We start from the raw sequence: 142,251 nt of genomic DNA, 5'->3' as shown, positions 1-142,251 counted from the left end.
GGTCTTAATTTGAGCCCCAAATATCCAACACAGAATATGAAAATGTTTATCAGTCGGTATTTTTTCCCTTTATAGTCGACAACTTTTCAGTCGAACCCCCTTCCCCTCTCAAAAACCCTCTGTACAGTTTCGTCCCTAGAAATGGGACGAGAATACATTTTCCCCGGATTTGCATTGGCTCTCAACGGTGCTGAAAATCTATTCATGGGAGGACACAACGGGCTCATAAGGATTACCAAATGAGCAAAAAACGAAAATTGCTCAAAATGAAAAATTTGACTCTAAGAACTTGTAGATTGCGTTGAGCTGCGTTCATTTTTGGAGGATATTTATGCAACTTTGAAGTTTTTAAACTACCTAGATGCTCGATTTCTGTAAAATTTGATTAAACTTTTTATTTTGAAATGTTATACAGAAATTGATTATAGTTTCAAAACTTTAAAGTTGCACAGATCGTTCAAAAATTGTCATTTTCAGCTTTAAAAATTGCTCTACAAGTTCCCCAGGTCGAATTTTCCATTTAACCAATTTGACCTTGAGGGGCCAGACAGGCAGACAGACAACTTAAGGACGCTAAACAGGTAGGTTAGTGACCTTAAGAAGTCCAGACAGACGGGCCAGTGGCTTTAAGAAGCTAGAAAGGCCCGAGTAGAGCTAAAGGGTAAATAAAAGGGGAAAAGTTGGTTTCTTCTCCAAAATCGTTGAAATTGTTTCATAAGTTATAAGTTTGAAAACATTGAACTTTCGCTCTGCAATATGAAAAATGGATATAATATAAAAAACTTTCATTCTATAAAATTTTTAAAAAATAAAAAAATTAAATGTGAGCTGAAAAAAAATTTTTGATGGGAAAAGCGTGTCTATATGCTGGGTAATTTTTATTCGTGCACTCCTCCCTGTCCTCTCCTCTAATTCCTTATTCAATTAAATTCATTTTTTTCAAGTATAAGTAGGTAATTAGTGATGATAGGTAAACTTGCTTGTACTGAAAAAAAAACAATGAAAACTTCGAAAAAAGTCGTCAGCTATCAATGTCATAGAAATTCAAAATTCATTCGATGATTTTCGATTCACAAATCGCAACACTTGGTGAATTTTCTATTCGAGTTTTTAAAAACTCACACAAACTGCGAAAACGTGTAAGTTCCACAACAACACGTATCCCATTAATCTACTCCGCAATGACAGAAGTTTACAAGTTTTTATTTTTAAAAACAAATTACGAAGAAAGAGAAAAAACTACTCCCAGCATGAAAATTTTTTCAAACTCGAATCGTTAGTAATTAAATAGGGTACCTGTAGTAATGGCGTGCTTATTTCGTAATAAAACTACCCATACAATTTTTTTTATTTTTTTCGTTTTTTTTCTTGAAAATTTTATATCGAACACAAACGTCAAACGTGTATAACTTTTTTGTTCGTAAAAAGAAGAAACAAGGGAAACTTTGCCATTATCGTTTTTATCTTTGCGGAATCGCAACCCTTACAATAAGCAGGTTCCATGGCAATCGTTCTCACGCCATTTCAAATAATTTCCATTTTTCGTGGATAGGGAAATGACTTGTTTCGTAAATATTGAAGGTTAGCTTATGCGTGATATCATTACCTGCGATATTTTGTAACGTAATACCGGGCCAAAGTAAATTTTATACATTAAAATTAAAAAACAGACGGATTTAAATAATTTTTTTATAATGCGATACCTTTAAATCAAGATAAAAGAAAAGTTTGAGGAAAAAAGTTTTATGTTATACGATATTTCAAACATCCTTTTTGTTTAAAAAAAATAATCCTGCGCCCGAATGTAAATAATACCTACCAACATAAGATTTTACACAAGCTTTTATGCACATTTCCTTCGCACTTTTTAATTACTATATTTACATTTAGTAGGTTAGGTGATTTTCAGGCATTTGTGTGGGTAACCACACTTCATTAAAAAATACATCACTACAAAACTACACCTTCGAGTACCTATGTATTTCACCATTCTTCGGTCTGTGACATGTTTTTAATTTAATTCCGGTTATTTGATCTATCCTTTTTTGCATTATTAATAACAGATGCGTAGCTTTTATTTCAAAATAAGATGACAAAATTCCAGAATCCGTACGGTTCTGAAACAAAAACGACCGTTTAAAAAAAGAAAAAAAAACAATGAAATATCATGTCCGATGTATTTTTATCCGATGTGATTCTTTCATGAGATTTGCACATTAATCTAGCTTTTAACGCTACGTTTCGATGGTTATATAAAAAACCAAATCCTACTAAAATGACAATACCGCGGAGCCTAATAATAGCAGATAAAAGATTTACATAAAAACAGAAAGGAAATTTATTATTTCAACAACGCGTTAATCTGCAGTCACCGCATTCTTTCGGAATTTACAAAACGTATAAAAACGTGAGAACCAAAAGCAGATTTTTTGAATCATGCTAAACCGAACTTTGTGTACGTCGACGATATATTTTCTAACGAAACATTGATGCTTTTTTGTTCGCATAATAGGTAGGTATCACAGTAGAGGATTTCATCTCCGTTGATATCTCAGTAAAATATTCGAACGAATTTTTGTTTTCGTCGTAGTTACTTTCATTTACATCTGGTTTCAAATACAATCGAATTAATACAATTTTTAAAATAAGTTCAATCAAAATAAAAATTTTTAATTCAAGCTTCGTTAAGAATATTCCATTTTGAAAAGTGATTATTATAGTGAACATTTCAAAAGAGAGAACAGAAAAATTGAAACTGAAACAAACGAATAAAAATGTATTTTTGGATGACAGAACATAATGATTCAAACACACAATACACAATTTCAGAAAAAAATAACAAGAAATACAAAATATTCGTTTTAAATAGAGAAAAATTGAATTTGTCAGCTTTTAATACTTAGGTCATATAATCTAATATCCACATCAGCGCTTAAGCTTGAGATAGAATAACATAATACTAATTAATAACCGGGTAAAAAAGAGAGCTTTTTGAAAAAAAAAAATCAAAATGTTTAGTACTTATCCGATGAATTAAAACCAGAAATATCGAATATTTGCAAGACATAATTTACATTGAGATAATAATTATTTTTTAATACGTATTTGTAAATCAAGATTCATGAACAGACTGAAAAAAAAGATCAGGTATAAAATGGTTACATTTCAATCAAAAACTATCGTCAAAAATATTAATATATCTATAAAAATAAGCGATGATTTCTAAATAATTACAGCTATTTCAAAAAATTGAATAGGTAATGTTAATGTGATCATTATCTAAATGCAAGTACATTTTGATCAGCACAGGTACATGATTCAATCATAATATAAAAAGTTGAATTTCAGTAAATAGTAAGAAACATTTTACATCTACAATCGCGGCAATTTGTGATCAATTTAAATACAGTCAATAATTGAAATTATAAATCTGACAGATCGTATTTCACCGACTACTAGGTACATGGAATGCAAAATTTCAAAAACGTCAGTTCCAAAATAAAATTATTTTTAATTCACGGTTTTCAACATATTTCCTTATTCATAACACATTATATAATACTTTTATAACGAACAAGTCCAGTTTCAACGATGAACAAAAAAATTAGTACGTACGGTTTATCCGGATAAATAAGTACGGTAAAATACCATCGTCATGTTCGACAACCGGCAACAATATAAATATTAAACTTTTCAAAATGATTCAAACAACAAAATAAGATCAAGTAATAAAAATTACGTACATTTTCAGTAGGCACTTCTTCGTCAATGGGACTAGCTAGTATTAAAATAGTCGAACCAATGACACGAAAATATGCTCTTGGTTTGCTATAAGAAATACAACACGAGTGGTATGACGACGACGATGGAAACACAAATTTTTAGCAAAAAATAAAATGTAAGGTAATCGAAAATGAAGGCCAATTTTCTTCTTTTATTGGTGTTGTTTTTGGGCACCCTGGGTAAGGCAATTTGACACTCTTGAAGACAGAATTTTCCCTTATAGAACTCCTCCTCTGGATCGCTACAACTCTGTAAGTATATATTCAAACGCTATTAACTTATACGAAGCTGAATTACATTTCTATGAATAATATAAAACTTACGCCATCGAGATCTTTTCGGTTTTCACTTTTATTTGGTGTACTGATATTATTACGTCGTGACAATCTTGCGTAAGTTTCTTTAGAATTCGGCGTAGGAGAACGAGAATGAGATATACCGTTGGAAATATTGCGTCGTGGTGATGATTTATATTTCTTCTTACATTCTTCTATATCTTTATCTGACATTTTATCCACTTTGATCGAAAATGCCTTTGTGTCAAATTTGCGTTTCAGGTACTCATCGTCTTCAAAAGTGACATGCATCATGTTGTAATTCGATCAGGCTGATTGCGATCTGTTGAACAATAAATGAAAATTCAGTATATTCAAACTCAATGTAATGAAAACATACGCTAGTTTTGGCAGCTTTACACGAATTCGAGAGAATTTTGATCAACAACGCTGTAGGGTGTTCCTCATGTGTTCATCCTTCCTTTAGCAAGGACACTTATTTCGTATATAATCAACTGTTGCTTCTCAAAGTTCGTAAGCTTGGGAGTAATTCAAATATTCTAGCAATATTTTACAAATAAAACAACAAATACCTTGAGAAATGAATGGTCAAATGAAAGAATTCTGTTGACTCCAGCAGCTTCTGAAATTATTGAAAGAAGTAGAAGGTTGCATGAGATGAGGTCAGATAAAATAAAACCACTGTAGAAAGTTGAATAAGAAACTTACAGTACTGATCAATTGCAAGAAATTATAATGTGTTTTAAAACTCTAAAATCATTGAAAATTGCACCGCAAAATTTCAAAACGAATTCAAAAACTGAAAATCGTTTGTTTGTTTGTTTCGCTCGTTTGTTTATCTAAATTTTTATTTACTTACTCCAGTTTAGGTTCGTATTGGTTCCCAAAACGTGCGCTTGCGCTTATGCGCATCTGTTCGTGCGCAACTGCGTCATTTTTTCAATAATTAAAATTCTTCATTTTGAATTTGAAAATAGCCCGAAAATAGGAAATTGAATTTTGAATTTTTACATCGAATAACATTACGTTATACTACTGAAAGAATGGTTTCGTTTCATTTCATGAGCAAATAAAAACGAATATACCTATAGCAAGGACAGGGCAAGCAAGAGAGATCAATCATCCTTTATTTCTACAGATTTGACCGTTTCATTCAAAATCAAAACTACGAGATGAGTGCACAACGTGCATAAACAACTAAATAAAATCAGATGTTCTAGTCATGGTATCTCCATTTTTTTTTTTTTTTTTTGCGTAATGGAAAATGGAAATCGTTAAATTGTTGACAATTACATGAATCATTAAACCTCCCTTTATTAGCCTAGATTTATTTCAGAGGTCGGAATTCGCCATTTTTCCATGCTACCGACGATGTGAAGAAATTGTCACCAACTTTTTAAAGTTCAAACCTCCCAAGTTTTCTTCAACTTTTACTGCCCTAGTAAATACATAAATCCAGTGCATTTGATTCCATTCCACCAATCAATACGAGTACAACTGTTCCAACTTCAATAAGTTAGTTTTTACTTTTTAACCTCCTTCATTAGAAAATTCATCAAGTTTATCACGATTCTCAGCTAAAAGACTTTTCAATTTGTGATGCCTCACTCAGGGCTACATTCATCCGATCATTAACAAACACCAGCAAACAAAATTTTCAAAATATATTGACGACGACGTGAGAACGGGCTGATAATTTTCCACATGTGTTTTTTTTCTTCGTGAAACATTGAAAACATCCATTTTGCAATTAGCGTCGACTTCATTTATTTTCCATAACAGACGGAGAAGTCGAGCTTAACCACTGTAATTTATCGCACATTTCACTCCATTACTATGAACACGACGATTGTATTTTCAATTTTTCACCTTAAATGTTCTCGTCGACCTAAAATTTTGTCGGCGAATTCTCTATATAATGAAAAATTATTGGAAAAAATTCATAGTAATTTTCGGGTTTTGTTCAAACACTCTTGTATACCTACGTGAAAGTTCATGATGGCAGGAATTATAAAAGTGACGATCTTGTTCGTCGTCATTTATCAAGTGACGAAGGTAGGTATTTTGTTTTGTTATTTTATAATAATTCCCTCCCCCTCACCAAATACTAGGCTTCGCCATCTACAAAATACTAAATCAAAGTTCGGTTGCTCCTTTAAAAAAATTAGTAATTTTTTAAAAACATTTTCATTGATTAAAAAGTAGACAAATATCTTCGTGAGATTTTTTGAGACTTTATCAAGCACTTTTATTTATTTTTCATGTTCCTAGCTCAACGAAGCGACTACACTAAATCGACCATCAGCTGAGGATGCGCAATCCTCAACTTTCGCTGAAAATGCGAATCAAACATCAACTGAAGATGTCGCAGAACCTTCCACTTCAGATGAATCTGTTGATCAAGCACCAGCAGTTGAAGACACCTTAGAAACTCCATCTACTGTCGAAACGCCAGGTCCATCAGTACTTGAAGAACCTGCAGATGAAAACGCAACTCCACAACCACTTGAAGTATCCTCAGATATTTCAACTTCTGGTGATGAACCTCCACAGACACCTCAGGAAACTCCAGGTCGTAATGCTGATGAAAATAACGATGTGAAGTTCACAGCAACCGATCCTTTGGAAATCAATAAAATAGCATTCGAACCATTAATAAAATTATTTGGAGGACTTGGTCCATTGATTTACGATCTCTTGACCGATAAAAATGCTTTGGGAGAACAGATGGCTGTAGTATCTAAACTAATCGCTGACAGAGTTACATTAGAAAAATATTCCGAAGATATTGACTTAATCCTTTCAAACCTAATCAATCCTACGGTCAAAAGTAAGGTCCAAGAAATATATTCAAAAATCGAAGATGTTGAAGTTCAAGGTACAACCAACAGAAAATTGAAAGATGCAGTTCAAATTATTAAAGACATTCTTGAAGACGAAAATGCACTCAATGAAATTGATGACATCATCAAAACTGGTCCAGTTTAATCTTTAACAATAAACATTTTTTGAATTTTAGTGATAATGTAGGTAGAGGTAGGTACCCAATTGTAGTTTTACAGAAATAATATTATATCTTGAGTCTATGTTCTAATTTAATGACCAATAAACCAATAGCATTGATTTTGATTTCATTCTCACACAAATTTAAAATGCAATTTCGAGAACAGAAAAATTTAAATCAATCTAAACAGGCGGTAAAAAAAACAACATGATTTCTTATTATAAATATATTTTGCGTAATGATAAATTAAATTATAAATTACTACCCGTCAGGCGTGAATTGGGCGTAAAACCGCTAATGTGCTTATACAAATTTTTCATACATGTAACGTGTTCTACGAATAATTTAAATAACTTGACTTCTCTTTATGAATACGAATTAATTTGTTTAAACACATTTAACAATTAATCTCTAACCTAGTCTGTTTTTAGTTAATACAACATGATAATATCGCGTAACGCAACGTACTACACTGGGATATCCGATCCTTTCATTTGTCATTTAAAAATTTTATTTGTCATTTATTTTACACATAAAAACATTCTATTACAACTACGAAAGTAATACTTACTTACGTTACTTATTTTTAAAACGTTTACAAGATTTTTCAAAAGTTAAAAAAAATGAATAAAATAGAACAATTATTAACGCTAAATCAAAATGATAAAACTTAACACAGATCTACACGTAAAATTGTTCGCTAGAACGTAATATTATAATTAATTTAATGAATACGTGGTATTACAAAATAGAGAAAAACGCTGGAAAATTTACCTGAACTTAAGCTTTAACGAGATATTTTCAAAACAAAACATAAAAGAAAACAAATTGGAAAGGAAACGCTAAACATTTAGCAAGTTAGAACATGTAAAAAGGTAAACAAAGCCGATGACTAACAAATCTCGTAACATTTTGAACATTTACACAATACAAACAAAAAGTAAAACAAAAAAAAACATAAGCTACAAAAAAATGAAAAAAAGTAAAATCCCTAACTACTAACAATGGATGTAATACTCATTATTAATATTACAGCTAATACTGGGTATATTGCAACAATGACATATCAAATTTCGCGATATCGAGCCCTTAAGGCAGTTGAAAAATGAGTGTTGATACGATTTTTTTTCTTTCACAGAGATCTTTACACAAAAAAGTAGAGAGAAATAATAACGTTGATTTTTTGATTAATTTGTTTTTTTTTCTTGTTTAGTAAATAAATGGAACGAAAGTATAAACAGCGACAAATGCATATTTGAGGCAAGCAACAATATGCGATAAAAATGACGACTTCTTTAATAAATTCATGACTAATTTTTGTATTGTTCTTGTTTAATAATATGTCTCTTGTTCTAACCAACCGCCAGGGTTTCGTCTCAGGTAGAACCTTCTCACTTCATCGTAAATGAAGATGGCAATCATGAATGGGATAGGTGGGATCCACCATTCGAATCTAAAATACAAAATACATCGGGATTAGGAAAATCTTTTTCAAAACAATACTCTCGTGAATCGGTTCTGATTCGAAGATATTGAAAAGAAAAACTTACTTCAAAGGATACATTCGTAGACCTTTATCCATACCAGGAGTGTACGATAAAATGCAAGCTAATGCAGTTTCAAATACTAAACCGAAATTCAACGCCCAGTTCCTAAAATGGAAAATAATCTCGAATGAATACATAAACTTTGGAAACAATATCAAAAACATAAAAATGTTTTCAAAATTAAAAACGCTCGCTACCAATTTTTTCCAGAAAAATAACAAACTTAGTTTTAAAAAAGTAACCAAAAATTAAAAAGTTACAAGATGTGAGCAAGTCAGCACTCTCCTTTTGAAAAATGTAAAAAAAAGGACTTTTTGACAATCACTGGCAAAAAAAATAATAATTTTTTTCAAAATTATTGTCAGCAAAGTGAAACTATTTCTCAACTTTTTGGTAATAAAGCAAGACTTTTTGGTCATTTTTTGGCAATTTTGGGCTACAAAGCAGGACTTATGGGCAATTTTAGGAAAAAAGTGAGACAATTAGAAAAAAGTGTAACTGAGTAGGAACCCTGGATTCAAAAAATAATAACATACCTCATTCCTTGATGGAAAATCGAATTTCTGCGGGTCTTACAAATAATCAAATCAGACCATTGTACAACGACGATTGATACGAAGAAGGCAGTATGGCACGTGTACTCCAAAGCTTTTCTGTCTCGGTACGTCTGTAAAAAAAGGAACTCGTAAGTACAAATTCTCGCCAAATTACTCATATCAAAGGCATTTAATCGGGCATACCCATTCTTGACCATATGAGTCAGACAAATCGTTGATAGCTTTTGAATCCCACTGTTTACGAATACCGAACAATTTTCCAGGAAGGAAACCATTTTCCGCCATTATAACGAAATACACGAAGAAACCAGCTGCAGCTTGAATAAAACCAATCTGACCATATGCCATCGAAATCAATCTGTAAAGAAAATAGTAAATACAAAATAAATATCGCCATAATTCAAATATTAATATTTTCATCAACTCTAAAAGCAAAAAAAATTATATATTTTAAAGATTTCTATATTCATGTTGTAGAATTATTTGACACTGAAAAACCGATACATTTTTTGTCCGGGTCAAAAATCAACTTATTCGAGAAAATTCATCGTCAAAACTAAAAAAAAAAAAAATCAAAAATATTTTTCATCGATTTTTTCAAAAATAAAAATCATCTGCCCAGCACCCTTCATTTTTTTATAAAACTGAAAACAAAAAATATAACTTTCAAAATGAAAATTCATGATTTTTTTCAAAATTTTAAAACCACTTTTCGACAAAATTGAATAATTTCAAAAATTACATCGATTGGTAACATTCATCTAAATCTATTCCTGTAATTACACATCGAAGATTTATTTACAGTTCCAATAAACTTGCAATAACCAACACCTATGACTATGTAGAAAAAAAATACATTCCTAAGCTGTTATTTACATGCAAACACGCTATTTAAAAAATTAAAAAACATCACATTAAAACAGCCCCAAACCCTTCATCCCAAAAATCTCATCCACCTCTGTTAAAAATAAATGTTTACAGCTGCACAATTAGTAATAAAAAAACCAACCTGTGGTTGACAAGATTATCCTTACGTGGATCACGAGGTTGTCTTTTCATAATGTCTGATTCTGGTGCCTCGTAAGCCAAAGATATGGCGGGCATCTATTCCGATCAGAAGAGTACATCAAACATTTCCCATTAAGAGTTAAGGTAGAGTTAATAACAAAAGGATATAAGAAAGCAAAATTATTAGGAACATGTCACATAAAATTAGGTATAGAGGTAAGGTAGGTAGGTATTTAGATATCAGACAAACATAATAGGTAGGTAAAGGTTTTCATATCTCAAGGAAACAAGCATCTATTTAATAAAGAATGCCGCAGTAGTACAAATCAATCTCATGACCGATTATATAGCGACAAAAAATGCATTCGGATTAATATTTTCGTTCTTCGTGCCGCAGCTGTATGAATTAGTTTTTTAAAATGCTAATACTGCGGCATTGTAATGGGCATGGTGAAAGAAAAAAAAATAGTACTGCTTCATAAACAAGCTTTGTTGTAGAAGTTCTTTCAAAAATCGAATAGTGTTAGAAAAAATTTCAAAGCTGCAAGATATCCTTTTGGATGAAATTTCAATAGATTTTACACGTCTAATCAGCATTTGAAATTGAAAGGCACAGGTAAGTAAGTAATTTTCTCGAAGTGGAGGCGAATAAAAAATGAAAGTGTTTGAAAAAAGAAATAGTGAACTTAAGAAAAAAAAATGTTAGATCAGTGCTACGGCTAAATTCTTTCACTATGCGTTAAAAAATACATATAAATAAATAATCATGCATAATAATTATTATATTAACCTACAGACGTGCTGTGAAATAAGAATGAAAAATATTCATTGAAAAAAATATTACAGAACGTCTGTAAGAATTATACGCTAGTAAGTTGAAGAATAAAGTACTACTAATTTTTTACTCTATTCGTCGTTTAATCCATCAACATCATTTTAAAAAAAAAATTAAACAAAAATATAAAAAAAATTAAAAAATTGACGGATTAAACAACAATATTAGGAGGGAAAAAAATGCGAAATAAGGCGTATTTTACATCTAAACTATGTAAAATTCTTTCAACAACATCCTGCGATCAATTCGTCAACCGAATCAAAAATTATCGTTCGAATACAACAAGTGAGAGATAGATTAAAAGTAGATAGAAGAGATAGAAACAGAGAAACAACACGTGAAAATATAAAACCATTAAACCACATCAGCCCTATTCTGACATTTTTCAACCCTTTTCATTTCTACCGATCATTATACAACCAGCGTTCTATTTTTACTACAACATAGCAAATTTCCATCAATTATGGGGATATCAGTATAGCAAAATTCTACGTTTATTCAGACAACATTAGAATTTTCCATCAAAAAGCGTAACACGTCGTATTTAACTTCAAATTAACGTATGTCATCGATTCCATAATGAATCAAATGCGTTTAATGTTGCTAGGATGTTTCACATATAGCAGATGGTATTTCGGTGGTCCATGTCATACGTAATTAGTTTTATCCTTCTTTATCCACCGTGCACACTCAAACAAATTAAATAATACATCAATTCTGCACACGTATAGGCACATACACGCCGAAAACTCGAAAATCCAAAGAAAACTTGACAACAGTACATCGATCGCATTCACATGCAGAAAAGCTACACATCAAGCTAACTTTTATGAATCAGTAGGCAGTAGGTAATGAAATAGCACATGCAAAAACGTTCGCCGAACATGCAATGTGTACATAATTTGTTACCAATAAATATTACTTTATTATACAGGCGAATCAAGCGAATGAAAAAGAACACAATCGAGGTTATTTTTAATACTTACCTGCAGTTGGAAGAATGACCCGGGCAAATGATCTCATAGTATTAAAGCTAACGTTACGAATTGCATTATTTGCCTTCATTTCGAGTTAGTTTTAGTAAAAAGAGCTTCAAAACATGTTCAAAACCGATATTTTACATTTTTTGAATTTTTCAGTCAAATTTTATTGATTAAATTTTGTTAATAGGTGAAAATTCAATTCTTCAAACGGATTGGTCAGTGATAAGAGAATATCCAATGAAAATCTAGAGTTTCGGTTTCATTGTTTATCACTAACCAATCACAACCTGTTCTCCAGCTAGAGAAGTGCTTGACCTCATGATCTGCATTTATGTTGTTCGATCATAACGTTTTTGAATTTTGAATCCGAAATCCGAATACTTTTTTATAAAATAAATATACCACTGCTCAAACATTTTCATTTCCTCGTTAGTAAGCGATATTATTTTCTAATCAATGCTAAATGGTTATTTTTTCCCAAGCATTACCAAGCATGTTCGCAATTCTACTAAATTTAGTTTCAAAGTAATCCCATTTCGATCCTCCTCTTCGGAATGGATCGTCGTTCAAATCAAAACAACACCAAATCGAACACCAGCTTTGATTTAAAATAAAGGTAAAAATGCAATTCATAATAATTATAAATCGATTTCATTTACGTCACCTTTCATTGACCAGTTTATCTGTAAACGGATTCCTAGGTCGTCTTTTCATAATGTCAGATTCAGCTTCTTCGTACGCGAGTGAAATCGCGGGTACCTTTGGTTGAAGACGCGCGACGGCAAAAAAAGAACAAAAAAACACACTCGATGAAACAAAATGTGAAATGAGAAAGGCAACTTAAAAATTTAACCAATGTAAAACGATAAATAGTACAATGAGATAATTTTTAAAATAATACAAATGAGAGGGTAATGAATGATGACACATTCTGAATGCGGTAAGATGATCACTACTTCTACTTGTACCACAACTACTGATAAAGTGGCAATAATACGTAACATTGTAATTGTTATAGTGGTAATTAACGTCCACTGTATAAGCACAGACGCTATAGGATCAATCTCTAAATTATTTCTCTTTCATTTACTTTACTATAGCAATCAGGAAATAACGCTTTTTTACTTCATATAAGTTGTTTTAAACTCGATATTACAGTATTAAAATGTGAATTATACGAGTATTTACAATGAATTTATTCGAAATTTAAACAAATACCGAACTCAACTACGTTGATGAATGAATGATTTTTGTTTTAATTTACGAAATAGGCGCCAAAGATAAATCCAAAATTTATTATTTTTCTAACGACGAGGTTATTCAAATTGACCAAACTCAAGTTATCAGACGATTTGCGTAACAAATCGAGTACATATTTGCACGAATAGCTAAATATTCCAATTTAAAACAAACGAATCTATGGAAATATCGACGCGTTCATTTTAACCGAGCACTTGGTTTGTCAACAGAACAGAGCACACGTATTCGAAAGAACATCGAATCGCTACCACCACAAAACGATGATAATTTGTATAAAATGTAATACTATAAACAATATCTATTTACAAAAATAAACATGATACAAACAAAAAGCGATCGAAAATGAAAGTGCAATACAACGGCAAGGTGAAATATTCTTGCAACAGCCTATGCAAAATAATGCTTACAAAAAAATCTCCGTATTTAGAAACCACGCCGCACTTCTATGTTAACTTATCCGTATTACGTAATCGGGCTGTGCAAAAATCCATCCACAAGAAATTACACAAGAGCTGACTCGGCACATCTCTCAACATCGACTCTATCCTCTCATACAAAACCCCACCGTAAACAACATCCACTCTTGAACTCAAACACCAATGATTTCTACTATCACGATATCACTTATCACATCCTACAAGACACCCTAATCAAAAATCATCTTCTTACGACAGAACTTTAAGTAGCTTACTCGTTGAAATTCAACATCGACATAGAACGAATTCGAAACTGAAATTTGCTAAGACGTACACACAAAAATGTGCATTATGGGCGCGTGCTTTTATACGTTATTTTCAAAACCAGTGCTCTAAAATAAAATTATATTTGGTTTACTTCTCGTAAGACTTGAGGGTTGAATAAAGAGATAAAATTAAACTACCAAGTTTCGTTTACTCTTTGGTTGTTTTAGAAAAACGTATACTCGTAATATTCGTTTACCGAAGACGTTAGCTTAGTATTTAATTTATCGTCGCGTTTTATCGTATAAAGTAAAATCAACAACGACGCGATTCGAAGCTAAAAAATAGTAAAATAATTATTCGAAAGATTCGATAACTATTTCAACTTACCATGTCAGTTCCCAAGTCAATGCAAAGGATCGTAACGGTTCCAAGCGGTAAAGGAATATCGAGTAAGATGAAAGCGAGGAAAGGAGAAATTTCGGGAATATTGGACGTTAGGGTATAAGCGATGGATTTTTTCAAGTTGTCGAAAATCAATCGACCTTCTTCGACACCGGTTACAATCGAAGCGAAATTATCGTCCAACAGGATCATGTCGGCGGCTTGTTTCGATACATCAGAACCAGCGATACCCATAGCAACACCTACGACGAATAGACATCGAGTTAATTTTATACATTTTTTTTAATGAAGAAAGAGAAAAACTTCGTACCGATATCAGCCTTTTTCAAAGCAGGAGAATCGTTGACACCATCTCCGGTTACAGCTACGATAGCTCCCATACGTTGGCAACCTTCGACGATGATTAGTTTCTGTTGAGGCGAGGTACGAGCGAATACAATTTCAGTGTGGTATCTAAAAAAAACAATAAACATATAATTACATCATACTCGTAAAAATAGGTATTCGAAACCAACAACGATCAAATATTCTTCAAGATCTTCTACAATACCTTAAAATTTCGTCCAATAATTCGGGAGACAAGTCACGCAATTCAGTTCCATGAACAACGGCAGCTTTAGCATCGCGAGGATTTACTTCAGAAACTGGAATGTTTAAGCGTTGGGCAATATCTTCGACGGTTTCGTTTCCTATACAAAATAATTACAAAATAAGACATCGGAAAGCAAGAAAATAAGGTACAGAATACAGAAATCCTTCACAATGAGATTCATAAATCATAACGAACCTTCGGAAATGATTCCGACCGATTTAGCGATGGCTTTCGCAGTGATAGGATGATCACCAGTGACCATGATAACTTTGATACCAGCAGATCGGCATTTAGCCACAGCATCGGGTACGGCAGCTCGAGGAGGATCAATCATCGACATAAGACCAACGAATCGCATACCAGACAAGGGGAAGTTTGGATCATCAGCGTCGAATTTGAAACCCAATGGGAATTTATCGGATGGCAATAAGAGATCGCAGAAACCTAAACAAAATAAACTTATTTCACAATTGGCTCATAAACGGTTGAAGAGTTCATCGGTGTGATTTCACTAACCGAGCACACGTTCACCGAGACCTCCCAATTCAAGATAGGCGTTATTGAAAGCTTCCTTTAATTCTTCGTCTAGTACTTTTTCTTTACCGCCGATGAAGATGGTGGAGCAACGTTCCAATATTCTTTCGGGAGCACCTTTCATCACCATCAAATAACGAGGATCGTTTTGGTCTTCGGTTTCGTGTATCGATACCTGGAAATGAACAATTTTAATTAATTATCGCTGCTTGGGATTTATTCGTGTGAGAATAGACTTCGCAACAGACTTGATATTTATTCGTGGAGTTGAATGGAATTTCGCAAACTTTACGATTACGTCTTCGAATCGACATAACATCTCCCAAAGCCAGTTCCATACATTTCAATAAAGCAGCTTCAGAAGCGTCACCGTTTACTTCCCTAAAAAAATACAAAATTACACATTTAACGCGAGTTCATAATCCATACATACGTAATCATTGATTAATCATGTTTTATGCTCACTTTTTCAAAATAGGAACTCCTTCTTGAGCGCCTTTGAATTCAGCTCGATTACATAACGTAGCGATCCTAGATAAAGCTTTGAAGCCAGGACTGGTGCGATCGTATTGTACGCCAGATTGATCTTCGGTAGTATCAGCTTCAATAATTTGATTGTCGAACCACATATGAGCAACAGTCATTCTGTTCTGCGTTAGCGTTCCTGTCTTATCCGAGCAAATGGTCGATGTCGATCCTAACGTTTCCACGGCTTCTAGATTTTTCACCAAGCAATTCTTGGAGGCCATACGTTTAGCAGTCAACGTCAAACATACAGTTACAGTAGCCAATAAACCTTCGGGTACGTTAGCGACAATGATACCTGAAAAAATAACATTGATTTTAGTATAAATCATCATTATCCCAGTATGCTTTCACACTTTGATAATAATCTTACCAATCAAAAAGATTACAGCATCCAACCAGTTATATCCGAGGATAAAGGCAATGATGAAGAATGAAACTCCGAGGAATACAGCTACGCCGGTAATGATGTGAATGAAATGGTGGATTTCTTTGGCAATTGGTGTTTCTCCGGTATCCAAACCAGAGGCTAATCCGGCAATACGACCCATCACCGTGTTATCTCCGCAACTGATTACAACTCCTTTCGCAGTACCTGAATAAATCGGATAAAAAATACATTAATATATCGGGTACATGTCGAATGGGAATGACGCGCCGCAAAATACCCACCTTCAACAGCGTTCGTCGAGAAAAACGCGAGATTCTTCGTTTCCAATGGATTTTCGTGCGTGAAATCTACAGATCTACTTTGCGGTTCAGATTCTCCGGTCAGTGATGAGTTATCTACTTTGAAGCCTCGACATTCGATGATACGAACATCGGCCGGAATTCGATCACCGAACTTCACCTCAACGACATCGCCTACAACGATATCTTCAGCTCTCAAAGTTAATTTTTCACCTTGTCTTATAACAAGGGCGAACTGAAATCAAAAGAAATCAGTCAATAAGAATCAAATAGACACAAGCTACCGAATAAATTCTCGATTGAATTTGTCATATATTTACTTGAGGAACTAAATTTTTAAATGAGTCCATGATAGCCGACGACTTGGCTTCTTGATAATATGAAAATATACCAGTAACGATTACGACGCCAGTCAATACAATACCCAAGTATAACTGTAACAGCAAAATACATTTTTTAATTTAAAAAAAATGTACACAGGTACACAATATTTTTGATCGAAATTAAATTCAAAATTACATTATCATCTGCCGGATCTTCCACAGTAGTCACCAGAATGGAATATGCGATGAAACACAGCGCAGCTCCGATCCATAACAGTAAAGCGAAACCTCCGAATAATTGTTTGCAAAATTTCACCCATTCTGGGGTTGTTTTCGGAGGCGTTAGGGCGTTCGGTCCATCTCGTTCTAGGATTTCTTTAGCTTTGGCATGCGTTAAACCCTAGAAGAAGAAATGATACAATAGTTAATACGCAGAAATGAAACAAATAAAATTTAATTGTTAGGATTAGTGTAGCAGATATTGATTTAAAACATAAATTCTGCGAGTAATTCAATTATAATACGTTTACCTAGGTCAAGTTAACTTTCATTTGTAAAACAGTCTGGTGAGTAGGTAATTGAACAAGTAATAAACGAGATAATTTTTTCTGTACACCGTTCATTTTCAAAAATTATGCAAAAGTAAGGAGAGGTGTTGAGTTTTTCCACCATTATAGTCGATCTCGACACAAATTTCCCTCAATTAATTATTAATCCAACATACCTACTATCTAGTTAGTTATTCTAGTTTTAGACATCATTCATATCTCCCCCTCCCCTCTTAATAAACAAAAATAAGTTTTCGAAATTGGATGTATGTTCGATACGTTGCCTATTAGCCAAATCAAAGGTGCAAAATACCAAAAATGAGTAAAATGACAGAATAATTTTATGCAATAATTTTTTTTTTAAATACCAATACAAGTAGGTACCTAAGTATTTCTTAAGAAAAAAAATAAATGATAGCTTGGTTTTGATTTCATTTTATTAAGGTTTAACAAATGAAAAATCACAATTGAATTTAGATAACTATATTTTAAAATCTTTTTAATAAAATTTACTCTCAATTTTTTTTTAGTTTTTTATTTCATTTTAAAATTGAAAATTATATTTTTTATAAGCTGATATTTTTTGCAGAAATTTCAGTATAAGGAACACTCGATGGTGACTGGTAAATCTTGACACGATGTTTAAGTAAATTTTTTTTACGAGGGGGGACGAAGGGAGCTACAGGTGTTAAACAGACCATCTTCGAAATTGGGAAATTTGAACCTCAATTGAATTTCCTAGCAAAGCCCAGAATTCTTTTCAATAATTAATTAAAAATTTGTGATGGAAAAATTGAAAAATTGTTTCCCTCAAAAATTATTTTTTTACGAAAATTTAAGGATTCTACGAAAATAAAAGAGAAACAAAATCACATATCATAAAATTTTCCATCGTAAAAAGTGATTTTTTTTTTTTTTTAAAGTTCTGTTTTGAGATAATTTGAACAGGAAGCAGAATTTCAACTTTGTTCTACTTGAATCAGTAATTTTATGATAAAAAAACTGAAAACAGTTTAGGCAGTTTTTTATACCACACAAAATAATTTTTTGAGAAAACCAAAGATCATATAAAAAAACAAACATGCAGAGAATGAAACTCCCTTTTTTTTACCGTGTATGACAAGTTTTTTTCCAGGTCTACTTTTTAAAATATTTAGAATAGAAATTGGAAAATTTAGCTGCACTTTTTTCATGTTTTTTTTTTTGAACTTTCCAAACGCATCTTCAATCTTATACCATCACATAATTTTTCAAAATCGATTTTTTCATCCCCTATCTCTACAATAAAACATTTTCCCCATTTGATATACTTGAATTTCCCAAAAACCCTCTGGTTCTGACATAAAAATATCGAATAAAGAAAACGATGATTTAAATTTGATACTTACTGTGTCTGGATGTGTGCCAAATCTTTGATATAATTCTTCTACGGATATTTTATGATAATCGATATCTAATTCTTGTTTCAGATCATCTAAATTGTCAACTTTCTTTTGCTTCTTGGTGACAGCATTTTTCCGCCTCGACTGTAAAATGAATGATAAAATTCGGATTAAAAAAAATCCATCATAGTGTTACGCAAACAACACGTATAGGGGATCGCAAAATGGTTGGTGTTTTGTAAACAAACTGTATGCAATACTCATCGTTGCTTAGCTCGGCAACCGAGTGTATACGAACTTTTAAATGCGAAAAATAAAACACGAAATATATAAAAATAAACGCTGCCAAAACAAAATACTTAATCGTACCTCGGCGTACAACCGTGGACAAGTTTCAACCAAAATTCTAAATATCGTGAATCACTCGTCGATAAATTCGTAAACTGAAGAAAAAAAGAGATAATGACATTGGCCTCAAATCGTCATGATTTTAAGGTAAGTATCCTCGAGTTGAACTTGTAGATACTCACAAGAATGATGATGACCAAATAAAGTATACCTACAATCTCAACGCCTAAACTTACGAAAATTTGGATTATAAAACACACGTTTAGGAAAAAAAAGAAGAAAAATAAATATAAAAGCATTAATCGTCGTGGAAGAAAAACACGACAAAACATATTTTTTTTCACGGACAAACAACCATCAACATTTGCTCGAATTAAATAAATACTACGAGTCTGCCAAAAGTACAAACAAAATGTACGTATTATTTTCGATAGGTTCACGTTCGCGTACAGTATGGAAAAAATCTTAGGGTACTTTGATATTCCTCAATTTGGCGGGGGTTTGGAAATTAAAAATTTGACCCTGTTATTAAAAAACGTTACATATTCGTAAAAATGGCAACGTTGTAATAAGTTGAAACAGCGCATTCTTAACTGTCTGCGAATGAAAGCGTACAAACGAAAACTATATATTCCTCTCTCACACCGAGTACTAATCTCGTGTACTACACTATATAAGCTGCAACTTTATTGGCACTCATCTTCGGCTAATAACTCCCTTTGCTTCCTACATCGCCTAATTATGTACCCTTTAACATGGTTCGTTTTTCGTCTTACGCACTGATTTTTCGCACACGATTTAGCGTAGGTAGTTATGTAGACCATGTACTTACTTTTTTTTTCAGAATACTCGAAAGTTATTCGGAAAAAATCAACTTTCAAAATAAATACCTCGTTTTTAAAAGTACCGGTAAAATGAAATTCAACAGTCGAGAAGAAGAATTAAAAATTCCAACTAAGTAGGTCAATCGACGAAATTCTTAATTTTCTACATAAATTCACAAAGTACCAATCCTTTGCATACTGATGAAAGGAGTACCTAAAGATAACTTTCAGAGAAATTAAGTAAATCAACAATACCGACTGGAACGTTAAATCAACACTTCTCTAATTGGATTTTTCTAATTTTACAACTTCAAAGATATAACTAGGTAGACGTACCCTGCCTGCCTACCGAAAAAAGGCACCAATTTATCAATTTAACGCTACAAATTTGCTTCATAGACTACACGAAGTGCACTCGAAGATAATCTTTCATCTCTATAGAAATATCTCGACTGCTTTTGTTAGACGAAAAACTTTATTCTATCGAGCAGAAATTCTATTAATTTTTTACCCCCTTTGAACCTTATAATAAGATTTCCAACGAATATGCTCATTTGTGTTGAAAAAATTATCTCAAAAGGGCTTCGTATAGTATTAAGTGAAAAATACGTAGCTGTAGCAGAAAATCGTTCGTGCTGAAAGTTGATTTTGTATAGCTGCGTTATGCTGACATGAAATAAACGCCCATAAAAGGAGAACGATGAAAAATCATCGATGCAAAATTACCAAAATCGAGACTAAAACATCAAAAATTTAATTTTCCATTTTTATCAATTGTTTGAGCGAATGTCATCAATTTTTGGTCAGACACCGCGAACGATCGAATCCAAGCACTCAGCGACCTTGAATTGAAGAGCATCGACAGGTCAATTCCACTTTTTCGTATTTTTTCCAAAATTTGAGTAAGGGAAATGGAAAGAGATTGAAGAATCACATCTAAGAAATGAGTGAATTTTCGAACTCAATTCCTTTGAAAACCCAACAAGAAATGAGTCACACGTCTTTCTCAACTTTCTGGTAATTTGGGAGACAACTAATCCAAAAAATTGGCGTACCTTCGAATTAATAACAATCAACATGCCATTTCACAATTAGAACTTTTTATTTTTTTGCATTTCGATTAAGCCTAAAGGCTGCTGCCTCCCCCTCCCCCCACTGAAAAGGCTTCACTCACATCTAACATTAACAATTATTCAAAAGGTAGCTTTTCATTTTTGCAATCATCATCAAAATCGAATTTTCATTTTTGAATTTTTAAAATTTTAATCAGTAATTTTAAATCTCTTCTTAAATTTTTTAGAAAGCTCGTAAGCAGGTTTTGCTCCAAGTGCAATCGTGTTTTGAGACATGAGTCTTCAAATGGCAGCTTTGTAAAAAAAATCTCACAAGTGTGAAAATTGTGAGGTTCGTCTACGAACCACTTGAGGATTAGTACTTAGAATGGAAAAAATGGTGTTGTTCAAACAGACCATCGAAGGGAACTCGTAAAAAATTGAGTGAAATCAAAAAACCTAATTCTATTTTCAGTCGAGTTTATGGGAATGGATCTTATGGAACTTTTTTCAAACTTTAAAAAATTTTATCGCTAATTTCATCGAGATATGAGAAAACACAAAGGATAAAATTGCAAAGTAAACATTATGCACTTTTATTTCGCACAAAAGTACCTAACGTTGACATTTGCCATACCAAACCTTACCGATTAAGTTACCTATGTCTACGGTCAACTTAAAATGCAGATTTCAAACAACAAAAGGTCAAACCTACGCAGGTCACGTCTACCTATAACACGCGAAACTGCCTTCGTCAGACATTACAAAACTTGAGGCAGCAGGTTGAAAAATAGTAAGTACATTCAAGGTTAATCTGAAAAAGCTAACACTAAAAAGGATAAAATTTACATCACACGCTACTACATTGACTATAGTAAATCGTGTGTGTGTAAAATAATGGAAGGAGATCATGCGATGGCATAACAAGTAGATTTTTTGTACCAGACACCATCGCTCGCGTCTTCATCGTCACCTAAGAAAGATCACAGACTACTAAACTACACTTCAAATACTATGCAAGGTAATTTTTGGTACATCGTTTATCATTCAACTGGTCAAGTAGGTCATGAAAAAAAACTGTGCACAACATGAACACACGTATCTGTTCAAGAAAAGGACCTAGAGATGCAAGAGATGTGACATGGTAGCAGAGCGTGGTTCTGTTTTATAGCAGACACTATTGCTCACGTCTTCCTTATACCAGGTACAGGGTACACTTCAAACACTATGCAAGTAATCTTTGGTATCATTAATCGCTTAATTGGTCGAGTAGGACAGAAAAAAACGATGCACAACATGAACACGTGTATCTGTTCAAGAAAAGGACCTAGAGATGCATGAGATGTGACATGGTAGCAGAGCGTGGTTATTTTGTCAACAAATCCGATTCTAGAAAGCCACAATAATCATAGTTTTTTGTTTTTTTTTTTTACTGAAACAATCACACCTTCAATTTTAATATTCAAAGGTCTAGAGAAACTGAACATTTAATTAGATCAAAAAATGAACAAATTTTACATCCGACCTCTCCTATGAATTTGGTAAGATAATTTTCCACAATTTTCTCCTGACAATTTTTTGAAGTTGTTTACGTATTAAGAATTTAATACGGATGATAAACTATCAAAATTTCCAACGTCCAAGTCTCTTGAATATTTTTCTAAAATTAATATGTTGCAGATTGTTTATTTTTTCATCAGATAAAAAACCACACGTCTGCTACCATGACACGCTAGGAGTACCTCGGGCTTCCCTCTGCGCACTGACCATCAATGTGTGCGATATCTAGCTACCATTTTTACATAGGTTTCCTCGCTCTAACAAGTCAGTTCTGTCAACTTCTTGGATTATATTCAGATTGGGTATGAAAAATACCAAATTACTCTGCATTATGAAACTCTTATACTCTACGAGATAAAGAAAGATCATTCATTAAACTAGAAAATCCATCAACCACCACCGTGAAAGAATTACCGGTACCTTTATTTTGCCATCGGCTGTTTTATTATCATCGGGTGTGAAAGGGATAGTGGCTACTCGATACGAATCTGATCTGCCATGCTGAAAAAACAAGCAAATAAAAAATTTAACACAAAAAGCACGTACTACACATTACGATTACATTTATAGCAAATAGCAAAAGGAAAAATTATATAGGATAAGCTGGTCAGGTACATCAAACATGTGAGTTTATGGAACGTACATCAAAAACAAAAAAATAAATAATAAATTCGATATAAACATGTAAATGTGATGAAATGAAGGAAAAATAAAGACACAATGCATATAGGTGAATAATGATGATGGAAATGCATGTAAAATAACAAAACTATAGGTAATAATAATACATCATCTACTACAAAATGCAAATAAAATGGTTCAAACTACCGGATAAAAATCAATAACCTTGCTGAAAAAAAAATGTGTATAAACGCTGGCAAAAAAAATAGGGGTTTAATTTCCATGGGGTTTATTCGAAATTTACTACCGGTCAATGAATCAAAGGAACCGGATAAAACCGGATATAAGCTAAATGAGAAAAACATTTTCATTTAGCCTTAATCGTAATGAAATCATGTTTTCATCCTATAATGAAATTGCAGATGAAAAATTTCACCTTAGTGTCAACAAACCGACACAATAATAATCCGTTCCCTTCAAATAAAATAAATTCAATATCGCAGCTCGCGAAACGGGATGGCAAAAACTAACAATGCCTGCGAAATGCGAATCTCTCCTGTTCCGCAAACCAATACAAAAAGGATATAGAAACCTTTGAAAATTCAGAACTATATACAGCACAAAGGCGTAGCACGTTTAATCTGCTGCAAAGACAATACCTAGATAAAATGCACGCCGCAATTACCAACATAGGAATATTATAATGTCGCGGATGACTTATTCAGTGAAACGAAAAGCTTGGTGAAAGGATATAAAATCTCGACATCCTTCACGTGTCATCTTACGAGCACAAAATTCGTATTTATATGGAATATAAAAATAAACCATAAACACGATACGAATTATAATGAGCGAGCTTTCTTTTAGCGTACTCGTATTTTCGCCGAAGCCAAAAATCAACATTTTTGCGAAATCGCCACTGTTTCAGTTTTTGCCTAACCGGGAATGGGGGTGAAAATGTAATAAAATTTTGAGCACGGTCTCGTGGTACAATAAACAGCACATGCGCGAATCACGCAGACCGTCGCTTCATTTACCACCGAGCTAGTCTCCATATTGTAGGCAGCGAAACAAGCCTTTACCGCCGGGAAAAATCGTTTAAAACTACCCCTTCGCGAAACCTATCGTTTTTCACGAGATTCCACGCTCGCATTATATACTAAAACGACGACGAGCAGGTAAAATAGCATAACCCAGCGAATTGCAAAAATGTTATCGCATCGGTTCACCATTTTTTCGCCCTTACTCATTTTTAAGGACGCTATCTTCAGTTTTATTACTCGACGCGGACCACGGTTGAAAATTCTTTAAAAGAATTATGTATAAGGTGGAGATGGTTTTATATTTTCGTTGAAAATTTTCTTCCTCTCTAGTGAGCAATTTTTCAGTTTTGAAATTGGTACGAAGACAAAATGGCGATAAAAAACTTAATCCGAGCATTTTTGGGTTTAAAATTTTAAAGAATAGGTATCCATAGGTATAGGTATACCTAACGAATACAGATTTTATTGAATTTTCCTCAGATATTCTTCGATTTAACAATAAAATAGAGTAAAACAGCCTACCAATGCAACTCTTAGATTATAAAGTGACTTTTATTTATACTCGTATTCATTTTCTCCTTATTTTTTTAAACCTTAATTTCAGGCTCAAAAAACTTTCAATTCGTTTCCTAAATCAATTTCAGTGAATTTTTGGGTCAGAAATATGTACCTAGAAATCAGAATGTGTTTTATTACAGCATTTGAAAGACCATCATATCCCCTCCCACCCACCTTTCAATCTCAAATGAAGTTGACATTTCTGATCTGAGAGAAAAAGCAGAAATGATTGGGGAGCCAAACAACGTTTGTTTGGTTTCAGCATTTCACTGAAATTAGTAACATTAAGTGTCTCGACTATAAAAAAATCAGGACCAAAAAAAAGAAAATACGTAAGAGGGAAGGAGAATTTCGAAAAAGGTCAGTAAGTTTTACTTCACAACTTCTTTAAGAAAATAGCTCAAATTTTTTGCCTGCTAATTACATAATTTTTGGAACGTACTCTTCAGATCCTGAAAATTTCATTTTTTTTTTGTTTTGCCAATTCTATGATTATAATTACTTAAGATTCTACAAAATTTGACCGAATTGCTCTTCAAGTATTCGATTCCAAAAAAATCTTTGGGTGGAGGACAGGGCGAAGCAAAAAATTTTAAAATTCTGAATCAACTCACAGATCTGGTCTTTTATACCCCATCCCATCCCCCATCCACCCCCCCCCCTTCAACTTCTATTTCGAGCTAGTTTCACAAAATAATTCAACAATACCTACCAAAAATCATAGCTAACTAACAACCCCAACTAGCAACTCACTAAAATTATAAGTAAATAGTGCAAAAAATTGTCAAATTCCAAAAAAAAACCTTGATAAGAAAATCATTTTTTTCTAATTCACTCATTTTAAATTACGTTTTTGAAAACAATTAATTGAGATCGAAGCGACATAATTTGTTGAAATATTATTTAACGTGGGTAAAAGTGTGGGCAATGTGTTGCTGATAAATAATGAGCACACCAGATAACACAGATGAAATTTTCATTCTCAGTTGATCGAACCGAAACAAAATTTTTCCTTCGAGTTGGTCAACTTGAATGAGTTGACAGTTGCTATCTTATGTTGGTTGGAAGTTGTGAGTTTGATATGTATTTTTTCATTTACCTATGAATTTGAAGAGTACCAAATGAGAATCATGTAACTTTTTTGAGGCCCCTCCTCCTCTCGTTAGAAGATAATGCATCACGAGAAAGAAGGTGTTGAATTTAAAGAATATGACAGCATTTTGTGGTTTGGAAGTGATGAAGACGTACTTTTGAGACGTATTTTATACCTAAATGTATTCGGAAATGAGATACAAAATACAATTTTTCAAAATAGAAATTCGAAATTTTTTCAAAAAAAACTCTGAATTTTGAACTTTAATAACATTCACATAAATGGAAGATTGTTATTCTAGTAGATATACCACAGCAGAAAATATTTTTAAAACTACTGAAAAAATCACACTTCTCCACATTTAATACAAAAAATAAAACAAAAACTGAAACATTCGGTACATATTTCGACAAAAATTGATTTCCATTTCACTCTTCACTATACAATAATTATTCCCATTTTCACACACAAAAAAAACAGCCATTTTTCAAGAGGAAAATTCCCTTCATATAAAATGTAAAAGGTAAGAAACAAACGAATAATTAAAATCAACACCGCTCTACCCACCCTCTCTATCACGCGAATGCCGGCGCCAAAAGTTCAACGTCCAAAGGGACCCGGCGACCTACAATTTCAAACTATTCCTCATTCTATGCGTTTTAATTCGAAATCTCTTGTTATTTTTTGATGATCTGTAAAATAATACTAGCTGTGGACGTTAATTTCAAAAAAAAAAAAAATTGGAATAAAAATTAAAAATTTTAAATTTTTGGCAAAATTGTTTTTATTTAGCGCAATTTTTCAATTTAACATTGCATTTAGGGCTAGAGGTAGGCTACAGAACAGCGATTTACAAAATACGATTCACTACACGAATAAAAACGACGCGACGACTAGACTTGGTGACCTTACCAGTGACCGTTCCTGAAAAAAGTTGTCTGGAACGTTTTGATTCAGATTTTTCGTTTTAATGCGAATCTGTTCGGGGTAAAATTTTCAATTTTGGTCAATTACTCGTATTTTCAAAAAAAAGACTCACAATTGGGCCATCAAGTAAGTACTAAATCATATTTCACATCAATAAAATATCCTAAAAACACGAAAAAGGAATTATTATCTTTTAGATTTCTATCCTGTCTCTACACCTTGGAAAGTATTACCCACTTACCCACTCGTACATCGTTAGACACTGAAAGGGAAATACGAGTAAATTACCCCCTTCCCCTCCAGTCTCTTGCATTTTTCTTTACTATCATAGCCCAAGATGTTAAATCAAAATTTCAAGTTCAGTTTCGATTCAAATTGGACAAAAATTCTAATTTTTCGATAATTCATTCCGCATGTGACATCTACAGACTCATGCTTTTATCAGTTCGATTCTCATCCTTATTACTTCAAAAACTTGGCATCGTTAATCCTGATTTCAACTCATCGTGGAGCAAGGACACTCCACTCTTTGAAATTGGATCAAATCGAAAGAAATTTCCAATCACTTATAAGTACAAAGCACAACTAAGTACAATAAAAAGTTGTCTCCGAATCCTCGAGAAAAATTGTCCACTTCTGGAAACCCTTCAGTCTGAAAGTTTGTACATTTAAATCAGCAAATTCGCTCACATCCTTTGTCACATATCGATCAGCTGTTTCAAATGCATTTGTACAAAAACAGAACTACAAAACCAGTCTACGACGCGACGTGATGAGCTCCTTAGGGAAGTGAAAAGACACACGTGCTCATCGTAATTCAAATTTACGATTACCGAGGCACATAAATGAGCAATGATAAAGTTGAAAATTATTTTGCATATTCGAATCCTCGACAATAAAACGTTTCAAACTGCATTTGCATTCGTTTGTAATCACACATCATCGTCATTCTTCGCCATAATACTCGTAAAAGTGTCAAAATTTTACGAGATTCGTCATCGAAAAAAGAATAAGCTCATCCATCTCGTGACGAGTTGAAAATAGATCTAATTATCACAAGTACATATATAGAGCCGGTTCAAAGATATAATTTAGGTTATTGGGAGATTTTGCGAGTATACTGCAGCACTTGCCTCTTACTCATAAACCACGTGCTGTACAAATACATAGACATACGTTGTCAATTGGTACACAGATATACGAATACGATTACGTAATTAACGTTTAAACACACGTAAGATGTTGGAATTATTCCAAAAAGGTTTCAAGTTCATTTTTTTTGTCCCAAAGGTTTATTAACCCACGTTGAAGCGGCGAAAAAAAAAATCGCCTTTATACGACCTATTCCAATGATATTTTAATTACTCGGCCTTGGTGAAGGGAAAATGACAATTTTTTTCTCTATACAAATATAGTACGTAGGTACGTTCTCCACCTACCATAAAGAGTAAAAGAAAAACCTCTAATGTAAGGTCGTCATTACGACAGGATACGTTCAATTGAATTTTCACGTGAATTAATCCGTTTCAATAAAAATTTACTATAATAAGAAGATCCATATAGAGAGAAAGACACATAGCCTACGTAACTCGAGATATGTTGTCTAATAATCACGATGGAAAATCTTCTCGCTGAAGGATTAATTGCGATCCAAGGATTTGCAGAGGCAATACAAGTCTATGCGTAATTATATCGCTAATGGTACGTTAATGCCTATACACAGTGTGGATACAACGTACTCGTATATGAGACTATTCGTACGTCTGTCTGTATGTTTTTCTATTATAGAAACGTGCAAACTGCGATATAGGTCACACAATGTAACAGAGTAATGTAAAATGCACGTATTATAAAAAGACAATCGACTTTGGATAAATTTGTGAAAAAATTTCAATACACCGATACAGGACGGACGCTGCAACGAGGAGCATCGCGAAACCTACTCTTGCGTATAGAAATAAAACGCAAGTTTCAGCAGGTCACCCTATCAAACAATAAATTTCAATCACAGTCGTTGAAAATACATCCGAATAAATTACTCGTAAAGGTCACTCTCACATTACTCAACCAACCATTAAGGGCCCCGTATTTGAAAACCGATCACCGAAACGGTTCGTTTAAATAATACACGAAAAATTGCATAGCAGTACTAGTACAAACCGTATCGTCAGGCATTTTGGTGTCGATAAATCCTCCGGTTGAAGAGGAGGGGGGCGGCTAGTGGATTTCACACACCCGCGAACTTAACACCGATTTACACAAAATTATTATTTAAAAAAATTTACAAAATAAGTAAAAAAAAAAACTAAAAAAAAACAGAGGAAAGCGCGATGATTTTAAAGTTTTTGACGACACAACCCCATAACGGCAGTACAAAAAACTTCACTATACGTCGAACCAACTCAACGTTAATATGGAACGCATAAGCGCTGCGGTACTAACGTGAAAAAGTTCCCCCTTTAACGAACAACTCCAATTCGGAGGCTCCGAAACACGGGGGATACAAAGGGAACCCTTTGCGTCATATGCCAGCTCGACCAATCACGCGTCGTCATTAACGAGTCCGGCGATCGATGCAAACCGAAGAATACAAATTTCTTTCATCGTTTATGAGCACAGTGTTGCCCAACCAAGAGGCTAATATCGCGCGTCGTCGGCCGAAATCTAAATTTATATCGTATCTCGGATCGTAAACTTAACACGACTTGCTTCATTTTCAAGTATCCGGCAGACTTTTCGGCAGGCATGAAATTATTTCGGGTGAAAAAAAAATTACAGCCTAGTTATTCGTCTATATTTCGCTGTCGTATAATAAAGAAGGGAAATTGAGATACGTTTTTTGCATTCTGTAACACTGAGAAATTTCAACGGCAGCCGCCGACTGTAATGCTGGAAAGCGCAAAAGCTATAGACTTTTACCGGGGACAAACGAACCCTCTTTTCAACCTGCGTAATTTTTTTCGCTTCTGCTTCTTTCCTTTCCTCTGCAAATATATACTCTACATGTACAATACGTAAGGACAACATATCGTTGTTGCGATATATTTATCTGTACGTAGAGATATTGTGTACCTATAAACTTACTACCTACTTACTATATCTACTATATTGAGAGTATAGGGTTAATGATTTGCATCGTACTACTGTAGTAATACAATACACAATATAAAGTATACGGTACGACATTATAGTATTAAGACAGAATATACGAAAATTAGGTTGCATATATTAACCCTTGCAATAGATCATCTTAGAACACGTACCAAGTTTACACACCAGGCACCCTGTGATCGATTAGTCTGGGTTAAGCAACGAAATACCTACCTACCGATGCCGCAACATTTTTATGCAATTTACCAACAACGTGAATTACTTTACTTATCCATCTATTCGCCGTGCCGGTAGGAAAATCCCTCGGTCTCGTTAGCAACTTTTATGGGGTAGTAGTAGCTCTTAACGCATTCGACCTTTTCTAAGGGGATGAGCTGGGCCATAAATGAAAATCATTTTCAATTGTGAGCAACATTACCTACTAGCCCGGTTTTCGTTAGAAAGTCCTTGATAATTACGTAGGATAGTTCGTAAAAAATTTATTTTATGACCCGAGAGCCCTTCTTTAAATCAATATGTTAAGATTCAAAAATAATTTAAAAAATTTTATATTTCTAAACAGTTTGTTGAAATTTTTTCAAGTGCTTCCGAAAAACTAACAAAAGGTTGAATATAGTCACTATATAGGCCATAGGGTTGGGAAAACTCTTTTTGAAAATTAATCAACAACTAACTCATTTTTTAGTACCAAAACTAAAATAGTGCAACTCAACTCTTTCAAAACTACTAAAATCGAAGAATCGAACTCTGAATTGATGACTTTTTTCAAGAGTCCGATCATTTTTCAATTCTATATCCCAATTTTTGAGAATATTTACCAATGTAATTTCACCTGGTGCTGTATTTTAGAAATCCCATAAAAAAAGTGACGGGATTCGACAATAAATTCGAAGTATGTACTTCCAGGGGTGAACACACTAGGTACATTTTATGTTCAAAAACACAGAATTAATTTCCTTTTTTTTACAACTAAAATTAGAAAAAAATAATGGGGTTAAAAAATTTTCACTTTGGAATTCTTGGAATTCTCTTTAAAAGTAGGTATAAAAACCGTAGGTACTACTGCGATGTATGTAGCATCAACATTTTAAACGGAAAAAATTCAATTCAATTTTTTAAAATCGTTTTTAGTTTTTTTTGGGGGGGGAGGTCTAATAATTAATTTTTGAAATTTTGACGATTTCTGAATTCTTACACTGAAATAAAATGCTTAAGTACATCTCATATTCCCCTTCAAATTCTAAAATAAAATTACTTTAGATTTAAAATCATACAAATTCTGTTTTTTTTGGTCAAAAATTTTATAGTTCTTTATCTAATGTTTTTAGAATTTTAAAATTCCAAAATGAAATTTTTCTGACCCTCTGGCTCTGCCCCCTTCATTCCAATTCTTAAAATTGGAAGTACACACTGAAAGAAATGATTTTCAAAACGCGTTATTCAGTCCCGAAATTGATGCAATGGTTACTGCACAGTACAGTAATTTTCAAATTGCCTCATTTTGATGTAATGATTACATAGTTTAAATCAGAGAATGCATCAAATAATGGAATGAGTACATCGCCAGGATGGATTTATTGCATCACTTTTTAAAATTAATTTCTATGTTCTCATTACATTTCTTTGGGGACTCAGTCCTGCAGACATGGTATTCAAAACATCATTTGGTGGGTAATAGTTACATTATGTACGATATGTAGTAAGCAATGATTACATTCCTTAAACATGACTGAGAACCTTGTAGTGATTTACTGAATACAGTAAACGATGTACTGAGTACATCACTGTACTGCAATGAAATCCTTTATTCCCAAACAGTGAAAAACATATAAATACTTCTAGGTCCTGAATCAAATATTCTACTCGCGGCCATGTCGTTAAGTGCAGGTAGTTAGGAACGAGAGGTCGCAGGTTCAAATCCCAGTTAGGTCAGAAAATTTTTGTAGGTGAATAAGGTGTTGAAAAATTTGTTGCAGTGAGGATTATTTAGATGTGTGGAGAAACTTGAAATTGATATACCCCTAACCCCACTTTTTAAAATATTGTTGAATAAAAACGATGTAATGGTTACCGCACTTCTGTGTAATAGTTACTTCTCTAAATATGTACTAAAGCCCGGAACGATGTCGTTAGTCGTTACAACGACATCGCTTCAAAACTGTTAACGATACTGTTAGTAACAGGTTTATTTGAAGCGATGTCGTTAGTATCGCTTTTGGTATCGCTATCGCAAACGCTTTTGAATACTGACTCACACACTCACACACCCCCTCGCTCATATAAGCGTGCGCAACCATTCATGTATTCATGCAACAGATGAGGATTTGTGTGCCCATGCATAAACGATACTGAAATAATCGTTTTATGAAAAGTGATTGTACCAACTAACAGGTTCGGGTTTTATTTGGCGATACCGATTACTAACGGATATCGCTTTTAAGCGATGCGATAGCTGTTATAACCACATCACTAACGACATCGTTCCGGGCTTTACATTGATTACTGTGTTTCATTCCTATACCAAAATTACCGCGTTTAAATGCACTGAGTGCATCGTTTTAATGTAACGATTACTGTTTATTTCTTTCAGTGCATGAATTAAAAAATATCTTCAACAACTTCTTGAGGTAAGACTTGAATGAAATGTTCAAAAATGGCTTCATTATGAAAAACTAATCTATTCAGGGATTTGTGAGAGCTGAGAGCTTAGAACACTTTGATGACATTTTTAGTCTAAATCCTGGAAAGTATACTGGTGAATAGGTAAAGTTCAGTTTCCTAGAAGGAAATGAACATCTCAAACTATGGAGAGGTGAAAAATTCCATTTGAGCAACAAATTATTGCCCGATCTATACAAAGCAGGGTTGTTGCGGATCACGGAAATTTGATCCGAATCACGGATCACGAATCATTGAGAAATTTGTGATCCGGATCACGGATCAAAGATGTTCCGGGAAATTGTGATCCGGATCACGAATCACGAATCACTCCAGAAAAAAGTGATCCGGATCAAATTTCACGGATCGTTTTTCGGATCATTTCAAGGAAATTGTACTGGGTACTAAATTGGTTTTTTTTAAATTGAAGATTGAACAAAAACGTGAAAAAACGAAATAGTCTCCATTTTATTTTCAAAAAATTTGCAATAACACATTATACAGGGGTGGGAAAAAGTCAGCCTCAGCTTAAAAATTTGCAGAAATTGAAAAATAAAAATTTTACATTTCAAAAAATTTTAGTTTTTTGTCAATAAATCAAAAACTAAGCATCCTAGAGAAAAACTAATGAGATCATGTCGATTGGAAATTTAATTCTCTTCAATTTTGGTCATGTGTAATTTTTTCGTAGGACGCTTCCTTTCGCTTCCAGATTGACTTTTATGAAACACAGTGTGCAAATTTTTCAAAAAATAATTTTCAAAAAGTTTTACTTGCGGTTTTTTGTCAAAAAATCAAAAACTAGGCATCCTAGCGAAAAACCAATGACATTACGTCGATTTTACCTACATCAATATCCAACAAATTGAGTTCAACTCCATTAATTTTTAATAAAATCGAATTTTCAAAGCAAAAACATGCAGCAATGCAGCATTACTGGTGAAAAAAAAGGATCCGTGAAAAAATGATCCGCGGAAAATTTTGAATCGGATCATAGATCACGAATCCTTGTGGAATAATGATCCGGATCACGGATCCCGATTCCTACTGCAGAAAATGATCCGGATCACGGATACAGATCACTCAAATGTGATCCGGATCATGATCCGGATCACGTAATGATCCGGATCACAACAACCCTGATACAAAGCAATAACTGAAATGCTCACACTTGAAATAATTAGTTGCTCTCACTCGTACTATATTAATACTTTAGCACCAGTTATCAACAAAAACGGAGGCATTCCTCTTTGTCTATGTAGTTTGGGACAAGCTCAGTAAATTCTTAAGGAAAGTATTGACTGAACCAAACACTATCTATAGTGCGATTTTTGATAATGCAGGCAATAAGTTTTTCTGTACTCTTGATTTCACTGCGGGATTTTGGCAATTAGAACATGATCAGGAATCATGTAAGTTTATGGCTTTTTGGGTGGAAGGTCAAGTTTACAAGTTTACTAGACTGCCATATGGCCTGGATATCATAAGGGGAATTTGTTCATATGATCTATCAAGTTATTGAAAATGAAGATGGTACCACAAGGTATGTTGATGATAGGTATTAAAATTTCAGGCACAACTTTTGACAAGACGATAGAAAGACTGGAAAAAAGTCTTCTATTTAATTTTGTGAGCATGGATTGAAACTCAATCCAACAACATAATTATGTAAGGCCCAGTTTTTCAAAAACTGCACTGATCATTTAGGCTTTGTAATTTCTGACCAGGGAGTTTGAAAACAAAGTGAAAAGGTCAAAAAGCTCGAGGAATTTGAAAAGAAGCATACCAAATGTGGCAAATTTTTACTTTCAAGAAGAATGATATCCAAGCTCCAGTAGGAAATACAGGGCTACCAATAGAGATTTCATTTCTGCGTATTCATAAATTATTAATCCTATCTACAACCTTACAAAAGGTAACACCAAAAGCATTTCACTCTATTTGGATGATACAAACCATTAATTTGGTCTCTTTAGCCTCTGTGATGTACTTGTATCCAGAGTGGAGATATTGATCTCAAAAAGGAGGCATTATAGAAAAAATTGTGTTTTTCCCACTGAAGTCCCTATTGTGGAAAAATCAGTCCAATTCAAAGCCACTTTCTGGATACCACTGAACGGTTAAAAATTTGCAAAACTGCTCATTTTCGGGTAAATTCCTACATGTAGGAGAAAATATTTTATAGTTTTGGAATGTAGTTGTGCCAAGTTTCTGGTTATCATTACTTACCAATTTCAAAAACTCAAAATTTTATAAGCTTTTGCTTACATTTCTCAACTTTTTGGAATTAGCAATAATGACTAAAAAATTGATATCATAGAATTCCAGAATACTTATTTATTCAATTTCAAATGTGATATCCTTCAATATGATATTTGAAAGAAAATAAAATTAAAACACACTAAATTACAAAAAAAGCCACACATTTTGCTCGATGAGAATGGAAATATGTAATCAATCACGGTTTAACTACTTAATCTGAATTTCCATCCTGCATTCCAATAGCAAAAATTTAATGATAATCAATATAACTAATCTGAATTTCCATCCTGCATTCTAACAGCAAAAATTTAATGATAAGCAATGTACGCAGAAAAAACAAGAGGATATTAGATAAGGAAGCAAGGATAGGAAAAAATGACCCAGTTTCAAAAAATAACATACAAGATTGTTTTTGAAACTGGGGAGTATTTTGACATAATGATGGTGCCATTTTTGGCCACTATTGTCAATTTTAAAATTGATATTTTGTCAAGTAGGTAGGTATTAATTCAGGGAGAATTCTTGAAAATAATGAAGCTTGTAAAATTGAGAAAAAAATTGAATGATCTGACACTTTTGTGAAGATAGGTATCAAAAAATTGTAAGCTTTTTCAGACACTTTATGTACTTGAAATTTGTCGTCTAACGTCATGAATAATGAATACGTTCCCTCTTTTCTTACCATCAGGAATGCTCATACTGTACTTCTCTTATAACAACAGTCTTCAATTTGAAAATTTTCAAAAAATCAAACATAAAAACATAACAAACGATCAAAAACAAATTTTCAAGTTTCAGCTAAGTAAACGTCAGTAAGCACTTCTGTTCAGATCTCCTTTACCTACTATACGAGAGAAATTCAAGAAAAAATATCCTATTTCGTAGATTTTAATAAGCACTCTAGAATGAGTTATTTACAAACTTCGCCCGAGTTATTTCGTATATTGAAAGCGATACGAAGTGGTGAAAATATTAAAAATGCCTGTTCTAGTGACATTTTTACGCTGATATCGTATTTCATTACATCGTGGCATCAAAACAACTCCAGATAAGTACCTCTATTCCCACCTACTCCTACATCGTATAGAAAAGAAGAGAACTTTTTCTTTACATCTGAAATAATGAATTTTTCTTACACGAATAGAATATAGAGATATACCTGTTCGAATTCCATTCATGACTCGTGGTTACTTTTTCTATTGTATCAAAATATCTAATGAACTGAATACTGAATGACATGACATCAGGAGCTATCTTCAAAAACATTTTTTCGACATTTCATGCCACGTGCACTTCACATCATCAGCAGATTTCTCATACGGAAAATGCTTATTTTCAAGTTCCTTAATCCTCATTCGAGCATGAATTTTTTTGAATTTGCATCAAATAATCTAATCTCCTATGCTGACAACAACTTAAACCTCATACATAAATAAATTTGAATGCAAATATTCGCATCAGTTAACTCGCACAATTAATACTCGTGTACATTGACCATGAAATCAATAATTTTGCAACGAAAAAAAAAAAGTAAGTAATTGAGAAAGAAATTGCAAAACTGCAATCTGAACTTTTCAACTGGGTGCAAATGTGACATAGTCTTTGATGACACGCGCAGCGAAGCAATCCGTATTAATTATTTATCAAACGATACGGCACGAGGGAATCTAAATTTATCGTTCATTTTTTTTAAAGCACAAAATAAATAAGTAATAGGTATAAAAATGTAATTAATGTGCAATAAATTACAGAAATCATTGCTAAGATTTGCAATCAAACAGCAAAATAGGCACTTCGGAATTCAAACAATTTAATTTATTCGATTTGAAATAAAAGTGAAAATTGAAAAAGTATTCCCATACTAAGATTGAACTCTAATGAAAATATCTATCTCATTACAAAAGACTTCGTTGAAAATCGAATAATTTCAACTCCAAATAGAGGAAAATTTAATCCATTGCAAAATTCACCAACCTCTCTCCATCAATTAAATGCATCCATGAATTAAAACTGAAGCGCAAATAGAAGAAATTACAGAAACGTATAGCTCGTATTTCAAAACAACGCTTTTCAAAATCCGTCCACAAAATACGAAAAAGGGTCATCGAAGTACTTTTGAAGAAAGTTATCCATCAAAAAGACACGTCAGCGCGAAAAGAATTTCTCTGTTACGAACACATCGATCTTACGAATTCGAAAAAACAATTATTTTTTCGCTCTTATTTCAAGAGAATCTTCGATATCTAATTTCTTCGAGTCTTTCGAAGGTCGTCTCGAATACCATAAAAACTTATCTCGTAAAAAAAGATTTAATTCGCAACTTGTGAAAAAATGGCTGAAATAACCCACATTATGGAAAGCTAAGCCTTTCGAAATTCGCCGGAGTATTTCCCCAATTTAATGCCTCGATGAAAATTGCTTGAAATTTTGCTCGAATTTTCATCGCAGCGTGTTGCTACATTAATCCGACAGATCCGCTCGACCGTCCACCTCCACAAACATCGAGCACTTTTTAATGAAGTCTCATCGTACCGGAAATAAGCCACATCGACGTCTGCAAAACGACCTTGTCTCGATAAAATGAGAAAAAATCTCACACGTTGCTCTCTCTGAGAAACGTGTGATGACTTAAACCGCGATCAAAATTACACCTCAACTCGACTGTCTGTCGTAGACTGTTTGCATAATATTGTCAGATTGATATTTTTGGATTTCATTTCAAGGAATTCAAAAATATTGCGAATTTTTAATTTGTTTTTTCAATACCTAAAATAACATTTTGTTTGTTTTTTTCAATACTTCGGTAGGACTCACATGAGTAGGTAAAAATATATGGGGGTGTCTGTGGGAAAAGGGATAAACCTGAGGAAAATTGGGATTCTAAATTCTTGGTTTTTTTTTTTTTTAAATTCATTAATACTTTGATGCATACGTTCATTTCTTCGATAATTTATCAAAAAAATGCATACACCAATTGATTTGATGAAACTTAGCGGTTCATCACAGAAGATTGACAATACGTAATCCAGGTTCATCGAAACCTTGAAATTTCGCTATCACAAAAAAAAAGTACATTTACCGTTTCAAATCAAGCGGATGATAGAGGAGCCTAACCTATGATTAAAATTAAGTACATTTTAAAGCTTCCGAGTCTGCTCTATATACCCATATATTGTTAAATTAGCCTTGCTCGTGCTCTGTCACAACCCACCATTCAACGCACACAAACGCAATGCTAACTTTTTAATATACCACAGTCGGCGTTGATTAATAAAAATGCAATTTAATACGGCGACATAATAAATCCTTTGTTATCTTAAACCGTATAAATGCAAAGGCAACGTTGCCAAATGCTGAAAGCGTATACACAATGGCGGTGTGAATTTTCATTCAGACCAAACGCACTGTGTGTAGTTGTATCATTCAATGTCATGGGCATCATCACCAAGAAGGGCATTACTATTTAAGTTAGGAACAATACGATGATGATAAAACTATTACCATTTATCGACCTGCCTCATACAAAATAAGTGATTTCAAATTGAACCGAACGCAAATTTCACCCAACAAATGTATAAGTAGGTAAGGTACCTTCGCTAACAATTCAGCAGCTATTTGTACTTACACGACTGCAAACGGGTCACGAGGTCATTAAGGCATTACTTTTCTCTGCCTCTGTCTGCAACTCACTGCATCCCCATTATTTTTCGAAATATTGGTATAACGTACTGTACTTATACCAATGAACTCGCTCTACTATCCCAATATTACAATAAAGGCAAAGGCAACTACCTCGTACGATATTTCTACACACTTAAAAACATTTCCCATGAAGCATTACAAGATGTGTGCTTCGCTTCAGTGAATAGAGCTTTGATAGAATAAATCTACCCTTTTGTACGTTTCCCAAAAGCTGAGTAAAAATTTTCCATGAAAAATCCCTCGAGTGCGAAATTTGAATTTTGTATTCGAATAATCATCGAGTAACATCAAACGGCAAAGAATATCGTGTAATTATAAACTCGAAACAAGCGTACAAAATAAAGCCCGGTTGAAAAGCTCATCCTGTAATTTAGCAAACTGCAAAGTGCAAAGGTAGCGTACTAATATTATCAATTTTTTCACCAGTAAGTATACCGCGATGTTGCCAGCTTTACTCAAAAGGATGTTTTTCCAAGAAAAATCTATAGTACTAGTACATTATATGACCAGAAAGCTCGAAAGTTCGATAATTAATAAATTACAGGATAAGTATACGCAATGAAAGCTAAATTTATCACGTCGGTAGAACTTACGAAGGAATTGTCAAAAGAAGAGATAGTTGCTGATTAGAGTAAAAAAACTTGAACCTAAACTTCGAACCAAAAACTAAAAAAACGGATTGATCTACTTTTGCCCCAAAATTGGGAGAGGAGGCGCCTATAACCCCAAAATTGGGGTTTCAAGAAGTTGGTTGGTTTTCTATTGTTTTTGGAGGCCCGCATGAAAAATTTACAGATCGCTTTTTTCTGGTGGTGCCGTGACACAAACAACACAATTTTGAGTGTTTTTTGAGTTTTTGAAGATGGCTTATCTGGAGGGAAAATTTGAAAAAAATACCAATTATAGTACTCATGCAGATACATTTTTGAAAAAAAATTCATGTGCTTGAAATAGGTTCGGAGTTACCGCGGTTTTAAATTTTCTTTCTTCAATATCCCCCGGGGGGGGAGGGGGGCAACAATTTTTGAAAAGAATTCAGGTTGCTAGAATCATATATTCTTCAAGTATTTTGAGTGAATCCAGAATTTTTTTTTAAAAACTCGTTGAAGCATGATTTTTTCCTGAAAAAAGCGTTTTTTCGCTATTGTGAGCAAGAGAGGTGGGGTGGGGTGGGGTGCGGAGAATTTTGTGGCTCCAACATTTTTTTTAAAGGTACCCAAAAATGTTTCATCAAAATTCAAAAATCCGAGGACAGGGGCATTTCACCTATTTTACTCAGGAATACCTTTTCAGCTATCTTGATGTAAGCAAAAATACCTCTGCGCGTGTAGTTTTATACGATCGCGCGATATAACGAATTTTAAATCACACATTCTGAGGTAAAATTTCACGCTGAACAACTTGGTTCTCTTCGATTTCCGCCATTTGTCCATATTTTTGGAGAAAAACGTAAAAAATGTGGTTTTTTGAGCTTTTGAGCTTGACCCACCACTCCACATGACCGGGTGATGAGTTCTATAGAAAGTAGACCTAATAAAGATACATATTTGACGAAAAAATCGTTTTGGAATGTTTTTTCGTGCCGGAGTAATGTCGATTTAAAGTTTTATTTTGTCCCCCCTTCTCCCCCCATGCGATGAAAAATTCTGAAAAAAATTCAGGGAGGTACCCCCATGTATCCTCTAACTATATTCGTTTACAAAATAAATTTATCTCAATTACTCGCTAATGTAGAATTCTTCCCCTGAAAAACGCGTTTTTTGGCCCCACTAGCTGGGGGGGGGGAGCGGGCTATGGGCCCAAAATTATTTTTTGGGGCTACCAAACATACCCTGTGATTGTTAGTTTCATCGAAATCCGAGGTTAAGGGCATTTTACCTATCTTATCGGGGGGTAACCCTTTATTCATGCAACTTTTGCAAAACTTCACAAAATTTTCATGGGTTTTTGGTTACTTTTTTCTATTGATTTTTGTTATTTTGTGAGTTTTACCATTATTTCAACATATTTTTAATAATTTTTCACGCAATTTCAGTGAAATTCTACCGAAATTCTCACTTTAAAAAAGTAATTTTTATAGAATTTCATGCTTACTTCGACTTGGTCAAATTATACTTACTTACTAAAATTTCTTTTTTTTTTGTAATTTTGATTGATTCTTTATGCATATTTTTGAGTTTCTACATCATTTTGACAATTTCAAAAATATTTATTTTTTGAAATTTCATCATTTTTGGCCATTTTTATTCATTTTTATGCTTTTTTGACAACATGCGTTCAACACTTTTTCATTCAATTTTTGCCAAATTTTATTAAAATTTATTTCGTTTGCGTAGTACATAAATTTAATCGATTTTTGTGCTCTTCTCAAATTTTTTCACCATTTTAGCATTTTTTTCAACATTGCTTCATAAAATTTTGGGTAAAATTTTTCCGAAATTTCATTATTTTTTCGATAATTACCATGTTTTTTTTTTTTTTTACGTTTTTATATCATTCTAATATTTGTTTAAAACTTTTCCGTGCGATTTCTGCCAAAAATTTTACTGATTTTTTTTTGTACTTAGTAGGTCCTTAATAAATTCTGATGAAGTTTTATACTTTTTCTAAATTTTTATATCATTTCAACATTTTTTGCAATACCTTTTCATGCAATTTTTGCAAACGTTTCTTGATACTTCAAGGGGAAATGACTGAATCTGATTCGATCTAATCAGGTCTTCATCATTAGGTACGTCTAATCGGGCTTGGACAGAATGATCTAATTGGATCCAAAAGGAATGTCCATATCAAACAAGCACGTTGGATCTTATAAGGTCTGATCAAGTCTGAACAGATCTGATCTGATCAAAACTCTGATCAGATCAAATCCAATCATTTATCACTGGGGTTTCATCATTGTTTATTTATTTGAAGTGATTTTTATATTGGTAATTATCAGTGATTCTTTTTTCGAGTTTTCATAACATTACTTATCATATTTTTATCACTTTTTATGTAATTTTTAATAACTTTTAATGAAAAGCCATCATTTTTCGTTGATTTCTAGAATTATTTCATCTTTTAGAACTTATATTGTTGAATCATTAAGACTGTATCTTATAAAGTTTTTGCTACAATTCGTCAAATGTCACAAGAATTTCATTACTTTTTGGTAATTTTCTCTCTGGTTTTAATGTTTTATGTTCTTTTTTTTTTTTTTTTAATATGTTTTGAACACTTTTTTATTTAGTTCGTTGACAGCTTTCAACGGATGCTCAACTTATTTGTAATTTAAAATGAGTGCATTTCAGAAATTGAATTCTTCTGATTATTTTGTCTTCTTCCTACACAAAAATAAATGAAAATAAACTAGTCGCAAACAAAAAACCGAATCCGAAATAAATCAGTCAAGAGTGAATTCAATTTTGGTACCTATATAACAACTTTCAATCACTAACCCCTCCACCCTCTTACTCTAACGTGTGCAAGAGAAATTAATCAAATTTTTCGAAACATTTCTAAGAAATTTCCCTTAGGTAATCCATAAAATCTACATTGGAAAAAAATTTCAAAATGAAAAAACTTTATCAGTCGACAAAGAAAGCAACACAAAACACAGAACTATCCAGCAAAAGGAGTAGAAACTGGAAAAGCCTTGCGCGAGATAATTGGCGAGTCTATACGCAGCCCTTTTCTAAACTAGCTCCTTAATCCTTTAATTCCCAATTTCAAACGATTCGAAAATTAGAAACTGAAACCGCGAGTCGAGCTTATCAATTTTTTTCGTAAGTACATTACGAATTTGGAAGTTATAATAATTCGCTGAACTAGTAGCGAACATTTACCGTGCCAATAAAACTGGTTCTTTTCTTACGCTATTAATTTTTCCGCTCGTGAATGAAAATTATCCGGTTCGATCTAGTAGTCCAGCATTTATAACAGCTACGCTAATGCCAATCGTATAATGCGAATCTTAAACGACAAAATATCAAGCCTAATGAGGATATGTTGAAATATCGCAGCAATGCTATTTCCGGTAATTCATAATAGTGTAATTTCGACTAAAATGAAAATTGTGTTATTTCCGTTCCTTATATTCGCACCATTGCCAATATTACTAAATGAAAAAAACCGATTTAAACATTTTTTTTTCGCCAATTTACATCGGCTCGAAGTGACAAGCGATAGTTGAGGGAAAAAACCTGGCGGACTTTAGTTCATCTGACGGGTATTATAGATACCTATACTACAGGCTAGCGAACAGTAACTTAAAATATACGTTTCGGAAGTACGATTTCGTTCGCAAATCCTTTTCACATGAAAAAAACAACCACCCACAAACACTACTCCATCATCGATAAATCAGTATATCGTTGCTGAGAGCATTTTTACACTCGATTTGATTCGACGAAAATGGCGAAATTGTTTCTACATTTGCGATGAGACTTAAATTAAGGTTTGAAAAAAATTGCGAAAATTCAGCCTGCGGAGTATAATTTTATCCAACTTGGAAATAAACGTCGATATAAGTAAGAACGCAGATCGAGGTGAGCAGGGATATGGTAACATTTATACTCTAAACTTTTACCGTAAAAGTTCTTCAACTTGGCATCGGTTATCCCTTTGTCTGGACGGATTGGGATTAGAAATTCAATCCGAATGCGTCTCTGGTGAATTTATTCGTTAAAAAAATTTCAAAATTTTGTTTCTAAATTAAAAATTACCGTAAGATGAATTTGATAAGTCTAAAAGTATTAAAATTTACCAACAGAATACGTTCATTTTGGGCCATATTTTACTTTTGTTCGTCAAATGATACAGTTTTTTTTTTTTTTTTCTAATTTCACGCTCGATGAGGCACATACGCCCTTACGATCTCGCAGTCAGCTTTAATATAACCGCGAACGAAGTTTTATACGATAGTTTACAGCCGTTTGCTGAAAAACGCATCTTTTGAATATTTCAGTGAGCCTTAAACACGATGAGATTTCACCAAGGAAACCGTATATATGACTGTATACATGTATAATAAAAATTCGTATTAATTCATTTCACGAAACTCGCTAGAACAGAAATAAAATCTTTAAGAATAGAAACAAATATATTTTCATACTCTTTTCAGGGTTCAATGTCAGACAATTTTTAGTCCTAAAGGCATTTCGTTAACACGAGTTCAATAACTTCATCATCAAAGTGAATGTTTCGCTTCTTTCAAGTCTAGTATAAGGGTATCACTATGACCGGAAAGGTGTTGGAAATTAATTCAACTCAAACAGTATCAAATCATCGTGAAGCTAATCCACCGAACGAAAGTCAATCGGTGAGAATCCGATGTGAGAAATTAATTAGGTTGCAAAATGCCTAAAAAGGATGGAAAACGATACGAGAGTACGGTGTGTTAGGTATGGTGTGAGTGTCGCACAACGACCAAGTCTGTATCGATTGAAAATCCAGACGAAAGACTGTTACGTGGGCGCCGTCGTGCTGACGAGGTCACGAAGAAAACCCCGTAATAAGAAAGGGGTGCAATTTTAAAATAGAATAAACTAATACAATACAGTTAAAATTGATGAATATTTTAATAACTGATATGCGTCGAAAGGTGCAATTAACGAGAGGTATTTTTTAGTCTCACTGTTTCTACATATTATTTTACTCATTCGCAATAAATCCTACATCAAGCGCATCTTCGATGATAGAACTTGTATTTATTTTTCTCAGAAAACAGCAACGAAGTAGTAATTATGGAATTAAGAATTCAGCTCCTAGTTTCGATACTAAATACCGATGAATTTTGGAAATGATTTCTCCATCTTAAGGTGTTATATCTATGCAGTGTTATTATCGGAATGGTGTTGATCAATAAAAGATGAGAACCAGAATAAATCTTCGAACTTCGAATTCTCCGATAACCCTAATTAAAAAGCGTTTAAACTATTACGATAACGAAGTTTTAATCATTCAGAAAATTATTCATCATCAGGATCACATGAAAGAAACCGTAGAACAAGCGGTGCCGACGATCATTGATAGTTCGAATCAACGTTTGACGGAAACACGATGTACCTCATTTTCACACCGACAAATTGAATTATGAATACCCCAACAAATGACTCGATGTACTCCAATTCATCGCAGACTGCCTCAACGGAAGCACATATATAATATCTCGAGTGTTATCGTATAGATTAATAAATACAGCGATAAATGAACGCTCGTATCCGCAAATAGTATTACCACATTTGACGAATAAATGTGTACGATACGATCGTTACTTTGTTTCTAAATTGCTAACATTTCCATGATTTTCAATGAGTAATAGGGTGGAGTAGACATGGAAAAATGTGACTCTGTAAATGATTACATAGTGATTAGTGATTTCTTACAGATACGAATTTCTTTAGTTACTTACCAAATCAGAAGATGACATTTTCTCCTCCAACTGTAACACAAATTAATGTGTTACTCGAAATTTTCGTTTCCACAATTCAGAAAATTCAATCAAACACCGTCACAATTATCTACAAATATTTATGTTCCAGGTAGTTCCCCGCCCATGCATATTCAAAAATGTAAACAATGCTAAAATGACGGTTTGCTTGACTTCGCTTGATTGATAATGTTGGGTAATCTAGTACTGATTAATTATTATGAGTCATTCGAACACTGCCAGTTCTTCGATAATTTAGTCAATTTTTAAATTAAACGCGAAATCATGCAAATAAAATACTCCGAAAAATTTTAAAAATATCGAATGAGTTTATCACTCAACAAAAATAGCAAAAAATTTGGGCGAACATTTGAACAACAATTTGAGAAGCACTGCGAATTCTCATGCACGATAGTAGCGCAGCCACAATCTTACCTACGAACTTCACGATTGCTTAACTTTTGAACCAGGCAAATCTATACAGCAGCAGACAATGCAGTACATGCGCCCAAATTTGAATTTTGAATTTCGAATTTCAACTTTCAAGTCGCTTTTGAAAAATAAATTAACGAGTTTGAATACTTTTAGGTGCTTGAAAAAATCCTAAAAATTTATAATCTCTATCTTGCAAGGATTGAAAGTCGAAATGAAACTTACCTATCTATGGCTTTAAATTTTTTTCGATTTCCAAAAAAAAAAAGGTAAACTTGATTCACTAGAAATTTTTTTATTTAAAAAATTGAACTACCTATTTTGGAAATTTTTGATTTTGATAAAAGATTGACTTTTGGGAAATTTTTACCGTTTTACTCGTAGTAACAAAATACTTATGAGTTGCGATTTCTGGCAAAAATCGAGACTTTCGGACTTGTTTTGAAAAAGTGAGATTTTTTTGGAATAAATGGGAAAAATTGAGAGTGAAAATTGAAAAATAACTGAAATCAAACTGAACTGAAGCAGGCTCAAAAAAAACTGAAAAAAAACTTTTGGAAAACTTTAAGCATTCAAAACTCCCAAAGTGATAAGTCACCGGCTTCAAGCTTTCTATCCCTGATTTTTTAGTCATCAAAATCTGCTGACTTGACAAAAGAGAACCTAATGTACGAGATCAATGACCTCACGATGGTGAAGCATTAATTTTAATAGGTATTTTAAAGAAAGCACCGTTCATTAGTTACCTTTCAACTGCTGACTGTTTAAATTTTTTTTGATCACCGATTTCACTTAAAAAATTCAGAAAATATCAAACAAAATACTTCACCTTAATCCTCAAGAAGTTCTTTTGTAACTTGATTGAAAGTATGAAGAACTATTAAATTAATACACACGATAAAACAAAAACAAATTTTACTCTATAAATTTCATTTTAAAAATCTTTAAATACCACCAAAAAAAAATAATTATAGCATTATTGTTATTTTATTATATTGCTGATACGATTCAATGAATCACAAAATGTACAAAAGGAAAACAAATTGCTAAAAATATTTACAAATGAGTTTCATTTCTTTTTCAACAAACAAAAAAAAAAAAAATGTTCGAATACAAAAATAATAAAAGTTATTAAAAATTAAAACTATTCGCAAACGAGTTGAGTTACGGCCATATGAAACAAACAACACCCGAATTTTTCTGTTAATATCTCTACAAAACGAACAAAATCATTTTTTTAAAAAAAAAGGTCATAAATTAGAAAAAAATGAATATATATTTTATAGTAGAAGTAAAAATAACATGTAGGTCTAGGTGTATAGGTATATTATAAATTAGGGAACAACAATTTTTCAAACACGAGGGCGACAGTTGGTTAAGCACAAAACACGAGATGCGTAATGATTTGATTTTAAACGATAAGATCGATTTTAAAATATGAAACGAAACGAACAAAATGAAAGGAAAAAAAAGGATAATCCGAGGCAGTAAATTAAACTTAAAATGGATCGCATTGTTAAAACGTTCGAATTACGTTAATCGACGAATGAGTGAATTTTCTCCACAATGCAGTTTGTAACTTTACTGTTGAGAACTCCGATGCTTTGATTCTTTATTTTTCTTCAATCCTAATATTTTTACTCCGGCTTGGCCTTCTTGATTGACTATTCTTCGCAAAGCATCTTCATCGTCTTCTTCTTCGTCCTCTTCTTCATCGTCGTCGTCGTCGTCATCGTCGACGACATCGTTAATTTCCTCTTCTTCGTCACTGACTTCTTCTTCTTCGTCTTCCTCTAAATCATCATCATCGTCAACGTTCAAATCTATGTTTTAAAAGTGATACAAGAGAATAAAGCTAATTACTCGTTTCAATCGCGATTATTACTCGACATACCCTCTTTGGGATTCATCATTGTCGCCGCATTCGCCTTTTCTATTAACGCGTTCAATTTTGGTTGCAGTTCGGCAGGCGGGCTTACTTGATCGAAGACTAAAGTTAACGCTCTCAGCGTACCGGTAGTTTGTACGGGATTATTATCCACATTGCTATCGGTATCCATCAGTGTGATAACGTTTTGCATCATTTTAATATTTTGTTCAGTTAACACAGTACTAGCTACCTGAAATTGCACATTTATAAGGAAGGGGTAAAATATTAAAATGTTGCAAGTTTTTTTTTTCATAATCGATCGATTGAATTTTTAATTTGCATACCTTTGGTAAAAACGTGCCTATGCATTGATAAATGGTGTAATTCACGAGGGAAACTCGTTCCTCTAATAACACAGTCTCTACGTACTCAGTGAAGAGTCGATTTTGAACCAACATACCAACATAATCTTTACCGGAACTCTGCAGGGCAAAATAAATTATAGATCAGAAAAACTATCGTAAAAATGTTTAGCAATTTAGTTTCAATTTACTCACCGAACTATCACGCATCTGAGTTTGAGACTGATACAAATCAGTCCAAAATTTAGGGAAGATGGCAAAATGAAGTGTAGCTCCTTCCAAGCCGAGTTTAGCGCTTAAAGCTATCGCTTGTTCAGCCAAACAATCGTGTTCAACAGCCAGACGACAAACTGCGTTGACCATATTATGATACGGCGAATAGAATGCTGTTATGGCTTTATCGTATTCAGGATCAACGCCCTTAAATTAAAATAATCATTTAGCAAATATCATTCGACTGATCGTAGAAAAAAAATATACTCACTTTCGACACTTCGATTAAATTTACATTCACAGCCATTTGAATTATAGGACGAATCGGACGAGCGCTATTTTTCGGCATCATCGAAGGCATCTTATGCCCTCGTCGAGGAAAGTATGGTCCAATAGCCGTATTAGTGCTAACAGGAGACACATTCGAATCTTCGCAAACGCCATGATACTGTGACAAAAATGGTACCATGACGTTTATCACGTCATTCGGCAGCAGCGTAACCATTTCTCTCAGAATATCTGGAAAAAAATATTAGTTCATAATAATTACTGTCGAATATTAAATAATACACTTATAAAGTGCTACTTACCTAATACAACAGAGCGCATTTCAGGGCAACTGTACGTATTCAACAAAGTAAACAATTTCTTTATGATTTCCGACCAATCTTTACACGCGAGTAGATATTTTTGGACTTCTTTCTCGTTACGGAATTCTCGAAGACATTTCAAAAATTCGTTTATTATAGTGAGTAAATCTACGATTTCTGTGTAAACGTGACAAGCGGTAGCTTCATGGTACATGTTATGCAATAATTGGAAAGCCTGAGAAACCACGTAAAGAATCAGTACACGAAGACAAATATCCACACTTGGAAAGAAACAATACTCACTTGGAAACACATATGTAGTCCTCCGTTGAAAATGAAACATAATCTATCTTCATCCGATTCGACTAATAATTTAACAGCTGGAATCAATGTTCCCCAACCAGATCGTGGATCAAGAACCTGAAAAGCACAGTTTGACATTAAATATCAACATTTTCAATAACATTTTTATCGAATGAAAACGTCTTGTTATTCATACCTGCGTATAAAGTTGTAACGTTTGTTTGCGAAACATTCGAATTTCGACTAATTCTTGTTCGGTGCTGTCAGGATATGTTTTGACAAATAATTGCATCAGTTTAAATAATTCATCCACAGTCTAAAACCAAAAAATATTCCTTTTAATAAGTAAAAATTATAATTCCTGATAAAAACACGCATTATTTTCCTTACCATCGGATATTGAGTAGGATACATTGAAATATTTTTAAAGGCCCAAGCCATATTTTGATGATTTGCCAGTTGCCTGGTGAAATTACGAGAATGTAAGCACATATATCGTAGGATGCCATAATATGCCGGTAACATAAACCTGTTGAACATGATCACCTCTTGGTCATCATTGTCAGCACTAAAAAAAACACACACATCAAATAATTAGCCACAAAACACAAGTAACACCAAAGCTTCGTTTGAGAACTTCCATTAGCTGCGCATTTACTCACAGAATATAATTAAAAGGCAAATTTTTAACGATGTTGCTATTCTGTAACATTAACTGAACATTTTCAGGGCAATCTGATAATACGGTGTTCCAATAAATTAGCAATGCTTGTTTGTTCTGATTGACCGGAATACCAGGTTCCGATAATTTAGGATAAAATATATGCCATAAATCGTTCAAATAAGGTCCGAACTAAAAAAATAAAACATTTTACAAATTCCGCCAACATAAGCCGTAAATGTGCAATTATCTCTCTACCAACCAGTAACTTTTCCGTCCTCGAAATAGTACAATAATTTAAAATCGAAAAATACGCTGTGAGTTTAGCAGTGCTGTGAGTTGAAACATCTACGTAGGTTTTTGCTGCTTTCAAATGATTCAATAAGGCTGTATACACTTGATGCAAAACTTTTCGAGATTCGGGTGTCATATTTAGATCCTTTTGTGGACTGCAAAGCACTCTGTTTATTCTATACCCTTGACGGAATTGAGGGCATGGTACGAGTTGTATAAGTAGATATGCGGCAGCTGAAATTTATTCATAATTAGAATATTGAAATATTTGGGGCTGGTATTGAGCTTCGTGATACCCACCAGATCGAACACGTTGATTATTATGAGCCATTAAAAATCTTTCCAGCCAAGTATCCACATCGGATAATACAGAACTACTGATAATTTTATTCCTCGGTACTTGTAATGATAACCAATCTAAGACAGCGTACGGTGAAATATCAGCTACGTCCCAAACTCGACGTAAAATCAATTGAGTGAAGCATGGCAATCCCGACGAACCGTTCATTTCACAGAGCAACGTCAATATACGATAAAATGGCTGGCATGTCTGAAAAATGCAAGCTTTCGTTATAAAACCAATCACGTACTACTTGAACGAAAGCAATATGTCAACATACATCTGGATTACTGCTCAATTTCTGTATGGTATTGAATATAACGGTTACAATTTGATTAGCTAGAGGATCATTCCATCTGCATAACGAATATATTAGATTCCTCGTTTGATGAAGATTGATGTTATCTTTGATTTGTTGAATAAGAAACAGGAAGCCCTGCGCAATAAGGCAAACAAAAATCGATACAATGAGAATTGTACGGTGTAGGTATTAAATGAAATTTCCGATCAAGTGGCGTACTTTTCCTCCAGCAATTATATGATGATCGAGAGCGGTTAATTTTAACGTATGATCTTGTCCTCGAGCTTTTTCAACCAGAGTAGCGATCAATGTAATCATCTTCTCAAGCGATGTTGGCTTACTTCGTTCGCTAGCAATAGCAAGTAACTCGTCTTCTTCATCCTCTTCGGCAATCATTTCCATCTGAAAAACAATATTATTGAATACGACAAAAGTATTATAAATTCGACTTGAAAAAATTCAACTTACGAGATCAGTGGGTTTTTGACCGAGATAAAAATTAGCCATCGAATAAATAGTATTTATGGACAGTAAAAATTGACTTTCTTGATCACCCATTTTACAAAATTCGTTTAGCAATGTGAAATATTCTGATAAATTCTTCCAGTGAGCTTTAGCACTATGTTCCAGCTGAATTGGAAAATTCTCAAATTAGTGTTGCATTAACGCAAATAAAAATAGAAAAAAAATCGTAGCGTACCAGAGATAGCAACATTCTAATGAACATGGTTACACAAGACAAGCAACCAACTTTTTCCGAGTCAATATTAGTAACATCGTCGTTTTCGTCGCAAAAATCTGTCTTCAAGTACAAAGCTTGGTGAGCCGATCTGCAAAGAGAGGACAAATATTAAGACTCTTCGAAGCAAGACATATTCTACGATGATGATACACTGAGGTCTTGAAAACATGAAATCCATCTAGACCTTGCGTACGAAAGTTTAAATACGAGTTCACGTACTTTAATCGTTGTATCACATGAATACACAATCTCTGGAACATTTGTCTGACCATTTGATTGGGGCATTTGATCAATATCTGCACCGGCCACCAGTTATCTACGGCCATATGTTGAAGGAACCATTCACAGGCGTTCTGCGACATGTTGAACTGTTTCGTAAGTAATTCCACCCACTGAACCATAGTAGGCTATTTCAAAACAGAAAAAAATACGTAATAATCAGAAATATGAGATATTTGTCATCACAGTGGAACATACACGTAATCAAAAAACAAATGAAATTCAGATAAGATCAAAGCTTCAAACTATCACAGTTCCATTCGTAAAATTCGACCAGGAATCACCATGTAACTCGACTGATCGAATTAAACGAACTCTTGACGAACTCTATACTCGGTAATCATCATTATAATATTTTACTCCAGTTCATTATAAAGTACAAACCTTTTCTTTCGAATGAATAAACGTCTCCAAAAAGAACGTCGTAGTTAACTGAGCAGCCATTTCGGTCATTTCTTGAGGATTCTCCAACGTTTGGGGAATAAAGCCACAAATTTGCCAAAGGAATCTGCGCAATTGATTAATTTTATTTCCTACTCGTATAAATACGTGAACTTGAAATGGATTATAGCAGAATACTAACTGGAAATACGTATGTTCGAAAATATTTTCGTCTTGTAAAAACTGTCTATTATCTTGCCAAATCCAATCTTCCAATTCCTTGTTTAGTTTGATATCAGGTACTAACGAACTGGGTTCTTCAAAACATTCAGACGATTCTTCCTTGGAACCGCCTTCCGAAGAGCACCATGCTTGTTCTTTGGTTTCGTCTTTATTTACACGTTCATAGAATAACATATACGCGCTGTTTGTTTTCTCGAAACTTAAATCCATAAATTTATCGGTAACTGAATCGTACGTTTTGCTCTGAAAATAAAACGAATAAAAATAAACCGCTGATCGAACTGCTTCCGTTCGTACATCAAATAATTTACCGTCATTTCTCCGCCGAAACATTCGGCTGGGATTTGATTAGGATCGAAAGGTTTCACTTCCGCATCATTAAATAGGAACCATTTATCCCGCTTAACGGTATAAGAACGATCTCTAATAAAACTATAATAATGACCGCCATCTGCTGTCCCTGTATGTACTGTAACGCCGATTAATTCGTATTCGTAATTTTCTTCGGTGTCGTTGGGATTTTGTTCGAGTTCTACAAAAACAGAATCATAAGTCGAACATACAAATGGAAGATACAGAGTAAATACATAAACAATCGCCTCTCTTACCATTACTTTTCTGCGGTATAAGATGCTTTTCTACATATTCGGACATATCCAAGCGCATTGGAAAAGAGAAATGCGTGTTTACTTTTTCTTTCGTCATAGTCACCATGTTGAACGTGTATCTCATTGTGTTAAAACACAAAATTTTTGGTAACTTCTTGAAACAAGCTCTGTCAAAAAACATTTCAGAGTTAAATCAAATCCAACAAATTAATTATAAAAATAGAATCTTATTTCTAACCTTTTCTCAGCGCGTACTTTTTTACCACATTGAGAACACGTATACATATTATCACCTTCCAGAGTATCTTTAACCGTAACTTCGTTCAAAGATTCAATCAGACTTCGCATATCAGCGACTTGGCAACGTACCGTGTAAAATTCTTCCAGTGTACAACTAACGTGACTACAATCCTGTTCATGGAGAAAGATTATTACGAATTTGTACATCCAGAAAAAAAAATCCGCAGCAGTAAAATATTACCAAAGATACGACATTGTTGCTGATAATTCCACCAAAAAGATTTTTCACCAACTCTTTCAATTCGGGGGTCATTTCTTCGAGTTTGGATACCAAATCGATAAAGAATTCGGCCATATCTTTTTGTTCGGCAGTGTTCAGAGGCTGATGATCCATTGTATATACTTTACAGAAACTACGAGGACTGTATGTTTTCCTTTCACTTTCCTACAAAAAAAAAAGCGTAGAGAATTCATCATCAATTTATTAAAATACTTTTCTTCTTCAAACGAGAGAATTACACTTACCAATAAATACGCAAACATTTTCTGTAGCTCTTTCAGAATTTGTGAATGTTTTGCGTTTTCGATATAATTAGCTTTCAATATAGAATTCCTAGCTTCTGGCATCATATAGAGATGTTGCATGCAAGACGCCATGTAACAGGTAGCTCCAAGATTAGTCAACCCAACGAATCCACATTCTGATCGTCCATCTTCATGAGGCCAGTAATCCCATGGATATGGACCAAAGGGACCTATAACCGACGGTCACGAATGTCACGATTCAAAATATAAATTGAAAGAGAATATCCACTGAAAAGGCTGCACACCTGGTTTATGTTGAGCTAGAACTTTAGCATGTAGATGTTTATAATTTTCGGTACAGGATTTCACTAATTCTACCAGTAAATCGTAAGCAGCCGAACGAGATGATTGAGATTTGCATTTAGGCAGATGACGATTAGTAGCGTCCGGCAGAGCGAATAAATACTCGAAAATCTTAACATTGAAAATAAACCCATAAAATTAATTCAGCATCGTTAGTGAAATTAAAACTGAGTTAAAACAAGATTACTTACATCATCAACTGCTTCCAATCCCAGTTCTTTGAATATTTTATCGTATTTCAGTAAGTTACACATGAAGCTGAGTAATCCAACAAGACCATCGTCTTCAATTGGAGTATGACGTCTTTCTACGCATTCTCTGTGAGCTATCAATCTCCACGCGGTATTTGTAAATTCAGTCAAGTCGAGAGATGACGAATTACTACTTTCTAAGGGTTGAAAAAAAAATACAAAGTCTTATCTATCTCTAAACCATCGAAAATTCTAAATTTTTTTCAACATACCTTTCAATTCATCAGGTAAGAGATCAACTAGACGACACAATAACCAAAAATAATCTCGACAAGTGGGTCCATACGGCTCTTTACCTTCCTCTTGAGGATGCTGGAAGGTCTACATTAACACAAGAATCAAATCAATACAGTTTTCACATCGTTCATCAATCGTTTTTTTTTTTTTTTTAAGAAATTTACCTCGTGTCTTTGAGGACGCATCCTTTCAGCTTTATCCATGAACGAATTCAACGTAGTGAATAAAACTTCCACAATATCTTGATTAGTGGTACATAATCTGAACAAGGCTGTTGATATTTCCCTACGAACAGTAGGATCCGGATCTTCCAAAACTAAACGTGATAACCACCCCGAAGCATTTTTTGACATAACCAGAGCACGGCTAACTTGCGGGTTTGAATTAGACCACGATACTAATAAAGCCATCGCAAAGTGCACCACTTGTGCTCGGCCCCAAAAACCAGTTTTGTAATGAGTCAAGTCTCGAGGTGACGCCATTTCCATCAAAATGCTATTGAAACGAGGCATCACCGTATTTATATCCATTAAGTCCAACATTGTCTAAAATACAAGGGGAAAAATGTAAACATGGTTTCAAAAATAATACGAAAAATTCTACTCGAGTAATTACACTCACTTGATTAAGACATGGAATCACTAATTTCTCTTGTTTATTACATCGTCTTCTTTTCGATTTTGTGATATTTGGCAGTAATGTAGCAATACCAAAACTATCAAATAATTCCAACGAATGTCTATCTTCCAATGGCACACCCAATTGGCAAAGTAATTTTAATAAATGCGCCAAGCAGTCTTGATGCCATTCGCTACCATTCTGTAAGGTACCTAAAATCAACGAAGCAGAACTCGAAATAAATTAAATTGTACAAACCACCATAAATTCCTGCAGAAATATTCACTTACCGGACATAAAAATGTCGAATAAATGTTTCAGTCCATTTTTCTGGATGAAAATTTCACTCCAATTATTATTAGGTCCTTCTACCACTCTGTTAATGCTCTGATTAACCTTGATAATCAAAAAACAAATTTCAAATGAATATTTTCCAACTGAATAGATTCACAAATAATCCAAAACTTACCAAATTCTTCGTGTAAGTAGGACGAGTTAAAGCTTCGACAATGTACAAAGAGTACATTAATTTTTGAGGACTAGATGTATTGAGTAAATTTTCTAGCTGCGAATTATCCGTGCTGGATTTATCCGAATCGGCTCCCAACCTTTGAAATCCTTCTAATAACGTAGGGTTTGTAGGCAGAAGCGTCAAAATATCCCACACTCTTCTAGATAGAACTTGAGCCCTTGTATGATGCTGTTGCTGCAATATTTCCGAACATTAGAAAATGTTGTTACAAATGAGAATTTACATTTTCCTGTAACTAACCCCAGTTTTTCCAGGAATCGTGCTCAGGGTATGCATCAGTTTGAACAGAGTTTCGAAATATTCGGGAAGCAATAACAGCAATGTTGGAATATGTTCACGTTTTGGTGGAGGTAATAAGGACGGAGTCTCCATTCCTTCTCCCTTCTTTTTCATGCGACTAGCGCCAACTGATACGTAAACGATCTGAGAAATTTTTAAAATATCATATCAGTAAAACGATTCTCAATTATAAAATTTTTACTACATTTCCTGGAAAATACACCTACCTGAGTATCTTTGAAGCCCATTTCTGCTAAAGTTTTTTCATCATAATCAATCAATAATTCTTGCCCTTGAGTAATCATTCTCAACTGCCCATCAGGAATCATGATCGGTTTCACTGCATTTCTTGGTAACTCATCCTATTCCAAATGGAACTCGATTAAATCGTATTTTCAGATAATTTTCCACTTTTGCGCAATCTACTTACATTCGCTTGGCATCGTTTGATCGTCATCGCTTCCCACCATTTCGCCACTTCAGCTCTTAAATCGGCTATATAATCTGTACTCGACATATCTAAGGTAACTTTATCGGTCATTCCAGCCGCATGAACGATGATATGCAAAGGTACAGCACCCAATTCCCAACTAATTACATGGCTACTGATACCTTGTCCTTCTAAAGCCCATCTTCGTAAATGATAAGCGTACCTGAAACATCGTAAATGTAATATTTCGTTCGTAAACAAGAAAGATCAACATTGATTAGATAATCACCTCCGTTTGAATGTTTCCAAGTGAGTTTTCAAAAGTAATAATGCTCTTTGAATACACAACAAGGTTGATTCTTCGCCAGAATGCAATTCTTTCGAAGCTGCCGATAAATTTTCCATGCACTGGCTAATGAACTCAGGTTCTTGTTCCAGTTGGCGACACATGTAGTAATTATTTATGTATTGCATAGCTGCTAAACTGACATCTGAAATAATTTTAAAAAATTAATCACAACTTCCAACGAGTAATTCGAACCTAACGTAAAGATATTCTTGCGTACCTGTATTGTTAGCCCTGAGAGCAATTTTCCACAGAAGTTCCATGGCCAAAGCATCGCTGTTCTGTTTCATTGGTGACTCCCTGGTTCTCGACATGTTGCAGAGTTGTTGAAGTAACGACAACGCGACCATTGTCATATCCTCAGGCGCCAACGAAGGCATGAGTTTTGTATACAAATACTTCAATGTTTCGCTATCAAGAGCATGCTGTTCTTTACACTTGACCTGACGTAATAACCAGCTGAAGAAGTCGTCGCTAGTTTCAGGATCGCGAGCTAAACATTGCCACAAAGTATCCAACTCTGCGATCATCAATCTGATAAAAACAAAACAAAAAAATTAAGACAAATTCAAAAATGTTTTCCCATTTTTATTTTTTTTAAAGCTCGTACCGAATAGATTCTGGAAGACCGGAAGGAGAAAAAACGTGGGACAAGAACTGCAGCCGTACTTGAACATGCGTCAAGTGAGAATGAATATCACCTGGACTGCGTTCTTTCATGTAAGTAATCAGATTGGCAAACACTCGTTCCATCATCGAATGTTTTTGGAAAGCCCATAATGTAATTTGATTCACATCATTTGTAACATTTCCTCTACCTTGGTGAAATGATACGAATATTTTTGGTAACAAGCGCAGTGAAATCACAACGGAACTGAAAAAAAGGAAAGAAAATTAAAGTCGATAATATTGATAGAATTTTATAAACAAAATTCATCAAATGATTATTTCATAATACCGATTTTTCTGAACGTTTTCCAAACACCCTTCTATAAATTTCATTTTGATTGCTCTATCTGTATTATAGCATACTAATCCGATTAGTATTTTTTCCGCTTCGTAAGCCATATTTTCAGCCAACTGACACTAAAGTATAAACATACACATAAATCGCAATTCATCATAAAATATATCATAATTCAACGATTTCCGATAGCTTACTATTTTATCATCTTGAACTAAATCCCACAATAAAGTTGAACCAGGTTTGCAAACGTTTTCTAAATTGAAATGCGGTAACATGGAAGAATAATCTTGTATGCTGGTGGCTATTAGATTTTTATTCACAGGTAATCTGGCATGAAATGCGATATGGGTAAGCTGCTGCGGAGTTAAATTTGCCTGTCAAATGAATCCCAATTAAAATTTACTCCATAATTAGATACAATATCAATACACGATTCGACAATAAAATTCAATTACTTGAGCATGAGCATGAGCTGCCAACTGCATTAATTCTTCATCACAAACCGAATCTTCACCATCAAAATCAGCCATATTTTTCTCTGATTTTGTACTCATACGAGACGATACGCTGCAATCTTCGCCGCTCATGGTCTCTTCCATGATTTCACTGCAATGTATAATGCGTCAATAACTCCGTTAAAGAAATTACCAACAAACTAAAAACGTATTTCAATTACTTCAATAATATATTCGGAATCGATGGTTCGGTCAGAGATTTTTTCAAAGAATGATGGTGCTCGTGATGGTGTTGATGCGAGCTGGAATGATGGAGACGCTGAGAATGATGATGATGAATGGAATGTACTTCTTCATCCGACTCGGTTAACTCATTATCGCCTTCTTCGTCCTCATCGTCGTCCTCGTCATCGTCGATGTTATCTTCATCATCGTCATCATCGTCCACATCTTCGTCATCCACATCGACATCTTCGTCTTCAGAATGATCTAATTTCGATCCACTGCCTGAAATTCGAAATCATTTTGTTGTACTGACCTATTTTCATGATTTTTGAGCTAAGATAACACTACATACATCGCATAATAGGAACTTTTGGCTTACTAATTTGCAGGTCCTCTTTGATAGGTTTTTGTTTCTTTTCTTCGTGACTAGTTTTAACATCCTCTTGCGAAGCGGTTCTTTGTCTTTTCAGCGATTCATTACTCTTGATATTTTCTTTATTTGGCGAGCTAATGAAAAAAAATCAACGTCAAACAAAATCACTTACGTCAATTCAAAAAGATTATAACCACTTACTCATTCTGAGAAGGTAACTTCTTCGATTCTTTTTTACCATCCTCTTGAGAATCATCAAGAACACATTCGACCTTCACATTTTCATTAGGATGCACTACAAGACGAAAGACATGAATGAAAAAAATGCAATCGATTAAAATTTCAGATATACTAAAAGCAATATTTACTTTTGCAGGACTTCTTTTTATGCCAAGCGTAAGCGGCTAGTTTCATTTTTTTGCAGGGAGCAGTATCCTCGTGAATATCATCACCATCAGAGCTCGAATCCACCTGCAAAATTTCAGTCTTATAAAAATATCACATTTAGATGTGACTGTAATTCAATGAAAATATACATCTGAATTTTCAGCATCCCCCAGGCCACTGTTGTCTGAGCCGCTGGTAACGGGTGCCTTCATTTTCATAAGCTTTGAATGTGTTTGAGCTTCGTCCAACAAATTATTATAAGTTGAACCGCTAGACCAAATGAATTTGTTGATGGAAGAAGCCAATAATAAACTCTGAAATGAAAAACATGAATAATGTAAAATCACGCAGATTACAAATTTTTAAAATGAAAAACAAAATCAATATACTTGTTCGGTATGATCTTTGGGCTCCATTTTGTACAGCAGATGATATAAATGAGTAACCGGCGCCGGTTCGAGATTTTTTATCAACGGTGCTAACAAATCAAAAACCTGTTTGCTGCAGTGTTTCAACTGCGCCGCTTGCCAAATAATATCGATATCATCGTTGGTGATTTTACTTTCCATCGCCAAAAAGTTGAGAATGATGTGACTTTGTTTAATTATCTAAAGGAAATGATGAAAGAAAGTGAGATACAATGATAAAAAAATACAAAATTACATTAAATCTATTAAACTTACTTCAACGTGTAGGTTAGGTCCAAAAATGTGGGTTATGATTTTATTATCAGTTAACCAATTAGCCAAACTTTGCCCAATTCCTTCAACCTCCAACATATTTTCTGAATTGCATACATCGTTGAATGTTGTGATATGACTATTAATCTGAGCGATACCAGCTAAACGCATCGTCAGCGTGGATGATGTAAAATATTTAAATGCCAAATCTAATCCATCTTTATCAAATGTAACCGGCGTATCCATTGGATCTTTCACAGCACTCCACATGTAATCTAAAAGTAAACCAAAATATTACACAATTATTATACTTCTATGCACATTTACACAACGAATTTGCTTCAAAAATGACCCGTAGAAATAAGTACTGATATTTAATCCTTTTAAAATTAATAACATACTTATTTACTCCAGGCAACATTTAATCTTTTCATACTTTCTTAAAGACAATAGAGCATCAATTTTGCAGCATGTTTCAGTATACAAAGAATTAATGAATCAAAAACTTTCCCAAATTGTAAAACATTTTTGAAAACAATTAAAAACGAAATAAGCAAAAAACAATAAGAAAATCACGATAGCAAATCTCCAAACTTTGACGACGATAAAGCCAATAAATATCAAAAGTACATACTAGAAACCAAACTTGCCTGAAATCAATTTGATGGTGTGTGTTCGTAAGTCTTTATCTGACATATTACACATGTAACGAAGCACTTTCGATCGCAGTGGTATGAACATTGTAATAATAGATCTAACATTCAGCCACATTTTCAAATTACACACAATCGTAATTAGCGAATGCGCGATGATAATGGGTAAGTCTTGGAAATCAAAACAATCGGCAATCAACTGGACACCATCCAACCTTTAAAACACCAATGAAATAAGAACATTAGAAACCGATATTAGTATACATGTATTTCGAAGAATTATAATAATACCAACCTGCAGAATAAATCGACATTTTGAAGCAAGTAAGCTGAAACATCTTGCTCCGTGAGATCACAATATTGACTGAAAAATCCATCTCTACCCATATCACCACCTTTCATGTGAATGGGCTGTTTGAATGGCAAATACAACGGATAATTTACCAGAAAAACTTTGGCTATTAAATGGAACAACGTTTCCAATTCTTTGAAAGTCCATCTTCCTTCAGATTTCGAGATAGCTGGGTAATACACACGATGAAATTAATGCATTGTGATAAGAATACCTTATCAATTAATTAATGGACAAGAATAAAAATTACTAGGTTCCGAAGAATCAGCAACCCAACAATTTTTGTTCAAGAACACCGGAGGAATCTCATTATCTTTTGTATGGTTGCTCTGATATTTGAACACATATAATTGTTTGATGACAAGTCGAATCAAATTACGCGTTAATGAACTGAACCTCTCGTAATTTGCACCGTCGCGAAAACAACAGATACATTGTCTGCAATTTTACAAGTTATGGATTACGACGACATTTAACTAGAAATGGAGAATTCAGAAAACATTGTTACCTTTGGAACCAAGAATGAATGAAATTGAATAATCGCTCTACTTCGTCTTTCAGCAATACTTTAGATGGCTTATAGTATTTATCAAGATCTTTAACGTCTCCATCATCATGACTTTCTTCTTCTTCTTCATCGGTTATATCCTCATTCGAAGACACGATCCGGTCGGCGACTGCGAACAGAAATATAAAATCAACGTGATACTTAAACAAAGTTTATCATAAAGTCGTCATGTAATGTTCTGTAACAAGAGAAAGAGAATAAGTACAATTTTGTACCAATAGGTCAGAAAAATGATCAAAATACAACGAATCATTCCTACAATAAATATCGACATTAGGAATTGAATTTCTTGGTCGAGAATACTTACAGGACTCCAGTAAATTGACAAAATCTGTACAATTATCACACATTTCGTACCAAAATCTTCAAAATAGAATACTTAGGAACAGAAAAGTTTCATAATTTACAACGGCTGCTGTTAGCCCATCACAGATAACTGATGAATTTATCATTAATAGATACTGTAATTTATTATTTGAAAATTAATTACCACTTTATTAACGATTGACATTTATACGTTAACAATCTATCTAATTACAAGAAAAAAGCTTTGAAAAAAGAAAAAGAAAACTAAGAAAAGACTTCTCCCCACGAACGAAATATTTTTTTCTTTAAAATTCAAGTTACCATTGGTCGACTACTCGGCCAGCATCGACGCTTTGTTTACATATTTTTCAAATTTTGATTGGCCGATTTCCAAATTCTGCTACGTGGGCAATGCGCGCTTGTGGTTGCGCAGCGAATGAAAAACTTTCAAGCGTTGGAGGCGGGAGGGGGCTGGTCAAATGCCTAGCTTACAGCTGGCTGGGATGATGAACTTTCGACTTTCGTCGACTACCGTACAAAATATAATATTATTTTATATTATTCGTGTACTCGCTATTTCCTATTTATGACTCTTCGCTTCATTGTGGTATAAACTTATAAAGTTTACGAGAGATTTTATTTAAATCTTCGTAAAAGCCAAACTAAGTTGTAGCATAACGAATTGATAATCCATTTTCGTTTGTTTTAATTAATTTACTATTATTCTTGTATAAACTTCAACCTTTTTTCTGAATATAAACATGAAATCAATCAAAATTTTTACACGTTCAAGTACCAACGAAAAGGATACTAATGTTGAATTAATATCACAGTTTATTTTAATAAATATACACACAGATCGTATCATAAGCTCATAACGATACAAATTTTAAAGAAATACATTCTATTTTGGTTTATGAGTTTATACTCACGAATACAAAAATCACACATTTATTACAGATTTGAATTTCTTGCTCCATAAAGATGAATAAGATGATTGAAATTACTAAGCCGACATGACGGCGGCAGCGTTAAAAAATCCCAAGACAATGAGAAAAAGAAATGCTGCTTAACCTATTTAATTCTAGACAATAACGCGCTTCGTCGGTCTGTAGCTTGAAACAGCGCTCTAATCAGATGCTTTACTTGGTCTGCGGTAAATTCTTGAGCTAGTGGACCTTTACCGTCTGCCCATCTGTCGTCGATATCTTTCAAGCCTCCGTTCAAGACTTTGAACAATTCACTGAACTTGGACCATCGTTTGACATGGCGGTATACTTCTTTAGAATCCTGAGTAATAATTCAAAGTACAGAATCAACAAAAATTCAATAAAATTAAGCAAGCGTTTTAATTCAAAGGTATTCTTACTGGGAAAAGAGCTGGCATTTTATTCAATATAGTCGTAAACACGTTTGTTAGCTGGTTCGCAGTATCCATTGAGATATCAATTAAAGCCAAAACGCTGTCAATTAATTTCTCGATGACACAATTACACAGCATACCTTTACATGAAAAAAAAACACACGAGTAGGTATTTGATTTTGATAGTTCTACAACGTTATACTTCATCAAATGAATGATTGAGCGGTTTTTATAACTTACCAATTGTTTTACAATAAACATTCACTGGAAGAATATTTTGCCAAACGCTTTGCAAAAGATTCAATTGCCTTAAACATTGACTCAACGATTTCTCTATCGATGATGGAAATTCTGTATATTCGGCTAATCTTGATACACCTGAGTTTATCGAGGGGAAAGGGGAAAAGAAAAATTACTCATCGTAAAAAAATTAATGCAGAAATATCAACTAACTTGATATCAACGTTACCAGAGCTTTCGAGTATTTCCAACAGCTGTTCCTTCTGCCCCTCGATTTGCGAATTGAAAACATTATTTCCCAAAGACCTCAAGGGTTCAATGAAGTCAACAAACGTGAATACTACTTCTTGTTGCAACAACGCCGTGCATTCAATACCCAGCAAAGCCAATTCATGAGCTAGGTACATGCAGTTGTTGTAGAATAACGCTGTAAATTTGAAAAAAAAAACACGTTGAAATATTCACAGATGACTTAAAACAAGAAGGAAAATGACGTTTCAAGTAACTACATAGTTACCGGCTTGTTGTGGAATTGACTTCAATAGAGTGCTATGCTTCAGAGGCATCAAATCACAGTATAAGCTGACGATATTACGAACTGTGTAAAATAGCTCAACACCGCTGTTATTATCATTCTTCTGAATCTCATTCAATCCATTTCGAATCAATTGCATCAACTCTTTGACAGATTGACTGTGGAAAAAAATTTATGATTTAAAAATGGTTCGAAATGTCAATTTCAACGAGTAACCCACCTAATGTAACAAGAAGGCCGTTGCAATATATTCTCACAGAGCATTAAATCCGAATCATTAGGATTTCCTTCATTTGTTTGTACGTTTGTAACCTAACAAAAAAATAAAACATGAATTGGAAACAAATATGGGTCTAAAAAACTTCCATATGAAGTGATTCTTACTTGAACCATATCGTGTAAATTCTTATCGAAGATTTTACGAGCTGCGAGTAAATAAGCTTGACAAGTTTTGGCGATGAATAAATTATCGACGTTTTTCACGTATTCCACCATAGAATCATTGGATGGTTTTATGAAACCTGTAACAAAATATGATTTACTAGAAACATTGTACAAAAAACCAATCGAACGTTTCCCAATATATTACCATTGTCTTTCAAAAATTGATTGAACTCCGTTACTTTATCGCTAATTTCATTAAACGAACTAAGATCTTCTTTCTTGGTTGGAATAGCTTCGTAGAGACAGTTTTCAATGAAACAGACGCAGAAATCTGTCTCCAACAGTTCGCCTAATTTATTAACAAATGTTTCATCTTCGTCAATGAATACATCAAGTGACGTAAACAACACGTCAAATATTTCCATCAATTTATTGACAATTTCGACGCAATTGAAAGACTCGCTTTTGACCAAAAGTTGCTCTTTGTATTCCAATGATATACTAGATATGCCTTCGTTCAAATTAATCTTCAGATTAGTTTTATATTTGATGACTGGTTCGAATAAGTTCTCGAATAACTTTTTACTCAACAGCTTCATTTCATAATCCAAGTAATCGTAGTATAGAAGTACCAGAATAACGTCGGATTTGCTATCGTGATTGTTAATCGTGAGGGTGAGCTTTTTAGAAGTTTCACTCAGCTCGATTTCATCCCACGTGATGAAATTATTCCAAACTTGTAGACTATCGTTGAGAAATTTATCTTGGAGTGATGTTACGTAATTAATCAGAGATTTATACACGGCTAGATTCTGTACAAGCTCGTTCGTCAGTAAAAGATCATTCAAAGCTTTGAACTTTTTCGCAGCTTCCAAATAACCATTGTTGTTCTGGTTTTCTTCGACACTTTTGATCATATCGTCGATATCCAGAAGTTGTTTAACGATCGATAGACACGTGTCAGTTTCTTTCAATTTAGTAGTCAGAGTATTTACTTCTTCGGCTGATTCGTTGAGTTCTTTTTTAACCTGATGGAGAGTAATCGAGTTTAATTAGGTATAAAGATGAACATAGAAAAAAAATACGATTGAAAAACTTACTTGAGAAGTAATGCGAGTCTTTAGATTATCGACTTCGGATATTAAATCTTTAGCTTTGATCATCAAGTGATTCTCTTGTAAAAGTACTGCGAATCTGGCATAGTTACTTTCCAAATATTTCTTCACTTCGGTATCCAACGATGATACTTTCTTCTCAGTGTCAACGATTCTACTCTTTAAATCGAGCATTTCGGCTTCGCCTTTATACATGAATAAATAAAACAACGAGTTCTCAAAAATCTGAGTAAGAATATAAAAGTGATAAAGATAATGAGCGGTAAAGTAATCTAGAACGCACCTGCCGTGGCCATCACTTGAGCCAGGAAATTCATATTGGTGATAAATGTGTGATCAATGAACAAGCCAATCCAAAATTAATAAGATTAAAACATTTCTGCAGAGATTTCTTTGATAGATTTTATTAATTAACATCGAATGAGAATGAGAAACTGTGGTAAAACAAAACGATCAAAACAAAACAACCGCCAAATCAACTCGTTTGGCTTCTTTGTTGATAAGGTTTTTTTGAGGGCGGGGAATCGGTGGGGGAGAAATAAAGCAAAAGGCGAGGGCACTTGGAGGAAAAGGGAAGGTATATGATACTTTTCCATAAAGTTCTTTTCTGAACGTTTGGATTTTTTTTTTGAATTTGTTCAATTTTTTTTTCACTTTCAATTACTCAACAAAATTTGATTGTTTTTAAGAATTATTTCAAATGAATGAATTCAAAAAACATGGTGCAAAAAGAAAAACATACCTATACGTAGGTAATTTATTCGTCAAGGAAAACGATCAATGTATTGTATTCATAACTTCATAAATCAATTTCGATAGTCTATGGCTATCTCTGTCCTTTTCATGATGTTCAATGAAGTGTTCAAACTCATAATTCAAAATCTATTTTCAAATTACAATCCTCGCTTTAATTTTCAATCCTCTTCCTTGTGATTTTACCGCAAGTTCTCAATAATAATTTTTCTGATCGATCTCATCACATTTCGTATCTTTTCGCAGGAGTTTACTCATCCCTTTGCAATGATAATGACTCATTTAGCAGGTACAAGAACGATTTACAATGGAAAAAACAAATAAGAAATTACAAACTTATGAAAAAATTTTATTCTAATATGTACATACTACATAAATAATGCTGAACTATAAAAATTAATATTAAATGCTCCCATATAAATGACAAAATTTTAAAAAAAAGTATGAATATAAAAAAAGTAAATTTATAAAAATAAATATGTACTTAGAAATTAACACAAGTATACAATAAACGAGGCGCATCAAATAATAACGTAAGTCACGACCGTTTACAAATCAGTATCATACCAAGCCGCAACTTGATTATTATCTTGAGGCGGTTGTGGTAGTTCGTCCAAATGTGTAAAATCAGGCAACCCCATAGATCCGCCGATTTCTAATCCTGACATCTCGACGGGTATCGTATCGTACCCTGAAATCGCATGTATTATCGATATTAGAAAATTAAATTAATATCGCTTCGAATAAGTTTCTCAAATTGTGAATCCTACGTGATGAGCAAGTTTACATACCCGGATAATTGTGCACACTGCGAACGCTTGGAGGGCCGTAGATGTTATAATCATCGGGACCTAACATATCCTACGAAATAAAAAGCGCAAATAATAAAAGCCTAGTACAAAGCCAAATAATTCTAAAGCCGATATGCTCATAGTTATCAGTCATTTACCAATTGAATTCGCTAAAATAATAAAAAATCAAATCTAAATCGAGACTTCACTACAAATTCATCAAGCTCATTTTTCAAAAATAAGAAATACCTACACTTTATAAAATTAACAATTGAAAATGAAAATTTCAAAATAAGCAACTATTTTATTGTTGCCAACGAGCATTGTATATCATTGCATTTTTTATAAATCGATGATTCATTTTCCAAAATTAATACTTGAAAATTTATTCATCACTAACACTAGGTACTTCTGAAGTAGGGAAAATAATAATGCAAGCAACATCAAATGAAAGCATTTAACCACAATTTTATCACGTAGCACTACCAGACCAGGTTCCACACTCAAACTGAACTAAACAAATTTCAAAATAAGATCAGCTACTCGATGTTCTAATACAAACTTGTAAATCAGGCCCGACACCAAGATCACCTCCTGGTGGCCATACGTTTTGTTCTTCACGAAACAGTGAATGAGTTAATTCCATGCTCAATCTTTTTTTATAATCTTGAGGTTTATCCTCGGACATTCTGAAGAGAACAGCTGCGGCATAAGTGGCTAAATGAAAAACGTTAAGAGATTAAAATCAAACATGGTCGAAAGTGAGAAAAACATTGAGCATTTACTAACCAACGCCTTCGTTACGCGAATGAAGTAACTCCGTTAACGGAGCAGTAGCACCTTCCTGTTCTATCATTTCAGCGCCTTCTTTTTCAATAGCTAATTCGCAAAGTACTCCGGCAGCGACGCGTTGGATATTTTCTATATCATTAAATAATAATTGCACGAAAATCGGAATAACCGAATGAGATCGAATAATAGCTCTGTTCATCGAATCTCGAGCCAAGATATGTAGAGCACCAACAGCCCCTTCGATAATTTCCTCCATACGGATACCATCTGCAGGATACATGTCTGGTTGTTGGCTACCACTGCTAGCCACACTTGATCTTTGCTAAAATGAAACAGACGTTTTTCAAAATTAAATTCGAAAAGAAATCACGCATCAGGTGATTTTAAAGTGCACTTACTCGTTGCGTATTACCGAATGCTCTAATGAGCAATCTAATCAAATGTGTAATTGCTTCGTATTCACGTAAAGGAGCATGGTTAGCTTGACATTGAGCAAGATTTCGTATCAGACCGATAACGGCTTTGATAAGTGGCCATCTACTCGGAGGAAGGAGCAATTTCACTATTACTTGAATTCCGTAATTATTTTGAACCGCGCTTTGGGCCGCTTCTGATTGCACGTGACGAGACGTCAGATGACGTAATGCACATACCTGCAATGAATACAATCAAAATGATCGGAAAACTCGATAAAAATAATTGCAAATTCGTTTCAATACAACGTACCGCTGGCTCAGTTATTTCTTCACGATCGCCAGCGTTGACAATTGTTTTTATTAATGCGGTGATACCGCCGCATTGGCACACAATTATTTTATTTCTCTGATTATTGCACGTCAAATTCGAAAGAACACCAGCGGCGCAGGTGACAACCTTGATGTCAGGAGAATCCAACAAGTAAACCAACGATTGCAAAAGTCCGTCTAGACCTTCAACCTTGGTCGCGGCATCGGAAAGATTCCTCAAAGTCCATAGAACATTTTGAACCAAACGTTCACTTGGGCTATTCAAATGCATGGCCAAAGCTTGTATACCATCGGCTTCCACAATGGCAGGTTTATTACTCGGGCATACGGACAATACTGCAATGTACAAATTATTACATAATTATGAAGTCTCTTCCATGCGATTACAATAAAATAATAACCATCGTGTACCTTTGAGGACCCGAGACGTTGTCCATAAAAGTTTTTCGTAATCATGGGAGCGCAGAATTCGAACCAATTCGCTAGGTCCAGCGGAAGCCAATATGATCAATTTCGATTCTTGATTACCATAGGCCAGAATTTGTAAACAATCTGTCACAATGGTGAGAAATTTCACGTTATTTTTTTGCAATAGGCCGACCATTTTTTGAAGTCCTCCGGCCAAACGTACTGCCATTTTAGAGCCTTCTTGATGCAACAGCAAATTGTGTAAAGTCGTAATAGCGTAATACAAAACAGACTCCACAGACGAGCTATAATAAGAGAAAACATTGAACTCCATCAACAACTTACATACATAATTCACTGCGAGTGAATTTCATTTAACAAACCTGAGTAATTTCACTAAAGCTGGAATACCACCACTTTTGAAAATAGCCAAAAGTCCTTGTCTGTGATGGGATAAATTGTGTAAAGTGCCAACGGCTCCTTTCGTAGTTTCTAAATCGTTGCTGTTCGATATGGCTCGAACCAAAGCTGCCACCATCTAACATCATACGAAATAATTATTTCACGAACTAGACAATTGGAAAATATTTCAGACTTTTTGAAGTACTTTACCTGAGGGCTATTCATAATAGCATGTCTCGAAGCTTCTTTTTTAGATAACTGGTGAACCATCATCGCAGCTTGAGACACGACGACCTGATCCTCATCGTTGAGCAATTTAATCAACTCTGGGATAGCTCTAGTAGCTAAATCCGCGTCATCCTACGAAACAAATACTCAAAGTTGGAACGAAATCTAACTGCAAAACATTCGTAAAAATTCTCTTATTACCTGATAATTAATTAAATTGACGACTGCAACTTTTAGCATTTGACTGGGCTCAGAGAGCCGCTGAACAGCAGTTGGTTGTCCTTGATTGAATTGAGTAGAAGGTATTTCAATACCTTCGTCCAAAGTTTCCGGAAACATAGCAGCACGAATACGCTGACTTCTCGTATGACTTAATTGTTGATTCATTTCTAAAAGATAAATTTTTGGTCAAAATTTGTCCAATTTACAAAGAATGCATTCATCTTTCAAATATCACCGTCGACTTGTTCCTGAGTGAATCCTGGTTGGAAATTCTGATCTAAATCGAACAATTCTCCACGTTCCATATCTTCATCGTTCCCCATAATGGAAGGAGTTTGTGTCACCATTCCAGTCTGAATTCCCGAATCTGGGGGTGTCAGATAATTGGAGCTCTGCCACATCATTGTGTTTTCGGCTTTCATGGCGTTCATATTGTCGGATACTGGAATAAACATACACATTATATAATTTCAATAAGATGAAGATCTTTGTGAAGTGTATTCGTGAATTTTTTTCAACTTTGATCAACATTCTTCAACATTATTGAAACAAAGAGGAAGCATCAAACACTGCAAAGCAGAAAGGATGAGAGACACATTCAAAAGAAATAGTCACAAATTAAGGCAGCTGATTATTCAAAAATAATAAGGTTATTTCAAAAGATATGAAACGATCTTCGAATGAATGTAACTCTAAAATTGGAGGTTGCTTCATCAATTTTTAGAGGAAAAAATATAGGTTGAAAACACAGAACATGTACATTTTTAGTTTTTGAAAGTTTAGAGTACATAAGTATGAGAGAAAAATATTTCAAATTACCTTTGACACTGTAGAATATCTACGCCCAAACACAAAATTGATTATGAATCACCGAACAATATGAATAACCAATTCATAAATGAAAGGAAGTGAAGAGCACTTAAAATAATTTTGTTATTACAAGTACAAGTGATTTGATTCAGGCAGGTATCATAACAAATGGAACTTGAACAACGAACGAATCACGTATTAATCGTATTATTAAATTTTCTTTTTTTATTAAACGATAGAAAAAAGAAAATAAGAAGAATTCCTAATCTCTCAAAATTTTAGAATGGAATTTACCACTACTACTACGAATACAAACGAAATGAAACTGGTTTCAAACGCCGATCTGAACGATATGCTGGATAAAAAAGACTTCGGATGACGTCACATTCAACTCTCCAATCATAGCCTTTCAAAATTAAATTCAAATCCATAAAAATATTTTTCTATTTAAAATTTAATAATTATTCAATAATTTTATAAATTTTAATTCATGAAAAAATGAAAAAAAGTTGTTTTTTTGTTAGAAATGGTGAAGAAATTGTAAAAAAAAAAGTTGAATTTTTGCGAAATATTGATAAATGAAATTGTTTAAAAATTAAAATGAAGGAAAAGTAGTTCAAAAATTAAATTTGTAAACAAGTAAGTAAATGGAAATTTATTGGTACCTAGTTGTAGGTTGATGAAAATGATGAATGCCATTTTCAAATTAACAATTAACATTCTTTTAAAATGAGTATGAACTAGGTACTTAGCTACTTACCTTATGTTTTGAAGAAGTATAAATTTCCAATTTCCAGTAACTTTCTGGAAAGTTTCCGAAAGTTTTCAGAATAATATAAATCTCTGGAAATTCATCATCGCTACTTCAGTACTTCGCTAGACTTCATAGCACTTCATCTTCATTCTTCAAGCACTATTGAACTTTGATGTCAAATGTCATGTCAGTTTTAAATAGGCCACTGCCACTTATCTGATTTTTTATCATTTTTTGCAGAAAAAATAGGTAATGTAAAAATCCAAAAATTTATAATAAATATATATATTATTATTATTTTATCCTACTAGTAGAATAAAACACTACTTTATTCACTCTCGCTAGTCGCTCGAGTGATCAAATGCGCGTTTTCTTCCCACGTTTGGATAAAATGTATTGTTATTCAACTAGTGAAATAAAGTGATTTTCGACGATTTTTGATTACTTCCCTCGCTCTGCCCTGGAAATAAACCTCAAAAATCTTCAAAAATCACTTTATTTTACTAGTAGAATAAAATACCATTATTTTTCCAACTTGAAATTTTTCTTCTGCCAATATACTTCAAAATTCAAAATGGAATGAATTGGAATATAATAAAAAAATCATTTCATTTTCATTCCTGGTGTTTCGGAGTTTTTGGAACTTAGTGTTGGTAGTTGTTGGTAGAGCAGAATGTTATTCATCAAGAAATTCAAGATCAACAGTCAAATTTTTAAAATCTAAAACTGTTGACAAAAATTCAATTTTCTGAAAAATTATTACAATTTTGAATTTTTGCAATTAAAATGCTAACATGGTGATTTTTTGGCGAATGCGAATGGTGTTTTTTAGAAAACTGATTCGGTGAAAACGTGGACTTGAAAAAATCAATGAAATCATAATTTTTTGAAAAAAGAAAAACATTTTTATGCCCATCATGTTTTCTTGTAAGTAACACTTTCTTCCAAACAAAGCAATACATTTTTTGGCAAATTTTTACATTGGCGATTGTCTGATTTTTACACGAACTCTTCTTTTTAAAGATTCTCTCTAGAAGCTGACAATCTGACAATGTATTTTTTGAAAACCATCAGTTCCAAAAAGGAAAAAAAATGTGGAATATGATTTCAAATACCTAACTACTGTCGCTTGAGTCGTTGATTATATTTTTGAATCATAATGACTGCTTGGTTTGGGAGTCTCAATGTTCAATTGAGTATATCTCTCTCTGTTACAAGTTCACTTGAATAAAAGATCAATGCTTCCTTATGGTTCACAATATCACTAGAAAATTTTTCTGAAAATGCATTTACCTATTAGATCTAATGAGATATTTTGAATATTTAATGAAAAAAAAATCGGTGTATAAAGCCGAGTTTTATTTCAAGTCAATCAGAAAAAGCAGACATCAGCTGTTTATTTGTTCACTTATGGTGTAATTTGTTGTAAATGGGCCTGTTTTACTTGTACCTAGGTACGTAATGATTTCATGAATTGCTCTGTGTCTGTTTATTCATTCTTATAAAATTTATAATAAGTATAAACAAATTCAATGTAGGTAATAGGTACTATTATTACCGATAATCATAATTGGTAGGTACCTACCTGTTTCATTAAGAATGTTGAGATTAGAATACAAACTGTTAGGTATTTTGAAATATTATTATTTTTCGCATGATTGTTCCGTCACTTCCGTCAAAATTTTCTCAACAATATTCAAATTTGTTCAGGTTTGTTTAAACACTTTCGGTCTTTTTCTACCCCTGTGGAAATATTTTTTAAAAGAAACCTTGATTTTAATTTGTTTACTCAAATTGCAAATTCTAACGCATTTCCCCACATCACACATGCATGGCTTGAACGATGAACTATTCATCATTAAATTATATGGGGCTGGGATAGGACCATTGCCTACGTACATTTTGAACATAGAATGTCTGTTTACTAGTTTATTCATTTCACATATCAGTATCTATTCGTCGCGTAGATTCAAAATAAAGGCGATGAAAAATTGAACCGTGTATAGGTAGGACAGTACACTGTACATCATTCTGCATAGTCAGATACGATTCATTGTTTAAATTGAATTGAACTTGAAGGGAAGAAGCATACGTTCACACGAAAAAAATTGTACTAAACATCGGCTTCGTATAACGCAGTGTATGAATATCGACAATATCGTAAAACGTAAAATCAAGTTGTATGGATGCAAAATACTGGCGTACCGCTTCAGGCGGTGCCCATACACGGAGGTGCCTTTAAAACCCACTGGGTAAGGCGTACGAAAGTTCGCGGACCTTCAAAGAGCAGATGCGGCGACTCGACCGAGCGTCTACCTTGTTACTGCGGGAGTCGTCCATGCTCCTGGAATTTCCACGTGATACACCACTGAAGATCTCCCTACCTTGATTGAAGGGGATGCGATTCAGGAGTGCCACCACATGGCACGCACCTCCATTAGAGTATCGTTAACGCGATCGTATATATACCTTACTTTGGTGCGCGAAACTTTATCTGCGAGTAGTAAACTATACCGTTTTGTTGGCGCCGAAATTGTTGCAATTTTTTAAAAATATTATTCATTTTATTCGCTCAGTTTTTTTTAAAGATCAGTTCTTGAATTTTTTCACTTTTTTTTGTAGTATAATTTACATTACCAATGAACACGATAAATCCACCAAGTTATTAATTTAATCAATTCAAATTGCTCTTGAATATTTTTTTTTTATCGGAAATGGATGATTGTTGAATAATAAATGATCGAATTTGAGTATGGGTGAAATTAATAAATTTAATAAATAAATATTGATTGCTTATTAAAATGATTGCGGCTCCGTAAATGTATCATAAATAATTATTGTATTCAGTTCTCATCTCATTACAGCGAAAATAATAAATAAATAATAATTTACAGCAATCTGATAACTTGGAACTGAAGAGTTGGATGAATTTGTACCAATTGTACCCATTTCAAAATTCCTGATTTTACTTTCAAAAATAAAAGAAACTATTTGATCCTTTTATTATATGTACTTGCTGCTTCAGAACTTGGAACTTTTTATTGTGGCATTCTGATTTAGGCAGGTAAATGATAGGCAGGCTACACACAATATTATGTATTCACTCCTTGTTTTTTTCCCTAAAAATATTTTCTTTTTAATTTTGTGGTGTTATATTCTACAATTTGATGCAGGAGCACAGTGTGAATTTAAATTAATTAAAATAAATAAAATTAAAAATTAAAAAAAATAATCTTACATAAAATAAAATTTAAAAAACGCAAGAGAAACATGCACAAAAACTCGAACGATTTGTTACTTTTATAGTATTTATATTTTCATTGAAGTAACAGCTAGCAAATAGACATACGTATGAACTTGGGTAAGCAGGGCTACAGATAATGGGTGCACTTCATTTGAACCGGCATCATAAGCAACTCATTACTCATACTCCTCTAGTAACAAATTTTTAACTATTTTTAGTTTGTTTTTCCTTAAATACGCACATTTAAAATTTATGTAAAGGTTCATCCAACAATTTTGAACTTAATCCAATTCTACAAATAAAACTAATTTAATGAATGCCACATACTAAAGTGTTATTAATTTCGACAATATAAATTTGCTTAAAATAACAAAGCAAAAATTTCAATGAGATGAAATGCATTGCGATGGTTAGTTACAGCAGTGCAATGCAATGAAATGATATATTATTTACATTAATTTGATAATATCTGATCTGCAGTTCACACGGCAGCATTGAACGTTTTCTATTTCCAGTGTTCTTTCCTTGAATAAAGACATTCGAGAGCTCGAAGGTCAATTTTTTCTACAGAATTTTTCAAAGTTATTAAGTATTTCACATTCCATAAAAGGATCTCCATTTTATTCCTCAAATCTTTCAATTTTTTAACATTTAATCGATGCATCTACATATGAGAATTACAAAGTGATTTTTAACACAGTCCACATGTTCAATGGTTTTTTTTTGTTTTTTTTTGTAAACAAAAAATCTATATTGAGATCAATCAAAGGATTTTTCCAGTTTTTTTTCTATTTTCAATTGTCACTTTGATACCGTTGAACTACCTACCTAATATTTCTTCGTCGAATTGCAGAGACGTTGAATTTTTTTTTTAATTTTCAAAATTAGGCTTATAATTACCATTTAATGCGACCTTTACACATTAAAGTAAGTACCTACTTATACATAAATAAACTAGTAGAAATATCTACTAGTGTTGTAAAATTAATTTTAAAATAATTTCAACATTCACGTCCACTATACTCAACTAAAATTTATTGCGATATTTAAAAGTTTTATGATTTGATTGCTTTCAAAGTAGATAGCCTTATATTTAATAGGTTCCTTCGTCACTTTTGATCGCATTCTTCATTTTTTTTTTCAATTCTTAAACAATATCATTTTAAACCAATACCGTAAGAAATGTGCATAAATAGATAGACTCATGCAAAATGCAACTGGAAACTATAGGCCTACTATGCAATTCATTCTAAGCTTATGGCATCGTCAGATTATGATGGGAGTACAAAGAGGGTACTAGGAAGCTAGGTTCTCATTAAAATACAAGCAAATTATTTATTAAAATAAAATACATAGGTATCATTTTACAAAAAAAAACGTCATTTCATAAAATTAATTGGGTATCGATTTAAATGATTTTGTTTATGAATTGAAAAAATAATGACGAATTATTTTATTATGAACATCATTAGGTAATTCCTATCGTTTAATTTGTTTTACCATTTTGTTTCAATTCAATTTATATGTTTTATTCTACAAACAAAATAGCTTAAGAACTAAAGTTCTCTGTGGTAAAGGCAAAGAAAATAGAAATAATGTGAGCGATAAGTATGATGATGGAACTGGAATGGTAGGTATAGTAAAAGTATACCTGCTTAACAATTTTTACGTTTATTTTCAAAATTTCGATTCATTGGCTTCTATTTTATTAATTTGATAAACTCGAATCCGGCAAAACATTATTATAACCATAAATGGTTCATCTTAAAAAAATAACACGAAATTATACCGTTCGTTGAATACGACTATCAATATTCATAAATAAAATTGAAATCAGGTCAACTGTATTTTCTTCATTTTGCAATAAAGGTTTCATTTCATTATTATAAAATTCATCCAAACATCGAATAAAATTTACGCCGTGAAAATTCTGAATTTATTCGTAGGTAGTGAGTTCAAAGCAACGAGCGTTTAATGACGCGAAAATCGAAACCAAATTGAAATTCATGATTCACGCTCACACGCTCAGGATTTTGTTGAAAAATTTCAGCTCGAAAAAAACAAAACCGAACAAGAACAATAATCGTTACCTGATTGAATTGGTAACACTGGATGAAACACATGGAGTTTATTTTAAAGATGGTGTGAAGGCATGTTGGGTGTTAAGTTCCGATATAAGGTGACGTCACTTGTTGTGTTTTTATTGGAGGGGAAATGTTGTCAAATTGTAAGAAAGCTACTACGCTAGCCGAGATAACACGTACTGTACCAACATAGTTCTTATTTCATATCGTACGGTCGTGAACTGCTTGTCGCTTTGTGTTTTCTTAATCATTAATTTTAAGTTTCCTCATAAAAATGGCTATTATAATATTTCGCTATGATTCAGTTGTGATTCGCGCTATTGTTTAGTTACTAATCGCTCGGTAGAGCGTTTTATTTCGCGCGTAAAATGTTTTTCGTTCGTTTAAACCTGTATTTTTACGTATTCGAGTGCTGCTTCATTTGATTACGGATGAGATTCGAGATTCGACAGTTTAGTTGTAAAAATGCCTACCAAGTGAGCGATCAATTTTGCAATTCTGGTCCTAACATGTGAATATGCCTCGAAGAAAAGGATATGGAATACCGCCTACTAAAAGTGAGTAATTTTTTCAATCCGTTATCACCAATCGCGAGCAGCTTATCTTCTACGTAATCTTCGTACGCTAAACGTTATCAATTTAATTACTCCTCGATTGCTATTTTATATACTTGATACATCATGATTTTACCATCCGTGGTGCTTCTTAAAGCGTAATAATTTTCATTCAATCGGTTATTTACTAGATATAGCGAAACGGTGAATTTTCTCTCGAACGTAAGCGTTATTTTAGAAGCGTAGGTAGATTTTGATTTTGGCATGTGTTACGGTGACGGTGAGAGAATACTTGCGAGTATTTGTAGTAGGGAATTCCCTGCAGTAAGAAGGGCGAGGAGAGAACATGGAGACTAGTAGGCGAGTCACCGAAGGAATGCGCACTTGGTTGTACCTTCCTCCTACCCCGCGGCCAGTATTCTCGTTCGTATTCGTTGGTTATGCGCGTTCTGTCAAGCGACCCTACGAATACGAAAACAATGTTTACATTTGAAAACAAAACAAAGCAGTATCGACTTTCGATTATGATTTTCATTTAAACTAAACTTACCGTACGTTTTTATATCATGCAGTTTTTCTTCTCCTAATCCCATTTACTTTGTACTTGAAGATATTTTCATACTTGTAAATTTATGTAGGTACTCGAGTAAATTACGAATTTATTAACGAACATTCTACGTTGGTTTTATTCGCAATTTGGCGTATATTTTCCATGAATTATCATCCTCCAGCATCGAAGGAATTTTCCACCTTGCACGAATGAATTTCTAATTGGACAGTCGAGTTTTCCGCCAAGTTCTCCATTTTCCTTTACACTCGGTTCACGTATTATTGTGCAGAACATCGAACGAATTGTTGCTACGGTTTTTTTTTTGGCGTCGTACGTCAAAAAATATTTCGAATGATGTGGAATCACCTTGTCCTTGAGTGAATTATTCGCAGTGTCGTAAATCAGCTGTTGATTTCTCATATCTAACTAGCTTGGTTGTATTGTATATTTCAATGAATTTACCATGTTTAAAAAATTTATTATTAGTACCGGGACTGGCGATGGCGTTTTGCGCTCTATTTTGAAATATCACCAATTCGCAGAACTACAAATCGTCATTCTCGTGTGTGATGCTGATGTGTGAGAATTTTTTTCCAACAATTTTTGCGTAGGCATTTGGACAAATTACGCGCGTAACGATTTTTAAAAAATTGTTTACTTTTTATTTTTGTTGGCAGTTTTGTTACCGTGTTAGATGTTTCAATTTGCAATAAATTATGATGTGTGAGGTAAACAATTTCTCAATCAATCCTTCTGGTTGAGTTTAGTGAATGGAAATTCATTCTGATGGTTTTTGGCTATTAATTTCATTGTACGAAGAATTTACACGTCTGAATTCTGAAATTGATCACTGATCAGTGATTCTGTGATCATGACTTTGCTCAATCATCTGTGGGGTAGTGTACTGTTCGCTTGCTGGATGATTGGTTGAAGTTGATTGATGACAGCCAATAGATGACTTGTAAGATGTTCGGCAAGCTTTTTTGACTTTCGAGCTTTTAGGAAGTGAAAATATTCATGTTAGGTTTGAAACATATCATCATTGAATGAGCCATCATGCAATACATGTAGTCATGTAAGTACCTACTGAACGAAGGAAAGTACCGCCCCCCCCCGTTTTCAAATCATTCCTTACGTAATCACACGTGAAAAAGGATTGTAAACGGAGTATGTAGTTATTGAATACGTTAACTTAATTTGCAAACAATGTTCATTATAGGTACAGGAAGTCAAGGTTATATTATTCCATTCATTCGCACGATATAAGGTGTAAGCGTAAGTTTAGGAATGAATAGCGCTGATATTTTCACCATGAAAATAGAGTTTAATTTTTTTGATTTCATCTAAAAATTTTCAAAATTTATCGACCTTTTCACAATTTGACAACTTTAGGGAAGCCGACACACACTAGGTTTCATGCCGGGTCATTCGTGATATTTTTGCTCGAATTGTAATTTCTATGAATGCATTGCTTTGATCATTCGCCAGTGTGTGCGCGCACCTTAATCACGTTTCAACTGATACCAATTCTAGTGACTGGTGCTTTTTATATAATATTCATAATGTTATCGTACGCAAATGTAGCGAACATAAACGCCTAATTTTTTTCCAACATCAAGCTGAATCTGATCGAGTGTTGGTACGAGTATAACACCTATAAAATACTGTACACTGTACACGAGTTTAAAATCACCACAGTCCATCTTACATAAATGCAGATTAAATTTTTTAACCAGTCATAGAGACGATGAAACGAAACTACTCGATTATGTAATAGTAATAGGTATTTTTTGTACTCGTTGATATTCGTGTAAGTATAGGTATGTTTAGGCGCGAGACGTGCGAATTCAAAAATCAAACAATTACACGACGTGTTTTTTTTATGTACAATGCAAAAAAATTCAAATTTCTCGTACCTACATGACTATTAGGTATAGGTATAGGACATTTATGTGCGTGAAAGTAGGCACTTGTATTTGTTGTGTATTGTGGTCGCTCGAAGACGAGTAGGTCTAATTACACAGTGGAAAAAAATTTTCATCAGGGACTTCGCAACAACACGCAGATGACCGATTTGGATGACGTCACGACGACGTTCGGTTTTTATAATATTTTAACGCGTCGATACGTGCGCGTCTTTAGCTGCGAATTTGACTCTTCTTGGCTAAAGTTAAATGAAAATTATTCGATTTGGAAAATAACGTTAACGTTCGAACGCCAGCTCTTTGGGTTCGAGTTCGGGTACTTACATTTAATTCTATTAAGGTCGCGAGATAAAATGGCGCGCGATGAGTAACGTATGCACAAATGACGTAAATATTAATCGTATTATAAAGCACAATTATCAGAGAAGTGTTTGTTTTAAAACCATTTCTTTTCTCTTTCTATATTATCTGTCTTGTCTTTCTTTCTCGTTTGAAGAACTCGTAATGTGTGAGTATTTTCTAATTAAGTATAAGTTGATACACCTCGAACAATTCGACGAGTGTGAATGTATGTTTTCGATTTGACGTGTATTATGCTATATGTATACTTTTGTTATAATACCGACGACGAGTGAACTTTATATCGTAATGAGAAAGTGAAATTGCCGGTGTGAAATGATCACGATGACAGATAGTGATTGTTGATGATGTACGAGGTTACGAAATTATTCTGAAGATTCTGCTGACTATGCATTATAGTTTACTGTAATTGTATGGGGATTAGATTTGATTTGAATCAAATTTGAACATAAGAGCTATGTTTAGTTTGAAATGGATCCAGAACTGTGTGAAGTTGAGTTCAAAATTTGCAGGCCAGATGCCCAGAAGTTCGTCCAATTTGGAGTAATTTGCTAAATATTCAGGTTTCTAAAATGAATTTGAAGGTTCTCCGAAATAAAGGGGTAGAACTCGCTTAAAGTATGCTGAAAATGGGGGAAAAACTGATAAAATCTCGAGAAATTTGTACTCACTTTCCAAAATGATAAATATCAACAGCTAATTGCTGAAAAGTGCATTGATAATGCCTGAGCAAAAATTGGACACCTCATGTGTTGAGGTGAGACTTAAAGTTGGATGAAATCTCGAAGTTCAACTCAAACAATCATCATGTAGATGATTATGGAAACGAAGAAGCGAGAGGAGAGGAAATCATTTTCGAACTTGCGCAATTGCCATTCATTGGGCGACAAATTACCTGTAGCTTACCAATCAATTGTTCTTTTTTTAATTAGTGTGTTGAAAAAACATCTCGACTACGACTACTCTAACTGCTGTAGTTTTACCTAAATTTACGTCATAAACGATTTGACGCCCGTCGTGTTCAAACAGATGGTAAGAAATTTATATATTACGAGTATGTGTTTGTCGATTAGGAGAGCAGGAATTGGGGATGGAAAAAAGATCGACGCGAGAAAAACAAAAAAAATGAATAATTGCGCAATACGCGTGTACTGTTTACACACACTTACGACAATGATAACCAGGGTTACACGGCGATGATTCAACATCAACTTTATAATATACCACGACTACGTACGTAATGTACGAACGTCTACATATGTACTAAATAAAATTTGGCGGAGATTTGCGTCAAAAATAACGTTTAAAATCGATTTAGCGGTACGATACGATACCGGCGAACGGATTGTTATCCGTATGATTTACGAGTATCTAACGAGAGCTTGTTTCGGTTTTTTCCGCCTTAGATTTTCTCATATTTATTTAGCTCATCGGTTCGGCCGCCTGCCATAGCGAGTAAGTGGAAAAATTCAAGAAAATACCGCGAAATTGGAAAACTAGGTGAAAACTGAAACTTTTTTTTCGAGATGGAATTTCCGCGCTGGATTCTCTTCTCGAATGTGTATAGATTTTTTTCTTATATAGAATCATGATGTGGGTTGATTGAATTTTTGCGGGACTTATTTGTTTTTCGGTTTGTGTACGGTTTATTTGGTCTTTTTATGATGTATTGCGCGTGCAGATACTAGGTAGCTTTGCACGAAATGTGAATGTAAGATTGAACTGAAGCTGTGAGGATAAAGTGTGATGTTTCATTCCGTTGTGAACCCCTTCCCCTCCCCCCCCACCGATATGAAAGAATGTATATTTCTAGAAAATGAGGAACTTTTTGAGATTAAGTCAAGTCGAGGGTGTTGCATTTATGTAGGTGATTTTTATGCGGATTCCCTTCAAGAAAATGCCTCCGAGGACGTGTCAGTGTAACCAATGAACTTATTGACATCAATGAGTAGTTACCAAAATCTCTGAAAAACCACTAAACTTTCAAATTAACCAAAACTAGTATTCATTCTGCTTTCAATCACTGTTATTAAAGAGTACTTCACTTCAAGAACCTTTTGTTTGTGAAATCGTTGAGAATTCTCTGCATCTGTATGTCAACAATCTTGTAGTTCTTAAGTAAAGGTCATTCTATCAGAGCTCTTGGAATTCCAAGATAGTTGACTTCATTTAGGAAATTTCCAGTGATTGACTCCATTAAAAGGACCTCCATTCACTTCACTGACTCCGTTGAAAAAACTTCTTGTTATTGAGATAGATCTGTATGCCAACCATTCGGAGATTCCCTCTACACCGGTTATTTAAAGATCATGATTCATGAAGAATGTTCTTGGGATCTGTGGAGAGCTTCCATCGAGGAGACATCCAATTGCTGACTGCAATGAAGAAACTTGGATTTTCCAGATCTGTAGGTACATATTTTCAATATCTGGAGGCTTCCTCAACGCATGTCAGTTTGCAGTTGAACAACGCCCTTGATGTTTGATTTTTCATCTCCAGATTGTACAATTTCGAGCACATCTAATTCGGTATTGATAATTGAAACAGACACTATTTCTATCAGTGGGTGTGTTCTGACCCAAGTTAGGACCTGTGTTTGAGACAGACACTGTTTCAATCAGTGGGTGTGTTCAGACCCCAGTTTGGACCTGTGGTTGAAGTTGATAGTACCTGCAAAGTGCACGTTTGGATGTACTCATCGGTCAATAACTAAACTTGGTGTTAAAACAGAGATAGAAAAATGGGATTATTTCCAAAAGAGTAAATCAGTCGTATATTCGACTCTGGTAGTGAAACAAATCGTAGAAAAAAGGAAAAGACTGAATACTTGGTTGGCAAGCTCTGCGTTGATATTGTCGTACAAGATTCACGGTACGTATCATCTTCATCATCATCCTCCCCCTCTTCGTTGTAGTCATCGACATGGACGTGGACAATTCGATATCATTGTCGCGGGTTCGAAGAAAAAAAACAAGCGACTCCTCTGCCCAGCCAAGACAGAAAGGTAGGAGCTAGAGCGCTTCGCTTCAGCTCGCTTAAACTACTTGTACTTGTACAATGTACACATAGTACAGTATAAAAATTATACATTCTACACAATATAAAACTAAGCGCACACATAGTTCAAACAAGCGATCAGCTATTGACTGATTCTAGGGTTTTTGGTGATTGATTTTTTTCGAAATTTTTAATGTGTAACTGTAAAGCATGGTCAGCATGGGATATTACTGGAAGACCTAGCTGCTCAATGATATGGAAACAGATTTAGGAATTTTTCTTCAATTTGTTCGGTTCAGTGAAATCCAAAAATGAAGAAGGCAAACTATTTGAAAAATTGTAAAATTTTTCCGAAAAATCAATAAATCAAATTAGTTTTCAGAAAAGTGTTTCTGATTGCGTACTTTTCCATGGGACTTTATCTACCTGTGTGTGATGTGTTTGTCTTTTTTTAGGATGATGCTTCATTCATTGTACACAAAATGAGAAATGTATCTAAAACCATCAATTGACTCCGCAATAAATATTTCAATTTAATTCCACATTGCTGCATCTCTAATACAAATGAATGCAATTTGCTGATTAACCTCCTCGAAATCACTAGGTATCCTTCTGATCGGTTACTCGCACCAACACAATGAAGTAATGAGAAATGAATGCAGTAGGATTTTATATGCTGCTTCGTAGCAAAACCCCTAAAAAAAGAACGACTATAGACTACTATGCTATGAAAGAAGACGACGACGTAAAGATGAAGCAGAAGCAGGGAGTTGGCCGTGTAAGTGTAATACGATGGAAATCGTACAAAGACGAGAACGACGAAGAAGAGTGTAACAGAGAAGGCAGCAGGTTGTTTGTAACTGAAAGGCCGCATGATATACCTCGACCAGCTAGACCGGCATGGTAGACTGTATATTGGCGCCAGGATGTTTGAACAGTGGGTAGTCGGTGAAGGGAATGAAACGGAAGGGTAATCCTGCGGCCTAGGGAATGGGAGATTCCTACTGTACCTTCTCGCTGGTATTATCAACTCGGTTTCGCGTTCCCCGCGTCTCCAGCCCCCCTTTCTTGCGTTACTCCGGGTCTCTTGTTGTGTGTATGTGTTGGTTGCGCGCGGGCGCGGACGCAAACGACGTACGTCGTCGTCTTCTAAAGTATATACATACAACAGCTAGTACAACTACTACTTTACTATTATACGTTCCAATCCGATCTCAATAACTACTTTTCTTTTCGTAATACCACCATGAATCGCGACACCGCAGCAGTGCTGACTATGAAAGAAATGTTGCAGCAACTTCGTAGTGTTGTTCCATGTTCCGGACAAGGTTTTCAATTCGATCTCATGTTCGTGATGTACCTGCCTAGGATTTTGTGCTGCATGACATGGCTAATGGATTCATCATCTGTGTGGAATTCTTCAGCCTACGCGAAAATTTGATAATATTCTGAATATTCATCTTATGATCATATTATTTCCCCTTTCTTTCCTTCATTTTCTTAGTTTTCTGTGGTTGCTGCACCTTTGAGCTTCAAAATGCGGAGTGACGTTTTTTCACTTTCAAATGAAAAAAAGTCAAATGCTTAAGAGCCTGGAATATACTGTGTATTATGTTGAGATTTTTTGATGAACTTTTGACAACTCTGTAGAGTGTCATATTGTTTTTTTTTTATGACGACCTCTTTCCTTCAGACCTCAACTGTCCTCTTTTGTTTTGACTTTTGAGCTTATGAAACTCAAAAAATATCTGCTCAACTTCAAGTTTCAGTGTGGTTTTGGATATGCTGGGGAAACTAGTGCAGGCTTCCTTTTATAATAGCCTATCATTTTATTGCAAAACTTGGCCCCTTGTGTTGTAATTGTGAATCTGGTTCATTGACTGTTCAGATCCCTAGAGAACTGGCTTAATTTTGCATTGACTGGTAGAGCTAACCTCCAGTTTCCTTTTGGATCATGCCTGAGGATTTCTTCAGCAATAATGCTGACATGGACAAACTGAAGATTAGAGGGTGAATATATCTTGAAGCTTCTTCGACTCAATCCTGTGACATTTTTGATTGGCCCTTTGTGAATTACCTCAATTACCTGCTAAAGATCATGTCTCTATGGATATACAGGTCCGAATGTAATACAAATATGTACCTACAAAATGTCATCAGTTGAACCAATTGCTTACCCTGCTCAGAAAAGGAAATTTTTCATCAATACTTGTAGCAACCCTGTCCGAGTAAGAAACAATGCGTCGAATAGAGAAGAACATGAACGAGGGTAAATAGTGCGGAAAGGAAAGAAGAGCTATAATACAGCAACCATCCAACCAAGTTGCTGAGAAGAAATAAACTTCAGACCGACACTGAGAAATGTTGTGCCTACGTAAGTGGCAGATATACTCGTTGAACGTCGCGGATTCTCTCTCTGGCTGCTTGTGTGATATCTGTGTAATATTCTCTTCTCTCCATCTCTGCCACATCAACTCGACGTCGTGTATCGATAGGATTTCAGCCGGAGCCGGTCGCCGGGCTAGCCTAGCGAGCGAGGCGGCAAGAAGACCAGAAAGTAAAATGCGTGTGCGAGTGACAAGGAGGAAGAGCCTGCAACCAGAGCAATGAAAGAAGGAGAAAGAAACCGTACGGAGAAACGAGCAGGTGCGAAAATCTGCTACGTTGCCAACTTAACAAGAGTGACTTAACTTCGTGGTATGATGTGGTGTTTACGAAGCGTATTTTTATTGTATAGTGTGCGCGTGTAAATTGTATTTGTAGACGAGTTTATAATATAAAAGGCGACATCTCACAATCATCGTTACCCAGTAATTCGTCGTCATATGACTGTGTAATTTAGCGTTATGTTATGTTAAATCAAAGGTCCGTCTTTTTGCAATTTTCAAGATGTTGTTTTTCTTTTGTATGAATGTGTGTGTGTGTTTGTGTCTGTATAACGAGCACGTGGTGATGATGTCGAAGCCTCGGCGTTGGTAGGGCCATTGACATTGATAATTTTTTCCCTCCTTTTGCCATCTTATCATCACTGTATAAGGTTGACTGAAGGTGGGTGTATATTGGAGGAAAAGGTGATTGTGCTGACTGGGATGGGAATGGGAATTCACTTCGCAATTCGCACTACCAGGTTGGCTCGATTTACAACAGGGCTCTTTGATTCTGGGATAATTTCTATTTTACCTTTACTTAGACTTACCATACTTTTTGGGTAGGCTTCATCGAAGCAGATGTGATCATTTCTTCTTTTTTTCAGCCCTATTCGTGTTTATGTATTATTTCGAAGGGGTTTGCGTATTTGACAAGTACTTACATACTCGACATGTAATTCTCCCAAGTCTTATCGGACTTCCTGTATGGGTTAGTGGTGAATTGTATGCATTTTTAAATGTTGTTCAACGTAAATGAAAAAAACCGAACGATGACGGTTAGATGGGTTTAATTTAGAATTTCTTCCAGAGGTGGTGTCTTAAAGTGAATAACGAATGCGCGGATATGAGAATCAGATGTAGAATTGAAACAGTCGACTGAATTTTTGAAGAATAATCAGTGGTAAAAATGGCGAAAAATTAGTTCAGAAACGAAAGTAATTTGAAAAGTTGATCCATTTTGTCATGTAATAGACGAAATAATTCTATAGTTTTTATTTAATGTCGAATAAACGATAATCTTTCCAGAAATTCCCTCGATGTTGCTACTCTTACACCTAGTAATATTTTCAAACTGCAGAGGAAGGCATGTCATCAGTCATCACTCGAAAGCTTAAAGATTAAACAGAGATCTGTCACTGGTCAGTTATGACAAAATGTGCGAACTTGACTGTGATCTTGATTTGCACAATTTTGGATGCGCTCAAATTCGCCTTTGCTCCTTTCTTCCTTCGAGTGCATTCCTCTAGATCTTCATGCACCTTGTTTACATTATGTAGTTCTAAAAATAGTTTACATAATCTTTGCATTTCAATAATTTGAAAATTTCATTGAACCCCGCTTTTAAAATATAAAATAAGGCGTATCGTGAGTAACTGAGTTTTAGGCTTCTCGTGCTTGCAGAAATTCATAAAAAATATTTCATGAGTTCATATTCAAGCTACAATTTTAAAAACTTTCAAAAACTGTCTTCAAATGAATCACAAAAAATATAAAAAATATTTTTCCGCCATAGGTCTAATTTTTTGTCTTATTGAATTTGAAAATTTTACTGTGAAAAAAGCTGTGCTCGAATGCAAAGAAGGAAAATACTAGAAGCAAAATTATCCTCGCGTTTATTCCCAGATTGAAAACTTTTTCTGTTTGCAAATGTGCTGTATTAAAAGGGGATTACGAAGAGTTTAGCATGAGAAATTAAGCACTTGTTGGATATATGGTCGTCGTTATAGTAGCATAATATACTCGTAGAAAGATTATAAAAAGACTCAACATGGCATATATGACAAGTGGTGCAAAAAAAACGAAACGTGAAAATTTCCAGGTCTTTTAAAATTTTAGTTACGTTACAAATTGCATTTTTTCTTCTCCCTCTGAAGTTGAAAAATACCAAAATTTTCAAGTATCTTTAAAAATGCTCAAAAAGTATAATTTATTCAATTTTGAAAAATTAATTATGTTTTTTTTTCTCGAAAAATCCAAAAAACGAATTTTTTTAGAAGAACAAGATTGAAAAAAAAAACAGATTTTAAACAAAAAAAAAGTGTTTTTCCTTTCGGTGTTTTAAACATAGGTATTTAAAACAGTTTAAACCAACGAAACGTTTTTAAACATCGCAACACTGCATGTGATTCAGTTTTTTAATTCACTATAATGCTTACGTTTTATCTATTCATTACTTCCTGCTTACGCGGATGCGTTGTCAGCATGGTTGTTAGCCTATAAAGCTTTGCGTATCGATTATGATTTTAGCCAGTAGACGGAAATGGTCCATTTTTTCTAGCGAAAGATGATAAGGTTGTAACATTCCGATTCTTCACGATAAACGTGAATTTCAGTCGTCAATGAAACTGAATTTATGGAGATATAACGTATCAAAAAAAGCTAAAAGTTGCAGGTGCTGGAAAGAATGCGAAAAATTTTTACGATGGTAATAATTTTTGTGTTGTTTTCCCCTCGATGAAGTCGTTATTTTATTATGTGGAATGATAGTATAGGTACTCGTAACTTCTTTCTTTTCTTCTGATTTTTTTTTCTTTTCGCGAATACTCTTCGTCACCTTTATTAATTACGTAGATAAGCGTGCACTTTATATTTAAAAAATTATAGATAACGAATTATGGTGTGGTGTATTATGGATGAAAATCACTTGAGAACGTATCGATAAGAGTGTTCGACCTTGTGAGAATTACGTTGAAATTGGTTAACGATGGCTGCCCTGGCGCTTAAATTGAAGAGAAAAATTTCTCGCGAGGTATTTTGCGTGTAATTGGACTAGTCGATGTGTCATTATTATCATCGTATTTTAGGTACCTACATGTTGAAAGTATAAATAACTAAATAAGCATGAACGCTTATCTTGAATACAGGGTGTCCAAGAATAAGGGAGTTTTGATATGTTTTAATAAGCCAAAATGGAAAAAACAATTTTTTAAATGATTATTCAATTTTTCAATTTTCAAGCAGGAAATTTTTTCTTTTTTTTGATAACATCAAAATCGCTTATTCTCGGACATCCTGTATGATTGTATGTAGGATGAGTTTGCTCGCGAATTCTATTCGAATGGTTTAATTTTAAATAAAATTTGAGATGACGTAATGCCAGTGAGAGATGGTTGAAATGATGAAACAGATACATTTTGAACTGATACAAGCAGGGCCACGAACTGTAATCGAGAATGGCTAAAATATCGAAATGAAAAGCTGAGACTCTTCAATTCGAAAATATTACACGGAAACTGAACCTGATATTTTTCAAAAACGATATCGAAATACATAGTTACTTATTAAGGATTTTTAATCGGTTTCATATAGTTTTGAAGTAATTTTACTCGCATGAACGAGCAAGTTTGAAAATACGAGTAACTCTTTGCTTGATCGTTATGGTCATGACATTACTATTTGAAAAATGAAAATATGTCAAAATCAGAACTTTTTTGTTAGCTTTTACAAAGTTTCAACGTCAGAGTAGGTAGACTACGAAAATGCGTAAAGTCGTCGAAAGAAGTTGACTTTTTGTAATTACATTCTGTTTTCGTCGAGTTACTCACTACTTACCCCTCTTGCAAAAAAAAATTATCAAACTTTTATGAAATATTGAAAGACAGGCGTATTAAAATGAAAAAAAGCCTTTTATAAATGAGAGCTTATTTACTCGCTTTTTAAAATTCATTTTTTATTGAAATCTTACCATTAGTATTTTTTATCAGTTTTAAATATGTATTACCTTACACGACCTTGTGAGAACTTGACAATGAAGTGGAGGTCAACAGCTCAATTTCTTACTACTCGTACTCAAATGTTTGACAATACTGCAGATGTTGAGTTGGGATTTCGTATTACAGCGAGTTCATCTTTATGAAGATAATTGAACTGAGACCACTTAGGACGTCTTGTTTTTTTCACAAATCTGAAGATAACTTTCTTGAAACTTTGTTTTTTCTGCGCATCGGCGCACTATGAATTCTTAATTCTAACTATTGGATATTTAAATCATTTAGTGAGATAAGTGAGATAGTGACTTGAGCCTATGCTGGCATGATGTGCCGAGGAAACCTCCAGTTACTGGAATCGCTGAGGAAACCACCAAGTGAATCCGGAGGTTTCTTCAGCAATGCTAGCTACTGGAGGTTTCCTCAATGAAGTCAGTCTCCTGGCTCTAAAGATGTCTAAAGCTGAGTTCAAACGCGGATTGAGCAAAAAAAGAGTAGGTAACCCAGATGCTGGACGGTTATTCTGAGTCTCTTGGAGAGGGAAAATAATCAAATCGTCTATCCTCAAGCAGACACGAGCTGATAAAATGTTACCAAGGGCGTATCCAACAGAATCTTGCATTGCTCCGACCACATAACTAGAGCAGAATCCATGGAATCTTCGTACGAGGCAGAGTAGGCGGTGCGAGAGGACTTAGACAGTCTTTCTCCAATCACCAGATGAGCAGACAGGGTTCGCCAAGCTATCAGTAGCAATTTTGAGGTATGTGTCCGCACAGTGCAAGGTTCACTCTTCGAGGAGTAATAACTGCACAAAGGAGAAGAATTGAGATTTGGAAATTATCATTTACTTGAAAGAAGATTTCAAATTAATCATAGAAATTACCAATTATTATTTTGAACGAAACCTTCCGAGATCAGCTCTCATAGATTATATGCATGCAATTGAAAATTGAAACTTTTCATTCTATAAGACTTCATCTTTTTGTACTAGAAAACGAAGATCCCACAAAAAAAGGTTAGGAGCAGGAAGCAACCAAATTGTGGAGTTTCAAATAACCCACCTGTTGAATGTGATCAGTTTTTTTTCCTAGGGGACTTCGTTTTTGAGATGTATTACTTAGAGCAAAAATTCAAAAGCTCAACTTGTTCAACGATTTCCACCGAATCTCCTTCATAAAATAAGCTGATTTTTGAATAACTCTACTGAGTATTGGAATTCTGTACGAAGATGTACACTGTACAGATGACCTTACCAAAACTCGATGTTTTCTGTAAAGTATGGCCTGCTTTATGGCAATTTGAGCAGACTGAATTTTTCTTGAATTACCATGTGTTTTTCCCATCACAGGTCCATACAGTTCAAATCGAACTAACCTGTGTGTCAAAGGTTTCCATATTACAGTGCACTGTGTAGGTATGTTTAGTATGTCGACCCATGCGACGTCTTGCATGGAAAATTCCGGACGCGTAGGTAGTTTCGCTGGTGAAAATTCGGGAGAAAACTCCGGCGAACGAGGAAGATTATTGTACTCCTCGAGTCCTCGCTCGCTGGCCCTCACTCTTCCTCCCCTCCTGACCCTGCCTCATTTCGCAAACGAAACTATGATAAGAGTGGTTGAGGAGGAAACTACGTACTGACTGTGTATCGTAGTAGGATGAATTGTAAAATCGGTCGCTGGTTTTCGCGCGTACTACAGAGTATTATATAGCTGATTTACGAAACGAGCAGATTGTATTACGTTCCGCTCCGCTGTTGTGCGACAGCCCCCGGATGTGAGCGCGGCGAACCGGCGAAGTACGACCTATTGGTTGTGAATTGCGATCTGTGCGGCGACGACGTCGACGCTGCCGGCAGCGGAGGCGTCCGCGGCGTCGCCGTGGTCGACGACAATCCTATAAGAAGACCGAATAGAACGCACTCTATTGGGAATTGAGGAGTAGCAATATCGAGGACCAAAAGAGTGCGAGAGAGTGAGACTGAGAGAGAAACGCGGAGTGAGAATGAGAATTATTGAGAAGATGAAAATGTTGATGCGCGGCGCATCAACGCAATGCCACGAGGCGACGCGACGCGAGACGCGAGTTCTCGTCGATGACGCATTTTCCCATTTCGGTTCAATTTTTCCAGTGTACGTACATACCGAGCCGTATGTAGCCTACGTACCGATATCATACGGTACGCGGTATAAGAGTAGAGTACGTATACACCGCCGCATCTGCAGCAGCAGCAGCAGTAAGACGAAGACCGCGAGACGCAAGAGTGCGGGCAATATGGTACAGTATATATGTATATACGTACCCCACTTCGCCACCCGCACGTCTCCCGCGTCCGCGTCACGACTCTGTCCTTCCTGCGTCTTGGCCCCCTTCATACGGCAGGCGTCGCGGGTCCTAGTCCGTGGTACCCTGTTGTTTTTACTCGGTTATGACGTCATTAAACTCCCGGTTGCCGTTGTTAGCTCGTCTACCGGTACTGACGGTCGACCTTTACATCCCGCCCCCCTAAATACCTTACTTTTTCTGCGGCCACTCTCCTCCTCCTCCTCCTCCTCCTCCTCCTCCCCAGTTCCTCGGCATTCCCGCGCCTGGCCTCTCCCGTATCTGCCACTTCGCCCCGCTCACCGTGGAATAGCCTAGCGTACATACAGATGCCTTAATTCCAAACCCCGGAATCACCTCGTTTACTCCCGCCCTGCCTGCCTGCCTGCCTGCCTGTTTTCCCGCTTTCCCGCCTGTCGTTGGATTGCCTTCTCGTACATGTTTTTCGCGCCGATGTGCTTATAATAATCGGGAGTCTAGAGCGGCGCTTCATTCACCTCTTCGCGTCTTTTTTTTTTTTTTTTCAAGAGACTGACATATTCGCGTGCTGAGTTGTGCATGCCATGTAGCTCAATGCTCGGCTCGTCAGCTCATCGACTATGCTTGGTATTACCTATGGGCATGGAGAGACACCCATTGATCAAAAAGATATTTCAGAAGCCAAAACGAAAGTTCCTAATGCACGAGAGGCAGAGAATAAGGCAAACCAAATTCAAATCCAAACCTCCTTTCTCCTATCGACCTCAACCCCCAGTAGCTTTTCTTCATCTTGAGGCTTTTCATCGACTTTGAATACTCGGCCAAAATTAATCGTAGGCATACGTACGAGATACTTAGTAATAATAAGCTTGGGAAAGTATTACCTTCTTGTTTATCTGCCTACTTTCCTTGTTTCGAAGAAAGTGAGGAGGGATGGAGGTGACTTTTGGTCTGTTTTGCGCTTTGCGCGCCACGAAAGTAGAGCTTTATTTGGGACAACAACGAGGACGATGATAGTGGGTATTTCGATTTACGAGGAGGGTAGGGGTGTTTGTGTCATGGAAGGGTGAAGCAGTGGCAGCAACGGCGACAAACATGATGACGTTGGTTCTGGAAAAATTTTAACGCTTGACGAGATTTGCGTATACTCAAAGTTTCATCGGCAGTTATTGACGATAAAGTTGCGAGAGAGAATTACGAACTTACGTAAACGTTTTGAAAAATACTACGTGGGTCGGTGATCATCGAATGACAGGCTCATCGAAAAAAAAACAACAAAATAAGTTCCGCGCACCTATTTTACGAGCCTTTGACTATTTTTGAATTGTTTTTCTTGGGGTAACTCTTTTTTTTCTCATGCTTGATAAGTTTTCAAACTGTTCAGTAAAAAATATCAGGGATTTTATGGCAGGGGATGTCGAAAAATCAATATTGAGGATTTTTGCTCAATACCACCAATTATTTATTTTTTTCATTTGACGATTTAAATAAATATGAGGCTGCTACTTGTTTGAAAATTTTTAAAAATTTCATTTTTCCTAGTCTTGGCTCTACTTTTTGAAGAAAAAAAATAATGTGAATGATATCAACAAGTGAATAATTTGCGAAATTATACTCTTAAACCCCTGCTTTTTGCAAAGAATATCAAGAAGTCTTTGTTTCTCGCCAAAAATTGTCGCTTTTTGCTGCAAATTTCAAAAATTTTCATTTTATGTTCATGGATTTTTCCAATAGTCTCGCTGTTTAGCTAGAATTGTCCAAGTCTCGCTCTATGCCAAAAAGTTTCTTTCGCTTTTTTGTCAAAAATTGCCAAAAATTCTCACTTTTTGCTAATACAAATTGCCAAAAGGTCCTGCGTTTTGCTGAAATTGTTGCCAAAGTCTTGATCAAGTTTTGACATTCACGTTTGATTCTTCTTTTTTTTTTGTTATTTTTTGGTACTTTTTGATTTTGGTTTTAAAAACTTTTTTGCATACCTTAATCCTTTTTTTTTTTTTGTTGAAAAAATTAAGCCATAGATCCAGGTTTAAAATCCTGGTTTGGGATTAGAGGTTTCGAACAATGTCTGTTGCTTCCATGATCGTGACTCGTGAATGGTGTAGTGGTTAGCTTACTGGGCCGAAAATCCGCCCCGAATTGAAGCCCTGGGCTGGTTACACATAACTTACTAACATAGGTACACTGCCAAAACTGTGCAAGTTGTGGCACATTTCAAAAAAACCTCGTGTACTGTACTGGACTGGTCTTGGATGGTCTGAAATAGGAATATTTAGTACAATATTACGAGTTGAACTGTTTGATGATTAATTGAAATTATCTCGTCGCTAATTGTATGTATTTTTTTTCTGTTTTTTGTTTTAGGTGAGTACAAATTTCCACTTCAAGGGAATAGAATCTGCTTCCACTCCCATGTGTGAGAGAATAAGTGAGTAATTTTATATGAGTTATACAGACACGTTATGGTCTTTAAGAAATCCGGAACTTAATTTTCCAACAATTTTTCTTACATTTTTTCAAAATGCAATTTCTTATTCTCATATTGATTGAAATTCTAAAAAAATCTGATCCTAAATTTATACAAGATGACATCGAAAATTCCACGTTGTTCGAGGGGTTGATTCGTATATTGTGTATGACCTACAACAATATTGTAGGTTAATTGGGGTAAATACGAGGCTGTTTTTCGGTTCGATAAAAGGTTTCTCATTTCACTGAGAACGCGATAAAGATGAATGGAAATCCAGAACGAGTCCGCAGAGTCGAAGTATTTCCAGTATTACTCAGCATCCCTCTAATATCGCAGCGAATTCTCCCCCTTTTGAATATTTTTTTTTCGAGCTATACACTTACTCTCGATGTACCCATTTTTTTTTCATAAGTAACCGGTTTGCGGACGTGAAAGGGTTGAAGTGATTCGTTACATTGGCGGCGCAACGAATGGTGATTGGTGAGTTGAGTTGTTGGTCTGATTGACGTTGTACTTAGCTGATGAACGATTCACACGGATAGTTGTTTGAAAATATTTCAGTAATTGGAATAAACGTATCGCGAAGTTGATAGATAGGTTTGTAAAGTGTGGTGTGGTGTGAGGTGCATGGTGCATGCTTCTGCCGATGATCTTCTTACTACTCTTCTCCGCGGATTTCTAAACGCGATAGAGTGAGTATACGGTCGCTGATTCTTCCGAACGACTTATCTATCTAGTCACGATTTTCGTCGAATGCTAATAGGTGTTTTAGGAGGCGAATGATAAAGAAACGATTGTAATGTTTAGCTGGATGATGCTGGAGCTACATAGAAGTGTATGTATGCTGTGTTTTTTTGGTATTGGTATGCCAGATGATTCATTATTGTCGAAGATGTTCGCTGCAGAACTTGGTACCTGTGTGCTAGAAAGTCGTGCATCTCACCACGTATAGCGGTCTTCACTGTTGTGAGATTATAATATGTGTTTGTGTACGTAAAGGTATACGAAACATGTGGGTTATACTTACCTGCGAACCGATGGACCGTCCACAGACGTATACAATCTATTATCCATTGCTATTGAAGCGAATGCTGCAGTCAACGTATCGATCGCAGATTTATATCTTTTGAATGCTCGTCTACCTGTATCTACCATTACACGTAGGTATGGAGTCGTAAAGGTATTGGGTAATAGTACATCGATGTATTGAAAAGAAAGCGTGCGCGTATATATACGATAGCCGAAACGTGATCGATTGTGATTAATACGTATGATCAATGCTCGATGCAAGAAAGTAGACATCATAAGAGCAGACAGGTAGAAGAAGGTGTGAAGGGGTGAAAAAGTGGGAATGGCAACAATTTGACGATTTTCAGATTCCAATTGAGCCTGTAGAGGTATTGGGAAAGGTGCATTCAAATGCCAAAATATGTACAAATGTATTGATTATAGGTCTCGGAAAATTCACTAGTTGAATCTATGACATTTGGTTTTCTCTTTCAATTGCCCGGTTACAGCTTTTTTCCCATTATGTCACGTACCTACTGATGATTTAATTGAAATGATTTTTTCAATATTTTGCTATCAATTAACGATTTGATTTTACACGAATAGCAGATATTTTTGTTTATGTTCTATTCACCTATTTATTTTCTATTCATAATCACGTTAGATAAATTACGAAATGTATTCCAGTTAGTCAATGAGTCATTTATTGATTACGGACATTCAATATTCACTTACCGAGTCACCGTACGAGCACTCCATCCCATTCAATAAATACGTTATTCATTCGATTACTGACAATTATGGGGTATAATCGATCCTATTCGGTTTTGGATTTAGAGGAGTCAGTTGATCAATCAGTTGAGCCTTATTTGGGGTTGGTGGGGTGAGGTTTGTTTTTTCAGAATTTTGAAGTTTTTTCTCATAAGGCCCAATTTTGTAGTTGAATTGCTCGTGACTACTGCGCCGTGAAGAAAACATTTTCTAAAAATTTCAGTAGTCAAAGTTGAGCTTTTCTTGAGAACTTAATTTTCAAAAGGCTGTCAAATCTCGGAGTTCTAATTTAAAAATTTGAAAAAAAATCCAGAAAGCATTTTTAGTGTAAGTACGTAGCACACTATTGGTTTCGCTTTGAGAATTGAAATTTCATTATACCTACATGAATGTTACCCAACCGTTTTTTATACATAAGTATTGGACAGAATATGAGAATCATTAAGGCGGAGGGAATAGATTAGTTTTTATTGAATTTGGATTTGTAATTGCTGAGTAATCGCAATTTTAGTTCATTATTTTAATGCATAAATTCCTAAAAAAAAAGAGAGAGAAAAGGGGCCTTTTATCAAGATAAGATAAGAGTACCCTGCTATCCCCCCATTCATAGGTAGGTATTCAACTCCACTTTACAACCAGCTGTGTATTTCAAGTGGGAGTGGTTTGGTGGGGCGTTTACCAAACAAATTATATTCTTTCAACTTTTAATGCCTGAACCCTCGAAGTATACTCGTAGCCGAGTGGTTAGGGCATGTAGGTAGGAATCCACAATAAATTAGCCCCACCCATGAGACTTTGCGACTGAGGAACCCGCAAAAAAAAAGGGAATTGTAGGGACCCAGGTTTGAATCCCCATGAGGTAGGTACAGGGTGCCCAGAAATATCGAGTACCCCTAAAAAAGTTTTCTACTAACAATAAAATACTTTGGTTGGTCACAGTGAATGATAATAATGATAGCACATGATTGGTTGTTGGACTGGAGAGATAACATTTCACCAATCATATGCATCTATTTCACGTTGCCAACCTGATGATGCGAAAAAAAAAACGAAGTTTGAACCCTCTACTTTTGACAAAAATTCTCGCTTTTTCAAAAACATGACTACAATTCTTGTCGTTCTTTTTCCTTCAAAAAAATATCACTTTTTTCTAAAAGTTGTCGAAAAGCCTTGTTTATTTTTCAGAAATCGTCAAGAACCCAAATCTCGTTTTTTCGACAAATATGCGAAAAAGCATCATTTTTTGGTAATAATTTCCAAAAGTCCTGCTTTTTGTTAAAATTGTCAGAGTCTTGTTTTTTGCAAAAAACTGAAAAAACTTATGAAAATCAATTTTTAGTAAAATTTCAAAAAATTGTCTTTATTTCGCTAAAAATTCCAAAAATTGCTCAAAATGGGCGATTTTTTGACAGAAATTGCCTGAAAGTCCTCTTTTTGTTAAAATTATCAAAGTTTAGTTTTTTCATCAAAACTTTGCAAAATAGTTCAACTTTTTGAAATCAAATAAAACCAGAACATTTCATTTTGAAATATTCCGTATTTCTTGGTGATTTTACCACTTTTTTGTTTACTACATATACCTAGTTACTTTTTTTGGAAAAAATTGAGTATGATCCATATTGCAAAATCATAGGGCGAAATCATAGGGAGTACAAACCTCCAAAATCTTGGTCAAATTGCAAAAAAAATTGTCATATATTGTGTGATATATAGTTTCTTACGTTTTTGGGAGCGCTGAATACAAATATCAACTCATTTTTTTGATTCGGTTCCTCCAACGTCCTTCATTGCTCCTTCCCTCCAATTTTCTGAACATTGCAAAGATTTCAAAGGATTTCGTGATGTTTTTATTTCAAGTTTCCAAAATATGAGATATTTTGAATGTGGCTGTTAAAAGATGGTTCACAAAACTTGCCCTAAGGTATGAACATGTTTGATGTAATGTAGAAAATACATAGGTACATTGCGATTAATTTTTTTATGACACTATAAGAGTACAGTAAGTACCTATGTACTGTAGTAATAATTTGTAGTTGTACCTATGTTATACTTACCTATTCATGGCGAATCCTACCACATTTACGCTGTAAGCATGGTAGGACCACGTCGTCACGACCTTCGTTGAATTTTATACGTTCATTGTACTGTTTATATGTGTACTCGTACTTTACCTGCCTCCACCCTTCGAATGCTCTGCCGTGTATACACATATGACTAACACGCTCGCCTTTGTTTCCGGGAGTGTATGTTTCAATATTATTTCGCTGGTTGGATTTCGAATTTCGATTTAACGTATTACAAACGAAATTTTCTACTGGTGCAAAGTGAAAATAGAAAAAAAAGCAAGACTTATTGTGCATGAGGGTCAGTTTGAATCGATTTTGTCGGTGGGCTATATATTAGTCCTGGGATTGGTGCGTGGGAATCGGTGTATCTATAATACTGCCGTTGGTAGGTAAATAATATTAAATAGCGAGCATGAGAATATACCATTTCAGGGTAAAGGAAGAGCTGAAAGAAGGGTGTCACTGTATACTTGCATTTGGTCGAGTGTCATCAACATTCATATCTAGTATGTACGTTAGTAATATTAATGTTAGTTATTTCGCGATTGTGTGAAATACGTATAGCAACTCAATTACGTACAGTTGAGGAACGACGACGATGATTTTGAGAACCGCAGACTCTGGCGGTGGTGCGGTGGAGATGGGAAAAGTTGAGGTTAATTAGAAATGAACAGAGCTAAGGAGTTGATGGTAATCGAACGATAGTGTGGAATAATTGAAAACATCGTATATGTGTATATATAATAACGAAACCGATGTACTAATTCATAACGTTATAAATGTATATTTCCATATGCATTTATTTTATGTATGTATAAGTAGATGTAGTACGATATGTAATACGCGTTAGCTAATTGATAAATTATATCGCTTACGCGGCGTTAACTTAGTTAATTCGCGGAATTTCGCGCGATTATCGTTGAAAAAGCGAATTTATATCGGTGTTATATGCGTATATGTATTTCCGAAGAAGAGGGGATACATGTGTATCATCTATGGTTTTATTGTAATATACCATGCTGTGGTGTACAAGTGTAGAAGTGTAAGTACCTACATGATGTGTATGGGAAGAGAAAGAGGTATGATGAAGGTACACGATGACGATTGTTTATGCAGAACGAGTTTTCGATGAGAATTGAGAAGGGCTCGATACAAAACAAATGTACACTAGATTGTATAGAATTACGCTACGGATATAATATTGTTCGTATATTTGCATTTAACTACTATACAGGGTGTCCTAGGGTGGTTTGGTTAGCTACTCTACAGATTGGTAGAAAATTTAGGAGAAAGAAATCGTTTGATGAAGTTGAGATTTTTTTGCTGAAAATGTCTCAAAACTGGGCCCTCCTTGAGAAAAATTGTTTCATTTTATTGGAGTGAAATTTTATCCTCTTCATGTTTGCTCCTCTTCACTTTTTTGTAATGTTTCAAGTTTCTCTCAAAACTAGATTTTTTGAGATAAAAAAATTGAAAAAAAAAATGTCATGAAAAATTAATTTTTTGGAAGAACCGAAGGTTCTATGAAAAAAATGAATTGAAACAAAATTGCAGAGTGTAAAATTCCCCTGCTATTAAGAGATATTTTGAGCAAAAGTTGAGAAGTTCAAGTACTTCTGTACTTCTACATACAGGGACACCCTGAATACGTAAACATGTGCCTTTGCATATTGCGAATACGATATTTGTGTACGTACTGGTGTTGTTGGTGGTATAATCGTAGCTGTATGTACACATAATATTACCAGCTCATATTATTTAAAAATTCGAACGACGAACGAGTCGAACGGTCAAGAGAGACGATACTGCTCGTTAATTAGATTACAAGTACATACGGACGTATCTTTAATGTCGTGTAATTAGCGTTTGTGTAAAATTGACTAGATGCATGTTTGGAGAGCGAATGAGGACAGTGTGGCATAGTGGAACCACGTATACATTTACATGTGTACATACACGTATAAAGTAGCGGAGAACCACGACGAGGTAGTGTGGTTAGTGTGGTTTTACGGTGCTATAGCGTTACGGGTAGGTATACCACCGAACCAATGTGAACAAGAAGGTGTGAAATTTGACAATTAGGTATGTGTACATGTGTAATTGTGTATACAATGTCGTTTTATTAATATGGGGGTTCGAATGCAATTATTGGCATTTGATCGGGATGTACTCTGGATTCTCCAGCCTTTGAATCCTGCTTATGTGAAAGTGCTGTGGCAAAGAATTTGGTGATGAACGAGTTTTTGAATTATGTGGTAGGTAGTCTGATTGGTCACGTCGTGTTTATTTACTTACATATTATGAAAAAACGATGACGTTTGACGTCTGCCTCATGTACTTCGTGACCTTATCCGAGGCTCGTGAAGTTGCTAGAAGTATAGCCTAACTTTTGGTTCCCAAAGTTACTTTTTTTGATCCAAAATTGCTAAAAAGTTTCGCTATTTTACCTAAAATTACCAAAAAAATGCCACTTCTTCCCAAAAATTGCCGGCATGTCTCGTTATATTTTTTGCTAAAAATTTGCTAAAAATTTTCGATCAATTCCAAAATTTGCTAAAAAGTCATGCCTTTTGCAGAAATTATCAAAGTCTCGATTCTTACCAAAAATAACGAAAAGTCTCGCCTTATGTCTAAACTGCATTGCAGGATATCCGCTCCCCTGAAAAACCTGGAAAAATTAGAGAATTTCGTAATTTTCACGCAAAATCCCTGGAATTTAAAAAAAAACGATCTGTTGCAAATTTGGATGAGAGCCTGAGATGAAAGGAAAACATTATTTTTTACTTCTCGAAACACTCGTAAGCTTTTACCCTCGCTTCGCTCGGACTGTTTTCTTTTCTTTTTCGAGAAGAAGATGAAAATTTTGAAGCCAAAAAATGAACCCCTCACAAAAAAACATATTTCTTATGCCTCTCGAAATGAAAATTTTCAAAAGCTCTCGTCTCGCTTTACTCTGGCCAATTTGTTTCTCTTTTTAAAATAAACAAATTTCACATTTAAGGCCTCCAAAAATCCAAAAAAGGAAAGAAAAATTTTCATAGGTCATATGAATATTGTATCAATTGGCGAAATTGATATTTTTCTACCACATTAATACACAAATTTTCATTCGACACCACCTTCTCTCAAAAACCTAAAAATAACTTCTACTTTAGAAATGGGGCCCAACATGAAATCGACCCCGAGCCCTCATCAGTTCTCGACGCGACCCTTGTAGCCAAATCACCTCCCCCCTCTCCCGATAGAAAATTTTGGGCGTGACGCCACTGCTTGCATGTTACAATTTTTTTTTCATTAAAAAAGTAAATAATCAAAGTTTAGCTAGTTTTTATATCCGAAGAAGTATCCAGCTCGAAGAGAAACTCTTGAACCCCCCCCCCCCCTGAACTTCTTTAATTCAGGTATGAGGTATCTAGGTATAGAAAATTGGAAAAAATCGTCTGGAAAATTGATAAAAATGGTCTGGAAAATTGATAAAAATGGTCTGGAAAACCTGGAAAAGTCAGGAAAAATGGGTTGTCAAAAATAGTGGACACCCTGCATTGGTAATAGTCGTTTTCGCCAAAAATTTTAAAAAATTGTCGCTCTTTTGCGAACATTTCCAAAAATTTCATTTTTTCAAAATTTGCTTGGGATTAGGAAATTTTTTTCTTCCAGATATTTCCAAAAAGGCTCACTTTATTAGGAACTGAATAAATTCCAGTTCTTTATGAATCTCGGGGTTGCAGACTTTTTTGAACCTTTGATAGATTACGAACCGTTAGCTCTGATTAAGCTGAAATTTAGCACATTGAAAGAGAATGTCACCCACATCAATAAGATTACAGAATGTCTAACAGTCTTGTTAATCTTGTTCTACTTTTGTCCTGCTTTTTTGTCAAAATTTAGGGGGAAAAACTGCCTTTTTTGGCCAAAATCACGATTTTTGCTAAAATTGCTAAAAAGTTCTATTTTTTACCGATATTATACAAAACGGTCCAACTTTTTTTTGCTCAAGTTGCCAAATAATCCCATTTTTTGTCAAAACTAACCAAAAAAAATCACTCACAAATGCGGCTTAAATTTCAAAATGATAAGCACAATAATCTTTGCAAGATGAAAACACGCAGTTGCATAGAAATCCGGTCTCAAATTCTGATCAATTTCGAAAAACATCAATTTTTGTATCAGTTTTGCGTTATTGAATTATCAATTTTGCCATTACATTATGCAATTGAGCATCAATTCTACGTATTCGATGAGAATAGGGAAATTCTGACACGTATTTCTGTAAATCCATTACAAGATGATATCATCCGTGCATCAAGATAAAGACAGTGCAGTTTTGTTCCCAGTGAAAAGATACATTTTTAAAACCATATGTGCGTATTCCATTTTGAAATTTAATTGTATGCACGTGTGATAATTCTGAGTTTTTTCCCTCGAATTTAGGTATTCAAAAGGCAGACTCTCGAATTGGGCTATCCTTGAGTTTTTATTATTTGTGTTATTCTGATCTTGATGAAATGAGAATCTGCAGCTAAATGATGTTTTGTACTGGTATGTATTTACTTGGGGTCAGATTTTTTACTGTTCTGATTTGATATGGTGCCTAGTAGTCTACTTGAATTTCAAATTGACAATTTTTAAATGAATTATGTTGAAGGATTTCGTACGCAACTCTGGTTTTATTGTTATTTATTGAATATCTCTCGATATTTGATATTAAATGTGAATTTTCATCCAATTTTTCCACGGTTTGAAATTTTTCTCTTTCTCCCCTTCCCTTCCTCGCACAAACGTTCACACACACCCACACCCAAACAATTCAATCATTTGAGACTTTTTTTCGTTTCCTTCCATGTAGAGAAAACTTTAAAAAGAATATGTTGTTGTTTTTTTTTTTGTAAAAGGAAATAGGGAGCACTCGAGATAATATTAGATTCTGAAAGTTTTCCACCCAATAAATCATATATCTAATTCCCTATCTATGAAATTATACGTATTCTCCACTGTGCCAAACACATAGTATGTTATGTCATCTCGTAATTCAATAAAATGTAAATCTAGTAGTATATGCGGATTAAAGAACGTTTATTTTGCCGCAGCGTGGTTTTAAAAATTATCGTGAAAATTGGTATTGTTATAAGGAAATCTAGATATGTATTTCTATTTTATCGAAAAATTGCGTAAAATCAAGTTCAACTCGGCATTACGTTGTTGCCAAATTGTACAATAGAAAAAAATCTGATACATATAACGGCGTGATCAAAAGACGAATGAATGATACGTAATGTTACTTCTAGTTAAAGTGTACAACTTTAACTACATAACATACCTACGTATGTGATGTGCCGTAGAAATATAATAATAGAGACGATAGTCTGATTTGAAATTAGTTTTTACTCGGTAATGATAAAACGTCTTCGGTGGAAGGAGGAGAAAAAAATTGATTAAAAACATCTTATCTAGAGTTCACGTCGTTGTTATTATAAAAGCACTACCTAAGTACATACCTAGATATATTTTCTTACATATTTCGGTTTATTTATGCTTACTTTTTCCTCGCTTTTTATCAATTTCTTTCTCATCGAGAATTCTTTCACATTTTTGGGCCTGCTGGCTGCTGGATATACGAGTATGTATGTATTACACCAAAGAACACAGAGAGAGATCAACAAAAAGCTCTCCCTTTATAACTCTTTGACGATACGACGAATATTAAACTGTCGTCTAGATTTTATTTTTCGAGTTTTTATAAAGAAAACGAAAAAAAAAAATGAAAATAAAAACCTCTATAGACGAATATTTGAAAAAAAAATCATCTCGGTAAACACACTTCGCTTTTCGCTGTAAGTACGTATAAAACACGACGATGCAGTTAGTTTTTTTCAAAGATGTCAAAAAATTGAGAGGTAAAAATGAAACGATGAGTACGAGATAGGCGAGACGTTACGTAATGAAAAAATGTATAAAATATGTAAATTGAATATTTGAAGAGGATTATTTAGTCGTTTGTAATTAATGTTACTCGTTCGACGACAGAGATTACATAATTGTGTGTGTGCTTTGACGAGTAAATCAGTATATACTTTGTAGTTTGTGTATGGAAGATGGGTGTATTTCGACTGGGCATCACCTAACGTATGGGGATAGTTTTGACATAAAAAAAGAAAGAACTTCGAAATACCCAGTTGAATACATATTTATTCGTGAACCTTGATAATTTTCTATTTTTAGGAAAAGTTGATGGCTGATTTAAAAAAGAAATCGAAATTTGCAAGTTTTGACATTTGATCCTGTGGTAACGTGCCAGGATATAGTAACGGATGAATTTCAAAAATTCTCGTGTGAAAAGTCGAAATGGGGAATTGAAAATTAGATATTTTTTCAAAAAATTTATTTGAGTCATCATTTGCTCTAGAAATCGATATCTCGAAACGATTGTGAGAACTTTAAATACCAAATTTGAAGATGCAGACGGGAATAAAAAGTTGAGTTCCTTAATGAAAATTTGTAATAAAATGTTTCAAATTTGTTCCCCTCAATTTTTCATGGGTCCTTACCCCCTTAAGGCAAAATTCAATGTGTACTTCAAAACAAAGCTACTGATTGAGCTGTTGAGTCCCTTTTTTTTTTTGACAACTTCGTCTCTTCGTCAACTTGAAAATTTTTTTTACATTGATACCTACCTACGCAGATACAAAGTTGGAATAAAATGAAGTAAGATGTCGTGAAACTTTTCAATTTACGAAAAATTGATATTGAGGGCGTTGTTCAGATCGAAAAAATCCTTCAACATTTGAACTCATTACCTTGAAGTTCCTCCTTGCCAAATTTCAAGTTGATCGGACGAAAATAGGTCCAGAAAACGAAGCTGAAACTCTAAAAAACTCAATTTCCAACGAGGAATCTTCCATGGAAAGGAATGGAAAGCTATTTATGTACCTACTCGTACTTTAAAATCTTCGAGTGTCTACTTATGATTTAATACGAAAAATATCAAAGTTTGACCCAAAATTAAACATGCTGGCAATACTTTGGTGCATATTTGTATTTTCAACCTCCAGAATGGTCATTCCGAAGCCGTCTCTCAAATTTTTGAATTTTTTAGTTTTCAAAAAATTACTTGACAGTACCGTAATAAGATTCAACTTTGGCTGATTTAGAATTTCATAAATTTTAAGTCTTGTGTGCTCTTTTATGAGCTGATTTTAGATGTTCGAAAACTCCTTAATTTGAAAATGAAATTCAACTCTTGGAATTTTGCATAAAAGTGCACTTTTAGGTGATATTCTTATGCTTAAAACAAACCAAAAAACTGGTTTCAGAAATATGAAAAAAAAGAGAAAGATAAGAGGAAAAAATTGAAATTTAATGAAATTCCATCGAATGTAGGTACTAACTAAATAAATGTAAGTAAATCTTGAGTACTGCGATGTGCACATTGGACGAGAACGAATAACGAACGAATATAATATAGTTATTAAATAACCTACTGTAAGTAGGTAACTAAATGCAGGAAGAATTATTTCATTGTTACGAGAGACGATCGAAGTAGGTAAGAATTAAATAAGAGTTAATTTTATGGAAAAATTTATCGCCTACTACGAATGTACTTATGTGAGTGTACGTATACGTGGTGTACAGTGTAATCATGTGTACGTGTATGTACCATAATGTGATGAGGTTTTAATTAGCGCAATTGTGAGGTATATTAAAATTTTTGGTTTATGGAAATGAGTTAGTTATCGAAGGACAGTCGTCCGACTCTCATACGCCGGCACTCTATAATGAGGTACATATGTATTTTTACCTATTACTACGAGATGAAGGAGATTTTTCAGCGGCATTCAGCGACGTTGCGATGATGATGCTGGGAAAGGTGGAAATGATCGAGAGGAGAGAGAAATTCTTGATAGTTAGCTAATTCGGGTAAGACCCGTGTAAAAGATCATTAACAAACGAGCAGAGGAACCACTATACATCGACCCATCTGAACGTCTACCGAACGTACTTGGGAAATTCCTTCGAAGTTGGATCGAATGCGAATACTCGTATACCGGTAGGTAGTAATTGACGCTGCTGACGGCCTGACGGGTTCCAGATCCAGATCCAGAACGCAGAGCGAGTGAAGGAGACGGAAAGAGTAGAAAGAGGACGATGACGATGACGATGGCAGTAGTTTTTGGAAGATGAGACAGACATCATCATCGAATCGAATGTATATGTAAAATGGGAGTGTATGTTTACCTATCTATACGTATATGGTTGTAGGTAAGGTTTACCATGTACAAGAAAAACTTGCGAGTACGATGACGATGACGCACATCGTCATTTTAGCGATGATGATGATGAGGTGTTCTATTCGTTGGCGCGTATTATGTCTTCGTATAGGTACCACAAGATTATTGACTAGATAGTAGAGATAGATACCTGTTGCACTATTACAAGTAGAGTACGTAATGGTGTGTTGTTGTGTGCACACTTGGTAGGTACAGGTAGATGTAGATAGGTAATGTAGTCTATCCTATGTACGTGTACATATGACCTCGTCGAGGGGCATAATGATAATAGTATTATACTTGCTAGCAATCCTGTACGTTTTAATAAGAACATGTTGGTATGACAAGGACGGTCGGCACGCGACGAAACAGATTCTACCAGTTTGTCAGCGGTGGCGATGGCGGTTCTTCTTAGGAAGTGGAGTTTCGGCAGTCTTGGCGGCTGCTGGATTGTAATTTGTATCTGCCCCTTGTACCTATAAACATTATATACCTGAAGACGTCATTATTACGTGGCTCATCTTGTTGTATTGTACGTTTACGGTTTACGAATACTTGCGTCGCGTCTGTCGTGTGTGCGGCAGTAATCCACTACGATAAGTATGTGCAAGTGTTATGATGGAATTAAGTCGTAAAAATTGTCGTTATTTTGCGCACAGAAGAAGTATGTAAAAGCTACTGTAGTACAGTGGTCGTTCCTTGATCTGTGAAGCTGGTATTGTACGAAATTGAGGTTAACTAGACACTCGGTAAGATCGCGCATAAATGCGCTACCTTTGAACGGATTCATAAGTAAAAATAATTGGATATTATCTTGTAAGGTTGAATGTTACTGAAATGTTTTATGAAGAATTGAAGACAGTACATAAGAATTATGAAAAATAGAATTGGAAGGAACGATGTAAAAATAAGTATGGAGATGATTGGTGACAGTTAATATTCTACCTTAAAAGGATTGCGAATAAATGACATAAGTACGTATTAAGTATAGGTACATGACAAAAATCGAACAATTTCACGAAAAATGTCGTTTTCAACTAATTTGAGGAGTGCAATGAAAATTAACACTCAAGGGAGAGGAAGTGACATTTTTTATCCCAGGTTTGCAGCGATCTATGGTGATTAGGTGTGCATTTTACTGATTTGAATTTATTATTGCGGTTTTGCTGTGAATATTGATCTATACTGATAAGGTGTTGATTTTATTCCAAGAATTACTTTAATCATACCTACCTTATTTTTCACCCCCCCCCAACAAAAAAAGTTCCATGTCGAATGAAACTCAATCAATCGATTTAAAAGGTTGAAATGTTGAAAAAGTGTACCAACGTCAGCTTTTTACGATGGAGATTGTAAATACATACAATTGATCAATTTAAAAATTCAACTATACCCTCCTTATTTTTCACCCCCCCCCCACTGGCGACGCCAGCCTGTGTGCCCAGTGTGCACAGGCACACCTGTTCATTTTCCAAAAAGAAAAAAAAAGGTACTTTTACTTGACTTTTACAAATTATTTATAAAATTCCTTACCAAAAACTAATTTTTGTTAAACCAAAAGTTATTTTTGAATAATTTTAAGTTCATTTCTTGATACCTCAACATCATTTTTCTTTCTTCAATTTTTAAATCATTGTTGGGTCAGAATGAGAATTTTGGAAGGAAGGGGGCGGGAGGAATTTTACTACTTGGTTTTATAATTTTAAAAATTGGCACACCTGTTCAAATTGTCTGGCGTCGCCACTGCTGACCCCCCTCCCCAAAAAAAGTTCTATGTCGAATGAAACTACAATCGATCGATTTCAAAGGTTGAAAAAGTGTACCAACATCAGCTTTTTACAATGGAGATTGATCACCCCCCCCCCCAGTTCCATGTTGAATATTTAAAATACATATAATTGATCGATTTCAAACTTTAACAGTATCCTCCTTATTTTTCATCCCCCCTCACACAAAAGAAAGTTCCAAACTACAATTGTAAATTACATACTTTTTAAAATTACTTTAATTATACCTACCTTATTTTTCACCCTCCCCCCAACCAAAAAAAGAGTTCCATATGGAATGAAACTACAATCGAAATACATATAATTGATCAATTTCAAACTTTAACCATACCCTCCTTATTTTTCACCCCCCCCCGCACCAAAAAAAGTTCCATGTCGAATGAAACTGCAATCGATCAATTTCAAAGGTTACCTAATTCCCCCCCCCCCACAAAAGAAGTTCCATGTCGAATGAAGCTACAATCGATCAATTTCAACGGTTGAAAAAGTGTACCTACCAACGTCAGCTTTTTAAGCTTTTTACAATGATGATTGAAACTACATACATACATACAATCGATTGATTTCAAAGATTGAAGAAGTGTAGGTACAAATGTTTAGGCTCAAAGCTTTCTTCAAAACTTAGGCGAAAATCAATTATTGAGCTTTTTTGAGCTTTACAGCACAACTATTTTTGTTTACTTTTTTCTTCAACATCCCACTTCTTTTGATGCTCTTTCAAGATATAATATACGTACTTCTTTGTACATGCCAAATGGACTGTGTATAGGTTAAAATCAATTATTGAGCTTTTTTGAGCTTATGGTGCAACTTTTCTGTAAACTTTTTTCTTCGACTTTTTACTTCTTTAGGTGCTCTTTCAAGGTATAATATACATACTTCTCTGTATAAATCAAATGCGCTACGTATAGGCAAAAATCAATTATTCAGCTTTTTCGAGCTTTATGATGCAACTTTTAGAACTTTTGATAAAAACCTGCATATCTACGGTTCAAAAGCTATTTTTTGGGAGGTCACTGAGCAAAATCGGTTCAGCCGTTGCTGAGATCTCAAGAGTCAAAAGAATTTGGTCATGCTATAAGCTTTTTGATGAACATTGGGCTTTTTTGAGCTTTACAGCGCAACTATTTTTGTTAACTTTTTTCTTCAACATTCCACTTCTTTTGATGCTCTTTCTAGGTATAATATACATACTTCTCTGTATACTTACATCAAATGTGCTAGGTATAGGCCAAAATCAATTATTGAGCTTTTTTGAGCTTTATGGCACAACTTTTTTGTAAACACTTTTCTTCGACATTTGACTTCTTTTGGTGCTCTTTCAAGGTATAATGTACGTACTTCTCTGTATACATCAAATGCGCTATGTATTGGCAAAAATCAATTATTGAGCTTTTTTGAGCTTTACGGTGCAACTTTTAGAACTTTTGATAAAAACCTGCACATCTACAGTTCAAAAGCTATTTTTTGAGAGGTCACTGAGCAAAATCGGTTCAGCCGTTGCTGAGATCTCAGTGTCATAAGAATTCGGTCATACTATTAAGATAATCTGTAGTGGAATAGATATAGAAATTCAATTGACTGTTTTTTGATGGTTTAGAGATCCCCCTCCCCTTCTCCTGCTCCTCTTATAGCCACTCAAACGAAAAATTAAAGGTCGTAAAGAGTTTCAAATTGCGTAAAAATTGTATAAATTGGCGATGTTGTAAAATGTCAAAAAAAAAACATTTTTTTCTTACTTTTGTCAAAAGTGACCTTCAAAACACGATAATAGTAAAATGAAAATATTACTTGAATGGAAGAATCCCGGAGTTGAAGCTGTCTAATCGTATATTTCTTGATTTTTAGGTTTTTTTGAAAAAAATTGGGTCCAGAAAATACATTTTTTTTCTCACTCATATCGAAAATGACCCTCAAAACACGTTATAAGTTGGAATGTGCCATTAAAACAAAAATTCTCTGAATATCATGCTACCCAATCGCACATTTTGAATTCGAGTTTTTGGGCAGGGTTGGGAAATATCATGATTACTGTGATTTAAATCACTAGATCACGATTCACTGCTCGAAAGAAAGGATTCGGATTCGGTTCACTTTTTTGTGAATCAATGATTCTGAAAAGTTGTTCGAAATTCGAATTATTTTATTTTTTGATTGTAATTGTGTTTTATTAGTAGGAAATGCTGTAAATTGATTCCATTGCTTCATCTGTGTGTATTATAGTCTTCAAGATTTGCCCATTTCTTGCGATTTAAACTACAAAAAATTATAAAATTTTTAGCGAAATTTGGCAAAATTCCGAGAAAATTTGCGTAGAAAACCAAACGTTGAAAATGATTGAAAATGACGTTAAAAATACTGTTAAAATCATGTAAATCATTTCAAATTTCGAAAAACTGATGAAATTCGATGTAATAATATTTAGAGAAACTTGAAAAAAAAATTGCACGAAATATGGTTAAAATGTTTCAAAATCATGAGAAAAGACAAAATCATCATAATTATTAAAAATCACCAAAAATCTATCAAAATTTTGCAGATTTCAAAAAAAGTATGTACTTACATAAAATGCATTAAAATTATTAAAATTTTTAGAAAAATTGAGCGAAAATTGCATGAGCAATTAATAAAAATAATTATGTTGTAAATTACCCGAAAAAAAACAGTAAAATCAATAAATATATCCAAAAAGTAGATAATAAATCAAGTTTGTATAGCGAAATTTGCATAAAATATTGTTAAATTGTGTTAACATTGAAAATTACAATCTGAGAAAAATTTCGTAAAAATTACGTAGATGATCAAACATTTGCAGTAAAATTGAGCCAATATTATCCAAGTGGAATAAAATTTGACGAAAAGTACGTAAAGTATCATGAAAATTGTAAACACGGCGTTAAAAGAACTGCAAATTGTGAAAAATTGATGAAATTCTAGTTAAATTGAGGTAAACTTTGCAACAATTGCTTGAAATAACGTTCTCAAAATTTGAAAAAAATGTTGCAAACATTAAAGATAGGTATACCTACGTATTATAATGTCGTCTGATAAAGAGAACGCTGAGCAAAAATTATTTGCGAACGTGATTTATATTGCTCAATTGCTCATAATTGTTGTGAATCACGAATCATTTCAAAACAAACAAAATGATTCGAATCACTACTGAAATTGTTTCTCAACTCTTAAAGGTTATTTTTGGCCTTTTTTGAGAAAAGAAATTGGATCTCAAAGAGTACCCCGCAACTCACTCATGTCGAAAGTAACCTTATACAGAAGATTCTTGGAATTCTTGCTGCCCAGTCGCACATTTGGGGGAGTTTGGCCGTTTGGAGCATTTTTGAAAACGTTGAACCCCAGAAATAATAATTTCCCACCCGATGTCAAAATTGGCCTTTGTACATAAATGTGACTGTAATTTAAAGATCGATCACTGCCATAAAAAATGGTAAAATTGTCACAAATAATTCTACGGACCCCGAGGCCCTTTTCATTGTTTGCGAAAGGTAGAGAGTCGAGTAAAGAAGTCCTGCCAAAATTAAATAAAATATTTATCATAGTGAAATATTTAATCAAAAATTTAAAAATAAATCGACTCCAAAAATGTTTGTTGCGAAGGCTGCAGAACATGCCATTAAAGCATTTCAGTTCAAGTCCACCTGAACAAAAATACTGATTAGTAAAAAAACAAGACTTCGTCAAATGAGAAAATTGAAGCTTGGAAAAAAATGTACCCCTTGCATTTGCATACTGCGTTTATGCTGCACTCACCTTCATAAATTAAAGTTGAATGCTCGCGTTCACTGTTTAGGCCATAAACTGATCAGAAGCGAGAGGAAAAGGTAGATTTACTACCAATTCCGGAGTCGTATATAACTACCAGTGTAATAAAACTAATCGGTGATCGTTTTTTTTTGTTATGATTGTATTTTGGTAGGTTGTAAATTACTTGTTTATCAATAGCTTTTAATTCAGAAAAGATGAACGCAGTTGTGACAGCTCCTTCAATATCAAAAATACGTGGAATTTTTACGTAATATTTTGTCTGCAATAATACGTTTGCAAAATTCTGAGTAATTTTGAAAGGCAGATCAAAAAAAATCGGACTACCCTTCCTCCTCTCCTGATTTTTCGACTAATCAGCAGATTCTTGTACATGTTTCTCCTCTACTCACTTCTTTTTAGGGGTTCTCTCGATGAAAATCCAGCCGAGTCCAGCTTCCATAAAACTATCTCAATCTTGCTGATTCGTGATCAAATCAATCCTGATGTACTTACCTATTTACTTACCTAACTACGTACACTACGTAGTTCGTCCGGAATTTCGTCAAATAGGTTCAAATTTCAAATGTATTTTTTTTAGCGTTGGAAATTTGTGCAGAAATTCTCAAAACTTTGGATCAGAATTTTGACGAATGGAATTTGCAAAAAATTCTTTTCAGAAACCAAAATTTTAAAAATTCTGAGGTCGTTGACCCCAAAACTCGTGTTTCGTATTCATCAAGTCGTAAGTAAATTACAAGAAAATCAAATCGAAATATTTTGTAGTAACAGCTAGTTTCATAACACAACCAGTGTTCATGGTTCACCCGTAGACAATTTAAGCGTATACATTGTATACGTAGACATTATATTCCTAGGCTTTTAGATGTATTTTTAAGGAACGTATATGTACCCGTACCTGCATTATGCCTATGCTATAATATGCAGTACCGCGATAAGAATTGTAAGTCAGCATTGACCGATGTTTTTTAATTCCACCTGGCGTTCGTAATACCGTCTGTAAAAAGAAGCATGAAGAGCGAACCGGTTGTGTTTAATGAACAGGCTGCTGCAGTCGGTATAGATGCCGATTTTTAAAGTCGAACCGGTTGTTTTATATTTTAACTCATCGCGAGCCGATATACTCGTAAGTATGTACGATACGAATGAAATGAATATAAAATTGTATACACAATGGCTAAATACTTAGATAATTCATACGATTATTGGAATTTTCTTCCTTCATTTTCCAGCGTATAATGTACCAACATTGTTCGTTGTACATCGTCAATTCGCGTATTAGCGCATTTAATATAAATATTAGACGGTTTGTAAAAAGGATTTGCCACTCGATGGACGTGTGGTCGGATATTTTGTCATTTTATGGAATTTTAATTACGCAGAACAGGTGCGAAGGTTGACGCGTGCGTATAAATGTGGCCATCGAGGCGGTTCAGGGAGATGCATCGGATGCGTGCCATTAAAAAGTGCAACAGGCTCGGCATCTGGATATGAGTAAACATGAACTCATGATTCAGTAGGGAACAGCGTCAGATTTTCTTCATTTTGAAATCAAAATTTGATGTAATATGTAATTATCAAAGTTGCCTTAACTGGTGCCTTCCCCCTCCCAGTCCCCTTCTTCTAGAATGTATGGATTTGGCTCTATTGTTTGATTGAACGTTGGTGTAGGGAAGAAGACGAAAGGAGGAGTCTCGTAAGTCATTTTATGTTTGAATTTTGACTGAATTTTTTTTTTCTGGTTCAACCGGCATGGCACCACCTTTCTTCAGTTTACAAATCAAAGAGGGTTTGTACTGGGCCGGATACTCGAATCCTTTCTACCTGTTTCACGTCATCGTACATGCACCTGTTGATAAGGCTGACTGGCTGACTAAAAAAGAACCAAGTGCATCTTGAATATATTGGTACACATTGTTGTACAATTGAGAATTAATTTCTCGGTGGAAATGAGCGTATATTTGGGCATGTTCATCAAATTTGAAACAAATAATAATGCATGAAAACTTTTATCGCCAACTTTTTAAAATTTAAAATATTAAAATTTTCCGCCAAAATATTTATTTACCTATACTTACTTGTCCGTAATTTTATCTCTTGCGAGTCTCGAACGTATCATTAAATAAACACGACGAGTAGGTATTTTTGGTGGAAATTTTTTAATGCGAATTTAATTTTTTGAGATTTGCTCGTTCAGTTTTATTACACTCAATCGATTAGCGCGAAATTTTATTACGTAGGTCCCTACGCGATTTGCAGTAGATAAGAAAGTTGTACAGCGTAGTACACTACTGTATAGTAGGTGAATTCACATGTGATCAATGTTGTTTGGTATAGTGCGATGGAATTTCTCAGATTGAAGTACGGGTAGTATTATTGCATAGTTCAATATCGTAATACGTCAGGTACTTCGGGGAAATACCCTGATAGGCTGGTTTTCCTGGTCATCATATGTAAATATAAACATATGATGGTGTACTCATATGATACCGATGGCGAAGATCATTTCTATTTCGAGCAAAACGACTGCTTTTTATTATTATTAGGTATTATTTTTTGAATCGAGAAATGCCATGTTTATGATACTTCAATTTGTGTGAAAATATCAGATGAAGGAAGTTTTTTCCATATTGAGGTGATCCTTATTTTGAAACTTTGATGTTTTTTGTCCTTCTCCTTACCTAATTCCTTTGAGGTAATAATTAGTTATTTTAACTCTGCCCAGTTAAAAATACACTTATATCCTCAAAAAGATGACCAAAATTGAGAAGTATGTACTAAAAAAATGAATAAGTTTTTTTTAAAGGAATATATAATGCTACGAATTTCCTTCCCTCCCTCCAGTTACTTACTATCAATTTTTCCCCCAAAATAGTAATGTTGGAAAAAATAATTCTTGAATATTTTTATCCAATATCAAAAAATGTCGGTGTTTAATTGGTACAGTGGAAATCGCTTACAACGAGATTGAAGGGACCGGACATTTTGCTCGTTGTATCCGGTCTCTCGTACTAAAAGGTATTGCATTTATAACGAGTATCTTATAATAACCGGATGTAAAGAGCTTCTCGTTATAAATGATACTCGTATAACACGTGTAGGAAAAAAATTGTCAATTTTACTACTATTTTCGACTTGTCAAATCGATTGGTAACAATTTCAAATCATTTATTGAGCAGTTCTAGAGCCTCCAGCAGCTTTTTAGAAAGTTTTGTTTTTCTAAAAATGCCACAAAATCTTTCTGAATTTCAATATTTCACCAAATTAACTTACAAAACTTAAATTTGGGATTTAATGAATGTTTTTTGCATGAACACTCGTTATAAGCGGAAGAAAAGACAATAAAATGAACCAAATTTCAAGAATTTCAGCTCGTACTATCCGGATTCCTCGTTATAAATGAGCTCGTTCTAACAGGTACCATATTGTACATGTTTAAATGGCATTGTGCTCGGGACCGAGCATTTTGCTCGTTGTATCCGAAATCTCGTACTAACCGATCTCATTATAAGCGATTTCCACTGTATTTTTATTTTTATGCTTTTTGAATGTTTCTATGTTGGTTAAAATTTTCAATTTAAATTTTCATTTTTTTGGATTTTTCTTCTATTTTTTTTGTATCTATTTGAAAAATGCTTCAATTTTTTTGACATTTACCAAGTCAGTTTCAAAATACAAAATGATTTGATTTTTTCAAATTTTTCAATATTTTTTTTCAATGTGTAAAACAACGAAACAAAAATTTATTCGTTGAGTTGATTTTTTTTTGATGTGAATACTATCAAAAAATATGATTCAACCATAATTATTACGAAATACAAAAATTCATTCTCCTAATAAAAAACACCAACCTCGCAAACCAAATCTAAAACTGGAGAAGTCAGAGAATTTCAGAAATTTTAAGCAATTTTTCCTCAAAAGTCAGGGATTTTTTTGGAAGTGTTCATCTGTAATTTTTTAATAATTTTAGTAGTTTTATTGTATTTATTTTGGAAAAAATTTCCCTCGTGTCGCTCGGGTAATTTCGTTTAATTCGGGCTTAGAATCGAACGTATTGAAAAACGTGATTTTTTTCAATGCAAAGGAGGGGTAATTTTAAAAATACGGTGTTTTTATTTTGAAAAAAAGGTCTGGAAAAATGGACAAATGTGTCTGGAAAACCTGAAAAAGTCAGGGAAAATCATTTCCAGAAATGAGTGGACACCCTGTTGTAATTATAAAGACCTTTTAAAAAAATCTGGACGTTTCGCCTTTTTTTTCAAGTTTTCAGGTTTTTAATTATTTTTTCTAATTTTTCTAATTTCTCAGCTAATGACGGAATCTCACCTGGTGGCTTGATTTTTTGATAACCTTTTATGCTTTTACTATTTCTTAACTTTCGGAATTCCTGCTCAATTTTTAAAATTTTTTCCTCCATTTGGCAAAAAAATCTATAATTTTGAGAGGAAGTGGTTTTTGAACAGAAAAATAAAACAGAAAGCAAACATGTTTTTTATGTTTAAAACTTTGTTATAATTTAGAACATTATAAAATATAAAATATTACTAATTCAAGCATGTTTGAAACACGTTTCAAACGAAAGAGAAGCAAATTTTTCAGGAATCTAAAAAATGAATTTTTTTTTCTTTTAGAATAAAAGCGAAGTGCTTTAAATTTTCTAGAATTTCGAAATGTTATTATTTTTTGTAGATAATACTCATGGGGAAGTATTTTTTCCAATTTTTTAAAAATTTGAATTTTTTTCTGCCTTTGAGAGTTGTTTTTTCAATTATTTTGTTTTTGTTTGAAATTCCAAGAAAATGTTTTGATTGAAAAGAAGGTAAGGGTCAGATATTCCCCCTCTCCGCCAAGCACCACTCCACCATATCGCTTCTAAAAAAAAAAAAAAAATTAAAAAAATACGAGTAGATGCTTGATTTTTATTTTTTGTTCACACGTATGATGTATTCGCGTCTGACCTGCTGCTACCTGAACAATCAATCTGCTGTGTAAACTTAGCACAAAATCATCGATGCTTGAATTTTCGACGAGATTAAACGTGATTTCATCGCATTTTTACGCCAATCTCCCAACAGACAGATGATGAAATAAAAAGCTACGTGGATGAAAAGCACTCTCTCTCCTTATCGCATACATATCTCTGTTGCGGGTTTATGAACGAAAATTGATACCATTCAATTGACGACCAACTGATCACCTGATCACCATCAGTACACTGTAGACCTGTCGAGTATCCCGCGCGTGTGATTATACAAGACGCACGCGTGCATCTGCATACTATAGCTATCGAACTTTGGACTTTTTGCCAAAAATTGCAAGTCCGGCAGCGGCGACCGGCCGAATCTCGAATCTCGCGCGAATTAAGATTTTAAATTATGGCATATGTGATTATATGTAGAATGGTGCATTTAATTGTGTAACCCCGTTTTAAACGGCCATATACTCTGTACAGCGTGCTTGAAGAATTTATCGCCGTGTAAATATTCTGCCAAATTATTCGCCGAGTGTGTTGGCAGCTGTTTGCGTAATTATTATTATATGTACTCTATGTATAGGTGCGCGAGGAAAGGGTATCGGGGGCCATGGTCATGGGGAGAGAGGAGAGAGGCAAAAATGCCCAGTTGGATGAACTCTTCTCTTGTACACGTATACGAGAGTACAACATATAAAATAGTGTACAATTGTGTATAGCTACAGCTAGCTCTAGCTATAGAGAGAGATATGGAAGTATTTATGTTATGTTAGTTATGAATAGGTTAGATATAGATATGTCTACGTACGTATAACATAGACTCGTAGTTGAAAGAGGAATTCCTCTGCTCTTAATCATTTAAAACTATGTATGTATGGATAGTGTATTGCTAAGAATTGATAAAATTTTACTGATATCTTCTACATTACTCCGGCATTGCGCTAGACGATGATGAGCAATAGAGGTATTTGATCAACCAGTGCTGGGTAGAGGAAGAGAGAGAGAGCGAGAGATAGATATGCTATGGGTGCTGTATGGCGATGTACTTACTACTTACGCTTGTACGAGTACGTATCTGTTACGCGAATTGAAATTGTGGTATAATCGTTTGTCGAACAGTTGTTGTCGTGAGATGTTCAGCTGTATCGAGTGTGTGGTGGTATGATTGCTATGTGAGCTGATAAATGAGTACATGAATAGTACGTACGTCTACACATACTATATAGTTACGACTAATTATTTCGAGTTGACGTTGGAACATCAGACCAGAGTGTTGGGAGCGATTATAACAGGTGAAATAAAATTCTACCGTACGCAATTTTGTGTATTGTATGAGTAATGTAGTACGAGTACATGAAGTGCCTAGCATGGTGTAGAGTGGTGGGTCTGGGTATCCTAGACTTATGTACGTTACATATGCGAGTACCAGTACCTTCATTCATTGCCTACCTGTACGAGTACATCATAAAATCGCAAACGGATTGAAATGGTCGCTCTTTTACGTACGTGTTATTACGTTATTTTTTAATACGGTGTTTGTGTGTTTATAGACGTCGTTGCTGAAACGTCGAGTTGTGAGCTAGATAGGTTTCAATTTGTGTATTTTGTATTTGTATTTACTATTTGCTGTCTGCTGTATGTCGACGAGTTTTAATGACGAGGTTATCGTCTGTTGCAGGAATTAAAATTGAAAACGAGCCGGAAAACGATGAAAATGAACCGAACGACGGTAAATCAGAAAATACCAGAATTGATGCTCAAAAGTCAAACAATGAAAACTGTAAGTATAGTTATTCGTGTATCGAAAACATATTAACTAGTGATGTGCATGCCTTTGTTCGAGGTTCGAGTGTTCTGTTGATTATAGATTCAAATTACAAGGTGTGAGGTCTTCAGTTTGGTTTCAAATAAGCCAATAATTGCGAGAAAGAGTTCGAAAATTCGGCCAGAAAATGGTTGAATTTCTCAAATTCTTGAAAAAATGTAAATGTCGTTGAAAATTTTATTGAAATTTATGATTAATAGTGTAACATGACGTGAGAATTATTTAAAACGTCTCTAAAGACATTCGAAATGATGTCTTTGTTGAAACAAATCTATTGGAATGAATCTAAAATTTTCATTCGAACTTTCGAACCATTGAAGTTCGTCGCAAAACTTATGAAAAAAAGGGATAAAATTGGGTAAAATTTTCGAAAGATTGCTTAAACATTTTTTTTAATTCCATAAAAATAGTCAAAAACGAATGAAAGTGGATGAAATATTGCTAAAATATAGAAAAATTTTGCTTAAAAAAATGGCTCTAATGACCAAAAATTGTCTTGAGTGATGAAAAATTAATCAAATAATGTTGAGAATTTCATTGGCTAGATTGGAAATTATCGTTCATGAAATTGTTTTTTTTTTCTGTTCAATTTACTGAATTTGAGCGTTTTCAATTGTGGTCATCACCTTTTGATTTTTTTAAAACTACGTTTTTGGGAGTTTTTTTGCAACTTTTATTCAATTTTACGAAAATTTCATCAATTTTTAGCAATATTTTTATTAATTTTATACGTTTTCAGTTTTTAATGCGATTTGTGCAAGATTTTATTGTAGTTGATTATATTTCATCAGTTTTTCACAATTGGAACTCGTACTCGATTACTGTTCAAGTAACCTAGTTACTTAAGTTACTAAAAGTAACGTCTGGTTGTTTTTTCAAAATTTTGGTTAATAAAGCCACTTTTTTTAAAATTCTCAAAAATTCAATTTTTCCAAACGTTGGCCCTACTTTTTGAAGATGAAAAGAAAGAATATTGATGGTATGTTGAACGAACGAATGATTTGCAAATTTTTTCCAGCTGGAACTTTTTTTCAGCGTTATTGTCAAAGTTTCGCTTTCTGCCAAAAATTACAAAAAACATCGCCCTTTGTCAAATTTCCCGATTTTTTTTTTTTTTTTTTTTTTTTATAAAAAATTTCAAAAGTTTTCAATTCTTTGCCAAAAACTACCTGAAAATCTCGTTTGCTTACAAAAAGTTGTGAGAAAGTTTCGTTTTTTCCACAAAAATTACGAAATAGCAGCACTTTTTTGCCGATAGTAAATTGCCAAAAAGTCTGGCTATTTGCTAAAATTGCATAAGTCTTTAATCGAGTTCATCAGTTTTATGATCGAATTTTAATTTGAAATGTTTCGTTTCATTTTTCTACACGTTCATATGTTTTGCTCCCTTTTTGGTTACTTTTTCGAAATTTTTTGTCAACCGAAGTTATGTGTAGTATGTACTTCTTTTTTTAAAAAAAAATTGATCACAAGTTCTAGATTTTTGTTGTATTTCATCTGCTTTCATTAATTTTTTACTGTTTTCCTGATATTTCGACTAATTCTTAATAAGCAATCTTCTTGTAATTTTACCATTTTGCCATCAATAATTCTCAAAAAAATGTCTTGTCATTTTAAGACATTTTTTGCAGAATTTTTGTTAATTTTAGCTATTTTATATATTTAAAGGAAAAAAAAACAGTTCAAAAAATGAATTTAAAATTTGAAATTAGCTCATAAAAATTCATATAAATTGCGCGACTTCTTCAATTTTGTTAAATTTGAGAGGTTATGGTGTGGTCCAAGAGACTCGTGTTTCAAAAAATCAAGTTGAAAGAAATTAGAGTTCCTTGAAATCCAACAAAGCGTAGATCACCAATTTTTTCAATTTTCTTGGAACTTAGGATGCCCATTGTAGAGTTTAGGAGACTCGTAAGTTGAAATTCCAAATTAAAGTCCCTTAAAACCTTAAAAAAACAACACAAATTACGCAAATTTAAAAAAAAAATTTATATAGTTTGGGGATTTATTGTGAAGTTTCTGTTTAGGGAATTCTTAATAAAAAATTGAGCTGAAATTTGAAATCAGCGCTATCGAAAACGTTATGAACGATGTGGCAAAAAACATGGGGAAATGTTTCAGTCGACTGAGGAGTCTAGCAGCCAAAAATGGTTCGTCCAGGCATAGAATGACGGTGCTTTTTAATCGAGGGAAAATTAATACATGCAACGATGCCGGTGTCGTTTTCGTTTTAATTGTCAATGACTCATCGAGCTTATCATTCCAACCTAATTCAATGCCATTTTTACTGATAAATTTTCATTCGTTTGAATATGTTGACATGTTTTCTTGCAAAATTGATTGAGCTCCTGATGATGAAATTTTTATCGTGCTTCGTTATTTTCAATGACAAAATTTGTTAGAGAATGATGTTCAATCTTGGGTAAATGTTAATTTTTTCGGTTTTTTTAATTTGTTTTTTTTTCTGAACTATTCCTGAACCTGCAGTCTGTATTATTTATTCATTTATTTCTTACAAAAATATTTCTATTTATTTTTTTTTTTCACTTGATTTTTTATGAAACTTTTGAAAATTAACTCAATGAATTGCAGAAGTGAGGCATCATAGGATTACTTATTTTCGATTTCCTAAAATATATCTCCTAGAGTACCTACTTAAATTCTGTATTTGTATTATGGTTTTATAGCTTTTTTTAACATTCGTTCATTTTTTATCTGTTCGCAGGCACGCTGCTGGACCAAGCACCGACCAACACGCCGGAAAATATATCCAATTCGCTGGCGAATGCAACGACCAACGGTAGCAACAAGTATTTGCATAAGAAGTTCAAAAAAATGGTCGCCATCTTGTCAGATGACAGCACATCACCTTCATCCGGCATCGATCAATCGACAAATCGAGTCGTTTCACCGACGGCGGCGACTGCGGCATCGGCTATCGCGAAAGATTTAACGACGTGTCATAGTAATAGTAGTAGTAATAATATTAATAACAACTCTACGACATCATCAACGCTGCCATGGACGACCACGACTGCAACAACGTCATCTTCTGCCATCAGCTTAGCAGCAGTTGTAGCATCGTCTGCGACATCTTCAACTCCGGCCTCCACTTCTAGTATCGAAATCCATCATAATCGTCAGTCGCAGCCGCAGTCGCAACAGCACCAGAACCACGCATCATCGATTCATGCCACAACAGCGACAGCAGCAGTAGTAACAATACCAACGACAACAATGCAATCTAGTCTTCCAAAATTGGTAGCGTCGACGGCGCGTAACGACGGTAAAATTTCGACGTCGACGACGACGATGGACGTCACGAGTAATCACTTGAGCGTAACTCGGGAGTGTAATTCGACCAGTCCTTACAAATCGTCGACTGGTTCGGCTAATTCCGAAGACGATGGTGTGGCGACGGTGGCTGCCAAATGTGTTTGCCCGTATTGCGATCTGGTATGCAGTAAACCGAGCGTACTGGAGAAGCATTTGCGAGCGCATACGAACGAACGACCGTATCCTTGTCTTCCTTGCGGGTTTTCGTTCAAAACGCGCAGCAATCTGTTGAAACATTGTCGTACCTCGAGATCGCATTCGCTGAAGCTGGAAGAAGCCGGTGTCGAGAATAACATCATGTCTGGCGTGAAGATGAGCGTCGACGAAGATGGCGATGAAATGGACGACGATGCTCAGGTGTCGACGACTACGTCGTCTACTACGTCGATCGCTTCGATTAAAGACGAATCTAGTAGCAACGATGAGAACAAAAGCGCCGACAGTGTACCTCGTGCAGCCATCTATAAGCCTAAATTCCATAAAGCCGCTATTTACATACAGAACAACAACGGTAGCAATGGCAGTGGCAGTGGCAGCGGCAGCAATGCTATAGCTTCTGCCATTACAGCTCTGCCTCCAGCTTCTTCGAAATGCGTCGTCGAATCCGCAGCTTCTACCATGAACAAGCTCGGATTACAGTTGAAGATACCAGCGGCCGCAGGAACGACCACGACCGGTGGCGCATCCGCCTCCTCGACGCCTTCGACGCCGTCGCCATTTACCAGCGGCTCGTCTCCCAGTCCGGAATTCCTTCACAGACATATTAGCAAACTGATCAGCGAAAATCAGGCTATCGTCGAAACAACCGATCCGTTCTGGTCGAAGAAGTTTTACCAAAGGAGCAAAGAAGGATCGCCGTCCAGTCCGCTATCTAATTCGTCTTCCTCTAGTTTAGATTCGTTCAAGAAAATACCGCCTCCGCTTCCGATTCCGATTCCACTCGGTGTCAAGCAACACGCCGAATCGCAGCACAATATCGAAGATAAACTACCGGTCGAGTCAAAGTTGGCGCACGCTTTGCTGCAGCCGAGAGTGACGAAGGTGGTGACTACGACAATGACCATCGTACCCACCAACGAGCACGTGGTTGTGGCTGCTGCGACTGCTGTCGAAGACGCTCAGCCTTTGAACTTATCCATTTGTAAAGATACCAGGATGAAAAGTTACCTTGACGAGGACGACGATAAGACTGTAGCAGCGACGCCGTCCGTCGAATTTCGTCTGATCGGCAACGAAGCTCCGCCGGCCAGATTCGTACCGAATGGCAGGATATCCTCGTCGGCTAGTGGTGGCGACGTCTACATGAAAGATGCTCATCATCACGCGTTTGTGAAATCTGCCACGTTAGGCGACGGAGCGATTTTAACGACGGCGGCGGCGATCGCTAAAAATACTAAATTACCTATTATCGAACATATGTGTTCTTTATGCGATGAAACTTTCGATAATTACGATAAGTTAAAAGCTCATATATTGTATCAATGCAAAGGCAACAAGAATCATAGTTTAAGTAGCGCGAGTAGTATTAATAATCACTTAAGCGGCGTACTTAATAAACCCGCGATGACCAGCAACGACGCCAGAGTATTCCTAAGAGTAGCATCGTCGACGTGTTCGTCTGCATCGTCAACGACGCCGGAACCGCAGTTGTTGGTTCAGCAGCAACAGCATTCCGCCAAACCAGCTAATCTGAATCAGTCGCCTGGTCCGCGATTAGGTAACACCCCGTTGATAGGTAATTACAAGAAATTATCGGTGATTACGACCGGCGGTGGCGGTGGAGGCGGCAGCAGTACGATTAAGAACAACAACCACATATTGATCGAGCACCATAAAAGCGTGACTAGTTTGAAATCGCTAGAGGAGTTATCGAATGCGCCGATGAAAGGTACCACCAATCACTTCGTCTACAATGCTGCTCTAATGGACGACTCGGTTGTCGAGAAAAGCTCGTCGTCCATGTTGAAAATGACCGAAGACGACCTGGCAAAAAATTCGATCATCGTTTCGAAAACGTTAGCGATGCCCGATGACCAAAAACTGATCTCGATCAAGTCCTCGTCGACGATGGCCGGAATGATGGCTAAGCCGAAAGATACCTCTTCGTCGGCCGTATTCAAATCAAACGCCGGTCTAGCCGATCTTGCCATTTTAAACAAAACTACCTCTTCGGCAACGCCGCCGAAATTTGTTTTACCCGTTGTACAAGGTGTACCGAATCTCGCCTCGTTGCAAGGCGTTCCGGCCGCAGCTTTGTTGGCAGCTACTACCAATTCTGCAGAGTTGCACGCATTGTCTCCGCTCGGTCCTGGATACAGGACGCCTACCACCCCGACCGCTTCGCTACCGAAGGCTAAATCAACCCATGTGAACGGAGGAGTTGTAACCATATTGCACGGAGGCAAAGTGATACCTTATGTTCCGGGTATGCCTGGTCCTCAGTCGGCTGCTGCAGCTTTTTTGCAAGTTGACGGGTACGAGAAAAAGAGCTCGGAAGCGGTTAAAAGAAAGTACGATGATGGTGGACCTCTTAATGGAATGATCAAACATGCGAATCATCAACGTATCGTCGACGATCTGTCGCCAATTTCGAATACTGCCCAAGGTTCCAAACTTCTGCACAGTGTGAAAATCAAAGATGAACTTTTTTCTAGTGTAAGTATGCTTTGGTGGAATTCTCGTATACGTTATTTGACCATCTTGATTTTCACTTTTTTCCGGTGCTGAGCTCACTGGAATATGTTCCTGGGTTCCTTGTCCTTGAAAATGATTTTTCGTCATCTAAATTTGGGATCAATTCACCAATTTCGCTCTATTTTCTTTTTTCCTTTTCCAACAGATTAATTTTTAGACACGAGATCTGATCGCTCCTGGAGGACACGAGGACCCCTATTTTCGAACAAAATGTGAAAAATATTTAGATGTGATGTAAAGAGACATGTCGATTGTTTCTGATTTGAAGGCTCTGACTTCGAATATCAGCTCGTTTTTTTATAATTTGAATCCTTTGATGACCCGCCCCCCTTTTAGTGTTGTCAAAATGGGGTACTGGGTACCAAAAATTGAAAATGATCCATGACTCGTCATTTTTCAGGTTTTTGAGGGCACCAAGTTTTTAATATCTATAACCTATTTTTCGAATGCCAACTCTTCCTCCTACCTCTCGTATCCTGTTTAAATATATTTTGTATATTTTAAGTCGAGTTTTATGCAATATTAATCGAAAATTTCTCATTTTAGATATACATGGACCAAGAAAAAGATACCAACGGCGTGAAATTCGCACGACCTTCTTCGTTACCATTGAAACCAGGCACGTTTATACCGAAAAAATTACAACCCGGTACATCGTCTTGTCTACCTCTCATCAGTCCGGAAACTCCTCGTCCGAATAAATCATACGGTCAGCTGTACATCGGAGGCAACGCTTATACTTATCTCGGCTTGAAATGCTCCACTCGAAGTACATTCTGTACCCTTCATAAATCGCAACCAACTTACGTACCTCTTAGCCCCGAACATAATAAAGTATCGATGTATTCGAACTGGAAAGTAAGTGTGCTGATTGCTTTTGTTATTAGTGTTTTTTCGAGCAATGGACATGTTCATCTTACGGTTTTGTTTTATGTTCAGATAAGATCGGACGTGGATCCTTATTTGCGTGGTGTTCCTCCTACGAAAGCGATGTCTTGTTATGATTCACGTCAGAGATATTCGTCTTATACGGTCGTCCATACGAAGATGAAAGATGCCGTTACTCATTCGTCCTACTGGTTCAATAGATCGAAACAGCACCCAGATCAGGGTGATGGCAATCAATGCATCGATACCGATAGTAAAGACAATATTCAGGTAATTAGAAATATCTCTGATTCGTTTGGGGTACGAAATTATTGTCATTTTGATGAAATGTTATCCTAACTAACAAACATTATCCGGACGGGACCAAAAATATTTTGAAGAGCGTCGAAAACTACTCTCATCAGACTAAATTCTAAATGTACGTTTCATTTTTTTGGTTTTTGACAAATTTTCGAAAATTCAAAAGGCCAATTTTCTGTAACAAAAAAAATTGAAATATTAAATCGAGGTAAAAAGCTGAAATTCAGTTTATACCGAAGTTCTGACCTCCCAGATCAATTGGTGGCAGTTTTGAAGCATTTTAGAGCCTTAGGATTTCACAAAAAAGGTTTAAATAGAACTTAGAATCTATATCCATGTTTTTCGTGAACTGGAAAAATTAAAAATCTGTCGGAGGCCACGATTGATCAATTTAGAAGGTCAAAAATAGGCTGTAGACTAAATTGTAGATTTTTATTTTAATTGAAATGAATTTAGATTCTTTTAAAGTAAAATTGATCGAATTTGGATTTTTTTTTTAAATTCACTAGAAACCAAAAAATGAACTTCAGTGCCTGAAATTTTACCTGATATGTATGTATTTTGAAAACTTATTCGGCTTCTTGTCACCATTTGAAAGAATATAGAGCTTTGAACTCTGGAATTAACATTCAAATATAACGAGTTACTGTGCAAATATTGATTACCTACCTATTTCATGTTAATCTCGGTAGGTATTCGATTCAAAAATAGATTTTAAGGCGAATTTTTCCGCTAAAAATTGCTTTATTTTTAGCGGAAAAATATGCGTCGAAAAGCTCGCTCGTACGTTTGTTGCAAATTTACCATCTATTTGTGTACTAAAAGTTACACGAACGTGTTCGAACTTTGAAACGTGAAAAATCCAAACTAGTTTTCAGTTTAATAAAAATTATTTTTCGGCTGTTTTTCGTCGCAACGTTAAACAATAACTGGTTTATGTCGTGATCGTGATCATACCGGTTGAAATGTTTTTCTCCCTCTTTTTTTTATTTATTTTTTCTTCGTAATAAGTGTGTCATATTTTGTGGATGTGTACAAATTCATGACTGTTTCGATGTTGATTTATGACTACGACTAAAGACGACTCGATGACGTAGAAATGGGGATTACGATGATGGAAATTTATCGAGGGAATGTTATTGTAATAATTTTTTGTATTTTTATTTTTCCAGATACAATTGCAGGGTGAAATGCACGCGAGGAATAGCGAAGATGGATTGAAAAACAATAAATATTTGGTCGGTGGAATCGAATCAACGGACGAGTACACTTATATTAGAGGACAAGGTGGGTTTTGAATTTTTTTAACTTTTTCGATCGATAATTTTGATTTTTTTAAATTAAGATCCAAGTTATGAATTATGGTGGAAAAAATCACGCAGTCAGAAAAATCACCCCTTTGTTACCCAAAAAATGGAGAAATTAATTTTTTTTTAAAAACAACAAGATTTTTTAAAAAATATTTCAAAAATTCAATTTTTTTATATTTACTGAGCCGCTCTTTTTTTTTAATTTCAATATTTTCCAACTACATAGTAGAGTTGGCAAAAGTATTACACAAATGACACCTTATTTCGAAGTAACACTTATTTATTCTCCACTTGAAAAATTAATTAATTAGAAACGTATCCTGAAAATGAAAAGACTCGTCAAATTGAGTGAATTTTGGGATAATTGAATGGTTCTGCTTCCCTCTTCGTTACCCTTATATTAAATTGAAAAACTGTGTGCTAAATATTCGCCTTCTTCATCAATGTTTAATGATAACAAACGACATTGGCATTATGGAAAAAGCGCTTCTGCGCAATTGACATATTATAAGAAAGGGTTTACTCAAACTTGCTGTGTACTTAGTATTGACTCGATATTTAATTTATAGGGCGAGGAAAATACGTTTGTTTGAAATGCGGTATTCGGTGCAAAAAACCATCCATGTTGAAGAAACATATTAGAACGCATACGGACGTTCGTCCTTACATCTGTAAACACTGCGTATTCAGGTAACGAAAATTTTTTTATGAAAATTGCACTTTCATTACCAGTGGCGATGTGATTTTTGGCGCGAAAAAATTAATCACGTACACGTTATGTCAATAAAAATTAATCAATTGATTATATCGTTCGCAGATTTAAAACCAAAGGCAACCTGACTAAGCATATGAAATCCAAAGCACATTACAAGAAGTGTATGGAGTTGGGAATTGTACCTGTACCGACCGTCGTTGATGATTCTTACGTAGACGAAGAAATACTTTCGAAACAAGTACGTTTGTTTGAGGAGAAAGAGAAATAAAACCTACCAGGCGAAGGTTCTTCTTCGCCGTCATTGTAGCATTTTCCGAAGTATTAATTAAATTGTTTTTTTTTTCCTCAGACGCAACAAATAGAAGAGGGACAAGATGTAGAAGAAACAGAAGAAGAGGACGACGACGACGACGATGACGATGACGAGGAAAATGACGAAGATTTTATCGAAGACAAGGAAGTTGGTGAGTTATTAGTGGTCTGCTGCTGGTTGAAATGTGTCTGCGGTTTTTTCCTCAGACAAATCCGATTATATTGCGATATTTAATTTTTTTTACTTGAAACGGGGGAAAAAGTGGAAAGAAACTAGATTCGTGTAATTTTAGAAATTTTTTAGGATACATTGATGAAAAGTAATTGAAGGAGGAATTTCAGCACTTGATAAGGGTAGGGGAAGATATTAAAATTTTAAAATACGTCATTAACAGACATAATACGTACATGTGTACTTGAGAAAAAAATATTCATCATGAATTGTCGAATGAACCAATTTGTTCGAATAGTTGTTTTAAAAGCTTCTGTATCTATATAAACACGTTAAATCCTCTTCTGTCCTCTCTTCTCTTTTCTATTCCTCCTTGTTGACTTGAAAATTGAAAAATTAGCGACAAAAATTAATTTTTTTAAAATAATGTTTGAGACAATTGAACATTAGACATAATATTCCATTTTTTTATTTTATTTATTCATTTTTTTAATCTTTGAAGATATTTTTTGAGCAATTATTCTATTTGGTAGTGAAATATGTTATTTCGAATTAATTACTCTAATAAACATGAATTTTGGCTCAGGAGTTTTCAAAATACATAGGATTTTGAATATTTTTAGATTTTCTGATCTTCTTAATAATAACGATTATAATCGCGATAGATGTATGATTTTATGATTTTGAGGTGATCCAAAAAAGCACTATTTGGCCTTCTAAAAAAGTTTCAAATTGTGAATTGTTTGCGAGAAGTGTTCGTTCAAATATTGTTCTAGAAAGTTGAAATTTAAGAATGTAGAATCATGTCTTAGGTCCAATTTAGTTTTATTCATTTTTATTCGACTAGTTTTATTTGATCAATTTTTACAATTTTAACTTAATTTACAGCCGAAGATCCGAAATGCCAACTAGAGAGAGAAGTAGCTCGATCGTTGCTATCGCTATCGAAAATGTCTCATCAGACGGTCTCCGAACAGTACGCGAATGCTGGATTAGTACCATTGAACGCCAGACCGAACACATACCCTTATAATTTCTCAGCGAACGCGCACTTGTCATCAAAACCTCATACTCCAACTTTAACTTTGATCAGCGAACAGAAAGAACAAGAAAAGGTAGCTAAAATCTTCCTCCATCTGTAATCTTTAAACAAGAGTTTTTCTGTTTAATAATCCGAATTTGTCATAGGTATCGAAAAACACTGGTCTAGCTCGAGAACTGCAACCAATAGTCACATCGAACGCGATAATAAAACCGAAAAACGAATCGCATACCAGCGAAAGATATTATTTCGGATCAGCAGCCGATAAAGAACACGTACCTATGGAAACGAACGACGTTCCGTCGCCGGAAATCGCACCGAAAGAACCTATACCCCTGATCAGTGCTAAGAATTCATTCGTAGAACGTTCCAGCACCGGGAGCGGCGGTATTAGCGCCAAAATCGAAACTTTTGATCGAAATAACGATATCGAGTCTAAAGAGAACGTGATGCTGACGCCGACACCAGATGGAGAGAAAGCTGAAAGCTCTACGTCAGTTATTATATCGATAGGATCGCCGAATTCTAATTTTAACGCTAGTTCGCCGAAGAGATTAAAAGCTGAGTTCATATCGCCGTGCAGTGGACCTTTAACGAAGTACGATTCATTTTTGGAATAGCTTTGTGTGTAGTGAGAAAGGTGCTGGATGCTGATGTGATACTTATTAATCATTTAATGTTGTGCTTTTAATTGTAGTGTATTGGAAGATGGACGGAGTAAGTGCGCGATTTGTAATAAAATCTTCAGTAAGCAGAGCCAGCTCAGGTTGCATGTAAATATTCACTACTTCGAGCAACCCTTCAGGTGCGAATCGTGCGCCGTGTCGTTTCGTACGAGAAATAATCTTCAGAAGCATTTAGGATCGAATTCGCATTTAAACAAGGTAAGTTTACATCAACGATACAGTAATTTAAATGAAAATAACCTCTGTCAAAAATTTCAAACTTAAATCAGTCATTTTCGATATTTATATTTATTTTTTCAATTTTTTAAACCACATTTGGACTAAAAATGAATGAAAACGTACCTTAAACCGTCAAAAAATGAACAAGAGTATCACCGATTAAAATCTTAATTTACGAAGTAATGGAAAAAATTTTCAATTATCAATTTGAAAATGAGCTTTTTCAAAAAAAAACAAAAAAAAACCAAAAAAACTGCAGACTCCAGGTCTTATAAGAGTTGGAGGTCTGAAATTTTCAATTTGTTCGCTTGAGCTATTTTGAAATTCATTTTTCAAAATTCGAAAAAAATAAGTATTTTAAAAACGACTCACCTCTGTGTAAAGTCGAAAGAAAAATGAAACCGATTTTTCAGGTTTTGTTTGAGGTGTGATAAAATATTGAACGAATGTACAAATTCAAAGACGTGAATCAATATTTTTGTTTTCATCAAATTTTGAATTTTTATTACCATTTCTGTCAAGATTTTTGAAAGTAAATCTCAAGATTTTAAGCTGAATAAAAATCAAAAAATTACATTTTCTACATAGGTACTCTTTTCAATAGCTTTGGAAAATTAATCAATCCCCTCCCCCTCCCCCCCCCCCCAAAAAAATAAAACAGTAAAAATTTTAAAAAATCGAAAAAATTGATAAAAATATTTTCAATTTTATGAAAAGAAAAATTTTAGAAGTTGAAAAATTTGTATGTATTTTGAATGTTTTGTTGAAAAATTGAGTAGAGTCTGAAACTATGGAAAAAGATCCATCGGAGGAAATAATGTTAGATATTTCATCAAAATATTAAAAAACTAAATTTTTTGAAACTGAAAAAAAAAACAGTAGAAAGATTGCAAAAAGCATTTTCATATTAAGCATCAAAAAATTCTAAAAAATTTGAAATTTAAGAAAACAGCTGAAATTTGAATTTTCCAAACATTTTAGAAAAATGCAAAAAAATTGAATGGAACAGATTGAATAAAAATTTTAAAAACGAAAAAAAAGAAAGATCTTTTGCTGAAAGGATAAGTTGAATAATCTCTCAGCGTTTGAAGGAAGGCCTAAAAATCAAGGGAAACACGTTAGAAAATGTGACATTAAAGAAACAAAACTCATAAAAAAGGCTGAATGTTTTTGAAAAAAATCAATCTTTAAAATATTTTATCAATAGTTTGAAAAATTGGATATTTTCTCGAAGTCGAAAAAGACTACAAAAAGTTGTAAAAATATAGTTGAGAAAGTAATTTTGAAATTTAAAAAAAAAATGTGAGTAAAAAATTAAAAACGTTGCAGCTTTTGAATTTTCTTGTTGAAAATGTTGAAAAATTGAGTAATTTCTCAAAATTTTTAAGAAAATAGTTGGAAAAAACTAACAAAAAACAATACTCAAGTTTTTTTCAACTTGAAACAAAAGTCGAATAATTTCTGTGCAATCCACAAAATGATTGAATAATATTGTAAAAAGCAAGGAAAACTTCCAAAAAAAATTGAGAAATGTTGTTGAAAATTGTACCATCTGAATATTTCTTTGAAACATTGATAAAATTGAACAGATTTTTAGCATTTGATGAAACCCCTTAGTAAAGTACAGGACACTCTCGATGTAGAAATAAAACAAAAATCTTGTAAAAATTAAATAAACTTCGAAGAATTTTTCAAAATTTGAGAAATTTTAAAGATTTTGTTGAAATAGCAAAAAGTTGAATAGTTTCTAAACACGAAAAAAGAAATGTCAAAGAACAGCTCTGTGAAGATGAAAATTTGTCTTGAAAAATCCAAATTTTAGAAAATTGAGTAATGTAGCAACATATTCTGAAATCGAAATGAAATGAAATTATAAAAAGCAAAAAACTCAAAAAAATATTTTTTGAAACTCGGGTAAATTGACTTGAAAATGAGAAGAATTAGGTACATAAAAAAGCAAAGGAAACTCGAAAAAATTGTGAAGATATTTTTTAAAACCCCAATAAAATTGAATACTTAGTTTCTCAGAATTTTAAAATATCAAAAAAGTCAGAAAAAATTTTAACAACGACAGAAAATACGTTTTAAAAAAATAGAAAAAAAAACTAAAAACAGTCATAAAAATTGCCAACTTGATAATTTTTTTTCAAATTTCATAAATTTATTTTTAAAAAAAGTAAAAATAAAAAAACAGATTTTCATACTTAAACTATAATCATGTTTTTTCACTTTTTGGGGTTAGTCGCATTCACCCCTTAGTATAATTTCAATAAATTGCTCTTTTGCCCTCCAAACTGATTTGTAATGTTACAAATGATGTTGTTTTCACAGGTAAGCATGAACTCGGCTACAGGTGGCCAAACTTCTACCAATAATCCGAGACCATTCAAATGCGACGATTGTAATATCGGATTCAGAATACACGGTCACTTAGCTAAGCATTTACGTTCAAAAATGCATATCATGAAATTAGAATGTTTGGGCAAATTACCGTTTGGTACTTACGCTGAAATGGAGCGATGTGGAATTAATATGAACGATATCGATACGACCGATTGCGAAAACTCATTGGAAAGTTTACAGGTAAATTTCAATCAAAATAAGCGAAAATTAATATTTTCAAAAATACGATTCAATTTTCTTATTTTTTCGTCTTTTTTTTGCCATTTCTTTCATTAGAGAATAGCAAAAGGAGTTGTGAATTCGGTTACGTATATAAATAGTGCGGATGAAGAGAATAAAATGGGTCCAGATTCGTCGTTTTAAGCACCTAACCTACCTAATATACGAAGATTGACGAAACGATTTTATTTTTTAATTATTATTTTGTGTTCATAAACGATTTGTAATTTGAATGACGGACGAACGCGATGTAGATTTTGTAAAAAAGTATCGAATTTTTCGAAATACGATACGTGTACAGGCGTACCCCTATGTAAAAATAATTACGTAGGTAATGTAAAAAATTGAATCTGTTTTATTGAATATCGAGAATGTGTCCGCGCAGCGCCGATTATTCAAACGGCCTAAATTATTTTTATTACGGAGAATAATTGTTATGGATTAGTGGTTATGAAAAAACTAGTCATTTATATGTTAGAAAGATGGATTTTTGGGTTTGTTGAATTTGGGTAATATTTCTTTCTTCTTTATTATTTTTTTTTAAAGTGTATAATTTTAAGCATTTTTTGTTTCTTTTTACTTTCCCCCTTCCCTTCTTTTTATTGTTGAATATTTCTTCTTTTATACATATCTTTTATTTTTTTTTTGTCTTTTGTGTGTGTTTGTGGAAAGGAAAATTGCAGTACTCTGGTAGAAGTTTCTCTATGTACTCGAAGTATAATACAACAACATATTCTAAGTTGAAGGCATTTGTTACGTGGTATAATTTTAATACATCATTTTGAACATATCTTTTTATTTAAAATACTATTAAGAGCGTATTTTTAATTCGATTTTGTCAATTTATTGAAAAATCAATTCGACATTTTTTTTCTTTCTTTTTTAATTTCAAGTTCACGAATAAGGTCTCGTATACTTTATTTTTTTACCCGTGAGGAAATTTTAACTTAATAGTGCCATGTTTAGTTTATATCGAACGTAGTAAAAAAAATCATGTTATAAGTGATTCGTATTTATTTTCAAAAATTTTTCGTTTTTTAGATTTTTATTCGCGTTTTTAGTTTTTTTTGTATTGTAGAGAACATGAAAAATTACTCAGAATTTTCTTCACAATGTGAAATGATTATCAAAATTATACCAAATTAAGAAATTGTTTATTTTGTCTCCAAGTGTTCAAGAAGACGTTTTACCTACCTTGTTTGTTATATGTATATGTTGAAGTAGTTCTTTTTTATGATTAAAGTATAATATTATTACGATATAACTACGTGTATCATTTTTCAATTTTTTTTCGAGCGACTGTCATATGTTTTGTTTTTAAGTTTTTAATTTTAATTTCTATTATAATTTTTTTTTTGTATCGTTCGTGGGAAAATTTTCAAACAAAATTTTCATTATGGATCTCAAGTTTTGGGAAACTGTGCTCATTATTGTACGGATAGTCTGTTTTTAATTGTGTACACTATCGAAGATCAAAATTACAATAAAAAGGGAATTATATTTTTCGTGTTTATTCTTTCATCGTGCAACTCGACCAATTTTTAGGGCCGCGACTATTTTTTTCTTTTCTTTTTTCTTTTTTTGGTTGAATTTTTATTGTTTTTTTTTTTTTGTTTTGTTGGCGAAATTAAATTTTTTCGAGGAATGAAAAGACTTATTTGAAAATACGTATTAAACGCGTTTGTTCTATATCTTTTACTATTTATTATTATAATGATAATGTAGTGATTACTGTTTAAATAACGTGAATATATTCTCATTCTTTTTTGATCTTCCTACGTGTAAATAAACGAAATGATGAAATTTATTTACTGGTTTGTGTGTTTTTTTTGTTTTCGCCATGCGATTTGGTTAATGGGTTATTCCATGTCTATTCGACCAAGAAGTGGTTAGGAGGGTCGGCGATTTTTTTGAAATTTTTCCTGCGTAAAGATCTTTTGAAGGGATGACCAATGACGTAAATCGCAGCCCTCTAGCCCTTTTTTAAAGGCTGCTAGGGGTGTCGAAGTTTTTAGTGAACTTGAAATATCATCCATACCTACCAAAATGGAACTTTTCCCAATAATTAGGGGGTTTGAAAGACTTTTTGGTGATATTATAAAAATCAGTGTGGCCACTTTTTTCGTACGAAAAATTAGCTCGGAAAGTTTTGAAACGTAGTTTTCATATCGTTCCGACTTTCAAAAATTCTGAAAAAAAATATATTATGGAAGACTTTCATGCTGAACAACATATTGAAAAATTGGGATGGCGTTATTTCGTAAAGTCGATTTTAAAAAATTGAAAGTTTGCGAAAAAATGCAATTTTTTTATTTAAAACGTGAAAAAAAGTTTTGATTGGTGAAGTTGACCCATTTGACCCCATTTTTACGTATCCGTTGAAAAAGTTGAAAAAACCCTTCCACATGAACTCATCACAAAAAAAATCAAAATTCGAAAAAATGCAATTGGGGAGTCAAGTTACAAATTTGATATTAGTTGCCTCCAATTAGCCAAATTACGATTCTTAGTTTCAGATAAAATCCCTCTAATTCCATTAAAATGAGTGATTTTATCATCAAATATGAATCCAAGTCAGAAGAAAACGTACCCTTCATAAATATAAAACGATAATGCTACAATTTAATTCATCTTTTTAAAAATATCAAAAAGTCGAGCAAAAAATAGTTGAACGTGCAGTTTCAATAAACAATTGATGCAGAAATCCGATGATTTTTGTTTCGAAAATGAAACCCCCTGCAAACACACATTATGCAACTCAAAACACATTAACGCTCTCCTATGTTAATTTCCCAATGGTCATAGACAACGTTCAGAAATTTCAAGCTTAGAATTTATATCTTCTAAAGTATGTTTTTCCGAAAGATTAGAAAAATTGAACTGTTTTTTGAGGAGTTGAATAAACTTTCCAAAAAATCAAAGGAAAAAAATGCTTATCCCCCCCCCCCCAAAAAAAAAGAAGAAAAAGCCGACGATTGATCAAAAGTTACGAAAAATTTTAAAAGTAAAGAATTTTTTCGAAGTTAAAAAAACAAAATTTCGTGAAAATCAGATCGAAAGAAATTTTAAGTACATGCGTTGCAGCAGTAAAAAATTGGACAGCTTCTCAACATTTCGAAAAAATGCCAAAAAACTGTAAAAACCGAAGAGATTTGTCAAATATCCTGTATATTTTTTATTGATGCATTAAGTAAAATAAAATCGAAAAAGAGTTAAAGTAAACTTGTAAAAAGCGAAGAAAACTCAGAAAATTTTTTTCAGAAAATAGACGGAATTGAATTTATTGATTATCAGAAACTTGTTTGTGAAAATTTGCTCTTTTTTCACGAAAAACTCAATATTTCATTAAATTGAGATAGAAAGCTGAAATTGGGTTCATGCTTACAGATTATTTTCGAACTCCCTAAATAATCAGTGGTTGTTCCAGCTGTTCTCAGATTCCGGCGTTTTTTTTCATTTGTCATCAAAAACTAGGCAAAAATAAAATGAATTTTGAAAAACGGAAAAAATGACGTTTTAATAGCATCAAGAGGCAGATTAGGCAACAAAAATTCGAATTTTTTGGTATCAATTTTATTCATGGTCCTAAAGTCCTAAACACGGTACATCTGGACTCAGTCATAAGCGTTGGGTTTTATTTCGATCATTTTTATGTCAATTTTTCCCAAACTTGAAAATAAAAAATTTAGCTGAAGACTTTAAAACGGCTTGAAATTTTCATGAATCGATTTAAAAGATCATAAAGTAGGAGTAGGATACAAATCAAAATTCAGGTTTTTACGTTGATATCTTCGTACACAAGGATTTTTCATTTCCTGTTTTTTTCTAACAACCATCCCTGGAGAAAATTTTGGATTTGAATAATCAATTCTGGGACTCAAAATAATGATAAAAACCAAATTTCGACCTTTTATCTCAACCAATTCGATCATATCAATTTTTTATGAGACATAGGAATGTACCTACTAGATTATAAATATGTAGGTAGGTACTCAGAAATTCGGTTCACCAATGATCGGAAAATTTCAATGCCCACTGCCCAGAATCTGGACTGATGGTTCGCCATTTTTTTCTACCAGTGAGAAGTGGGTTCGATTCAGTCGCCAAATGCCAACAATGAATGAATGCAACAAATCCATCCACTTTATTTACAATGTAGCTTGTGGCGACTTTGTATATTATTTAAATTTAGATTTTCGAAGTCTAGTCATAGTAAATCACCTAAACGACAGTACTTGAATATCTTCTACCTTTAACAACAATCACTTTAAAAATTGCGAAACAAAAAAAGAAATACCTACCTTTGCTTTAGAGAGAGAATGTAGACTCGCGGAACCAAGATCAGGGTAGAAGACAATAGACGAGTTCTGGGAATACGTTACAAGACGCTGTTGCTAAGGTAACATAGATCATTAGAGCTTCTCGTAAAAGGAATGAAAAAATTTCTTGGAATACCTAAACGTACCTACTATTCATTCCATCGGTCAAGTGAAACATACCCAGTCTTACACAACTGAAAAAAAACCACCACCAACAAAATTGTTGTTCGCTCAAAAGGGCTCTTCGATCAGGTACCTATTCTAATCAAAACTACCTATACTTATCGAATCGACAGTTGTTCGTGCAAAATTCGTAAAATTTATACTCAAAGAATCTGAAAATTTTACATTTCATTTACATGATTTTTTCATCTAGTAGGTAGCTCGAGAAAAATTACGTAGAAAATATCACGTTCAAGTACACGTTATAGTACTTAAGTTATCATTGTACATATGTGTATTGTGTACCTATTCTCAGACTTGCCATTTGTATTCGAACAATTATTTAATAACAATGTTAGATTGTGTACTCGTATCGTACCTAGTTAGTACCTCTACCTACCATATCTGCGTAGAATTTTTCATGCAGTATTGAAATTAGTCATTTCAAATGGTTTTAGCTGAGTAAAGTTACATTTAAAAGATAACTTTTATCGTGTTTTCACTGATTGTAGTCCAATGCTATACGGATAAGGAAATTTTTAATCGTATCGAGGTGTGAATATTAATACCCATACACACATACAAACTACGAAGCACCTGTAGCTGTTATATGTATAGTTTTACTTGAAACATTTTCCTATCTAAATGAAAAATACGTTATAATCGATAATTTTGAACGACGTGGTCTATTTATAATAAATGAATCGTTACTTGTAAAGTGAAATTTGAAGGTAAAATTACACCAAAGTATATGAATTACACGAAACTAGCAGAATAAAAACAATTTTCAACGTGATTACAAAGTAATATGTACATTCAACTACCCAGGCCACCTGTTGTAATTATTTGTTTAAAAAAATGAAAAAAAAAAACAGATAAGAAACATTTTAATTTCAGTCCACATGTTACACAATTCTTACCTACCTAATGAAAATATTACAAAGTGTCGAAATATACATTTTTACCAGCTTAAAATACGTAGGTAGTCACTTATATGTAGTTAATAAATTTAAAATAATAGTAAAAAAAAAAGAAACATAAATTCACAGCTTTTTCTCTCGAGATCAGTCTATTTACATTAGGTTATCACTTATGTATCTTAATTACTGTCGTTAAATTCAGTTGGTTTTTCACTCTTAGGAGTACGTTCGTATCCGCTATCAGATGTTCGCGAAGTTTCATTTTTAATTAATTTATGGTAACGTTTCTTATATTTTTTATACTTTTTCCGAATGCTCACCTTCTTCACTGTGGTTTCATGGTCGGCGGAACTTTTTCGACGAGATTTTTTTTCCAATTTATTGCAACGATTGATGTAATTCTCTAATAAAAGGAATAAATTATTCCACGAAGGATGACTGCTTAATTCTGTCCAAGTATCAGAAACGGTATTATCTTCGGTTTGTTTAGGGTTTTGTACGGTTGCCGTTGACTTGGCAAATTCTTCGACATTTTGAGGCTTTTTCCATAATCTGAAATATAAAAATTACGAAATTTTTAGTATTATTTCTCAAAATTTCTGGTAGGTAGGTATTTGAATTTAATGGGTTTAGGATGGTAGAACTGAAGTGATAAAGGTTGATTCATGTATCATATCATCAGAACGTATGTGATGCTGCGATGAGATATTACGAAATGAGTAATTTAGTCGACGTATTTGGTACGATTTACTGGATATTTTGAACCGTACGAGTTAGTATAATAAAGTACACTGAGTGAAAAAAAATGTAAATTTTGATTCGATTTGAACATTAAGTAAAGTAGGTATTTACCACGGCCAGTACGAAGATCATTTCGTTGCCTTCCTATTAATATAAACTAATTAAGCGAATGACATTTCGTAACTATTTTCTAACAAATAAATTATGGCTTTGCTAAGTTGCTAATATACGAAAGTTAAAAATGAAAAATATATATATTAAAGTTCTAACTTATACCTGTCGCTTGTTTCCGTCATGTTGTATCACTAATGGTGAGTTATGGTTACCGTTAGAGAGTCACTAGTCACTACATTTAAAAGCGCATTAAAACTTTGACGAAAGTTAGTCAACGAGTAAAGACTGAAAAAAAGCATTAACCTAGCATTTTACCACCTTAACACGTTACAACAAAATGCTGATATCAGCATGGTTTACTTTAGAATCAATACAGAATTTATCTGCGGGTACTATGGGTAGTCACGCCATGTAATGATAAGATAAAAGTAGGAAAATAAAATCCTTTTTTGAGCTAGGTATCGTACTCGCGATAGTGTTCGCATATACCTACTAGGTTTAGTAAGGAAGTCGGAACTGTTCACTACCTGCTACTTTTGAACTAATTTATTTGAATTTGAAGTACCTATTGATTAATGATCATATTATTGTTGTACATATTTTACGAGTTACTAATGAGAAAAACCCCGATGATTATGATGACTGATAAGTGAAGGAAGGGATGTATTTATTTTGCGTTCGACCAGTGAGGATCATGACTCGTGTACAAAATAGCCAATAAAATTTTAATTCGTTTCTATTTGGTGCAAAATGTAACGCAAATGAACGCAAATAACCTTTTTTTCAAGATGGGGGGGGGGGAGGTGCCTAGACAGATCAATTATTCATGAATTTTTCATCGAGTAACGAAGGAAGGTTTTTTTTCAATATTTATGTTTTTAGTACATATAAGAACCAAATGATCCAAAAAGGTTGAAATTTTGCTCTGGGAAAGTTTTTTTTTTTTTTTTCTTCAATGGTGATGAATAATTGAAAAATGTTTGTTTTTCTTGAAAGTCAAATGACATTCGAGAGTACCCTCCTACCACCTTATCTAACATCTACTTGAATTAATTCATTTTCAAGACACTGTTTTTTGTTCCAAGATAAAAAAGATGGTGTACCTAATGCGACACATTTCGACTTGGAGGGTTTTGAAAAAATTTATATTGAACGTAAGTATAACCATTTGATTTGTCTAACTCATGTTGAAAGTGGCTTTGAATTTTTAAAACGTTGGAGAAAAAACGACCTACTAAAGTTATTCATGATTTTGAAGTTTTTTTTGTTTTTTTTTCAATGGGTCTTTAAAAATATTATGTTATATAGGTACCTGATATCTCTATTTTTTTCATATGATTGCAATTTAAATGATGATTAGAATTAGAAATAAGATCATTTCTGTAGTCAATAGCTTCGCCATTTGATTGTTTCATCTACGAGTACTTGACAACGCAATTTAATATTTTAAAAAATTCTGAATTTTAATGACCAGGACGACCCTCAACCTGAATTGGCTGTTCCAAGCATCACCAAAAAAAGTAGAGTTTAAAACTTTTTTAAAAAAGTATCTTAAACATTTTTTTGATTTCCTAAAAAAAAAACTTATTCGACTTTTCAAATTTTTTCTCCAAAATCTGCTGAATTTTCTCCTTTATATCTCATTTTACGAAAGGTAGGTAAAGGTATAAGTTCACGAGTACGAATCTCAATTATGAAATAATTTTTATTCTTAATAATGGTGAAGTTTTAATTACCTCTGTTGGAGACGTTTAATTATTGTTTATTGCGTGTATCTAACTCGATAACAAAAATATTACTTGTAATAAAACGATGCTCTTCGGTAGGCTTACCAAGGTCAACATAGTTGCCCACCATGTTCTTGAAGGGAGTTTATTTCATGAACTCATGCGAGGTACTTTTATTTGGTGACTGAACAATGAAATTTACAAAAAGACAAAAAAAATCTGCTTTAATTTTGTATAGTTGAAAGTTAATTAGATAAAATGAGTTGACCATAAGCAAATTTTTGCAAAAAATGATTATTTTTCATCTACTTCACTTTTTTTTTGTACCGATAAGGTTTGCATGATCTATTGATTTAGTTTTCAGTTTTCATAAAGGTTTTCTTTCTAAGAAATGTTGTACCAAAAAAAAAAAATGAAAAAAAAATGAAAAAATTCAAAAATGATCAATACTTAATCCATTAAATAATTAGGTCTAATTCATACACATATTTTACATGTCTTTTTTTTCGCTTTACATTTTTTTATTTTTTTATTTTAAATTGAACTTGAAAATTTTATACTTTCAATAGGTATTGAATATAAGTTAAAAGTGAACAGAACCTTTAATTGAAGTAATATTTTTCCTCTTCAAGACCCTTTGTTTATTCTTCAAGTTTTAATGAAATTTATTTCGGTGAAGATAAAGTTGACCATCTTCAAATTTTTATAGTAGCTTGAAGAGAACTTTTTTTTCGTAACGCTCAAACTAACAGTTAGTCCAATGAAAATTCATCCCCCTCCATTATCCTCCCTTCCACCATGGTGAATGATAATTTCAATTTTTACAGAGTACAAAAATCGAATTTTTTGGGCCAATCAATACTTACGTAGGTATTTCGTTTAAATCAGGATGGTAAAATAGAGCAATAATTATTAAAATAAAGGTGTTTCATTCAAAATTCATCGTTTTTGTTTCACCAACGCTGCAATGCAATTTTTATTACCGTGCAATCCAAAACCCAATTCATTTTTCATCTTTGAATAAATAATCAAAATTAAACTTTTATTGTTTCCCTACTTTATGTTTCTAAAAGTAAACAGGAAAGTATTATTCGCTTTTAAAGTTGATAAATAAAATATACGCGCTAATGCGTAATGTTCTAACGAAAATGATAAGCATAAAAGTAAGTTGATATTATAGGGAGGTACTTACTTCATATTTTAAAATACACGTAATCTTTTCCTCCAAAATAATCGACTGTACCATATAGATTATACTTCGTATCATTTTCCTATAATGGTTTTTTTTCATACATATACCTACGAATCAATTTTTCCAAAGCTTATGATTCGTTCAATTTTTATTGCAGACGAGAATTTTTTCCAAACTAGGCCACATTTCGACAGTCTCATAAATTTTATCCCACCTGTAGTGTAATTAAACGCACTTGAATATATACCTATGTACCTTACTTCGTAGAATAATTTTCGTAGGAGTAGGTAAGCTTTCAATGATGCGAAAAATTACTTCGTCGTCGGATGTTCAAAAAATTTGTCGTTGAATTAAATTAAGCGAGATAATTTACCTACTGGTAATTTTTCTACTCGAAA

General features: G+C 34.1%; 7 protein-coding genes and 1 long non-coding RNA gene across 20 annotated transcripts; 2 read left to right on the top strand and 6 right to left on the bottom strand.

The window, feature by feature from the left end:
* Nucleotides 1–2,756: 2,756 nt before the first annotated feature.
* On the bottom strand, nucleotides 2,757–4,948 carry LOC135836303 (uncharacterized). Its single transcript, XR_010557014.1, has 4 exons — nucleotides 4,788–4,948; nucleotides 4,652–4,701; nucleotides 4,107–4,401; nucleotides 2,757–4,032 (listed from the first exon to the last, which is right to left on the bottom strand). It is a non-coding gene; the product is annotated as an uncharacterized LOC135836303 (long non-coding RNA).
* A 991-nt stretch (nucleotides 4,949–5,939) lies between these two features.
* Nucleotides 5,940–7,202, top strand: LOC135836290 (uncharacterized). Its single transcript, XM_065351033.1, has 2 exons — nucleotides 5,940–6,134; nucleotides 6,351–7,202. Exons 1-2 carry the CDS (start codon nucleotides 6,075–6,077, stop codon nucleotides 7,065–7,067), a joined length of 777 nt encoding a protein of 258 aa, XP_065207105.1. The 5' UTR covers nucleotides 5,940–6,074; the 3' UTR covers nucleotides 7,068–7,202.
* Nucleotides 7,203–7,294: 92 nt separating this feature from the next.
* On the bottom strand, nucleotides 7,295–45,404 carry Atpalpha (sodium/potassium-transporting ATPase subunit alpha). 5 transcript variants are annotated; one of them, XM_065351020.1, is made up of 19 exons: nucleotides 45,106–45,404; nucleotides 23,157–23,237; nucleotides 18,959–19,096; nucleotides 17,219–17,422; nucleotides 17,020–17,133; nucleotides 16,682–16,934; nucleotides 16,383–16,604; nucleotides 15,950–16,307; nucleotides 15,733–15,865; nucleotides 15,467–15,659; nucleotides 15,146–15,394; nucleotides 14,909–15,047; nucleotides 14,669–14,811; nucleotides 14,344–14,600; nucleotides 10,197–10,291; nucleotides 9,371–9,545; nucleotides 9,167–9,297; nucleotides 8,634–8,735; nucleotides 7,295–8,536 (listed from the first exon to the last, which is right to left on the bottom strand). In XM_065351020.1, exons 1-19 carry the CDS (start codon nucleotides 45,121–45,123, stop codon nucleotides 8,416–8,418), a joined length of 3,126 nt encoding a protein of 1,041 aa, XP_065207092.1. In that variant the 5' UTR covers nucleotides 45,124–45,404; the 3' UTR covers nucleotides 7,295–8,415. The 5 variants fall into 5 exon arrangements, with proteins under 5 accessions (XP_065207092.1, XP_065207091.1, XP_065207093.1 ...); XM_065351019.1 differs by lacking the exon at nucleotides 10,197–10,291 and adding an exon at nucleotides 12,678–12,772 and having other exon boundaries at nucleotides 45,106–45,398; XM_065351021.1 differs by lacking the exons at nucleotides 10,197–10,291; nucleotides 45,106–45,404 and adding exons at nucleotides 12,678–12,772; nucleotides 29,139–29,427.
* Nucleotides 45,405–46,453: 1,049 nt separating this feature from the next.
* Nucleotides 46,454–61,789, bottom strand: puf (ubiquitinyl hydrolase 1 puf). 5 transcript variants are annotated; one of them, XM_065351009.1, is made up of 52 exons: nucleotides 61,531–61,789; nucleotides 61,164–61,332; nucleotides 60,906–61,093; nucleotides 60,599–60,824; nucleotides 60,301–60,518; nucleotides 59,654–59,925; nucleotides 59,360–59,578; nucleotides 59,120–59,284; nucleotides 58,952–59,069; nucleotides 58,785–58,878; nucleotides 58,563–58,717; nucleotides 58,207–58,492; nucleotides 57,986–58,136; nucleotides 57,725–57,904; nucleotides 57,522–57,649; nucleotides 57,174–57,437; nucleotides 56,784–57,097; nucleotides 56,507–56,708; nucleotides 56,218–56,440; nucleotides 56,015–56,149; nucleotides 55,749–55,931; nucleotides 55,446–55,682; nucleotides 55,267–55,372; nucleotides 54,980–55,188; nucleotides 54,523–54,903; nucleotides 54,334–54,442; nucleotides 54,062–54,258; nucleotides 53,813–53,981; nucleotides 53,508–53,737; nucleotides 53,224–53,427; nucleotides 52,981–53,153; nucleotides 52,743–52,909; nucleotides 52,446–52,666; nucleotides 52,094–52,377; nucleotides 51,895–52,018; nucleotides 51,451–51,638; nucleotides 51,190–51,319; nucleotides 50,958–51,119; nucleotides 50,709–50,891; nucleotides 50,469–50,624; nucleotides 50,149–50,398; nucleotides 49,817–50,082; nucleotides 49,556–49,746; nucleotides 49,284–49,461; nucleotides 49,090–49,209; nucleotides 48,894–49,010; nucleotides 48,591–48,825; nucleotides 48,272–48,519; nucleotides 47,983–48,207; nucleotides 47,770–47,907; nucleotides 47,450–47,675; nucleotides 46,454–47,378 (listed from the first exon to the last, which is right to left on the bottom strand). In XM_065351009.1, the coding sequence occupies exons 1-52, from the start codon at nucleotides 61,571–61,573 to the stop codon at nucleotides 47,137–47,139; spliced, it is 9,999 nt and encodes a 3,332-aa protein (XP_065207081.1). In that variant the 5' UTR covers nucleotides 61,574–61,789; the 3' UTR covers nucleotides 46,454–47,136. The 5 variants fall into 5 exon arrangements, with proteins under 5 accessions (XP_065207081.1, XP_065207084.1, XP_065207083.1 ...); XM_065351012.1 differs by having other exon boundaries at nucleotides 46,454–47,348; XM_065351011.1 differs by having other exon boundaries at nucleotides 58,590–58,717.
* A 556-nt stretch (nucleotides 61,790–62,345) lies between these two features.
* LOC135836277 (centromere/kinetochore protein zw10 homolog) lies at nucleotides 62,346–65,679 on the bottom strand. The gene is made up of 10 exons (XM_065351008.1): nucleotides 65,450–65,679; nucleotides 65,152–65,351; nucleotides 64,257–65,079; nucleotides 64,052–64,188; nucleotides 63,888–63,979; nucleotides 63,650–63,825; nucleotides 63,362–63,559; nucleotides 63,133–63,270; nucleotides 62,899–63,032; nucleotides 62,346–62,819 (listed from the first exon to the last, which is right to left on the bottom strand). The coding sequence occupies exons 1-10, from the start codon at nucleotides 65,481–65,483 to the stop codon at nucleotides 62,604–62,606; spliced, it is 2,148 nt and encodes a 715-aa protein (XP_065207080.1). The 5' UTR covers nucleotides 65,484–65,679; the 3' UTR covers nucleotides 62,346–62,603.
* Nucleotides 65,680–66,247: 568 nt separating this feature from the next.
* LOC135836276 (armadillo segment polarity protein-like) lies at nucleotides 66,248–70,618 on the bottom strand. Its single transcript, XM_065351007.1, has 12 exons — nucleotides 70,328–70,618; nucleotides 69,744–69,950; nucleotides 69,488–69,675; nucleotides 69,269–69,418; nucleotides 69,040–69,194; nucleotides 68,660–68,961; nucleotides 68,229–68,584; nucleotides 67,901–68,155; nucleotides 67,500–67,824; nucleotides 67,273–67,427; nucleotides 66,711–66,780; nucleotides 66,248–66,610 (listed from the first exon to the last, which is right to left on the bottom strand). The coding sequence occupies exons 2-12, from the start codon at nucleotides 69,937–69,939 to the stop codon at nucleotides 66,468–66,470; spliced, it is 2,295 nt and encodes a 764-aa protein (XP_065207079.1). The 5' UTR covers nucleotides 69,940–69,950; nucleotides 70,328–70,618; the 3' UTR covers nucleotides 66,248–66,467.
* A 5,884-nt stretch (nucleotides 70,619–76,502) lies between these two features.
* On the top strand, nucleotides 76,503–134,485 carry shn (schnurri). Of its 5 annotated transcripts, none has more exons than XM_065351002.1 (14): nucleotides 76,503–76,957; nucleotides 118,236–118,337; nucleotides 121,108–124,373; nucleotides 124,959–125,270; nucleotides 125,352–125,570; nucleotides 126,773–126,887; nucleotides 127,480–127,600; nucleotides 127,728–127,863; nucleotides 127,975–128,089; nucleotides 128,998–129,224; nucleotides 129,298–129,749; nucleotides 129,849–130,035; nucleotides 132,388–132,639; nucleotides 132,736–134,485. In XM_065351002.1, the coding sequence occupies exons 1-14, from the start codon at nucleotides 76,918–76,920 to the stop codon at nucleotides 132,820–132,822; spliced, it is 5,631 nt and encodes a 1,876-aa protein (XP_065207074.1). In that variant the 5' UTR covers nucleotides 76,503–76,917; the 3' UTR covers nucleotides 132,823–134,485. The 5 variants fall into 5 exon arrangements, with proteins under 5 accessions (XP_065207074.1, XP_065207078.1, XP_065207076.1 ...); XM_065351006.1 differs by lacking the exon at nucleotides 76,503–76,957 and adding an exon at nucleotides 116,398–117,109; XM_065351004.1 differs by lacking the exon at nucleotides 76,503–76,957 and adding an exon at nucleotides 117,605–117,756.
* A 3,544-nt stretch (nucleotides 134,486–138,029) lies between these two features.
* On the bottom strand, nucleotides 138,030–139,477 carry LOC135836274 (uncharacterized). Its single transcript, XM_065351000.1, has 2 exons — nucleotides 139,097–139,477; nucleotides 138,030–138,631 (listed from the first exon to the last, which is right to left on the bottom strand). Exons 1-2 carry the CDS (start codon nucleotides 139,114–139,116, stop codon nucleotides 138,259–138,261), a joined length of 393 nt encoding a protein of 130 aa, XP_065207072.1. The 5' UTR covers nucleotides 139,117–139,477; the 3' UTR covers nucleotides 138,030–138,258.
* Nucleotides 139,478–142,251: the final 2,774 nt, after the last annotated feature.

Source organism: Planococcus citri, chromosome 2 (assembly GCF_950023065.1).
Source record: "Planococcus citri chromosome 2, ihPlaCitr1.1, whole genome shotgun sequence".
Classification (NCBI taxonomy): Eukaryota; Metazoa; Arthropoda; class Insecta; order Hemiptera; family Pseudococcidae; genus Planococcus; species Planococcus citri.
The sequence above is the reverse complement of the archived record's forward strand: the minus strand, read 5'-3'. Positions and strand labels throughout refer to the sequence as shown.

What these genes read in the sequence shown, in the direction of transcription:
- LOC135836290 (XM_065351033.1), top strand. Translation starts at nt 6,075, where the DNA reads ATGATGGCAGGAATTATAAAAGTGACGATCTTGTTCGTCGTCATTTAT. An exon ending in TCATTTATCAAGTGACGAAG is followed by an intron (nt 6,135 to 6,350) that starts GTAGGTATTTTG and finishes TCATGTTCCTAG; the next exon opens with CTCAACGAAGCGACTACACT.
- Atpalpha (XM_065351020.1), bottom strand. An exon ending in TGCTGTAATCTTTTTGATTG is followed by an intron (nt 16,308 to 16,382) that starts GTAAGATTATTA and finishes TTATTTTTTCAG; the next exon opens with GTATCATTGTCGCTAACGTA. An exon ending in ACTCATATGGTCAAGAATGG is followed by an intron (nt 9,298 to 9,370) that starts GTATGCCCGATT and finishes CTTTTTTTACAG; the next exon opens with ACGTACCGAGACAGAAAAGC.
- puf (XM_065351009.1), bottom strand. Translation starts at nt 61,573, where the DNA reads ATGTGTGATAATTGTACAGATTTTGTCAATTTACTGGAGTCCT. An exon ending in CAGCTCATGCTCATGCTCAA is followed by an intron (nt 57,905 to 57,985) that starts GTAATTGAATTT and finishes TTCATTTGACAG; the next exon opens with GCAAATTTAACTCCGCAGCA. An exon ending in ATTCGACATTTTTATGTCCG is followed by an intron (nt 55,189 to 55,266) that starts GTAAGTGAATAT and finishes CGTTGATTTTAG; the next exon opens with GTACCTTACAGAATGGTAGC.
- LOC135836277 (XM_065351008.1), bottom strand. Translation starts at nt 65,483, where the DNA reads ATGAATTTCCTGGCTCAAGTGATGGCCACGGCAG. An exon ending in GGAAATACTCGAAAGCTCTG is followed by an intron (nt 63,271 to 63,361) that starts GTAACGTTGATA and finishes CGATAAACTCAG; the next exon opens with GTGTATCAAGATTAGCCGAA. An exon ending in TGTTTATTGTAAAACAATTG is followed by an intron (nt 63,033 to 63,132) that starts GTAAGTTATAAA and finishes TTTCATGTAAAG; the next exon opens with GTATGCTGTGTAATTGTGTC.
- LOC135836276 (XM_065351007.1), bottom strand. Translation starts at nt 69,939, where the DNA reads ATGAACGCCATGAAAGCCGAAAACACAATGATGTGGCAGAGCTCCAAT. An exon ending in AACGTCTCGGGTCCTCAAAG is followed by an intron (nt 68,585 to 68,659) that starts GTACACGATGGT and finishes TGTACATTGCAG; the next exon opens with TATTGTCCGTATGCCCGAGT. An exon ending in AAGAAATAACTGAGCCAGCG is followed by an intron (nt 68,156 to 68,228) that starts GTACGTTGTATT and finishes TATTCATTGCAG; the next exon opens with GTATGTGCATTACGTCATCT.
- shn (XM_065351001.1), top strand. Translation starts at nt 117,750, where the DNA reads ATGAATAGTACGTACGTCTACACATACTATATAGTTACGACTAATTAT. An exon ending in CACTTATATTAGAGGACAAG is followed by an intron (nt 126,888 to 127,479) that starts GTGGGTTTTGAA and finishes TTTAATTTATAG; the next exon opens with GGCGAGGAAAATACGTTTGT. An exon ending in ACTCATTGGAAAGTTTACAG is followed by an intron (nt 132,640 to 132,735) that starts GTAAATTTCAAT and finishes TTCTTTCATTAG; the next exon opens with AGAATAGCAAAAGGAGTTGT.
- LOC135836274 (XM_065351000.1), bottom strand. Translation starts at nt 139,116, where the DNA reads ATGACGGAAACAAGCGACAG. An exon ending in ATGACGGAAACAAGCGACAG is followed by an intron (nt 138,632 to 139,096) that starts GTATAAGTTAGA and finishes TTTATATTTCAG; the next exon opens with ATTATGGAAAAAGCCTCAAA.